This window comes from Sorex fumeus, unplaced genomic scaffold (assembly GCF_029834395.1).
Source record: "Sorex fumeus unplaced genomic scaffold, SorFum_2.1 ptg000002l, whole genome shotgun sequence".
Lineage (NCBI taxonomy): Eukaryota > Metazoa > Chordata > Mammalia > Eulipotyphla > Soricidae > Sorex > Sorex fumeus.
Window position 1 is genome coordinate 33,052,509 of NW_026606059.1, and position 144,179 is coordinate 33,196,687.

At 41.6% G+C, this 144,179-nt stretch overlaps 2 protein-coding genes and 1 non-coding gene across 5 annotated transcripts; 1 reads left to right on the forward strand and 2 right to left on the reverse strand.

Moving 5' to 3' along the window:
- Positions 1-3,059: 3,059 nt before the first annotated feature.
- Positions 3,060-47,781, reverse strand: MTFR1 (mitochondrial fission regulator 1). The gene is made up of 8 exons (XM_056137372.1): positions 47,677-47,781; positions 35,248-35,389; positions 28,165-28,263; positions 16,568-16,683; positions 9,221-9,459; positions 7,206-7,455; positions 6,520-6,688; positions 3,060-4,605 (listed from the first exon to the last, which is right to left on the reverse strand). Exons 2-8 carry the CDS (start codon positions 35,311-35,313, stop codon positions 4,537-4,539), a joined length of 1,008 nt encoding a protein of 335 aa, XP_055993347.1. The 5' UTR covers positions 35,314-35,389; positions 47,677-47,781; the 3' UTR covers positions 3,060-4,536.
- An 880-nt stretch (positions 47,782-48,661) lies between these two features.
- On the forward strand, positions 48,662-106,154 carry ARMC1 (armadillo repeat containing 1). Of its 3 annotated transcripts, XM_056109960.1 has the most exons (8): positions 68,064-68,251; positions 68,517-68,619; positions 76,330-76,562; positions 83,246-83,337; positions 91,863-92,052; positions 101,796-101,912; positions 101,998-102,072; positions 104,027-106,154. In XM_056109960.1, the coding sequence occupies exons 3-8, from the start codon at positions 76,380-76,382 to the stop codon at positions 104,216-104,218; spliced, it is 849 nt and encodes a 282-aa protein (XP_055965935.1). In that variant the 5' UTR covers positions 68,064-68,251; positions 68,517-68,619; positions 76,330-76,379; the 3' UTR covers positions 104,219-106,154. The 3 variants fall into 3 exon arrangements, with proteins under 3 accessions (XP_055965940.1, XP_055965935.1, XP_055965932.1); XM_056109965.1 differs by lacking the exons at positions 68,064-68,251; positions 68,517-68,619 and adding an exon at positions 48,662-48,794; XM_056109957.1 differs by lacking the exon at positions 68,517-68,619.
- Positions 106,155-116,318: 10,164 nt separating this feature from the next.
- Positions 116,319-116,506, reverse strand: LOC130023481 (U2 spliceosomal RNA). Its single transcript, XR_008792476.1, has one exon. It is a non-coding gene; the product is annotated as a U2 spliceosomal RNA (small nuclear RNA).
- Positions 116,507-144,179: the final 27,673 nt, after the last annotated feature.

Here is a 144,179-nt window from a genome sequence, read left to right on the forward strand (position 1 = left end):
TTAACCCCTGCATTTTCTCTCTCTCTGATCCCAAAAGAGAATTTATAAGCCAAAAAAATTAGAAATAGGTTTAATGGGAAAGTTAAAAACATTAAGCCTGTAAGATAAAGGAAAAAAGGATGTCAGAGTGGCTGAAAACTACAGTTGACAGTAAGACTTCCTAAAATCAGGCATCTTGTTCTGTGAGACTACCGAGAACTGACTTTATTGAGTTAACTTCTTAAAACTTTAAATTTCTAACAGCTCAACAAATGGTGCTGGCGTAATCAGACAACCGCAAGCAAAAAAATGGGCTTAGACCTCGACCTAACACCATGCACAAAAGTCAGATCAAAATGGATTAAAGATATCAACATCAGGCCAAAATCCATAAGATACATTGAAGACAAGGTCGGCAAAACCCTCCACGATACTGAGGCTAATGGTATCTTCAAAGACGACACTCCACAGACCAACCAAGTGGAAACAAGAGATAAACAAATGGGACTATCTTAAATTAAGAAGCTTCTGCACTTCAAAAGATACAATAACCAGAATACAAAGACAATCTACAGAATGGGAAAGGATATTTACCCAATACCCATCTGATAAAGGGTTGATATCAAGGATATACAAAAAACTGGTTGAACTCTACAAGAAGAAAACATCTAACCCCAACGAAAAATGGGGTAATGAAATGAACAGAAAACTTTCCCAAAGAAGAAATCCGATTGGCTAAAAGGCACATGAGAAAATGCTCTACATCACTAATCATCAGGGAGATGCAGATCAAAACAACAATGGGATATCATCTCACACCACAGAGACTGGCCCACATCCAAAAGAACAGGGGCAATCGGTGTTGGCATGGATGTGGTGAGAAAGGGACTCTCCTTCACTGCTGGTGGGAATGCTGACTGGTTCAGCCCTTTTGGAAAACAGTATGGACGATTCTCAAAAAATTAGAAATTGAGCTTCCATTTGACCCAGCAATATCACTCCTGGGAATATATCCTGGAGAGGCAAAAAAGTACAGTCAAAATGACATCTGCACTTCTATGTTCATTGCCGCACTATTCACAATAGCTAAAATCTGGGAAAAAAACAGTGTTCAAGAACAAATGACTGGTGAAAGTAAATGTACTCTGGTACATCTACACAACGGAGTACTATGCAGTTGTTATAAAAGATAAAGTCATGAAATTTACATACAAGTGGTACTACATGGGAAGTATCATGTTAAGTAAAATGAGTCAGAAAGAGAGGGACAGACAGACTACATTCTTCTGGGGAATATAAAGTAACAAAATGGGAGACTAACACCCAAGAATAGTCAAGATAAGTACCAGGAGGTTGACTCCATGACTTGGAGAAGGCAGCTTTGATAGAGAGGGGAACACCAAGTAAAAGGTGTTGGGAGGATCCTCCCAGGATGGGAGATGCATGCTACAGACTGAACATGATTGCCACTCAATGCCTCTTTTGCAAATGACAGCACCCAAAAGGAGAGAACAAAAGGGAATGCCCTGCCTCAGGGGTGGGGTAGGATGGGGGGGGGTGGGGGGAGGTGGGAGGGATGCTGAGAGCACTGGAGGTGGGGAATGGGCACTGGTGGAGGGATGAGTACTCAATCATTATATAACTGAAACCCAAGCACAAAAATTTGTAAGCCTACAACTGTACCTCATGGTGTTCCACTAATAAAAATTTAAAAAATAAAAAAAATAAATTTCTACCAGCTCAGATTTCAATTCACAGAGAACTTTATTTTCAAAGTATGGGTTGTAAAGGAAGGATTCCCAAAAGTAAGAAAGTACAGAACTTAAGGATGGGTTCCTAAATGTATTCATTTTATTCTGGCATGATTTCTTCATGTTTCCTTGTCCATCACTGAGAAGTGATCTCATAGGACTTTTTTCCCCTATGACCCAGGGTCCCCGCCATTAACTCTCAGCCAACTGGACCAGAGAGTCAGTGCAAGGGGTCTGAGGTATGATGCTCAGCTCTGCAGTGTTGGGAATCTGCCTTTGAAACCGTGGCATTTCAATAGTAATGACAATTACTATTATCAGTGGTAATGGGGAGACTCTGGGGCTTACAGGACTGTGTGGTGCTGGGAATCAAACCTGGCATGCCTAGCATGCAGCATAACTGCTGTACTATTTCCTGGCTCCGTTGCTTAGGGGCCACATCTGGTGGCACATGCAGGAATATGCAGTGATGGAAATCAAACCCAGACTTCTACTTACAAAGCACGCACTCAGCCTATTGCACACACTCTCGGATCTCACAGCAGTCCCAATACAAGAGGACAGTATTCTTCTAAGGCTGGGCCTGGGCAGACAGCACCAAGTCATACCTATTTCACTCCAAACCTGAGCAAGGAGTGCTAAGGAGGACCATTTTCCAGTGCCAGGGACCATACATCCTAAGAAATTTCATTTTACTGGAAATTTTAAGTGACACTGAAACAATGGCATTTAAGTAATAATAACTTGCTTACCAGTCTGCCATTGATAGGGTGTGTTCAAAGTCAGAAGTTAATCCCTCTACCATTTCTTGAGATGAACATTATTCCCGCATTAAAAACTGAAAGGACATGACTCAATCAGACTTGTGTTTAACATCCAAGTCCAGTGCTCATTTAGTGCAGGTGTTCACTATGTATATACTGTGGGTTGTTGGACTAGTCAGAATTAGGCAAAACATTACATTAAGCTTTGAACCTTAGCTATAAAACTACAGTGTTTAAATACTGAAAGACCTTTTGTTTAAGATATTTTATTGGATGGAGAAGCAATCACTGAATGAGATGGGTTATGGAGGCAGATGGGAAACCGCCAATAATTCCAGAGGTAAGATTAGAGGCATTAAGAATCCTGAGAAAATTCATACCAAATGTTTGCTCTTCTTGATTTTAATGTTGAAATCCCTTTAAGAGAAAAGGTGCATGAAGTGATAATTTATCTTAAAAGAATTGATTTCAACTTGAAAAAAGCAGAAAACAATTATTCTACATCTCTGTGTGAATACAAAAGAATCTTACCCATTATTTAAAACAAACAAAACAGGCACCATGGTCCAAGGAAAATAAAGTTTGCTTTATTTCGAAACAGTAACTTCCTTATTGGAGCACTGGCCACGATCCAATACTGATACAAATCAAAATTTCTTGGAATGTCAGGAGAATTTTATGAATTTTTTTAAAGGCAGAATTTTTAAACCATATAAAACAATTACAAACAGTACACATCAATACGTGTAAAATAAGCCACAGGTGAAATTTAAACTTAATAACCAGATCATGTAAATTACTTCAATTATTATTTGCTAATATTTAGAACATTGCACATATTTTCAATAACTTAAAACTATCTACTTTTCCTACATCTGAATCCCCCTAGAAGGTCCAACTTATTAAATTAGACTTAAATAATAAATCCAAATATTTACTCATGGTAGGAGATTCCAGTATTAGCTATCTCTGAGAATAACAGAAATACAGAAAAATCATGAAGACTTACAAGCATTCTAAAATGATCACTTCCAGCCAACTCCTCAGAAGCTCTAGATGACAAGGGCCATTCTCCACTTTGTAATAACACCGTATGCTTATGTTGCATAATGTAATTCAACAGAACAGCATTCTGACCAATGATAGCAAGGGAAATTCTATCACCTATTTAAAAGATGTCATTTTGACCAACAGTTAAACTTAAGTCCATAATGCTGACATTCACAGAAGAATTAACTTAGCAACAAGTCATCTTTATGATGCTATTTATAAAAAGAAAATGATGGTACCTTCCGGGTTTTACTTTAAAAGATATCTAATTCAATAATTTCATTCCTTTCTATTTGAAAACTGTAATTTCTTGCTCAGTACTGGATGGCACTCGGGGGGAAATGGCTTTCTTGGGTTTTGTCTTCCCTTTAAAGTTTAATTCTATACATTATAAAATTTCAGCAGTGAACATTTTCTGGTTCCTATTCAAATTCCATCTCCAAGAAAATGCAAGAATCTCAGATAAATAAATGTTCTGTTCAAGGCAAGAAAGATTCCAAACTCAAATATGTCACTCTAACAACTTGTGTTGTATCAAAGTTGTTCCAACACTGACAAAATGATCACTGAAAATGAATGACAATAATTGTATTCTTATTGCCATCATTTCTAAAATTTTCAGATTGTTTTATATCCAAATATGTGTATATAAAACATTTGTACAGATAAATTAGTGTTAAAAATTCATACCTATAAATGTCCTTTCTTTGTTCTGAATACTATGTAACTGTTTTCAATACTGGAAAGCTAAACACCCAGCTGTGATATTAAAAACATGTTGCATATAAGACATTATGGAAACTTCAGAACTGACCTTTTCATAAAAGCAAGAACAGATGCACACTGGTTTTGTTCTTGCTTAATCCTCTAACTAGATTTAAAGAGAGTACTGAATACTAAAGTCAGGTATTTACTAATAGTGTTGATTTCTACATAGACCTAACAAATCAACAGCTGAACAAAGAAAGTCTTTCTCAGCTTATTGTTGTCCGTTAGGAATTTGAAGCATTTTCAATTAAGGCCTTCATTTTCCCCGTAGGCTTCAACATGTGTGGTCCAAACTAGAAAAGAAACAAAAGGTAAACTAAGATACTGGCTCATTTAACAGTGGCCTGCCCCCTCCCTGTGATGGATCTGTATGCTGGGAACACTCAGGTACTATGTTGGATGGAACAGCCAGAAACTGAATGAGACTGCTGTTGGGGGAGGGTTGGAGGTGGGGGCCGATTTCACTGGCTACAGTGGTGAAGTATAGATATGAGAATTCTGAAGAAACTCAAAGCAAGCAATTGTAATAATAAACAAATTAATAAATTAATGAAACAAATTAATAATAAATCAACAAAAGAAAAGACAAAGAGGTAACCAAATTAGTTCCTAGTACAATAATCATCTTAGCAAAAACCCTTTAGTCCAATTTTACTTATGAATAAAGCATAAATTTACTATCCTCTCATACTATGATGCTTTGAAAATGGAAATTCATCACAACAGAAATGGGGGGCAGGAGGGGCTGGAGCTATAGCACAGCGGGAAGGGAATTTGCCTTGTACACGGCCAACCCGGGTTCGATTCCCAGCATCCCATATAGTCCCCCTAGCACTGCCAGGAGTAACTCCTGTGCATTGCCGGATATGACCCAAAAATGCAAAAAAAAAAAAAAAAAAAAAAAAAAAGAGGGGCGCAAGAGGTAGCCGGGGTGGTTGGATCATGATGGGGACTCAAACATTTGGACATTAAAAAATAAGAATTTTGGGGCTGGACCGATAGCACAGCGGGTAGGGCGTTTGCCTTGCACGCAGCCAACATGACCGACACAGGTTCGATTCCCAGCACCCCATATGGTCCCCCGAGCACCGCCAGGAGCAATTCCTGAGTGCATGAGCCAGGAGTAACCCCTGAGCATTGCCGGGTGTGACCCAAAAACCAAAAAAAAAAAAAAAGAATTTTCTGAATCTAAAAAAAGCACAGGGCTGGAGCAATAGTACTGCAGGGAGGGCATTTGCCTTGCACGCAGCTGACCCAGGTTTAATCCCTAGCATCCCATATTGTCCGCCGAGCACCGCCAGGAGTAACTCCTGAGTGCAGAGCCAGAAGGAACCCCTGAACATCGCCAGTTGTGACCCCAAAAAAGCAAAATAAATAAATAAATAATTTTTTAAAAAGCACAAATTTTCTAAAATCTGTCAAAAAGCTCTAGAGATGCTAAAATTTCTAGAAGTAGTTAAGCACATATCTATCGTGACAAATATGGGAACTGAATTCTTTTTTTTTTTTAATTTATTTATTGCTTTTTGGGTCACACCCGGCGATGCTCAGGGGTTACTCCTGGCTCTGCACTCAGGAATTACTTCTGGCAGTACTCGGGGGACCATATGGGATGCTGGGAATTGAACCCGGGCCGGCCGTGCACAAGGCAAACGCCCTACTGCTGTGCTATCACTCCAGCCCCGGGAACTGAATTCTTAAGAGCTTCTCTGGTATCTCTGCTTGCTCTCCACTGGTGACCTGGCGCACATCCTATACATCCAAGTCAATGTTTACCCTCTTCAGAAAACTGTCACGGATGTCCTAAGATAAAAAACTTTCTTTAAATATTTAATGCTGGGAATGCTAAGTTGTAAAACTAGGGTTCATTATGTAAGTTTCAAATTTCCAAATGAACTACTGTGACCCAGTAACATTTTTTACTTTATCGTTTTTAGGACTTGGATATACCCAAGAAAGTGCTCTATTCCTCAGTGCTCCATTCTGCGCCTATATTCCTGGCTCTGTGCTTATGGAGTGCTTAAGGGACCAAATGCCATGTCAGGGATTAAACCCGGTAGGCTGCAAGCAAACCATGTGCCTTATGCTGCGTTCTTTCTCCAGCCCCTAGGAAAATCTTATAGGGACTTAATTGGACTCTTACAGAGAATGCAGGTGCATGTTTATCTGTGTAATGCCAGTGCTCGTATGTATGAACTAATACTCACCAACACTGTTTCTGAGGTGGCCTCTGATTCAGACTTTGGAATTCCTTTTTCAGTTTCACCTTGGCTATCACTTCGATACCGATAAGCAAACTTCTTTTTCAGAGCCTCTGCTATGACAGCAGCCGGGTCAGTAGCATCAACTGGTTTGGGCTTCGTATCTTGTTCTGACCTTAGGGAAAGAAACAGAAACCAAAGAGACATTTAAGTACACCAACAGGCCCTTAGGGACCGTGTTGTTTACATGCCTGCAGTACTTTCAGCATCACAGATTTTCAGTTAGTGTACTAGTAAGTATGGATAGCATGAGATGGAAAACCTTGAGTTAAGCAGGGCTCAATGAAAGAGCACCAAAGTGCCTGATGAACAGCCACTCAGCTGAAGAGCCCGATCGTGCTCTCCTTCAGGGCAGTTTAGGCACCACTCTCCTCCGTCAGCCAAGTACCTGCCATGGTAGGTACACTGTACACACAAGAATGAATGGACAATAGTACTAAGAACTACATGAAAGGCCCTTTGACTGCAATGTAGGGGCAGGGAATGACTAGGAAAAAATCTGGAGATGTTTAGTTAATCTTTTATCTACGTAGAGTAACTATTCATGGTATCCATGTTATTAAACAAAGTTCTCGTGAAGCAGAGCATAAGAGTTTACAGTACATAAAAAGACGGTACATATTTATCCTTACCTTTTTACTGACCGAAGCTTCACACTATTCATATCTTTGAGAATCTCTAGCATATTTGGCATGTCCTGTTTCTTTGGAGAGTTCTTAACCAAAGTCTTTTCAACATTGGCTCTCTTTTCTTTTCTCTCTTTGATCAGGTCAACAGCAGATTTACTTTGGTGGAGTCCAGAGGGAGGGGGGGGAGGCGGTGGGGGAGGGGGGGGAGGCGGTGGGGGGGGAACTGGCTGGGCAGTAACAGATGCAGCAGGATCTAAATCACCAACAGAAATAAGAAAAGGACTTAATTCTGATGGTGACGGCCAAAGACAGTATTTCTCAAAGCACAATGTTAAGGACTTTCCTGTACATTATTAAAATACAATCCTTAAAAGAATCTCAGTTATGTAAGTAAAGTTTCAGCTACTTGCTTAGACTCTATACACCTGAATTTCAGTCACTGTCTTATTTAACTCCAAGCTCTACAGATAAAAAAGTTTCATTTATTTAACAGAGGTGTTTTTGTGATATCAAATGTTCAAGTCTGAATATGAAAGTTTGAAAGTATTTTCAAGTGAAATATAAAGTACTCTATGCTGCATAAATATCTAAGACATGCAGCTTAACAACTTAGAATTATAACTATTTGAAAGAACTATTTAATGTGTAGTTCATTTTAAGTATATCTACATATAAAGCTGATGCTACACACAACTAATGTGCAGTGACTGTCTAGAAAGGAAAAGCTTTAAATGTACTGTTGAACAAACTTTCTGAAACAAAAAAGCTAAAATGATTATAAAATAAGAACATATAAATATATCAATTTGCATAACTATAGGCACAGTTGTTCACTGGGTGGACTTTACTGACCAAAGATGAAAAAGATTTGCTTAAGGAATTTTGGTTAACAAAAGAGTATCTGACAGGAATTCTCAGTTTATCTCTTTATCTAATGCAATTTTCCTTGTCTGCCAGAAGAGGGAGGTAAAACCAGAGAAATGCAATTTATATAGGCAAGGTTTTTTGTTGTTTGTTTGGGGGCCTTACCCGGTGGTGCTCAGGGCTTACTCCTGGCTCTGCACTTAGGGACAACTCCTGGTGGGCTCAGGGGACCATATGGGGTTCTGGGGATTGAAGCTGGGTCAGCTGCTTGCCACACAAATAGTGTCGAGCACGTGATGCTGGCTGCATTCACCCTCTGTCCACCCTGCCGCACACAGGCAGGGTAAGGTTTCCATGTTGGCTGCATCACTGTCCAGCACAGGCGGAGCAGCGCAGCCCAGAGTAAGTGCCCTTCTTTAGAGAGAGCTGATTAACAGTCTATCCAGGACTCCGGAACAACACCAGGAAAAACAACTATTATTTGCAAACAGGCTAGGGTAGGATTTCAAGGTTAACAGTCCTCTTCCAAAGGCACAGTGCCACGCTAAGCAAAGCAACAGGATTCAACCAGGAGTCTGGGGACCTGACCTCATTTCTTCCCTGGGCATACGGGAGAGAAAATGATTATGAAGTGATTATAATCACTTCATTTTATATAATTTCGGCATTTTATATAATTTCCGTATCTGTCCCCATAATAATTCTTAACATGTACTTTATTCCCTTCTTATGGCAGAGAAAAGTACATATCAGAATTTGGCCCTTTGGATTCATAAAAAGCCTCAGCAAGTGACTGCCTTCAGAACATGCAGTAAGTAAATAGCACTGCATCCCTCAGGCTATTCTGAGATGACCTAAAGTCAGACTCGACAGGTATCACAGACACTCATGAAAGAGAAACATGTTCACATGAGGAGTAATTCAAGTGGAAGGATCTGCGTGTTTTCCCAAGGGTGCTCACGAGCCATCCTCTTCGAGAACACGGAGATCACAACATAAAAACTGCTTACAGCTGTCTGGGTCCTACACAGCCTGTGCTAAGGGCTGACTACTGGTTTTCTAATAACCCTCCTGCTGTTATGAATATTTTTAAATTAGTGCATTGTCCTCTAATTTCCAGTTTGCTGGTTAAAACAAACGTAGACTTTGCAAACCTGCTGTGAGATTCTTGTGCTCCTGCAGGGTCACAATTTTGGCAATCTGCGCTCTGAGAGCAGCGAGTTCATTTTCAAGGGCACTGATCTTCTGCAGTGCTTCCTCATTCGCTAGAGTTGAAGTCTTGGATTGAGGCTCCTCTGAAGACAGGTTTGGTAAGGAAATATACCTGCTGGGAGGCTTCTCAAGGAACGGAAGATCCTCCTGAAGGGAGGGCTGCCTTGACCTGACCTCTGTCCTACAAAGGAAGACAAAAGTTGAGCGTCAGAGCTGTGTAGGGAATGAGAAATACCATCACTGCCAGTTAGGCAAAATAGTTCACACACCTGGGAACCACTTCTCAGGCTGGGCCTAAATAATCACCCTTCTATAAATTTAAAAACAATAGTGGGAGAGTGAGAGTAGAGGCGTTAGGGCACTTGCCTTGAATCCAATCCCCAAAACCAATAAGCATCCACTAAGCAGAGTTAGGAATGAGTATTGCTAGGGGTTGACAGGGGAGACTGAAAAAAGCACCAACACACACACATACAGAAAAACTACAAAGTTTAAAAACTACAAAGCACTCCTCAAGTTGGTAGACAAACGTATCAGGCCTGGGGTATTTTGTTGCCGTCATTCTTTTTAATTTTTTTTTTAATTTTTGTGTTGGCAGGGATTAAAACGGCCCTAAATATCCAAAGCATGTACTCTTTAACATCCAGTCCTTAATAATATATACATATAAAATACATATATATGTATATATTATATATAAGCCAACACTACTGAAATGCATCATGCATATTCCTTTTGCTAATTCAAGTTTTGTGTTTCAGTAAGAACTGAAGAAACCTTATAGCACGTTAGAAATAAGTAGACCTTGGGCTGGAGAGATAGCACAGTGGGTAGGATGTTTGCCTTTCACGCGGCCGACCTGGGTTCAATTCCCAGCATCCCATATGGTCCCCTGAGCACTGCCAGGAGTAACTCCTGAGTGCAGAGCCAGGAGTAACCCCTGTGCATCACCAGGTGTGACCCAAAAAGAAAAAAAAAAAAAAGAAAGAAGTAGACCTGGGGGGCCGGGGGGATAGGACAATGGGTAGGACGCTTGCCCTGCACATGGTCAACCCAGATTTGATCCCAGCATCCCATTATAGTCCCTCTAGCCCGCCAGAAATGATCCTGCAGAGAGCCTGGAGTAACCAGAGAATTGTCAGGTGTCGTTCAAAAGCAAAATGAAACAACAACAATAACAACAACAACAACTGTGGGGCCAAAGCAATAGCACAGTGGGTACAGCACTTGCCTTACACATGGCCCAATCATGTATGGTTCCCCATTCTCTACCAGGAGAGATCCGAGCTCAGACCCAGAAGCCCTGAGCACTGCCAGTTATGCCCCCGCCCCCCCCCCAAAAAAAACCAGAAGACTAATATTTGACCACAAAAGTCAATAATCTACGAGCCACGGTAGGGACTTGTATTTGGATGCCTTTGTTTTCCACATATGATGGATGTATTGATTTGTGAAATACTGAAACAATATGGGCCAAATACAGCATTAGAGAAAAAAAAAGGAGAAAGCCATTATAATCAAACCCATGGCAGTAACTAGATGAGCACCTTTTTAGTTAGGTGTAAGTAAAAGATTTTTTTAATAGTATGACTACAGCTGTAAATGGAAGCTTTTGTTTTTCTTTTTGGAAATAAAATTCAGCTTTCTTTTCAACTGTCTATTCATGTACTTATTTCCTTATTTTTTACCATTAGGTTTCTGGCCTTAGGATTGCTTCTTGCAGTTTTAGTGAGATGCCGTGTTTTGGCATACACTGTGATCATTTGATGTGAAAATTCATTTTGAAATCATACCCCCAGTTAAGTCACCATTCCAGCCTCCCAGCCTCACTGGTCAGATGACTGAGTGTTGACTGAGCAGCTGCCAGCAGAATGTTGGTGAGCCACCCAGGAAGACTGTTTAAAGGGAGATGACGCCATGAGAAAGTCCTTTCATCTGAGCCTCCCCTCCTCCCCCATCTCCATGAAAGCCTGTGAGCGCACAGCAGTACCTGGTTTCAATGTCCGAGGCCAGAAGCTAACCCTGTACAGAAGCCAGAACAAAGGGTGACGGAAGGCCCGGCCTCTCTCACCCCCACATGCACTACTCTGGTTTTGATTGGAGGGAAAAACAAATCAACTATCTAATGAGAAGAAAAATGATGACTTTTAACAGGATGGAAGCTTGTTTAGGCTTTTTTGGTACATATAGTTAAACTTAATACTAACTTATAAGAGTCACTAACATTAAGTTCTATTTTCGTTTTTCTATAATTGCATATTTTCATCTGCAAGCCGGTGATAGTTCTTTATTCTACCTTGTGTTTTTTCAATTTATTTTGGAGAGTTTGGGGCCATATTTGGTGGTACTCTGGGGTTGCTTCCAGCAATGCTAGGGATCTAACCAGGGTCAGCCACGTGCAAGACCAAGTGCCCTAATCCCTGAACTATACATTCTCTCCAGCCCTCTGCCTGGAATTCTTGGATTCATAGCTTTTGGTATTAGGTAGTAAATTCAGATATTTTTCTTCCTATCTAGTTTTGAGGCTTTTTTTGTTTGTTTGTTTTAAATCCTGTTAAAGTATCCACACAGAGGGGATCACTTGCAAATTTGGAGTTTTGTTTTCTTTGTTACTGCTTTTGTGGTACCCAGGATCAAACCCAGGGTGCCTTATATATACTGAGCTATAAATCTTTGGCATAGCAATTTTACCTTGATCTTTATTTAACAAATACATTTGGGGAAAAGAATGGGTTAGTTCTAGTTTACCCAGCCCTAAGTTGACAGTGAAACCAATTTTAGTAATGTCAACTGTATTTATTTAATTTGAAATTATTTGTGAAAAAGCAAAATGTTTGGCTTACAAGTATAGTTGAAAAACAAACCAAAATGGTAGATGAAAATTAAATGAAGGTAAACTTCAATAAGAAACAGTAATAGTACAGTAATAGTAACCTGAGTAAATATAAAATATGTATTATTTTTGAAAGATTTTATATAAATTATGCATGAGCTATAATCAACCTGAAAAGAATATTTGGAGGGAGGGGGAGAGAGTGTTTGGGCCACATTCAGTAATGCTAAGGGGTTACCTCCTGGCTCCACATTCTAGAATTATTCTTGGTAGTGCTTAGGGGACTGAACCTAGGCCAGCTGTGTGCAATGCCAGTGCTCTCCCATTGTACTATATTCCCAGCCCCTAGGATAATTTTAATAAGACATTAAAATCTGGAAAAAAAAATCACCGTGGCACTTTGTTTATGCAACATATATTCTGATTAATCTACCTTTCATATGGCTCCACAGTGCTTTCAGGAAAAGTCTACATCTCTTTGTGTAATACGACCTGCTTTCCACATACATCTATAGTTTACCCTTTTCTGCTGCTCCCTAAGTCTCACAACCATCTGGAACTTACTGAACATACTTTGTCTCTTACGTTGGACCTTTAAATGAATTCACCTTTCCAGGATTCATCTTTCCTGTTTAACTGCCTCCTACTAATCCTTACCATACAACTCTAGCAGCCGCTCCTGAGACCACCTACCACACCTCTCATCCCAATTTGCCTTCAGTATTTACTTCATTTATACTTTAGCAGACCCAGTAATGTCTCCATCGTGAGACTTATTGTTACTGTGTTTGGCACATCGAATATGGCACAGGGAGCTTACCAGGCTTTGCTGTGCGGGCGAGATACTCTTGGTAGTTCGCCAGGCTCTCCAAGAGGGGCAGAGGAATCGAACCCGGCTCAGCCAGTCTGGCTGCGCGCAAGGCAAATGCCCTACTGCTGTGCGTGCTATCGCTTCTTCATACCTTAGAATACCAGTATGATTTACTGATTTCCTTAATGACCTCTAGCACATCAAATATTCCTGCTAAGGCAAGATCATGTCTTACTTTATCTTTGAATCCTTGATGCCCAATAGGAATAGATAGTATGCTGAGTATTCTGAACACATAAGGAGTCAATCATGTATTACAGCTCTTTCAGTTAAATGGAAGTAATCCTCTATCCCATATATTGCTTCCTTTCAATCTAATTTATCCTGTTCTGTAGTTTTTAGGGAGTATTCTCCAGTATTTACACAAAATCCCTAATATAAACCACACATTGATTCCTCACAGTACAAAATTATAATCAGTAATTACTGTGATAATCTAAACATAAATGTAACAAGTTTTCCTCTTCTCAAATTAGATATTTAACTTCTAAAGGGGAGAAAATTCTGAAGTTCAAAAGGTAAGGGACACAGTCATCTGCCTCTACAAACTAAATACTATGTGAGTCTTTAAAATAAGCAGAAAACACCAAGAATACGGCATAAGTGGTTTTTATAAAAGTACATTCCTAGCACGTGAGGATCCTAAGTTTGATCCCTTGCAAACTTCATTCTCACTGCCATATGTAGTCTTGCTGGCCCACGAGCATCTCACTGTGTAGTACTGGTGGTCCTTGACACTACCATGGCCTTGTAGCTCCTAAGTACTGATTATCTCACACAGGGGTAAGCCCAACACTGCTGGGGATGAATCCTATGACATAACAGAAAAGACTGCTCAAGAATAATACCAATTAGGTACTAAGGTTAGTTACCTTGGGTTATTCTGTTTGTTTTGTGGCACTTACCCATAACTGTTCAGGGTTTACTTCTGGCTCTGTGCTAAGGGGAACACATGTGGTGTTGGGATCTAAGCAGGACTGTCTACACCCATTTATGATGAAAACTCTCACCAAAATTGGAACTGAAGGAACTTTCCTCACTATAGTCAAAGCCATCTACCACAAGCCCACACCAAAATTATCATCAATGGGGAAAAACTAAAAGCCTTCCCCCTAAGATCAGGGACAAGATAAGGATGCCCACTCTCACCACTTTTATTCAATATAGTACTGGAAGTACTTGCCATAGCAGTTAGGCAAGAAAAAGATATTAAGGGCATCCAGATAGGAAAGGAAGAAATCAAGCTCTCAATATTTGCAGATGACATGATACTATATTTAGAAAACTGTAAAGCCTCTACCAAGAAGCTCCTAGAAAAAATAGACGTATAATAAAGTCACAGGCTATAAAATCAATACCCAAAAGTCCATGGCTTTTCTATGTGCAAATAATGAGAGAGAAGAAAGTGGTGTGAAGAAAGCAATCCCGTTCACAATCATGCCTCAGAAAATCAAGTAACTCGGAATCAGCTTAACTAAGAAAGTAAAGAATCTGTACAAAGAAAACTACAAAACGTTACTTCAAGAAATAAAAGAGGACACAAAGGAAATGGAAACACACACCTTGCTCATGGACTGGGAGAATGAACATTGTCAAAATGGCAATACTTCCCAAAACATTATACAGATTCAATGCGATTCCTATAACAATACCCATGACATTCTCAAAGAAATTGATCAAAAAGCCCTGAAATTCATATGGAACAACAGCGCTAAAGCAATTCTTGGGGAAAAAAAGATGAGAGTTACCTTCCCCAACCTCAAACTGTACTATAAAGTGATAATAATTAAAACAGCATGGTACTGGAAAAAAGCCAGATCCACAGACCAATGGAATAGGGTTGAATACTCTTATACACACCCTCAAATATCATCTAATCTTTGATAAGGGAGCAAGAAACAAAGTGGAGCAAGGAAAACCTTTTTAACAAATGGTGCTGGCAAACTGGACAGCTACATGAAAAAAAATGGGCTTAGACCTTTACCATGCACACCATGCACAAAAGTCAGATCAAAGTAGATTAAAGACCTCAACATTAGACCAGACTCCACAAGGTACATTGAAGAAAAGACTGGCAAAACCCTCCACTACACTGAAGCTAATGGTATCTTCAGAGACTAAATGCCACTGACCAAGCAAGTGGAAACAGATAAACAAATGGGACTATCGTAAACTAAGAAGCTTCTTCGCCTCAAAAGAAACAGTGACTGGAATACAAAGAGAGTCTACAGAATGGAAAAGAATATTCACCATACCCATCTGTTAAGGGATTAATATCAAGGATATACAGGCACTGGTTCAACTCTACAAGAAGAAAACATCCAATCCCATCAGAAAATGGGGAGATGAAATGAACAGAAACTTTATCAAAGAAGAAATCCGAATGGCCAAAAAGCACATGAAAAAATGCTCTTCATCACTAAATATCAGGGAGATGCAAATCAAAACAACAATGAGATATCATCTCACACCACAGAGACTGAGACACATCCAAAAGAACAAAAGCAACTGGTGTTGGCATGGATGTGCGGAGAAGGGGACTCTCCTTCACTGCTAGTGGGAATGCTGACTGGTTCAGCCTTTTTAGAATATGGATGTTTCTCAAAACACTAGAAACTGAGCTCCAATTTGACCCAGCAAGACCACTTTGGGCAATATATCCAGGAGAGGCAAAAAACTACAGTAGAAATGACATCTGCACTTGTATGGTTATTGCAGCACTATTTACAATAGCCAGAATCTGGAAAAGAACCCCAAGTGCCCGAGAACAGATGACTGGCTACAGAAACTTTGATACATCTACACAATGGAATACTATGCAGCTGTTAGGAAAGATGGAATCATGAAATTTGCATAAAGTGGATCAACATGGGGAGTATCATGCTAAATGAAATGAGTCAAAGAAAGAGGGATAGATGTAGAATGACTGCACTCATTTATGGAATATAAAGTAACAGAATGGGAGACTAACACCCAAGAGGTAAGTGCCAGGAGGATCACTCCATGGCTTGGAAGTTGGCCTCACATGCTGGGGTAAAAGGCAGCTGGGATAGAGAAGAAACCACTAAGTGAGTGATGCTTGGAGGGCTTGCTCAGGATGGGAGATGCATACTGAAAGTATACTACAGACCAAACATGATGGCTACTTACTACCTGTATTGAAAACTATAACACCCAAAAGGAGAGAGAGAATGAAATGGAATATGCTTGCCACAGAGAGGGGGTGGCAAGAATACTGGGAACATTGGTGGTATAGAAGGGATGGGTACTCGATCATTGTAGGACTGAAATGTTATCACAAAAGTTTGTAAGTCTGTAACTATATCTCATGGTGAGTCATTAAAAAATTAAAAAGAAATAAACAAATAAACAGAAGCTGAGTGAAAGTGACTTTCCAAAGATCTTATAATTAAAAAGTGGCAGAGCATAAAGTAAAAGGGGAAAAAAAAGCATGCAAGAAAAGAGCCTTATTCCCTGTTCTCTCTGGCCCCCAATTATACTATTAAAAGGAAATCTGCAAACGTATCATCTTATAACATTAAAAAGGAACATTTGATGTCAGCATCGATAGCCTTTCATACTAACCTCTTTCTCATTGAACACTCTCCTTCTTCTCTGGCTACCCATCCAACATCAGCGAAAGACGCCACTGCCTCCTCTCCCGAGTAGCTGGGGCTCCATTCTGCTGCAGGGCTGGTAAGCTGGAAGTTAGCAATAGAGTTAAGTTCTTCACTGGGACCAGAATGTTAAGAATAAAAATTTAAGAGTAAACATTTCCACTGAATTTTGCCAAGAAAGGATTGTTAAGTGGTACCATACCACCTAATATTGTGTAATAATCTTTGAGCTAATAATTTAATCTTTGAACTGTAGCACTGTAGCACAGTCCTCCCGTTGTTCATCGATTTGCTCAAGCGGGCCCAGTAACGTCTCCATCGTTAGACTTGTTGATACTGTGTTTGGCATATTGAATACGTCCCGGGGAGCTTGCCAGGCTTTGACGTGCAGGCAAGATACTCTCGGTAGCTTGGTGGGCTCTTCGAGTGGGATGAAGGAATTGAACCTGGGTCGGCCTCATGCAAGGTGAACGCCCTGCCCGTTGGGTGTTATTCAAAATTGAAATTTTAAAATTTTTTTCTGGTAAATTAAACAGAATGGTATAACCGACATTCAAATGACAAAGGAACGTAGATCATTACTTAGAAGCTTGTCCACTGATTGTTTTACTTCTAGCATCCAATACAATAAGCAGCGAATTTATGAACTAGCACTGAAACTAGGTAGTAATTTTTTTACTTGAAGTTTAAAACTCTTGGCAACACCTTTTAATGTTTTTATTTTGTGCTATATATTTAAAAGATTGGTATCTGTGAAATTAAAACTGTTTAAGTAATTAATACCTACTAATGCTTAATGAACCTGGATAGTTTATCCAATTTTGTTTCCACTGTTCTATCATGATCATGTACAAAAGAAGACATGTTATATATACAGAAGGAGAACTGAATCAGCAATACAAAATCTTTGAACTAATTATTTTAAATTATTCAACTTACATTTTGTAGGTGGGCTGGAGCTATAGCACAGTGGGTAGGGCGTTTGCCTTTCATGTGGCCAACCTGGGTTCTATTCCTCAACCCCTCTCAGAGAGACTGGCAAGCTACAGAGAGTATCTTGCCCACACAGCGAAGCCTGGCAAGCTACCGATGATATATTCGATACGCCAAAAATAGTAACAACAGGCTGGAGCAATAGCACAGCGGGTAGCACTTGCACGCGGCGGACCTTGGTTCGATTCCCAGCATCCCATATGGTCCCCTGAGCACCACCAGGAGTGATTTCTGAGTGCAAAGCCAGGAGTAACCCCTGAGCATTGCCGGGTGTGACCCAAAAAGCAAAAAAAAGAAAAAAACAAAACCCAGCAACAACAAGTCTCACAATTTGTTGTGAGACATTACTGGTGCCTGCTCGAGCAAATTGTTGAACAACGGGAGGACAGTCCTACATTTTATAGGTAAAATGAAATTGATCAAAAAAAAAACCAAACAAAAAAAAACCCACTATGTTCTTCCTAAAATGTTAAGAAATTTTTTTAGAGGAGCCAAAAAATAATCTAAATAAATAGTAGGGCCCACTCGAGCAACTCGATGAACAACAGGAGGACAGTGCTACAGTGCTACAGTTATATATGCCTTGCATGTATACATTGAACCCTGGTTCAATCTCTGGCACCACATGGTGCTCTGAGTACCTCTGGGAGTAACAGACCAAGTACTACTAGGTGAGGCCAAAAAAAAATCATTAGAATTAAGTATTAGAAATCATGTATTTCCTGAACAGATTTACTTTTAGAAAGTATGAGAGACAGAGGTGAGACTCAGTGATGGGGCAAATGACTTGCTTGTATAAGGTGCTGGGTTTGATCCCCGGCCCCACAAAGCCCTCTATCCCAGCACCACTGTGAATGGATGTTCCAACAGTTTAAAGAAAAACAGAATGGGCAAAGAAACAAAGAAATAACAAATTTGGGCTAGATGTAGAACAGTTCTAAATATGTTGTTACAGTGCTGAAAATATATGACTTAAAATTGTAACTCTCAGGGTCAAAGACATAGCACAGCAGGTAGGGAATTTTTCTTGCATGAGGCCAACATAGGTTCAACCCCCAGCACCACATAAGGTCCCCCAAGCCCACCAGGAGTGATTCCTTAATACAGAGCCAGGGGTAACCTCTGTGCACCACTGAGTGTGACACTAAAACAATAAAACCGCAAATCTTGATTTTTAAATTACTATCTGGGGCCAGAGAGAGTACAGTGAGCAGGGAGGGCACTTGTCCTGCATGCAGCCAACCTGAGATCAATCCTTGGTACCCATATGGTCCCTCAGCCTTCCAGGAGTGGTTCCTAAGTACAGATGCCAGCTGTGGCCAAAATTCAAAAACTTTTTTTAAATGTAAGTATTAACTATATTAACACAAGTATAAATAGCAAAACAGAATTATTAGTAACCTTAATCTCACAGACGAAGGAGATGGAGAGATAGTACAGGGGCTAAGGTGCTTGTCTTGCATGCAGCCAAACTGACTGACTGGGTCCCCAGTACCACATATGGTCCTATGGGTTTTCCAGGAATGATTTCTGAGCACAGAACCAAGAGTAAGCCCTGAGCACTACCAGGAGTGAACCAAAAAAAAAAAATCAATAAAAAAAAAAAAACCTTCAGAGATGAAAGAACAAATGATATCCAATTAAATATAAGGGAAAAAAGTATGAGGCACACTCCATTCTAAAGTCACTCTCTGCTAAACTCTTCTCAGTTCAGGGTGTGTAATTTCTCCTCCTTTACTTTGTGGGACTTCCAATTCTCATCTCTCTCCATTCCTAAATAAAACTACGCTGCTTTTTTTAACTGCTTGTCTTCCATTCAACTGACCCCATTTCAATTCCCAAAACAAGATACCCCAAGTAGGCACCGCATATGTCTCCCCAGGCACCACTGGGAGCGACCCTTTGGGCACAGAGTCAGGAGTACTCCTGAGCACCTTTGAGTGCAGCCCCCACAAACACATGAAATATTACTTTTTACATAAATTTTTAAAAACATAAGATTAAATTTAATGATTTAACATCAATTCTCTAAAAAGCTTATGGTTTTCAGGGGATGAAGTACAGACAAGGGAGAAAAACGTATACTAACAGAAAAATTTAGAAGTGAATACTGGGTAAAAACTATATATATATATATAATATATATAAAAACTATATATATCACATTTTAAAAATTCATGTAATAGAATTATGTTGAAAGGACTTTCAAAACATCAAAATTTTGCACATAATGAAATAATTCTGGTCAAAACAGGAAGAAATACATAAGTGTAATGTGCTTGCCTTACATGTAAGCCAACCAGGGTTTGATTAACAGCACACAACTCTGCCGAGCACTGCCAGAGGTCACTCCTGAGCCAGGAGCAGCCCCTGAGCACCAATGGATTTGGCCAAAAACTCATACACATATAATTAAATTTTTAATTTAAGTTTTTGGGCCACATCCATCAGTGCTTAGAGCTTATTCCTTATGTGCTATCATTCCTGGCAAGCTTGGAGGACCATATGAGGTGCCAGGGATGGAACCTGGGTCAGCCGTATGCAAGGCAAACACCCTACTCACTGTGCTATCATTCCAACACAATATATATAATTACACATTATTATATAAGCTTCAGCAATTACTTTGTCAAGTGATACAATCAAAGAAAAATCACAAAGATTTTGCCCTTCTTCATTGTGTTTCAAAAAAATGTAGCTGGAGCTAGAGTGATACTACAGTGGGTACGGCATTTGCCTTGCACGCAGCCAACTCGAACTCAGGTTACCTTAGTAAACACAGATTATATTCAATAATTGAATACCATGTCTATTACATGAACTCAATGAAAATGTTAATAAAAATTTTAGTAAGAAAATGTTAATACTGTCAAGAACCTATTTCAGAATTTATTAAGATTTGTCCATTTCTAATATGCATTCTGACCTATAAAATAATTTTGATATTTAAGCCATATATCAATGAAAACAGTGATTCATAGGACTCAAAATTAAGTCTGAAAAAGTCCCTGAGGAAACCAAACTAATTCTAAATATAAAACTGAAAAAACAGTACTATTAATCTTTATTTTATAAATAAGCCACTTCAGTTTAAATATGGTTTAAATGTACATGGAGTAACGTAAGCATGGAATGGGAAGACAATCACTAAAGTGTCAATTAAGGTAATGTCAGCATAAGCAAGAGGACTGACAGTATGGAATTACTGGAAATACAATTTAAAATTAGATGCCACAACTGACATGCATGGATGAATGATGGTAAATTTGAAAAAGACCAACTTACTGAAGGTTCCAGCAAGGTCCTGTCTTACCATAGCTATTGTTAGTAGAAAAAGAAGAAAACACAGTAAAAAAAATAAAATTTTTTTCAAACTCAATGGCATTATAAACTTTAAAAATTAGTGTATGTTGACTAATAAACACTTAAATTTTAGGAAGAATAAAAACTTTCATTCACAACAAAACTATTACTAGCACTATATTTTTACTGATTGAGTTGAATTTAATATCTGATTTAAATTATCCAAAATCCAATTATATTTTAAGAATTTCACTAGAAATATAAACCATGTAAATATTGCTGTAATGTAAAACTGTATCAAAGATTCATTTAATAAAGTGCATAAGAGAAAAATATGAATCCTGTACAAAAGTTGAAACTTTGAAATAAAATTTCAGAACTGGAAGAGCTAACTTTTTCCTAGTATAACTTTTCATAATATCAACACACTAAAATAAGGAACCTCCCAATTTCTTGCCAAAAGGGCAAAAAATTAAACAGACTCTGTATATCTATGTACTACACACACATATATGTGTTTTACCATCTTTATAATCAAAATGCAAAACACGTATTCCTAAAGGTAAAACAGATTAAGTTCAAGCTTTTTCATTTATATTTACAAATTTAATCATTCCTCTTTTGCTACCAACTACTATCAGAGTAAGAAAAATAATTTTTGAAATTGTGACATAGTAGCATCAATTAGTCAAGTAAAAATACTGTGCAAAGATGCAATACTCAATCATATATTCTTTTTATCATCAATCATATTTTCAATTTGAAACCCACCCATTAATGTTTCTGAGTATAACGGTCAATTTTAAAAAATTAAGCATTAGGGCCAAAGTGACAGCTTGCATGGGGTTGACCTGGATTCCACTCCCAGCACTCTTTATGGTTCCGCAGCCTGCCAGGAGTGATTCCAGAGCACGCTAGGTATGCCTCCCCCCACCATGCTGCCAAAGTGGGCGTTAATTACAACTTTCTATTCATGAGGGCCAGAGACAGTACAGCAGGTAGGAGACCTGCCTTGCATGAATGAGTCGTTTGATCCACGGTATATGGTTCCCTGAGCCCTACCAGGAGTAAGCCTTGAGTACTTTCAAGTGTGACCCCCTACCCCCACCACCACCACCAAATAATAAAAGTTTTTAAAAAAAATTTGGAGGGCAGTAGGGGCACGCCCAGTGGTGCTCAAAGCTTACACCTGGCTCTGCACTCAGGAATTACTCCTCGCAATGCTCGGGGACCACATAGGAATCTGGGATCAAACCTAGGTCAGTCTCATGCAAGGCAAATGTCCGATCTGCTGTACTATCACTCCAACTCTTAAAATTTTAAAAACTTTCTATTGAGAGAGGGAGGAAGGGAGAGAGGGAGGAAGGGACACAGCCACAGAGGCATGCTGAGGTAGGGAAGTTGCAAGGGAGATGGGAGAGAAACTGGGGACATTGGTGCTAGGAAATGTACACTGGTGGAGGAATGAGTGCTGGAACACTGTATGACTGAAACCCAATCATGAACAGTTCTGTAATGGTCTATCTCGTGGTGATTCAATTTTTTAAAAAAAAGGTTTTAATAAAATTTAAAAAATAAAAAATTTTCTATTCGTGACAAATATAGAATGGGAGAGGAAAGAAGGGAGAAGGAATGAGACAGACAAAAGGAAGGGAAATAAGTTTTCTGCAATTGGGTTCCTTTTGGTTTTTAGGCCACAAGTGGCACTGCTCAGGGGTTACTCCAGGCTCTGCGCCCTACCTGATATAGAATCTCCTGTTTTTACCTTTTAAAATATCCTTGGAGGGGGCTGGAGAGATAGGACAGCGGGTAGGGAATTTGCCTTGCATGCGGCCGGCCCAGGTTCGATTCCCAGCATCCCATATGGTCCCCTGAGCACCGCCAGGAGTAACTCCTGAGTGCAGAGCCAGGAGTGGCCCCTGTGCAGTGCCGGGTGAGACCCAAAAAGCAAATAATAATAATAATAATAAAATAAAATATCCTTGGAGGGCAATATCCCACTGGAGAAGCAAGTCCCTAAGTTACTTACTGAGAATGAATAAAAGATGACAAATGTTTGTTTCCTTTTCTATTTTGCTTTTATTTGGGGCGACACCTAGCTATGCTCAGGGCTTACTCCTGACTTTCTGCTCAGGGAACACGCCTAGTGAGGCAAGGGTGAATATATAAGGAATCACATGTTGTTTTTTGTTTTTGTTTTAATAGGCTTCAAAATTTATAGCTAGGTTTCAAAATGATTGACATGCTTTCAAATTTTATTTTTATAACTTGTAATTCAGCTAATTTTTTGTTTTTGTTTTGGGGCCACTCCTGGCAATGATCTGGGGTTACTCCTGCCTCTGCACTCAGGAATTACTCCTGGTGGTACACAGGGGACCATATGGGACGCTGGGGATCGAACTTGCATTGGAGGCATGCAAGGCAAACTCCGTACACACTGTACTATAGCTCTGGCCCCAATTCAGCTAATTCTTAACAGCCATTCAATATCTAAAAAAATACCAAGACTGCACCACATGCAATATAATATCTAATGTTGGCATAGTGAAGATTCTCACATAGTAACTTGAAACAACAATTTCTAGTACTAACCCAAGTGCTTATCTTCACAGGGCTAAGGCATTAAAGACCACTATACCACACTAAATCTCCCACCTAATAATTTCTGATAGACCAGGCTTCTCTTAGTCCCCCAAACGATAAACCTGTTTTCGCTAAAGGACCTCAGTGTATTTCATTCCCTTTGCTTACAAAACTGATCTGTTCCCTTGCTCCCAGTCTGCAACTCTGCAGGTAGAGAGCGTTCTTTATTTCCTTAACTGTCACTTTTCAAGACTGGGATTCCATGCCCCCACAGTCAATCTCCCCTGTGCCTAACTACTTTTTTCCTTTACAACACACAAAATGATTGCAATCGTTTATTAGTATATTTACTTCTTTGACACCTCTCCAACTGAACCATACCCCAGTAAAAACAGAAACTACTTCATTCACCACTGACCAACCAACAAAACCTGGCATAGTGTACACATTTTCAAGTTTATTTGATATAAAGATGAACCATAAGAGGTGGCTGTTTTGCTTGCAGATTTAGTCATATTGTGAAAAATTACTGAGAACCCACTGTTGTCATGCTGATACATTCTAAGAATGTGCCAGGAAATTATTTTGTTGTATGATATGAAAATTATAGTTTAATTAGACAAAACATAGTATAGGCCTACCACATCTAGATTATACTGCCTTAGGAATCACCAAGGGCTGGAGCGACAGCACAACAGGTAAGGCGTTTGCCTTGCACGCAGCTGACCTGGGTTCAATTCCTCCATCCCTCTCGGAGAGCCCAGTAAGCTACCGAGAGTATCCCGCCGCATGGCAGAGCCTGGCAAGCTCCCCGTGGCGTATTCGATATGCCAAAAACAGTAACAAGTCTCACAATGGAGACATTACTGGTGCCTGCCCGAGCAAATCTATGAACAATGGGAGGGCAGTGCTACAATGCTATAGGAACCACCATCCAAATGCGGTCCTTCAGTCACAAAAACATTAAATGGCTCATGGCCATTCTTGTTTGCTTACAAACAAGAGTATTCCCTCCATCACCAATTCCAACCACCACTCAATCCAAGAAAACTACTGTACAGAGCTGGAGAGATAGAACCATGGGTAAAATGCTTGCCTTGCACACGGCAAACCTGGGTTCTGTTTCCAGGTTGATCCCTGGCACCTCAGATGGTTCTTCAGTTACACCAGGAATGACCAGAGTGCAGGACCTGGACTAAGGGCAGAGCACTCCCAGGTGTGGCCCCAAAACAAAAGACAATATAAAACAATGAAACAGCTGTTTTGAAGTTTCTAGAGAGCAAAAAAGGTAGTGACGGTTAAATTACCCAGAGGTTTTGCCATTACAGAACTGGTATTCAAACAACTACACCAAGCATCCTCGTTGCCTAGGTCCCACCCATATGTTTCTGGTATTCCTTATAATCAATGGTTTGGGTTTGGATACAGAAAATCTCACTATGAACAGTTGTCTTCATTTCCTAGTACATTCTCAAGTAGGTCACCAATTTTCCTCTTCTCATATTTATCTTCTCATGAATTATCATCAATTTACAAATGCAGTTCCTATACTAACTCTAATCTTATTCTGCTCACACTCTGCAAGTGACCAACAACACTAAAGGTCTTCCCAAGTAACTGTTCCTAGTTAACTCAAGCACTTGACTCACAGACTGTTTAAGGCTATGAGAAAATGCTAGTTTACATGTCTTTTTACCTACCTATAACAACTCAAAACACAAAAATCATGAAGTGAGTTCTCCTGCTGCTAGGAAGTAAAGTGCGAAAAATTTAAAAATTTAATGGAAGCAGGAATGATAGTGCAGCACAGGTAGGGTGCTTGCCTTGAATACGTCTGACCCAGACTCAATCCCCAGCACCCCACAGGGTCCCATGAGCATTGCCAGGAGTAACTCCTGAGTACAAAGCCAAGAGTTACTAACCCCCGAGCACCTAGGTATGACCCAAAAACAAAAAACAAAACCAAAAATATTTAATGGAAATGAGCCATAAGAAAAAATTTAAGCCTTAGTTAACAAAAACATATTGGAAGAATGTTGGCAAACAAAGCAATTAGCAATCTAAATGAAATGAATTCTCAGAAACTGTGGTATATTTATCACCAGATTTTTTCACTTAGATTTCTTTGAGCATAGATATAATTTAATAGAAATTACTTCTTGGAATCTGTTAATTACAATCTGTTAATTCCAGATCAATGTAAAGTCAATATGTAATTAAAATTATGAATATGATAAACAACTAAACAAAGGCTCATTTCTATCACATAATTAAAAGTAGGAAGAGCTTCTTTTATCTCTACCAAGAGGAGTAACTTATAAATATCCTACCCAAAAGCTTGCACGGTCACTTCTAACCTGCTGAGTTAGGAGCTGATTTTCTTTCATATTTCACAAGCTAATTTTTTGGGGGGTGGGGAGAGGTGCCCACACTTAGCTGTGCTAAGGGCTTATTCCTGGCTCTGCACTCAGGGATCACTCCTGGACATCATTCACTGCTTGGGACAGGGTTCCGGGGATCAAACCCAGAGTGTCTGCATGCAAAGCAAACACCCTGCCCACTGTTTTATCTCTAAATGTTGGACCGAAAGGTCTTGGTTTATTATTGCTGAGAGATATTAAAAAAAAAAATAAAGCTATGTAACAGAATTCTAACACTATAATTTAGTTAGAAAAAAAAATTCCTAGTCGAGAGCAATCTATATCCAAAGAGAGAAGAGTAGCTCCTGAATTGGTGGTAAAGAGTAATCTTAAGATTTGTGAATTGAAAAGTGTTCCTAATTGGGGCTAAGCCATACTTCATTTAGAGAAGCACAATTACCTCTTTGTCTTGACACTTGTTGCCAAGGCGATGGTTCCTGTAATTAATGCTCAGTTTTAAACCAAGAACTGATAAAACAACCTTCATAGCATGCAGAGGCACCTAAAAATAAACTAGGGAAACTCAGTGGCTATTGGAAAAAGAAGGTATAAATTAAAATAAAGAAGGCACCAAAGTCTCCTACTCTAAAGCCTATAAATATTAGAGGTCATCTGGGATTCACAACTGTTTGGCTTACCGTGTATTACTAAATCTTCAAATATGTATTCTTTTCTGGGGGTGGGAGGGTGGCTGAGGGAGTTTTGGAGCCACACCAGCAGTGCTCAGGACTTACTTCTGGCTTTGAAATTAAGTATTACTCCTGGCCAGGCTTGGAGGACCATACGGGGTGCCAGGAATGGAACCCAGGTCTGCCACATGCAAGGCAAGTGCCCTGTCCACTATATCATTACTCCAGTCCCTGTATTCTTAACAAGGATAAATGTCTTAAAGATCTATAATTTCACAGGAGAACTCATATTAGACATTAGTATGCTTTTGTCCATTTATTTTACTGATAATGCTACAATGGGGGAAAAGGGTCAAAAATTGTTTTAGAAATTGTCTTGTACACTAGTAGAATTGTACAAAAAAAAAATCTCCAACACGATCAAAAAATGGGGAGAAGAAATGAACAGAAGCTTTCTCAAAAAAGAAATACAAATGGCCAAAAGGCACATGAAAAAATGCTCTACATCGCTAATCATCAGGAAGATGCAAATCAAAACAATGAAATATCATCTCACATCACAGAGACTAGCACATATTCAAAAGAACAAAAGCAACCAGTGTTGACATGGATGTGGGGGAAAAGGGATGCCCTTTCACTGTTGGTGGGAATGCTGCCTGATCCAGTCTTTTTGGAAAACAATACGGGCATTCCTTCAAAAACTAGAAATTGAGCTTCTATATGATCCTGTAATACCACCCCCTCTGGAAATATATCCTGAGGGTACAAAATAAGCACAGTACAAATGACATCTGCACCTGTATGTTCATTGCAGCACTGTTCACAATAGCCAGAATCTAGAAACAATCTGAGTGCCCGAGAACAGACAACTGGTTAAAGAAACTTTGGTATAGCTACACAATGGAATATTATGCAGCTGTTAGGAAAGATGAAGTTATAAAATTTGCTTATAAGTGGATGGTCACTGAGAGTATAAGGCTACATGAAATGAGTCAGAAAGAGAGGGACAGACATAGAAGGACTGCACTCATTTGTGAAATATAAAATAACGTGAGACTGACACCCAAGGACAGTAGACTCAAGGGCTGGAATATTGCTCCATAGTTGGAAGCCTGCCTCATGAGCTGGGGGAGAAGGCAGCTGGATTAAAGAAGGGAACACAATTGAAACCCAAGCACAAAAATTTGTAAGTCTACAACTGTACCTCATGATGTCTCACTAATAAAAATGTAAATAAATAAATAATTTTTTTTTTTTAAAAAGAAGGGATCACTAAGTCAATGATGGTTGGAGGAATCGTTCAGGATGGGAGATGTGTGCCGAAAGTAGACAAAGGACCAAACGTGATAGCCTCTTAGTATCTATATTGCAAACCGTCATGCCCAAAAGTAGAGAGAGTATGGGGGAAACTGTCTGCCACAGAAGCAGGGGCTGGAAAGGGGGTCATATACTGGGGACTCTGGTGGTAGAGGACATGCACTGGTGGAGGGATGGGTGTTCGATCACTGTATGACTGAAACTCAAACATGAAAGCTTTGTAACTGTATCTCACAGTGATTCAATTAAAAAAAAAATGCTGTCTTGCCAGTTTATATTTCTGATGCACAGAAAATAAAAATTTTAAATATATTAAGTACCTGAAACTGAACTCTCGGACACTGGATCAGAGATAAGTTAGAACCAATTTTCCTGACGATACTTCGAGATGAACCATATGGCTTCCCAGACCAAAGTACCTGAAGAAGTAGAAAAAAAACAAGTTTTTTTCTTGTTTTCTTAATACATTTAACAATTTTGTTAATACATTTAACAATTAAATGCATGACATGGTGACACACTAATTATGGAATCAGAATGACTTTAAATGTTATTGGAAATAAGATAATTCAAGTCAAAATTAGATAGTGTTAATGCAATAATGATATGTAAGACATACTGAAATACAGAATTAGTCTTTATAAAATAATAATCTATTAGGAATACGGAAAATGTTCATACTTGTAAAAAGGAAATACTACTTTACTACTATATTTACAGTTTCATAATTTTATATGCTCAAACTTTTTACAAAACATAAAATAGCCCGAGGATCAGGCAGATGCCTTCTATGCATTAAGACCCCTAGTTCTAGCCTCAGCGCTACAAAGTGCCCTAAGCACTGCTGGGTGTAGCCCTCAAGACCCTCAAGCACCACAAGGGGAGGCCATGGTGCTCCAAGCACTGTTGGGCCAGGCAGCACCACAATAGTAGGTTTGAGCATATTTGGCCCAGCTGACCAAGTATCATCAAAAGTGGACACAGGATCCCTAAGAAGTGCCTGCAAGGACCCTCAAAAAAAAAAAAAAACTATGGGGCCAGAATGACTGAACAGCATCAGGGCATTTGCTTCCATGTGGCTGATCCAGGCTTAATTCCTGGCATCCCATATGGTCCCCTGAGCACTTCCAGGAGTGTCCCTGAGTATAGAGTAAGACTTGAGTATGCCAGATGCTCAAAAACAAAAAAACAAACAAGCTATAAACTACTCTTATTGTAGTGGACTTTGCAAAACAAATCCAAATCTCTACAAAGTCCAGAATCTGAATTTATATTATGTGCAGTACATTTACATAGCTAAAAGCTACTTCTTGTGAGACCCTGTCTTCAGGGACAAGGCACTTTTTCCTAAACTATGCAATGGCACTAAATGGGCTGGTGGTGACTTCAAGGAGCAAATTTTTCAGATGAAATAACATAAACAGGGTATTATGCTATACTTAAGCAAAAAAACAAAACAAAAACAAAAAACAAAAAAACCCAAACCTTTAAAAAGGCAAACAAAAAAACACACATTAAATCATTACAAATTGTACCTTGAAATTTCTCCCCAAGTAAATGGTCTTAGATCCTTAAAGAGAAAAACTATCCATCTGTTTTGAGCGCTACACTTGAAAGCCTGGACAGAAGAGGTAAAATGCTATTAAAAGTAATTTTAAGAGAAAATGAGAATAAATTGACTATTATACTTAATAAAGCTTAGCATTCAACTATACCTAAAATAGCACCAAACCAGGGGGCATATACTCTTAAGCAATGAACACATTTTAAAATCACCTCTAGACAATTCAAATTTACAAAACAGAATTACCCAAAAATAAACAAGTGTGACCAAACGAAAAACATCAGCAAGCAGCAGTAGGTCCAACATATAACTCAAATTAGACCTTTCGGACTATTCTAAAAGCATACACTCATGGATAAAAGCAATCAGATTTCTTAGATTTTTAGCATACAAATCCAGTTTTGAGATCATAGTTTGTGTCAAGTGAGGGGCTCAGTTGCATAATATAACATTGCTGGTATCTACTCTGCTAAATAATATGATTCTTAACAGCAGTACATTCAAAGAGTTTCACTAACACTTGCCATAGAAGCAGGCTGGGGTGAGGGGGTGGGAGGGAAACTGGGGATATTGGTGGTGGGAAATGTAACTGGTGAAGGGTCAGGTGTTGGAATATAGTATGGCAGAAACTCAATCAGGAACAACTATGTAACTGGGCATCTCATGGTGATTCAAAACTATTTTTTTCTTTTTTTGCTTTTTGGGTCACACCCGGCTATGCACAGGGGTTACTCCTCACTCTGCACTCAGGAATTACTCCTGGCGGTGCTCAGGGGACCATAATGGGATGCTGGGAATCAAACCTGGGTTGGCCACGTGCAAGGCAAACGCCCTACCTGCTGTGCTAACGCTCCAGCCCCCAACAATTTTTTTTAAAAAAGAGTTTCACTAACTCTTATTGGAGGGTTTAGAAAATACTATTTGTAACCTGTTTAAATCAAGAAAAACTCAATGATTGCCAAAGTGGGATATACCCCCACCTTGGAGTAATGAAAGGATTTAAGGTGGTGGTAGTGGCCTCAGGTGTGGGAGGGGATATGGGGAATAAGTGTTTATTCACATTTTTGAATTTCCAGAGGAGATGCTGTGTTGTTTTCTGAAACAGATGAAGAAGCAGTGTTAGGGCAAATAACTCTGGGAACCTTGGGACCAGAGGAAAATGAGATGAATCATATTCTGCAAAATCAACACAGAGCACAAGAAAAAAATCAGTACATTGTAATTCTAAAATAGATACTATCTGAGCAACCTCTTTACCTTAAACATTCTAATAGATCTTGATCTTTTAAAATTAAATCCATAGGGGAACAGTAACTATACCATTTAGTTACTTCTCAAGTCTTCAGTCACTTGTCAAAATTTTGTGATGTAGCAACAGAGGAAGTAACGCTACTGATGCATCACAATGTGTCAGTTACTAGCCTGAAATCCCCATCCCTTCAGTTAGAAAACATCTAGCACAAAATTGAAAAGAAAAAGCTCACAAAAGGAAGAATTGTTTATTAGTTTTGGGCCATTCCTGGTGGTGTTCAGGACTTATTCCCAATTCTGTACTCAGAGATCACTCTTAGTGGTACTCTGGAAACCACATGCAGTGCCGGGAATCAAATCTGGGTCAACAGGAAGCAAGGCAAGTAACCTATACACGAGACTATATCTCCAGACCCTGAATATATATATGTATGTATGTACGTACGTACATACGTATGTATCTATGAACTTTTGTGATGCCCAGGATCCAACCCAGGGCGTCACAGATATGGCATGAACTCTACAGCTAAGCTATGTCTTTGGCCACAAAGGAAGATTTTTAGAGGATCTGCCATGGAACCAACATTCCTGCCAGCTCATATTCCTCACTGTACAATATGCAGAGTCAACTAGCTTCCAACTGTATCAGGAGTTTAAGACTGCAAGTGCTTTCTATAGAGAAGGTGGCCAAAGATTCTGCCTTTACTTATAAGTAATCAGTTGACTGACTTTCTTCTACAACACTGAAGAAAAGTAACAGCTAGCTATTATCTTATTTTCAAATATATACACTGGACTAATATGCTTTTCTTCTACTATTTGTGAACTGTATAGCACTTATATCAAGAAATAGAAAACTGAATAAATAGCAGTACTCCTACATTAAAAAATAAAAATAAAAAAATAGAAAACTAAATTCATTAGAGCTAATGGCTAGATGAAGTGTGCGAACACTTTTAATGAACCAATCTGAAAAGTGAGGAGAAAGGGCAGTTAACTTCTAGAAACTCTAAAACTGGATATTAGTTAATTTTCCTGTTGTTTCACAGAGAGGGAAAATTATAAATGGACATGAAGAAGCAGTGAACAGATGTTACAGGAAAGTCACCATCTGCACTGGGAAGCTGCATGACCCAAGTGCATCTCCTTTTCTAACTGGTGGCTAAACTGTATTTCAGTGTCCTTGTTTGGAGAAGGACATACCTCCTCAAAGATAAACTGTCATTCATATTTTTTCAGACATAATGGCAGGTGAAAAACTGTCATTACTATAGAATTTTTAGAAGAACTATGTATAGAAACTACTGACAGATTAGTGAAACTCTGTGTGTACATACCTGTGCTTAAGAACAGTCTTTACATTTAGCAATAACGTTCAAAAGTAGTAATACAAAAGAGAAAGATGACAACAGGAAAGTTTTTTGAATGCTGTGAACTGTAGAAGTGCTGAAGTATACGGCTAGAATCTTAAGCTCCCATTTGTCTATCATGACCACATGAAAGTTTTTCCTTTGTTATAAGGTTGGCATGACATTATTATATTGAGGCACTTCCAAGAAAGAGTTAATTCCATGTAAGTGTAGTTTCCCATCGAAGTACAAACCAGGCCCAACGAGATCGGCCGCGTTCATGGTGGTATGGTCATAGGAAGTATAGTTTCTTCAAGATAAACTACATACTATTATTGCAAGGATTCTTAGTCTGGGATTCATATGTCCCTGAAATTACAGGCAGAATTATATATCTACACAATATTATTTCCTGGGAAAAGTGTCCAAACCATTAATCAAATTTTCAGGGAGTCTAGTATCCAACAAAATATAAATTCTCTTTTATCATTTTTGGTTTAAATAGTTCATCTTACTTAAAGTGTAAATTTTGGGGGCTTAAGCAATAGTATAGTGGGTAGGGTGTTTGCCTTGCAAGCAGCAAACCCTTGTTTGATCCCCAACAACCCATGAGTCGCCAGCAGTGATCCCTGAGAGCAGAGTCAGGAGTAAGCCCTAAGTATCGCTAGGTATGGCCCAAAACACACGCTCCCAAAAAAAAAAAAGTGTAAATTTTTTAATTACATTTGGGGTCAGGGGAAAATAAAAGTATGTATTGGAGGGGAGGGGGCAAGAGACAGAAAATGAAAGTAAATAATTTCAAAATCATCAATTAAAAATAATCCTTTCCTCGGGGCTGGAGGGACAGCATAGCGGGTAGGGCATTTGCCTTGCACATGGCCAACCTGGATTGATTCCCAGCACCCATATGGTCCCCCAAGTACCTCCAGGAGTAATTCCTGAGTGCATGAGCCAGGAGTAACCCCTGTGCACAGCCAGATATGATGCAAAAAGCAGAAAAAAAAGATCTTTCCTAATTTTTTTCTTATTATTCAAAGCTCCTGTAACATTCACATTTCTCTTTCAAAGGAAAAAGAAAATAAGAGTATTAATTTGGGGCAGTTTGTGGGCCACACCAGCTGTGCTCTGGGCTTATTCCTGGCTGTGCTCAGTGATCACTTCTGAGGGGGGCAGAAAAAGGGCATCCAAGGCCTGTACCTTCTGTGGAGAACTATCTGGCTTTGTGTCACCAAGTTCTTTACTTTTTATTTCCAAAGAAAACTAGCTGCAACTTTGAAGGATTTGTGCAATTCGTAAAATTTTCTCTAAACAAGACCAGAGACAGAGTACAGAAGTTAAGGCCCTTTCTTTGCATCAAACCAGAGTAACCCTGATTTGATCCCCAGAAATGCTTAATGATTCCCTGAGCACTAACAAGAGTGACCCCTGAGCATCATCAAGTGTAGCTCCAAAACAAAAAATACAACCAAAAATTTTTTTGTTTGTTTTTGGGCCACACCCAGCAATACCTGGGGTTACTAATGGCTCTAAACTCAGGAATTATTCCTGGCAGTGCTAGGGGACCATATGGGATGCTGGGAAACAAACCCAGGTCCTCCACATGCAAGGCCAGTACACTACCCACAGTACTACTGCTCTGGCAATAATTTTTCCCCTCTAAACATACTGAAACCTGCAGAATAAGAACAAAAATTAAAAAATATATATTATAAAGTATACCAATATTCAAGTTATGAATATATAAGGCATATTAAATATGGAAAATATATGCACACGTGACTGTTTTTTTTTTTTCTTTTTGGGTCACACCCGGTGATACACAGGGTTTACTCCTGGCTCATGCACTCATACACAGGGATTACTCCTGGCCGTGCTCAGGGGACTATATGGGATGCTGGGAATCAAACCCAGGTTGGGCCACGTGCAAGGCAAACGCCTTACCTGCTGTGCTATCACTCCAGCCCCTTGACTGTATTTTTAAAAAACTTAAATTTCATGTCAGTAGCATGTTACAGATAACAAAACACTGAATGTGAAAAATGAAGAATATCCAACAAAAAATGTATGACAAAGCTATTGTCTAATAGCTTTATATTGAATCTGAATAAAATTTATCACTAGATAATATTTAAAGTTAGTAAGATCTTAACTAAAATCTCTGGCAAACAAAAATCACTATTTTTCTTCATATCTATAACTTAGATTTTAGGAAACATGACTTACCTTGTATTTCAATTGCTTGATAAACCACTGTAATAGCATTTAATAGTTCAACAACATTCAGAATTATCAAGCATTTAGTCAAGCATTTTTTTCAATGAAGTCTTTGTGTACTTAATCCTTTACCTTATTAATAACAAAGGCACTGACTGCTTTTAGAAGTCATATGAAGATTTTCAGTGTAATTCAGTTATTCCCTTAGAATGGCAATAAAGATTTATGTCTCGCAAGCAAATTAAATCATATTAAATTAATAAACACTGAATTCAAAATATTTATTTTTCTACAAAAAAAAATCCTTTAAGTATGGAGTTTAAAAATAAACTTTGAGGTGGGAGCAATAGCATAGTGGGTAGGGCATTTGCCTTGCACACAGCCAACTGGCGTTCAATTCCCAGTATCCCATATGGTCCTCTGAGCAACACCAGGAGTAATTGCTGAGAGCATGACCCAGGAGTAACTCCTGTGCATTGCCGGGTATGACCCAAAAAATAATCAAACAAAAATCTTAAAAAAAAAATAAAATAAAATAACTTTGGGGGGTCAGAGCCATAGTAGAGTGGGTAGGACAGTTGTCCTGCACATGGAAGATCCAGGTTTGATCCCCAGCATACCTATAGTCCCTTGTGCACCACCCAGAGTAATTCCTGAGTACAGAGCCAGGAGTAACCCTTGAATATTGCTGGTTGTGGCCCACAAACAAACAAAAATTAATTTTGAGCAGCCAGAGAGAAAGTACAGCAGGTAAGGCACACAGCACATAGAGTGCCCTGAGCCCTGCAAGGAGTGATCCCAGAGCACAGAGTAGGCCTGAGTAAGCCCTGAGCACGACCAGGTGTGGTCAAAAAAAATTATTTTGAGAGTAAGGGATATGGCTCAATGGTAGGACACAAGTCTCTACTGTGTGAAGTCCTGGGTTCGATCCCCAATACTGCCAATATGTGGTCCCTGAGCAGCACTTTGTACAGTTCCTGGTCCCCAGCACTACAACAAAAAGGGAAAAAAAATTAAGAACTCACCGATTGCATGTTTACTCCAGCCTGTTGAAATACCATCCTAACTTGGCGCTTAATCCAGTCAAGCATTTAGATGGCGAAGTCTCCAGTTTTGCATTTCAAGTACTTCATGCATAAACAGTAGCACATGGTCCATTAAAGCGCACTGAAAATTGAAGATACAAACACAAAAATTAAATCATTATCAAGATCTTTTTGATCTGCAATATGACTAACAAAGCAAAATCAGTCAAAAACCTTTTTTTAAGCAAACATTTTAACTTTTGTAATTTGTTTAAGAGAAAGAAAAATTTGGACCCGAGCAATAAAGGGGAAAGGGCCTTTTACAGGGCCAATCATGTTTTGATCCCTGAAATTCCGTAAGATCCCCTAAATAGTGCTAGGAGTATCCCTTAATACTTCCAGGTGGTGCACACCTACCCCTGCCCAAAAAAGGGAAAAAGATCTGTGTTAAGCTTTCAATGCACATGTAGTACAAGAATTTTATTTCTGTTTGTGAGCCACACCCAGTCTACTCCAATCTCTGAGCTCAAGGGTTTTTCCTGACAATGCTTGGAACCACAAGGCAGTGGGGCTAAAACCCAGGCTTCTTGCATGCAAAGCAAGTGTTTAGCCCTATCCAGCATGCACGTGACTTTTTTTTCTTTTTGTGTCACACACAGCGATGCTCAGGGATTACTCCTGGCTTTGCACTTAGGAATTATTCCTGGCAGTGCTCGGGGACCATATGGTATGCTGGGGATTAAACCTGGGTTTGCCACATGAAAGGCAAACGACCTATCCACTGTACTATCACTCCAGCCCCATGCACATGATTTTTAAGTTTGCCCTCTCCCCAGGTCAGGGTTCTTAATTGGAAATCAGTGTGGCTAATTTATATGGAAACTGTAATTATGGAGAGATACCTAGCAGAGTCCCTGGTTTATAAACTACATAGCCAGGAAAGACATCCAAAACCACAGCAGAATTACTGTTCCTTGGAAGCTACACCAAATCTGGCCTAACAGACTCTACCAGCTCCTACTTTTTTTGTGTCATTGTCTCCTGAGAGTCTGTCCTTACTAGGATAACTCAATATCTACCTAGTCATAATTACCAGCAGGTTCTGCTTCCCCCAAAAAAGTCATTAAGGGTTTCTAGAAATATGGAACCAGAAAGTCAAAAGATGTTGGAAAATTTTAAAAGATGACAAAGTTCCTTTATAATACTCAATGAAACTAAAATCTCTGCCACTCACTCAACCCCCGATCAATTTCCCATATAGAATAGAACTGATTTGGGGGGAGTGATACAGAGGGAGGTTTAGGGCCACACCCAGCAATGCTCAAGGCTCCTGGTGGTGCTCAGGGAACCATAAGAACTGCTGAGGATCACACCAGGGTCGGCAGCATGCAAGGCAAACACCCTACTCACTGCAACTTTCCAGCCCCTAAAAGTGTTAACTCACGTTATAAGTCAGTCTGCTAAACATACTGGTGGACAATGAAACAAGGCATTTGTATTGGACTATATAAATCAATGCATGTAAAGCAGAGAGGTTTTGTTTAAAATAGGGATATATTGGAGGTGGAGAGATAGTACAGCAGGTAGGGTACTTGTCTTGCATACAGAAGACCAGGGTTTGAGCTCCAGCATCTCATGTGATCCCCCAAGCACTGCCTGAGTGCAGAACCATGAGTAACCACAGAGCTCAGTCGAATGTGCCCACCCTCTCAAAAAAAGTAAAAGGGATATGGCTCAGGGTAGTGTATGCCTTGAATGTCCAACACCCTGGGTTCCACCCCCAGCATGAAGACAAAAAAAAAAAAAAACAGCTGAAGAAAAGTGTACATTAGAGTACATGGTATACTTATCTTGGATGGACTTTATATGTATATATATACTTATGGTAACAACCACCAGATCAAAATATAATACCTTCCAGAACCCCAAAGACCATATCTAGATGATACCTAATTAACTACTATAATTTTGACAGGGATACATTACTTTTATCTGCCTTATTTGCTCTTTTGTGCCTAACTTCTTTCACTCAACAATTATCTGCGAGATTTATTCACAGGTTCTAATCTCTAAGTCATAGTTCTTTTTTCACTTATGTGTAGAATTTTATCACTACAATCTTATGTTACATAAGGGCATTTTAATCAACACTGACAAATACGGTCAACATTAACAAATATATGACATATGTGACAAAAGTCCCAAATATCATCTAGAGTTCTTGTATTTATAATCTCTGAAATCTACAATTCCCTGATAATTTCCAGAATAATTAAAACAGAATCGTTAAAATAACTTTGCACATATCACAGTAAGGTATACATAACAACTCATTTCTTTGGAGTATCTATGTACATATATCTATGTACATACTCTGGAGAAAAACAGCAAGAGCATTAGATAGCAAGAGATGGTTCCAAGTGTAGGGCACTTGCCTTGCATCAGCCAACCTGGGTTCAATCCCCAGTATCCCATATGGTTCCCCTTGAGCACTACCAGGAGTAATTCCTGAGTGCAGAGCCAGGAGTAACCCAACCCCTAAGCATCGCCAGGTGTAGCCCAAAAACAAAACAAAACAAAACAAATAGTTCTAATTGAAACCAATTATATGTGTACACACACACACACACACACACACACACACACACACACACAGAGTGAACTGTAATTGTTCTATAATCTTTGTCAACACCTGGTATAAATAAATTTTTAATAGGAATTCTAGTGGGTTCTTAGCATATTTTGGTGTATTCTGATTTTCTTTTGGGAAGTAACTTCTGTTCTTGTTTTGTTTGGGAGTCCTGCCCTGAATTATTTAGGGAATCACTCCTCCCTATGCTCAGAGACCATGCAGTGCCAGGAATCAAATCTGAGACGTCTTAAATTTTTGTCAAGAAATGTTTTACAAATCTGGGCTATAAAAATTAAGGAGCACTATTTCAGAAAAAGAAAAAACAATGAAACTTTTGGCTGGAAAGAGAGTACAGGGGTTAAGGTGCTTGCCCTACATGCAGTTGACCTCAGTTTGATTCAAGGTACTGCATAAAGTCCCCTCAGCAGAGAGCCAGGAATATCTCAGGGTGTGGACTATCCCCTTCACCCCCTAAGTCTGAGGAACAAACAGAAAAGGCAAAAGTATTAGGGAAAAAAGATAATGAATTAGGAGGAAAATGAATAATAGTTTCAGGAAAAAAATAGAATTTCAAAAAAGGGAATAATTCCTATTTAAGAAAACGTAGTAGAGAGGTCACAGAGTTGATGGCTTCTTACTGCTACCTTTGCCTCCAACTCTCCAGGGTGCTCTCTGGAATCATGTTTGAAGGTAGAGGTCCTCTTCCTGAACTGAAACCAAACTGTTCTTCTAGAACGCGCTTCAGAGCCCTCTGACAGGGCTCCAACTTGCTCTTTTTTCTCATACTTCATATGATTCCAATAAAATACTTCTTTCAAGGCTGGAGAGAAAAAATGGCAGGCAGGGTGCCTCTCTTGCACGCAGCTGCTCCAGGTTCCATCCTTAGCTTCTATTATGGACCCTGAGCCCCATCAGGAGTGTTACTCAGTGCAGAACTAAGAGTAAGCCCTAAGCATCATCAAACCAAAAATAAATCACCTCTGTGCTATCTTTGAAAACTATCTTCCTAAGCAAAGCTACAGAAACCAGAGCAGCAGTAGCAAGTGACTAATAGAGGGAAGGGTTAACTACAGAGAAGCACAAGGGAACTTCTGGGTATGTGGAACTATTCAATAACTTGTACGTGATGGTAGTCAGGTTCAGTATAAAAAGTTTGCCAAGAGTAAATTTTGCTGTGATTATGCAGTTATTTCAAAACCAAAGCTCCCCCCTCTGGGAGCACAGAGTGGCTTTACCACTCTGCTTCAGGTAAAGTCACTTAAGTCATTCCCTACCATTCATTCAGTTAGGACTTCTAGCTGTGTCTTCTCTACTTCCCTAAATCAATTTGTACGTTGGGCCTCAATAGCTTTAGTATATCGATAAATAAATACTCCTGGTCTCAATGTTGACCTTGATATTCTTCCCAAAGCTCGATAACTTGAATACTCACAGAGATGATACATTCAACAGAGTACTCTATATGTCTATCATAAACATCAAAAAATACATAAAACAAAATTAATCACATTAGGATGTTTGGTGTTTTTTTTTTAGGCGTTTTCATCATTGGAAACGGGTAATGACTGATAGCAGGCCTAAGAGGTATTTCTGAAGGTTCTGGCAATGTTCTGTTTCTTGACTTAAACAGATAATTGGGTGTGTTTATTCTGTGAATACTTATCAACACACACAGACTTTTCTTAATGTAAATTATAATCAAACTTGTTTTTAAAACACATACAGCCTTTGACCAAATTATGCAACACTGGGAAATTTCTCTTGCAGCAATACATAACAACATGTGGATAAAGGTATTTTCTGCGTGCTTTTTTGTACTCATAAAACTGGAATAACTCTAAATGTTCATGAATAAAACTATAGCATTTTTATATACTATAATTGTATAGTATATACTGGAGTGATAGCACACTGGAGTGATAGCACAGCAGTAGGGCGTTTGCCTTGCGCGCAGCCAGCCTGGCCAAGCCGGGTTCGATTCCTCCACCCCTCTCAGAGACCCTGGCAAGCTACTGAGAGTATTCAATATGCCAAACACAGTAACAAGAAGTCTCACAATGGAGACGTTACTGGGCCCACTCGAGCAAATCGATGAACAACGGGAGGACAGGACATAATTGTATAGTATTTATATATAAATTATGAAATTTGGCCATTTGTTAAAAGTCCATTAGTTTGCATAATGACATTTTTGTAAACACATCATATAGGAGAGTATTATGCTAAGTATGATGTCATTGTTTTAGAATTAAAAACAAAAATCTTCATCCTTTATCTATGTAGAGAAATACACATTAAAACTATTAAAACTGGAGCTGGAGCAATAGCACAGCGGGTAGGGCGTTTGCCTTGCACACGGCCGACCTAGGTTCAATTACCAGCATCCCAGATGGTCCCCTGAGCAACGCCAGGCGTAATTCCTGAGTGCAGAGCCAGGAGTAACCCCTGAGCATCGCCGGGTGTGACCCAAAAAGAAAAAAAAAAACTATTAAAATTAGGCAAAGTTGGGATGGAAGCAATAGAGCAAGCTCAGAGCAAGGCACTTGCCTCGCATGGTGTCAATCTGGGTTCGATCCTTGCCATCCCATATGGTCCCAGAGCACCGCCAGGAGTAATTCCAGAATACAGAAACAGGAGTAAGCCCTAAGCATCATCAGGTGTGTTCCCCCAACTCAAAAAAAAAGAAAGAAAAAGAAAAATATCAACTCACCTACGCACAATGGGCCCAGAGCAATAGCAGAGGGGTTTACAGTACCTGCCTTGCAAGAGAATGGTGATGGGTTCAAGTCCCTGGTGTACGGTATGCATTAAGTGTGATCCTGGTAGTTGTGCTGCTTGAACTTGCAGGCTGTAAGTCCCAGGCCTGCAATTAATGCACAAGGCAACCATGTGCATGTATAACACCACAACCAAGAAGCACAATCTCCATCAAGTCCATATGTTAGCATCACCAGCATAAACTGTGTGTCTCACTTAAGACTCCTGGACTGGAGCGATAGCACAGTGGGTAGGGCGTTTGCCTTGTACACGGTCAACACAGATCCGATTCCCAGCATCCCATATGGTCTCCCAAGCACTACCAGGAGTAATTCCTGAGTGCAGAGCCAGGAGTAAACCCTGTGCATCACCGGGTGTGACCCAAAAAGAAAAAAAAAAAAGACTGCAGCCCTGGGACCACAGAGATATGCTAATGGTTAGGATGCTTGCCTTGAACACAGCAAATCCTGGGCACCCCATTTGGTACCCCATGTCCCACCAGGAGTGGTTCTTGAGCACACAGCCAGAAATAAGTCCTGAGCAACGCCAGGTGTGGTCCCCTACCTCAGTAAAAAGAAAGCTTTAAAAAGTATAAATAAGTTACAATGATGGCTAACCTTAGAAGGGATGGGTAACAAAAGGAAACAAGGTAATACTGGAAGTTCAATTTTCTATGTCTTAATTTGGATGCCCACTATATAGATGTTAATTTATTGAAAGAAATTATTTCATGCATTTTTCTTTCAGAACTTTGTATTATACAAGGCAAAATAAAAATGGCTTTTGAAAATGTTGACTACAAAACAAGTTTCCTATTTTGTTTTCTCGGATTCATACAAGTGTAATTTAACTTCCAGTAATTTTACAATGAAGGAGTAAGTTTATAACCTAGACTACTCTAGTATAAATTATAAACACTGATCAATTACTTTTTATGAGATGGAGTGGCTGACTGAGGAGTAGAAAAGACATACTGGCTAATTTCTATCCACAAAGACTGTGAAAATATACAAAAATACAAAAGTATATAGATGGGACAGGGTAAGTGTCAGAGTTGGGTAACATTCAGTGGTGCTAATGGGTTATTCTCAGCTCAGCTTAGGTTGCTCCCAGACTGCTACTGGGAGTATATAGTGCCTAGGATCAAAACCGGATCTCCTGCATGCAAAGCATATGCTCAAACTATTGAGCTATCTCTCTTCAGCCCTTAAATCAAGTATTTTTCATTCCTTATCTAAACCCCAATAAAGAAGAATGAAAATCATATCCTGACGGCCAGAAAAATGGCTCAAAAGGTTGAAGCACAAACTTTGCATGTGGGAGCTCTGGGTTTAATTCCAGGCATGGCATGGTACCCTGATTACTGCTAGGAGTGACTCTTAAGAACCACTAGGCATGATCTAATAACCAAAAAAAAAAAAATTTCTTAAAGGCAAAAAACACACCTACTCATAGTTTATGTATTAATGAATGCATATTGATCTGGTAGAATGGGAGCACATTATTCCAACTCCACATATTTGTAAAATTTCCAATTTTCTCATAATTGATTTTGAGTTTCCTATCATGATGTTTGGTAAAAATGCATAATATGATTCCAACCTCTGCCCCCCTTCCCACCCCTTTGCTATTGTGTGTTACTGTGGCAAAGACTGGAAGGGACTGTGCTTTTTTGGTTACAGCTCTCACATGCTTTGGTTGCAGTGCCAGTTGAGGGCCACAAATTTTGTTGACTGTATGCTTCAGTTACAATGCACATGACACCTTACACTTTCTTACGGTTCAGGGGATATCAAATGCCAGTGTATCCAAGATTGCAACTGGCATGTGGGGCTGTGTTTGGAACTGAACTCACAGCATGGCCTCATGCCTGCAAGACTCTACAACCAAACTAACACCAGGGTCCCTCATTCTTATTACTAAGACCCATTGTTTCATTCTAACACATGATCTGCCCTGGAGAATGGTCCAGCACATTGGAGAATGTGTATTCTGTTGCTTTTGAATAGAATGTTCTGTATACATCAGTCATGTCAATCTGATCTAATGTGATGCTTAAGACTGACAGTTTCTTTTTCTTTTTTTTCCTCTTGATGACCTATCCATCAATGTAAGTGAAGTATTAAGTTTTCTTACTAGTATTATAGTATAGTCTGTTTTACACTTTAGGTGTGTTAATATCTACTTTGTCATTTTGAATACCCCAGTGTTAAGTGCATAAATTTTTACACTTAGCCAAAGGCTTGATGAACATCAAATTAGCAGCTATAATCACATATAACCAACCAACAACTGCTTAAATTACATTTATAAATGTAAATAAACTCAGCTTGGTCTGACACTGTTATGCAGTAATGCTTTCTCTCTTAGTCTTTTTGTCAAGTTCATTCTAGGTCCATATTCTAAGTCTAATAGTTATTCTTCAGTGTACTGCAGAATTGGCACATTCATTTTTAAACGTGAGGTTCAGAACCAGAGTCATCACTCTCTGTAAAGGTTCAGTCAGATAGTAAGTACTATCTATAAATGTGTGGGTCATAAAGTTGCTCAACTCTGACTCTCATATGAATAAGCATGCCAAGTTCCAAAATCCAACAGTTATACATAGTAAAAGCTTCATTAATATATTTTCACCTGTCACAAAATACCTTATAAATTTTTTTCCCCTTAAGCCACAGAGCTATCATAAGGATGAAGCATGTGCTTTGCAGGAAGCTCAAGTGTGATCCCCAGCAACAGACTCCTGAACACAACTGAGGAGCAAACCACAAGTACCACAAGAGGAGTGGTTTCTAGTACTTCCCAGTGTTGCTCAAAAACAAAATTATTTTCCAAGGCCCAGAGATGTGGCTCAGTGGTAAAGCACCTGCCTTGCAGGCATGAGGCCCTAAGTTAGATCTCTGAACCAGTCCAACATGCTGGGTGGATCCTGGCACACAGCAGCAACAATAAAGCGGAAGGAAAGGGGGAAAATTTTTCTCCACCCTTATAATAATAATAATAATAATAAAATCATGGTAGAACCTCTTAATTCCCAGTAGATACTCAAACAGGGCAGTTTTCCCAACACTTTGTCAAGGACATTCAGTAAAACATCAATGGGAGCTAGAAAGATGGTACAGCTGGTAGCATGTTTGTCTTTGCATGCAGCCTACCCAAGTTCAATCCCCAGTATCTTACGATGTTGAGAGACCATTCCTGGTTCTGTGCTCAGTGGACCAAATGCAGTGCAGGAAATCAAACCAGGGTTGGCTGTACGCAAGGCAAGTGGAGAGTAGCCATTGTACTATCTATCTCTCCTGCCCCCAATGGTTATCTTTTGTTTGCTTGGGGGCCACATTCAACTGTGCTCTCTCTTATCCTTGCTCTGAGCTCAGAAATGACTCCTGCTGGGCTCAATGGACCATGTGTGGTGTTGGGGATGGAACCCAGGTCAGCTGCACAAACCACCCTGTCTACTGTAATACCTCATTGGTCCCAAGGATTCTCTTTAAATGTGGGGTCAAAGGGTCATTTCACTGTTGCTAATCTACACTAGTTTTCACCCCTTTTTGTGCTTGTTGGGGGGGAAGACCTGGCTGTGCTCAGGGCGCACTCCTGGCTCGGGTCAGGCATCATTTCTGGCAGGCTCAGGATACTATACGGGGTGGTGAGGATGGAAACAGGGGCACTGGCTGCATGCAAGGGAAGTGCCCTACCTGCTATACGATTAACTTTGGTTCCCCAAACTATGCAGTTTTTATTAACAGTACATAATGTGTGGGGCTGGAGCGATAGCACAGCGGGTAAGGCGTTTGCCTTGCACGCAGCCAACATGGCCGACCCGAGTTCGATTCCTCCGCCCCTCTCGGAGAGCCCGGCAAGCTACCGAGAGTATCTCACCCACACGGCAGAGCCTGGCAAGCTCCCCGTGACGTATTCGATATGCCAGACACAGTAACAACAAAGTCTCCAATGGAGAAGTTACTGGGCCCGCTCGAGCAAATCAATGATCAACGGGAGGGCCTTTACTTTTACTTTACTTACATAATGTGTAAGAGAAGTTGAATATCTGAGTTGTCAACATTTCAGAGAGCAGTGATAGAATAATAATCATAACTCAGTAAAAACTCATCACAAATTCTGCCCAAGATGGCTGGAGAAATAGCACAGAGGTTAAGGCACTTCCAAAGCATGCAGCCATGACCAGGGTCAAGTCCCTGGCACCACACATCGTCCCCAAGCACAGCTAGCCCCTTGAGTCCCATTGGATGTGGTCACCCTCCCTCATCTCCCCAAAAAAGACTGCCAAGCAAACCTTAGGAAGCTGAAGTTTATGGCATTTCAGAACCTACCACATTGCTGTACCACACTGCCCCGTTTCCCAGACTTTCATTTTTCCATTCAATCTCCTACAGCCATAAATTCATTAATTGTGCACAACTATTTTCTTTATACTCACCAGATCCATTCACTAAACTTTTCACTTCTCAAGTAAAGTGAAATTTGACAATGCCACCACTCTCTTTTTATGGCTTAGATGTATTATTTTAAGTCCAAACTCCTACAATTGATCCTCAAGTTCCCTCACAGATGAGCCTAACCTTGTTTCCAGACTTTTGAATTATTCCCCTACATAGGAGGAACCCTGAACTCCAATTTAACAGGTCGATCTTCTTTACTGTCCTCTGAATCAACCCAACTGTCTCTACTCTCTCACTCTAATACTATTCAGATGATGATTCAGTCTTAAAACTGGCATAAGACTGAAAAGAGATAATAGATCCAACTATTCCACGTACAAATAGCCAAAACAGGTAAAGGTAAAGGTAAAGGCCCTCCCGTTGATGGTCGATTTGCTCGAGCGGGCCCAGTAACGTCTCCATTGGAGACTTTGTTGTTACTGTGTCTGGCATATCGCATACTCTTGGTAGCTTGCCGGGCTCTCCGAGAGGGGCGGAGGACTCGAACTCGGGTCGGCCAAAACAGAGTAAGTGCCAAAGGAGTAGCAGTAACTAATGTCTAGTTCTTCCCCCCTTACCTTTCCTGTATAACTAGTCACACATTATAGAACAAAAATTAATTCATAGTGCAAGGATATGTCTCAGTGGTAGACTGCCTATCTTGCATGGCGGTCCACATCATGGAGTGAGATCCTCAGTGGCACTGTCCGAGTGACTGCTGGTGCCACAACAGTTTAAGACACCTGGAAGTACATACTCAAGGAACCCCACTGAGCACAATGACATCAACACACGGTAAGAGAGAAAATATTAACACTTTAGTTAACACATACACACACACACACACACACACACACACACACACTAGTGGATCTGGTGGGGGTAGAGTGGGGAAGAGGTGAGGAGGCTTTGAGCTACACTATAATGATCAGGGATTACTCCTAGCTCTCTGCACTCAGGAATTATTCCTGGCAGTGCTCAGGATGGAACCCTGGTCAGCGGCAAGACAAGTACCCGACTGCTGTTTTACCTCTCCAGCCCCAGAACTACATTTATATAGTTTACTCAAATCTTTAAATGATTGTATTAGTATTCTCTTGTTCAAAAGAAACAGAAGCATCTTACTATTGTGCTCACAAATTTCTGGAGTGTATTTTAATTTTCCCATTACTAATTTGCTGTTCAATAGAAAGAACTTTCCAGAATAGTTAACATGTACTCCATAATTCTCTGGACATTCAGTTGTGGATAAAAAGTGTAAAAATTTTGTAAGGAGAACAGTTAGTAACCAAACTCCTTGCCTTCCTTCCTGCTTAAGTGTAACTTTAATGTAAGTGATTTAACATCTGTCAGTCTTTCCCCCTCATCTATGAAATGGGTTAATACATCAAGGGCAGTTATAAAAAAAAAATCAAACGAATCAGTGAAAACAATTTTACAGTGCTCCATACATACACACCCATGCATACACATCACATCCTCCATAAAACCACAAATAGAACTTAGCAATACAGCTGTTACTGCCCCAAAGCAGTGACTACTGCCAAGCCCTGATAATTCGGTACCTATTTTTCCAGTGATCTTGAAAACCTGAACACCGTAGAGCCGATCTGTAAAGGGGATTGGGGGGGGGGAGGGGGAGGAGGGGGGCACTGCTGCGACCGTATTCTCGCGGCGCAAAATAAACTGGGCGCTGCTGTCAACCTGACCAGTGCTCCCCAACTTCACTGCAGCCTCCGCCAGAAAACAAAAATGATGGGAGGAGACGGCTCCTTCCCGATCGTGCCCAAGCCACACACAGAATCGTGCAACTGAAGTGAAATTCTACGCCTGGGATCTTCGACTAAAACAACCCGGGGAGCGGGGGGGCGGAGCAAGTGTAATTCTTGAAACTGGGTGATGGGTCTACCGAGTCCTCAACACCGCTCTCCAGCACCTCAGTTACGGTTGGAGTTTTTTCGCAGGAAAACACACACACACACACACACACGAATACACACTCACTTTTTTTTGTCCTTTTCACGTCGAGAGGTGGATCTCTGTGGCCGAAAGCCACTCCTGACCGTGGTAGTCAGCCTGGGAATCTGGGAAGCTGGGAACGGTTCACAGGACTGCACGGGCCAGCGGGGATTGGGGTGGGGGGTGGGGGGTGGGGGGCGGGGAGGTCCCGGAGGCCGGGTGAGCGCGGCCGCGTCCCGAAACCCCCCGGGCCCACGCGGGAGGCGACCCGGCCGGGTTCCGCCCACGAGTCCCTCCACGGGGCACACCCCGGGGATCCACAGCGCCGGGTCGCCTGCGCGCCCTCCTGGGCTCAGAGCGACGGAGCCGACGGCGGAGAGGCGGGGTCGGGGGTCGCACGGGCCAGTCGCTCACCGGGTTCCGCTCGGCCACGGCTCCGGCCACACTCGGGCCTTCCACCGAGTCTCCGCCTCCCCGGGAGCCGCGGCGCGGACGCCTCCGAGCAGTCCCCGGAGCTCCCGGATTGCCTAGGGTCGGACATCCGGCCCCCTCAGCGCCCACCCCGCCTGGCGGCCCGCGTCCCACTGCCGCCGCCGCCTTCCCACGCCAACCGCTCTCCCGGGCCGCTCAGGTACTTACCGCGGCCGCGCGGCAGCCCAGCGCCGGCTTCAGCTCGTCGCGGCTTCTCGCCTGGCTCTCCCAGGGCGGAGCTGCCAGTCACCTAACTCCGCCCTCAATCCGGGTCGGGACTGACCAATCCGCTGCTTCTCCGGGCCCGGAGGCGGGCACTGAAAGCCGGGAAGGGAGAGCGAGACGACGAACTGCGGCGCCCGCCGCCGCCTGGCGGGGTCCGTGTGCGCAAGCGCGAAGCGCGCGCGCGCTCGCGCGACGAGTCGTGCGCCTTCGCGTGGACCTCGCTTTTGTGTCCCCGCTGCCATGCCCTGGGAAGTACTTTTGTTTGCAACCTCGTGCTCGAGGTGTATAGGAAGACGCACGTTTAAATTCCCTTTAACGTAAAGAAACTGGGAGTCTTAAAACCCTCTTAAGTCTGGACTCATTCATCCCATACTCTAGACGCTTAACATATGTTGAGTTTTTTCATCCTACGCTGTAGAGACTGGTGTCCACTCCTTAGGTCTTCTGCCTTGGCGAACCTTATATCCGGGGTGTGTTTAAGTGTACGCAGTGTAAGGGAGCAGGGTTGTTCAAAGTGCCTGATAGATTAATGGTTTTACTTTACAGCCTGAGTTCCAGGTCACATGAGTAGTACTCTGGATTCACTTGGGGCAAGGCCTCTCTAATAATGAATGAAATGGTCTAGAAAAGGCCCCTTTGAATATCCTAGGCTTTGAAGTCTCGGAATTTCCAATAACTTTTCCATGAAGCTGTAATTCTTACATTTATAGGTAACACTGTATTTAGCCTGGAAGCCTGTGTGAAGGACTAATGAAAGATTTATATGTAGAGTGAGAAAATCAACCTGTGAATTTTTCTGGCTTCTCAAGAAATTGTTGCTGATTGGCTGTCTCTCTTACCCTCCCATTGTAATTAATTCCAAAGGTCATTGGGCTGGCACTGTAGCTCTGATGTTCTTATTCCTTGGTGCCCAAATTTCTCTCTGCTGACAGCTTCCCTTCTTCAGCCGGGGTGTGATTCATTTACTCCACAGGAGAGGACCCTCTGACAGTAAGAAGATGGGTTAGAGCTTTGGACCACACCCTCAGTGAGCCTCAGGCTGACTAGGAGATAAAAACAAAGTATGTAAACAAATGTTTGCTTTGTGTGGAGGGAGCCTGGGAGATCTGCCTGAGCTGGTGCTGGAGCATTTGGGGCGGAGCTCACTGGGAGGAGCCGGTGCCTGGATTGAGGCTACAATGGGGAGTGAATGAACCAAAGGGGTGGTAGCCAAGTGTGGTGTCCTTTCTGGCACAGTTCATTTGTTTCTTCTGAAATCATTTTTCTGTTGGTGTTTGTGCTAGCACTAGTTGCTCAGGAGACCAGATGATGCCCAAATTGAATTTGAACCTCCTGCATGCAAAAAACATGCTTGCATCTTCTGGCACTTCCTTTGTGGCCCCTACTAAGATTTTTCTAGAGTGGATTTACTGTACAGCTGGTGTTTAGCCACCACGACTTGCAACTTGCCTGTTATTTCCAAGATCTGCAGAAGAACCTTAGCATGGAATTCACTGTTATGCTGTTTACAACTCCTTGAAAGAAGGATGTTGTAAAGCATCCCTTGAAAGGATGTTACTTAAGACCTATCTTTTGTTTTAACCATTCCCACTTGGCTTTATACAGTTCTATAGCACAGCGGGTAGGGCGTTCGCCTTACAAGCGGCCAACATGGCCGACCCGAGTTCGATTCCTCCGCCCCTCTCGGAGAGCCCAGCAAGCTACCGAGAGTATTCGATATGCCAGACACAGTAACAACAAAGTCTCCAATGGAGACGTTACTGGGCCCGCTCGAGCAAATCGACGATCAACGGGAGGGTCTATGTTATTTTATTTTTATAAAGCTGTTAACAATAATTTCTGACATTCAAAGTTCCAACACCATTCCCACCACCATTACACCTTCCCACCACCGTTGCTTTTACATTTCCCTTCCTGCTAGGTGTGTTGGAAACAGCCTGGGGAATTTAGGAGATGGAGAGTTCAGTTGAACTTGTGCCACTTTCTTTGTAAATTATTGCTAACTCTCCTGGTGTTGGAATGATTTCTAGGAATACTTGCCATGTTTTGACCATCTATGACTACATTTTATGGTTTCTGACACTGGAAATATATGGATGGAGGAGTTTAACATGTGTTGAATCCATAGGATAGTACAGCAGGTAAGGCGATTTGCCTTGCATGCAGGCAACAAAGATTTGATCCCCAGCACTCCATACGGTCCTCTGAAACCCACTAGAATTGATACCTGAGCACAGAGCCAGGAATAAGCCCTGAGCACCACTGGGTCCCAAAACAAAAATATATAAATAGAATGTGCTGAATTAGAACTAATGCCAGAGGAAATCTTCAATTAATCACGCTTTAAAATGATCAAGTGCTTCAATTTTTGTATTAAGTAAACTTTTAGAATAATTTTAGACTGCAGAGGAAAGTTACAAAGATAGTCCAGAGTTCCTGTGTACCTTCACCAGCTTACCCTAATGCTAACATCTTACATTACCAGGATACACTCATAAAACTAAGGAGTCAGAATTATTGCTCACAATGGGCCAGAGCGATAGTACTATGGGTAGGGCGTTTGCCTTGCACATGGCCTACCCGGGTTCTATCCCTGACATCCATATGGTCCCCTGAGCATGGCCAGGTGTAATTCCTGAGTGCAGAGTAAGGAGTAACCCCTGAGCATCACAGGTGTGACTCAAAAAGGAAAAAGAAAATTATTATTTACTCAGCTCCAGACTATGTAGTTCTTTGCTTTGGGGGGTCACACCTGGCAGTTCTCAGAGCTTATTTCTGGCACTACACTTAGGGATCACTCGTGGCAGTGCTTTGGAGACCATATCGGGTGCAAGGATCAAAGCTGGGTGGTCTACATACAGGCAAGCACCCAATTGTGTACTATCTCTCTGGACCTATGCAGTTTTTATTAATGTCCCCCCCATACCCTTTTTTGTTTGGGGGCCACACCCAGCTTGGCTCAGGGTCACTCCTGACAGGGTTCAAAGGACCACATGTGATGTTGAGGATGGGTCTCAGGTCGGTCATGTGGAAGGCAAAGTGCCCCACCCATTATACTGTCTCTCTGGTCCCTCGTGTCTTTTTCCTGTGCCCAGATCCAGCTCAAGATGCTCTGCTCATGGCAGACCTGGATTCAATTCCTGGCACTTCACAGTGTCCGCAAGCACTGCCAGGAATGATCCCTGAGTGCAAAGCCAGTAACAAGCCCCAAGTAATGCTGGGTGTGGCACAAATCCACACCCAAAAAATGTCCCTTGACTTAAATTTGACTAGTGTTTTTCTCATAAATAGACTGGGATCATAAGGTTAGTGGGGAAAAATACTACACTGTGAGATGTGCTTTTCATCATATCTTATCAGGAGTTACATATTACAGTAACTTGTTACTGCTGATGTTAATCTTGATCACCTGGCCATGGGACTGTTGGCTGGTTTCTCCACCACGGAGTTTCTTTTTTCTTTTTCTTTCTTTCTTCTTTTCTTTTCTTTTTTCCTTTTTGGGTCACACCTAGCGATACACAGGGAATACTCCTGGTCTATGCACTCAGGAGTTACTCCCAGCAGTGCTCGGGGGACCATATGGGATGCTGGGAATTGAACCCGGCTCAGCCGTGTGCAAGGCAAATACCCTACCTGCTGTGATATTGCTCCAACCCCTCCACTATGAAGTTTCTTTCTCTCACTCCAGGCTCTTCTTTGGAAGCAAACATTAAATCTTGCCAATACTGAAGGGAATTTGAAGGTTATGCTTCAACTCCTGGAATATCATCAAAGATTATTTAGAATTTTTCTGTACAGATTTGTCCTTCCCATTTATTTGTAATCAGCATTATTTATAAAAACTGATACCTTTATTTTATGCCTGGTTTTACTTTCTGTGGGGTAAGGTTGGGGCCATACCCAGCAGTGCTCAGGAGTGGCTCCTATCAGTGTACGGGGACCACACGTGGTGTTGGGATGGAACTAGAGTCACCGCATGGAAGACAAGCTCTTTGCATCCTGTACTATCTCTCCAACCCTGTTTTAAGGGGTTTTTTTGGGGGGGCACACCCAGCAGTGCTTGGGGCTTACCCTGTGGCAAGGCCTGTGTGGCAGAAAACTGAGGGAGGCATCTCGTCAGCTGTCAGCAAGAAGCTGAGGCCTGCTGTCCATCCACCCCTAAGGAACTAAATCTGGCCAATCGCCATGTGAGGGAATTAGGCAATAGATGGTCCTTCATGCGGGAATTGTGAGGACTGCACTCTGCTCCTGCCTTGAGCGTGACCTTGAGAGAGACCCTGAGAAACCCAGTTAAGTCATATGATTTGGCCTGCACAGAAACTCCTAGGAAATTATTATTTTATCAAGCTGCTACTCTTGGAATAATGCTAGGAAGCAGTAGGAAACACACTCTCTGTATCCTCCCCAATATCTTCAGTTTTAAATTTTCACTTTGGAGCTTACTTGAAAATCAACTCAGGAGGAGAGTGTGGTGTTGATACATTGTCTGCAGAAAACCTTCTCGTTAACAGTATTGGAAGTCACTGAGGCTGAAATTTAAAAAGAAATAATAGAAATAAAATTTTAAAAGATGAAAAAAATCTACTTGGGGCTGAGGAGATAGCTCTGAGGGCTGAAGCATATTCCTGGCACCTTGTGACTCTCAGTTTGATCCCTGTACCATAGGGTCCCCTGGGCAGACAGCACTGCATTGCCTGGTCCCTTAGCACTTAAAACTGTTGGGCCTTCTCAGTTGGTCAAGTATCACAAGTATGACCTCCTGCTCCTTGAGAACCTGATAGGGAGCACCCCCGAAAGGAAACTAAATTTTTCATATGCTTAGGCCCTTTCCCTGAATATTGATTGTTTTGCATGAGAAAAAAAAAATGAAAACAAACAGGGGCTGGAGTGATAGCACAGCGGGTAGGGCGTTTGCCTTGCACGTGGCTGACCCGGGGACAATTCCCAGCAACCCATATGGTCCCTCGAGCACAGCCAGGAGTAATTCCTGAGTGCATGAGCCAGGAGTAACCCCTGTGCATCGATGGATGTGACCCAAAAAGAAAAAACATGGAAACAAACAGAAGTTTATAAAAGACAATCCATTTGGGAATAAGAAGAAGAAACATGTTTTTTTTCTGGTGTGCCAGGGATTGAGCACAGTCTCACACATACAGGACATATGCTCTTAAGTCACATCTCTAGCCCATTTTTCATTTCCCTTTAGTGTACCTGATATGGAGCTCTTCATCCAAATTAATGGCTCAGCTTTCTTGGCAGAATATAGAATAACTGAAACTCTATCTGTCAGTTGGAGAATTCGTTGAATAGAAGAGAAAGAGCCAGAGCTCTCACTCACTGTGAGGTCTTGAAAAAGTTCTTTAACCTTCCAGTGCCTCCAGATTCCTATCAGGAAATTGAAATACTATAATGCTATTATTTAGCTAAAGAGATACTTTATTCATTATTAAGCTATTATTTAGCTAAAGAGATACTTTATCCATTATTAAGTATAAATTAGGCAATAGAAAGTTGGCTAAGGCTAATTGCAGGCCAGCTTCCTTGTAGAAATTTGACAAAAGGTCAAATTCCCATTTGTTCATATTGGTAGATGCAAGTTTCTAGTCTTTTTCTTTTTGGAAGGTAGAGGGGCAAACCTGGCTGTGCTCAGGGGTTAATCATGGCTCGGCATTCAGGGCTCACCCTTGGCAGGGGAACATATGTGGTGCTGGGGATCAAATCCAGGTTGACTGTGTGCAAGGCAAGAACCCTACTTGCTGTACTCTTGCTCTGACCTCTCCAAGTCTCTATTCTGGGGTAGAAAGAGTATGGAATTCCAAGTCAGATATTCAAAATATCTCTTTGCCGCTAAATAGCTTGTGTGGCCTCCAGCAAGCCAGCCAACCCAATGGATCTCAATTTTCTGACCTTTGTTGCGGAAAAAAACAGCCACCACCAAGGGCGGCCTTGAGGACTCATGGAGTAACATTTATAAAATACTAAGGGCAATTCTTGCCTTATCACAAAGATCCAGTAATAGACATGAAGGACATACAGACCATTTGTGTGCTTGTGATCCAGTGGTTAGTGGAAGGTATCTGTGTATCTGTAACCCTCTTCTCGTTTATGACAACTGCATTTGGTGAGAGAGTTCAAGTCTCTCTTTGGGGAGTGGGTTCCCCAACAGTGCTCGGGGTCACACTGGCCTCACTTGAAAATACTGTCAGGAGACCATGCAGTGATGGGAATCAAAATATTGGGTAGCGTTATAGCACTGTCCTCGCGTTGTTCATTGATTTGCTCGAGCGGGCACCAGTAACATCTCACAACAAATTGTGAGACTTGTTGTTACTGTTTTTGGCATATCAAATACATCATGGGTAGCTTGCCAGGCTTTGCAGTGCAGACGAGATACTCTGGGTAGCTTGCTGTGTTCTCCAAGAGGGGTGAAGGAATCGAACCCGGTTGGCCACGAGCAAGGCAAATGTCCTACCTGCTGTGCTATGGCTCCAGCCCTCCCTTGCAAGTATACACATGTGAATTAGATTCCCAGTGTCAACTGCATGTGCCCAGCGTGGTAGCTTTACTACCTGTGCCTGGTAGCTCTCCTGTCTGTGATCCCCAGAAAAAAAAAATCTCCGGCCACACTACAGTCGAGTGTGTGTAAGCACTGAGACTAAAGAGGGCCCTGTCCCAGCAAGCAAACACCACAACTAAAGCATCTCACGCCAGCATGCATGGAAGTACCACAACCTGATGTGCGATCGCCTCCATCTATGTGTATGTGACCCTCAGTCCTCAGTGCAACAAGTTCATTTTAAAAATATATGTAAGAGACACTGAAATAATACAGGGACAGGGATGTAGCACCAATGGCAGAGCATCTGCCTCACACATTAGAACTCAGGCTCAATCCCCATCACCAAAAACAAGATCATAGACCTTACATATATATGGAAACTTAATGAATTTTCAATGTTGATACAGCTCTAGTAAAATATACATATAAGGGATGGGGCTGGAGAGATAATACAATGGGCAAGGTGCTTGCCTTGCACATGGCTGATCTGGGTTTGATCCCAGCACCACATATGGTCCCCTGAGGCATGCCAGGAATGATCCCTAAGCATCACCAGATGTTGACCCAAAAGAAAAAAAATACAAAGGCAAGGATGTAGTTTAGCAGTAGAGTACTTACCTTACGTGTGAAGCATGCGTGTGTGTATATATGTCACTGTCACTGTCCTCCCGTTGTTCATCGATTTGCTCAAGCGGGCCCAGTAACATCTCCATTGTGATGTTACTGTGTTTGGCATATCGAATACGTCAGGGATAGATTGCCAGGCTTTGCTGTGCGGGTGAGATACTCCCTGTAGCTTGCCGGGCTCTCAGAGAGGGGTGGAGGAATTGAACCGGGTCGCCCGGGTCAGCCGCGTGCAAGGCAAAGGCCCTACCCGCTGTGCTATCGCACCAACCTGTGTGTATATATATGTATCTATATCTATCTATCTATCTATATAGATCGAGATCTATGTGGGCTAGAGCGATAGCACAGCGATAGGGCGTTTGCCTTGCAAGCGACCAACATGGCCAACCTGAGTTCGATTCCTCCACCCCTCTCGAAGAGCCTGGCAAGCTCCCCATGATGTATTCAATATGCCAAACACAGTAACAAGTTTCACAACGGAGACGTTACTGGGCTCGCTCGAGCAAATCGATGAACAATGGGAGGACAGTGACAGTGACAGTGACAGATCTATGTATGTATTTATGTATACATAGATCTAGATATCTATAGATTTAAAAAAAACTCTGAACTATTAATCAGCCTGATATCTCCACATTTCTGGGAATGGTTGCTTACCAAAACAATGGTTGTTTTTTTTTTTAGCCACTATTGGGTAAGATAGTGAAATGCCTTTTGAGGGGAGCTTTAATACAAGCACAGGCAGACTGTGCCTGGGAAAGGTTCGCCTGTGAAACAGACCTACTGTGTGCTCATTGGGGAGCCAACATTCTCTCACAGGAGAGTCCAGAGGTCCAGATTATTGCCTGACAGCTCAGTCTCTTTGCCTTTAAAACTCCGATCATTAGCGAAGGTATCTTTGGGGCACAATCATATTTAAATCAGACTCAGTCATGAAAATCTCAGTATAAATGACACTTTAAAATTTTATTTATTACTATTTGTTTCATCCCCAACACTGGCCCTGAGTCATCCAACCCCTCCCCTGCGGTGTGAAAGGGCGACACTGTTGTTGGGGGGGGCACATTTTTCTCTGTGCTGATGCCTCGCGCCCCCCAGCAGCCAGCCGGCGCTTCCTCGCGGCTGACTGTGATGAGGATAGGTGTGCCTGGCCAACTGCAAACCTGGGGTTCTCACCCCCACAGCCTCCACCAACAAGGGGGACTCAGTCCAAGGTGAGTCTTGATGGGTCGAGCAGTCCTCTATTAATAAGATCCAATAACTGTCATCATGGGGCCGGGGAGTCCACACACAAGGGGGCAGCGGGACAAATATGACCACAACGTCCTGACCACCCCCAAGGGTTCCACGATGCTCCAAGATGCCCCCAGGGAAACCCCACGCTCCCCAACTCCCCTCGGGAAACACTCGGGCATTGGCACTCATTCACCCGTGACCATCCCACAGTGGACTAGCGACCCAGCCCCTGGTCAGCTCCCCACCGCCTCTGCAGCTCACCCCACCTGCCTGGGGAGATTGTCCAGGCCCGCTGTGGTCAGTGCCTGCCTGTTCCAGGACACACCGCTTCTCTGGGGGCCAGACGTGCTGATCTGAGTACAGTGGCCACCGGGGCCTGGTCTCCTTCTGCTGAGGCCAGTCGCCCCTGCAGTCCTCAGGAGTCACTCTCAGTCCCTCACTGTCCCTCCCTCTTTCCTGTGGATACCTGTCCCTGGCGGGAGTTTCCCTGGAGTCTGCCCGTCTGGGCCATTGCAGGTGGCATTCTTGCTTTTTCTTTCTTTTTTATTTTATTTATTTATTTTTTCTTTTTGGGTCACACCCGGCGATGCACAGGGGTTGCTCCTGGCTCTGCACTCAGGAGTTACACCTGGCAGTGCTCAGGGGACCATATGGGATGCTGGGAATCGAACCGGGTGGGCCGCGTGCAAGGCAAACGCCCTACCCGCTGTGCTATCTCTCCAGCCCCTTCTTTCTTTTTTAAATTTTATTTTCATAGAATTGTTCACAGTAGTTTATTACATCTGTATTTCAGCTACCAATCCCACTACCATTATTACACCTTTCCACCACCATTATTCCAAATTTTCCCACCACCACACAAGCCTGCCCCACAGGCAGGTGCTGGATAGTTTATTTTGTATTGCTTGTCATGAATAGCATGAGATATCACGTGGCTGCATGCTCCTGGAATTCTAACATTTTAAATAATTAGGGTCTGGAGGTGGGCTGAAGTGATAGCACAGCGGGTGGGGCATTTGCCTGGCACATGGCTGACCCGGCCAACCCGAGTTCGTATTCCCCCATCCCTCTCAGAGAGCTTGGCAAGCTACCAAGAGTATCTCATCCGCACGGCAAAGCCTGGCAAGCTACCCGTGATGTATTCGATATGCCAAACACAGTAACAACAAGTCTCACAATGTTACTGGGTCCACTTGAGCAAACTGATAAACAACGGGAGGTCAGTGACAGTGTCAGTGATTATTTATTTGTTTGCTTTTGCACCACAACCAGCAAGGATCAGGGCTTTCTCCTGGCTCAGGAATCACTCCTGGAGGTGCTTAAGGAGACCTTATTGATGCTGAGATAGAACCTGAATTAGCCATGTACAAGGCAAACATCCAACCTGCTGTCCTATTTCTCCAGCCTCTATTTACTATTATTTTTTGTTTGTTTTGGGGCACACCTGGCAGACTACTGATTCTGCACTCAAGGGTCATTCCTGGTGTGGCTCAGAAGACTATATGGGGTGCCAAGGATGGAATCTGGGTCAGTTGCATTCAAGGCAAACACCATACTCACTGTACTATCTCTCTAGCCCCATATGATATTTAAAAAATAATTATTCTTTTTGTTTAGTTTTGGGGTCACACCTGGTGGTACTCAGGGGCAGTTCCTCTCAGCACATCACATACTATGGAGGAATGCCATGAGCTCCTCCACATATGTTTCCAGCCTCTTTGATTCATTTGGAATCTTAGATTTATAGGGGGGTTCTGGCCATTCCTGGTGGTCTTTGGGGGCTACTTCTGTGCTCAGGGGTTCACTTAGCAGTGCTTTGTGAACCATATGCTGCCAGGAATCTAATCAGAGTTAGCAGCAGGTACCTGAATCCTTATAATTTTCTCAGCTCCCTTGACCCTTTGAAGTTATTCACTGGAATATTATATATAAATATTTTTCAGTGTATTACTAAAGGATAAAGACTGTCTTTTGAAAATGGCTAAAATACCATTTTCAGGTCTGAAACATGGTGGTTTTTGGAGGTCACTTTTGGTGGTGGTGTTGGGGTCCCTTCTGGCAGTGCTCAGGGGACCATGCAATACCAGATATGCAACCTGGGCCTCCCACATGGAAAGGTTGCACTCAGCCCATAGACTATTGTTTACTATCAAGTAAATGTTTAGATATGCCCAGTTATCTCATTTTAAAGTCTTCTTACAGGTTATCTTAACCAGAATCTTTAAGAAGCTACATATTACATTTGGTTGAATGTGTCTCTGAAATATTTTTAGTCTTCATAGCCCCTCCTCACACATACCTTATTTTTGTTCTGGTGAACAAACAGCTTTTTTTGTCCTGAATATAAGAAATTTCTCACCATCAGAATTTTGCTAACTGTGTAGCTGTAGTTCTTTGCCTCTTTTTATTTTCTGTAAATGAGGAGTTAGGCATAAATACTTACTCTGGTTCAGATTCTTTCTTCTGGCAAGAATACATCATAAGTGGTGCTGTGAATTTCCATGATATCTCTTCTTTGTAAAACAATAGTTACTGATGATAATTTGCTGGGAATCAAAACCTAACTGGCCAAATGCAAGCCCTACCTGTAGACAGTAGAGACTGTCACTCCAGTACGTAACCTCGTATCTTCCTTAGACGTTAAGTATGAACCCGAGACGTTAAATATGAACCCCAGCTTCATACTCGTTGAGGCCATATATGTAGGTAATACTTGCTAAAAGCCTTAACTTTCCACATTCGAGAATAAGTATATATAAGAATCAGTATATGTCTAAATGTATATATATATATAATTTGCTCTTGGTTTAAAAAAATCATATCACAAGCTCTGCGGAACAGTGCAGAGACTTAGAGAGCCTGCCTTGTAATCATATGATTGAGATTTCAAAATCCCAGTGTCCCACACGCACAGAGCACTGTCCTGGCAACTGCTGCCTGTAAGCCTCACTGCCACAAATGGACGCAGCTACACCCCAGCCAGGTGCATAAGCACCACAAAAAGAAGAATCAGGTCTGTACAGGAGGTACAGAGAGTATAGGGGCAAAGACACCCGGCACCGTGCATGCCATCACTGGCCTGGGCTTGATCCCCAGCACCACATGGTCCCCCAAATACAGTCAAGGTTCACTCCTGAGCCCCAAATTCAAACTGTCTTCCATGAAGCAGTGTTTACCTGGAAGCACCACATCAGTATGCAAGCACCAGGGCTAAGAAGGGCAACCTCTGGCTATATGTGGGAGCATGCAGTGAACCCCGGTGAGCACCCCAACCATAACTGAAGTGTCTGAACTAAAAGCATGAGCTCTGAGAAGCACCTGTACAGACCCCCACGACTAAAGGAGGCCGACTAGGTGAGCACCGTCATGAGGGCGCCATCTGTATATGTCATCATGACTACAGCATAAACAATGAAGAAGAGGAGAGGGAATAACAAGGTGTGATTTCAAAAATCTCATAAAACATTAACTTAAGCATCTGGCTTTTATCACAAGACTGACAATTTTTTCATATCTCTTGCTGTCATGTTTTCTTTTTTCTGGGCGTTGGACTCACCTAACAGTGTTCAAAAGTCACTCCTGTGAGTGCTTGGGGGGGGTCCATATATGGTGCTGGAGATCAAACTGGGTTGGCTACATGCAAGGCAGTGCCTTAGTTCCTGTACTCTCTCTCCAACCTGTTCTTTCTTTTTCCTAATGGGTTTCAATTTATTTTTCATGGCTGGAGCGATAGCACAGCGGTAGGGCATTTGCCTTGAGCGCAGGCCCGGCTGAGTCGGGTTCGATTCCTTGGTCCCTTTCAGAGAGCCCGGTAAGCTACCGAGTGTACCTCACCCAAAAGGCAAAGCCTGGCAAGCTCCCCGTGACGTATTCAATATGCCAAACACAGTAACAACATGTCTCACAATGAAGATGTTACTGGGATGGCTCAAGCAAATCGATGAACAATGGGAGGACAGTGCTACAGGCAGAAACATTCCAATGTTTCAGTAATTCATATTTAGAGACCATGGACTATTGTGTGTGTATGTGTGTATGTATGTATGTATATTCATTTAATGTACAGCTTTATCATAATTTTTCTAATATGTTATAATAAACATCTTTGTTCTGATGTATTTATGTAGCAGTGTTTACTTTTCTATGTATTTTATTTTAACAAAGAGTTTTATTTATGAAATATGAGAAGAAAGAGAGAGGTAAAAGTACAGGAAGAGAAATTATACAGTCTGTATTGGAATGCTGACAACTCCAGGATGGAGTGTGACTGGGTTATATTATTGAGAATGGGATTTATCAGTCAAGAAAAATAAATGCCCGCATCCATACAGTGTTCGGGAGCCACACACAGGTGTGCTCAGGATCCGCTCCCAGTGATGCTTGGGATACAATATATAGTGCCAGAGATCAAATCAGGGTCAGTGCATGCAAGGCAAGCACTTTACCTCCCTGTACTATTTCTCTGGCTCAATAAAAATTATATTAATGTTCAGGAGCTCAGTAGATAGTACTGTGGTTAGGGCATGCTGACCCCAGTTCAACTATTGGTACCACATATCCCATAAGTACCAAAGAATGTGGTCCTGGATCCCTGAGCACCTCTAGCGTGGTCCTTGTGATGCCCTCTAACATATCCTCCGGCCTTCTCATGAAGTGCTGGCCATGTTGACAGAGATTCACTGGGAGTGGGCTCCAGAACTACTATTGGAACCCCTCTCAATATTAAAATATTCACTGCATCACTGTCATCCTGTTGTTCATCGATTTCCTCGAGCAGGCACCGTAACATCTCCTTCGTCCTACCCCTGAGATTTTAGAAAGTGCCACATTCAAGGCTCTTTCAGGGTCCGGAGAATGAGACCAATCATTGTTACTGGTTTTTGGCATATTGAATTTTGGGAGTTTGCCAGACTCTGCAGTGTGGGCAGGATACTTTTGGTAGTAAAATATTAAAATATTAATTTTCATAATATTTTGTTGGATTGCTTATCATTTACTATTATTTTGGTGCATCACATGGCGGTACACAAGGGCTACTCCCAGCTCCATCCTTTGGGTCACCTCTGGTGGTACTCAGGAATACTTAAGCATGTGGTACTAGGGATAAATCTGGGCCTCTTACAACCAAAGCATGTGTTCCAGCCTGTTGAGCTATCTTCACTGTCCTGTATTGCTTTATAATTTTTCATAGAAATATTTCAAAATTCTACCAATTTAAAAGAATTAAGGCTAGGTTGCCTGGCCCAACTATGTGGTGTGACACTTTGGGTCGACCAGGTCCCAGTATGTGTGCTTTGGGCTGGAAGGGATGCACCAAGCCACACCTAAAAGTGCTAGGGGGACTATGCAGTATAAGGGATAGAATTAGAGGTCTGAACAGGGCCTGGGATGGAACTCAGGGCCTATGCTCTCCCATTTGAGCTATCTCCAGCCCTTCCACCATCACCTCTCATTCATCCCTAGCAGTATCTTTATTTCATTTCGATTTCTTATCAATCTGATCAGCATCAATGATTGTTCTCAGGGTTGAATTAATTTAATTTCCCATTAACAAAGAGTGTAATTTGGTCAAGTAATCTGTATCCTTTGCCCAATTTCTTTAAGGTAGTTTTTTTCCTCCTTTGCTGATGTGTGTGTGTGTGTGTGTGTGTGTTTGTGTGTGTGTGTGTGTGTGTATATATAAATTTATATAGCACTGTAGCACTGTCCTCCCGTTGTTCATCAATTTGCTCGAGCGGGCACCAGTAATGTCTCACAACAAATTGTGAGACTTGTTGTTACTATTTTTAGCATATTGAATACATCATGGGGAGATTGTCAGGCTTTGCCGAGCGGGCGAGATACTCTCGGTAGCTTGCCAGGCTCTCCAAGAGGGGGCGGAGGAATTGAACCCAGGTCAGCTGTATGCAAGGCAAATGCCCTACCCACTGTGTGATTGCTCCAGCCCCCTCAATTTATATACTTTATATATATACATATATACATATTAATCACCTGGAACAACCTGCACAATCACCAAATAACCAGAGTCTTGACTCCTTTTTGCCTACACTAAGATAGACTTTCGCAGCCTCCCTGGCTTTCCTCTGCTCTTACCTTCTTTGTTTTCTTTTCATCAGGCCAAATATTGCAAGTCCTATTTGGGTTCATAGTTATTCATGTATCCCAAAGAATCATATCATGCCAAGGCCAGTTGTCTTACTGCACTGTAGCACTGCACTGTCCTCCTGTTGTTCATCAATTTGCTCGAGTGGGCTCCAGTAACATCTTCATTGTGGGACTTGTTGTTACCGTTTTTGGCATATTGAATACTGAGAGTATCCCACCTGCACGGCAGAGTTGTCTTTCTACCAAACCAAAATGAGTTCTGAAGACAAACATAAAGCTCACATCTGGCAAAGCTGTGTTCATTTAATTTACATCTTAGCAACCGTGGCCTTCCCAGGGTAAAGACCATCCATGACCATGTGTTTGCTCAGAAGTGATGGTGGATGTTTTGGTCTGTCTAGATACTGAGTCATTCACAATAGTGTTATACCCTTAGACATGGAGAAAAGGACACTCATTGATTGTTGGGGGCTTAGGAGCCTACATGGGTCCTCTCAAGCAATGCTATATATTTTGGGGGATTTGTTTTTATGTCACAACCAGTAGTGCTCAGGGCATGCTCCCCACTCTGTGCTTAGCTGTGGTTCCTTGTAAAGTTCAAGAGACTGTATGGTGCTGAGGATCAAACCCAAGCCTCTGCATGTAAAGTATGTTCTCAGCTTGTTAAGATGTAGGTCCTTATTGATATTTTCATTTTTTTCTCTCCTCCTTATTTTTTAGCCATATCTGGCAGTGCTTAGGGCTTACTCCTCGCTCTGAACTCAGGGATCAGTCCTGCTGTGCCAGGGGATCATATGGGGTGCTGGGGATCGAACCTGGGTCAGTCACGTGCAAAGCACATGTCCTACTCACTGTTTATTGCTTCAATCCCCTCATTGATATTTTTATATTATCCTCTATTTATTTGCCCACTGAGTTGCAAATTTACTCCTGAATGTATTGTCTATCAATACTCTGGCATATATTTTAATGTACAAAAAAACCCCAATTAAAGTGAAATATATCAATTTCCTTTTTCTTCCTTTTTTCCATTTTTGTTTTTTGGGTCATACCCAGTGTGCTCAGGAATCACTCCTGCATTGCTCCAGTCCCTACTAATTTCTTTTTTAATTTCTGATACCCAGCCTGCTTCTACACTACACATGTGGTATCCCAAGTTTTGGGGACAGAGTTCCCATCAATTCTGGGGGTCTTCCAGTGATTCTCAGCAAAGACTTGTGGTCAGGGCACAGTGGCTACTTGGGTTCTGGGGTGCTGGGGATTACTCAGCCCAGACTGGTGGTACTTGGGAACCTCTAGGACTGCATCCACCAAGGCATGAGGACCATGTGGTAGAGGGGATAGAACCAGAGTCTGCCTCATGCAAAGCAGGTGTGTTAATTCTGTACTTTCTCTCTGGCCCCTACAAGATTTAAAAAAAATTGGGGGGGAAGTGAGGGGTGTCACACCAGGTTGTTCTTAGGGCTTACTCCTGGGTCTGTGCTCAAGGAGTGAATCCTGGTTGGCTGCATGTAAGTAACAAGAACCTTGCCCACTGTACTGTCTCTCCAACCCTTCTCTAAGATTTTCTTAATGAATTTTTTTGTTTCGTTTTTTTATACTTGAATTTTTAATCCACCTTGAATTTGATTTTTATTTCCTTTTTTTGTTTGTTTATGGGATACCCTTGGCAATGCTCTGGGCTTACTCCTGGCTCTGCCCTTAGAAGTTGCTCCCAGTGGTACTCAGAGGATCTTACGGGATGTCAGGGATCGAATCCAGGTCAGCTACATGCAAGGCAAGAGCCCTGCCTGCTGTACTATCTCTTGAGCACCTGGATTATGACTTTATGTCAAAAGATATATGGATATGGATAATTTTATTTTTATCCAGATGAAAATGGAAGCCAGTGCTTCCATTTATAATTATTTTTCAGCCTTAAAAAGATTTTTTATTTGAGGGCCAGGCGGCAAAGGCTCAGTAGCTGAAGTACCTGCCATCCAAGACTGAGGATGTCAGTTCAATTCTGGTTTTACTAAATGCTCTAAGCCTGATCCTGGCCACTCTGCTGTCTGAGATCCCAGTCACTGGTAGCGATTTCCACAAGTAAGTAGCACAGTTGGATGCTTGTGGACAGCCAGAATATTTGAGCACTTCAAGTAAAGGTGCTCCCCAGTAAACAAAGATGCGAGCATCACAGTAACACCCTGGTAAATGAGTGTGAACACCACTGAAGAGTGTGACTCCCTCTGAGCATGTGTGCTAGAATACTCACCTGACTCCCTGAGAACACAGAGGCTGAGGGGGTTTTGTTTAGTGTATATGCTCTCCAGTCATTGTCACAACAGCAGCAACAAAGGGAAGTGATGGGGAATTTTTACAAAATACTCTACCCATGACATATTCGATATGCCAAACACAGTAAGAAGAAATCTCACAATGGAGATGTTACTGGGCCCGCTTAAGCAAATCGATGAACAACAGGAGGACAGTATTACAGTGCAGTGCTACTTTTGGATAGGGAGAGAGAGGAAGCTCCCATCTGCAATTGTCTGCCAACCAGGCTGGCAGCTCAATGCAAAGGCCTAATGCTTTTGGACCCGTGGTTCTGGGGATTGTTCAGGCCCCTCACGCCCACCCACCCTGGCAGTGCCTGGGGGTTTCTAGGGCTGCATTTGGTGGTGCTGAGTAGATTTCCATGTGGTACCAGGAACTGACCTGGGCTGAGAACATGCTAGGCCCATATCTTAAGCCCTGCACTAAGCCCCTATTTCAACAAGGTATTTTTTGGGGGTTAAGAGGGCACACCTAGCGATGTTTAGGGGTTACTCTTCAAGTAAAGAGTTTTACTTTTTTTTTTTACCAGTAATTTCTGGTTTTACACTCAGAAATTACTCCTGGCAGTGCTTGGGGGACAATATAAGATGCCGGAGATTGAACCTGGCCAGCCACAGGTCAGCAAGTGCCCTACCTGCTGTACTAGCCCTCTATAAGTATACTATAAGTTTTAAAATATACATCTTTGATCACACTTATACAGAATTATGAATACTTACACATTTGACAGGCTGAAGCAATAGCACAGCGGGTAGGGCATTTGCCTTACATGCAGCGGACCCACGTTTGATTCCTCTATCCCTCCCGGAGAGCCCAGCAAGCTACTGAGAGTATCCCATCCACATGGCAGAGTCTGGCAAGCTCCCCGTGGCGTATTCAATATGCCAAAAACAGTAAAAAGTCTCACAATGGAGACGTTACTGGTGCCCACTTGAGCAAATCGATGAACAATGGGAGAACAGTGCTACAGTGCTACACATTTGACAGGGCTGTTGCTCAATTTGACTTTTTATGTGGTGAGGAGAGTTGGGTAATGCTCAAGGATCATCCTGGAGGTGCTGGGGGACCTGGGATTTGAATGGGGTGGGTGTGGGGCAGCCACATAGCCACATGCAAAGCAAGCATGTGATCTCCTGTACTGTCCAGCCTATTTGATTTTAAACCTTTAAAAGATACTGGAACGAAGTCTCAGAGCATCAGATTTTTGAAGGCAATGATAATATTTTTCCTTATCTTGGAATATATTGAGAGCATTCTATGGTACATATGCTCAAAATAGTTAATTGAATGAATGAAACTGCCATGATCTAATTCACATGTCTTAAGCAACACAGCTACTGAGAAACTTGATATTCCAGCTATGTCCTATAGCAAAATATCTGAAGCTGAGAACAATTAATGACTCATAATGGCAGGTACTACAACTTTACTACAGTAAAATACATGCCTCTTAAATATGGGACAGTAAATCCTTAATTTTAGAAAAGACTTCCTTGCGGCTTCTAGTCCAGAGGTGCTTTTTGAAACTGGTAATTATTTTTGTGAATACATCCCCTGCTTTTCAATGCAGTCATCTCTCTGTAATGGCAGCTTGCTAGGAAGATTTAGTCATCTTAATCCTTTATTATCAGAAGCATGACTGTATTTGACTTTAAATTGTGAACTTCTAAAAGACAAAGGACTCTATTAAACATATTTTCAGCCGTGCCAGAAAAGAAAATTGTCATCAATTACTAGTTGGGAAAATACCTAATGTATTTTTTTCTAATATTAATCTTAATTAATCTTAATAAAAACAAGAAGTTACTTTCTGGGGTTATATAGTTGATTTTAATAACAATACTGAATGAAATTTGATTTACTCAATTCAGTGGGTTATGTTTAACCTGACTGTACCCTTTGGACTTCTTATATTTACTTTTTTTTTTTTTGGAACATATTCCAGCTGTGCTCCGGGGCTATTCCTATTCAGTACTGTAGAGGTAGGGGAGATGCAGCTTCCTGGGATCCTGAGGCACCAAATGGGGCCATCAACATACAAAGTATAGCACTGTAGTCATATACCTGGCCCTCTTACATTTACTTGATTCTTTCCCCCAATTCCAGCAGCTCGTCTAACAGAATGTTAGGAATTAGATTGTGTTTCTATCACTGGACATCAAGCATACTTTTCCTGCTTCGATTTCAATTAGGCTCACTATTCATTTACCATCACTCTTTGAAAAAAAAAGAAACTAAAAGTATTTTTACTTTTAGGTTAAATGGTGTGAAAGAGCCTTTTTTGCCTACTCTAATTTGTTTCTATTTTATTTTTATTAGCCAGTGAATTATGATCAAGAATAAGGGCAGGCAGAAGGTATTATTTGGCTCTGAAATGAAATTACATTCAAATCAAATTGGAGACATTATCATAACATTAGTATCATTTTTGTTACACTTTTACCCCATTCGGGAGCTCTGATTTTAAGAAATGAGCTACATGGTAGAATCAAATTGTAAAAGCAAATTCAGAGTCCGCTCGGTAAGGCCATTTAGTGCAACAGATGGTTTTATTCTCAGACTGGCCTTCAGGATTCGGATTACACTTAGATTTACAAAAATATTAAACAAAGGGGCTAGAACGATAGTACAGCGGGCAGGGCGTTTGCCTTGCACACGGGACGACCCGGTTCGGTCCCCCGAGCACCGCCAGGGGTAATTCCTGAGTGCAGAGCCAGAACTAACCCCTGAGCATCGCCGGTGTGACCCAAAAAGAATAATAAAAAAAAAAAAACCAAATAAAAAAATTCCCCAATATGTTAAACAAAATAAAAAAGAATCATCAACAACGCAAGTAGATAAATCCTTGTTTCGATCAACAGAAGACAGAACTTTTAAAACACCCTGTGATGCATCAGAGAAAATTTTCTTTGATCAGAAGACTTACCAAAAAAAAAAAAGTTTCTCAAAACTATCCTTTAAAAATAATTACTCGCTCCCCATACTTTCGAGCTGCTAGTTAAGGCCGTGTACACTAACAAGAAATTAACGAAATCCAAGAAATAGTGCGAATATTCTTCATAAAAACCTCATTTCCCCCCCCAAAGACTCACAGAGGCGAATAAAATATTACGTAAGTGCCTCGCCGGACCTGAACTTGCTGCACAAGGAGCAACGTTCCATTTGAACTCCCAAGCAGGAGGACGCGGTTTTCCCCGGCTCGGGGACGCTGGGACTTGTAGTCGAGAACCTGCGGCGCTTTCCCAGCCACCCTCACGTTTCTTTCCTCCAGAGTTTGGAAGACGGAAGGTCGCTTGGGCCAATTTAGTTTTCCTGGGTTCTCATAGGGCGCTTTCGTTTCATACTCCGAGCATTTCCCTCATTCGCCAATGAGCGCCTTCTCTTAAGAAGACCTCCAGGGATTGGCTGTCTCGTCCTCGCGTTGGAACAGCCTCAGCCAATGGGAGCGCCCGAACGACTGAGGCGACAGGGTCATGGGGGAGAATCTGTAAAGGCTCTCCGCGCCAGCGCCCTCGCACTTTGCCTCGCAGAGTTATTCTTGTCGTTTTCTGTTCCCGGGGCCGCCGCCGCTGCGAACGGAGAGCCGTGCTCAGCGCCTCGTGGGACCGTCTAACATCCGTTGGTGTGGCCCTGATGGTGCGGCAGGCTCTGGACTTGTAGAGCTCCGGTGCGGTATGTAGTGTCCAGGGACGACAGACAAAGCGGTGGGAGCCAGGCAGGCCGCGGAAAGCGGCCCCTGCACCAAGTCGGAGAATCCTGGGCGGAGGCGCTCCACCTGCGTCTTAGCAGAACCCACGGGGCGCGTTCAAGTGTTCAGTTCCTTCTGTCCCGTGAAAATGTTGGCTTTGCTCACTTCCCCTCCGCCTCCCGCATTTCCGAGTTGGACCAACACTGGCCTTATTCATGGATGTCCCCTTGCCTCTTTCTGTTTCTCCAGGTTGCTCCTTGGTCATTTCCTCTTCGTTCTGTGCACCAGCACATCTACGAAGAGCAGAAGGACTTGCTTGTGTCTGACAGTCAAGAGAGACCAGTGTATTTCGGTATTTAAAAACAAACAAACTATTGGCGGTTTTTTTTTTTTTTTTTGTCCTGTTAGTAGTTCTCGTGGTGGTCCGGTATGTTAGGTGCAGAATGGACGTCAGCATCTGTCAGAATAAAAGTCTCCATAGGATCAAGTATTGTTCTTGTTTGGGCACTGCATTGTTATTGTACCAGCGGAACTTGGTGGTCTTTTTTGATCTTGATAACAACTAAAGACTATTTTGAAAGGAAGCTGAGGCTCAAAGGAAGAGGAGTTTCTAGTAAGGGGAAAGTGAGGCAGAGCTTGCTCTTGTTAAAAAGCCCTTTCAATCAAATACCATGTGGGGCTCTGTGTGAGTGTGTGTCCTTGGCAGCACTTTGTACGTGAGAACGTAATGATTATTGGAGTCTAATGGTAATTCTTGGCTACAAGGAAAAATGACCTCTCTGATATTTACATAATCACAGATGTATCACACTCATCACTTAACTGCCAACTTCTCATTGCGGAGTTCCCAGATCAGCTGCAGAATAGGTCTCACCTGGGAGCTGATTGAAAATGTAAGCTCTCAACACTCAATCAGGCAGCGTTAGAGTCTACTTTATTATTGTTGTAGTTTAGCATGTTTACAATAGTGCTGATGTTTATGGTTTTCATGTACAGTTTCTGCACCTCACTACCACCAAAGTTCCCCGTACTGTCCACCAATGTCCTTGTGTTACTTCTAATTTACCCTTTTGTACCACCTCACTCACCATGGTAATCTCAGTTTTGTCATCCAAGGCCAGGGTTAGTTATTATTCCATGCTGTCTGTTCTTTATTTTGTGTCTTTATGTACCACAAATGAATGAGATCTTCTGTGGTACATACTTGACCTCCTCCTGCGCCCTGTTTTGCTTAACGTGATATCTTCCAGTTTCATCCAGGAGGCAATAGGCTGCAAAATTTCGTCCTGTCTTTCTGCTGCATAATATTCCTTTATGTATTTATACAAATCGCTTTGCCCATTTACTGTTGACTGGACATTTGTGTTGTTCCCATTTCCTAGCTTTTAATCACAGCAATGATCATAGGTGTGCATATGTTGTTTCAAATTAATTTATTTGTGTTGGTGAGATAGATGTCAACAAGTAGAATCACTGGATCATATGGAAACCCCCTTTACTTTTAAAGAAACTCTATATTAATTTTACATTGAGATTGATGTAGACACAGTAGCTGCTTTGTACTTTTATTTATTTTTGGATTTAGGGAAAATGTGGTAGTGCTCAGAGGTTACTGCTGGCTCTGTGTTCAGGGATCACTCCTGGTGGGGCTTAAGGGACTAAATGGATTCTGGGGATTGAACCTGGGTTGGCCACCTTCAAGACAAATTACTGCCCTACTGATTGTACTGTCGCTTTGGTCCCTGTTTTTCAGTAAGATCCTTTACGAAATTAGAGAGTTTATTGAACTTTGGAGAACATTCATTGTGTTAAAATAATTTAGAATAAATGTGTAGCACTGTAGCACTGCCCTACCATTGTTCGTCGATTTGCTCGAGCAGGCCCAGTAACGTCTCCATTGTGAGGCTTGTTGTTACCGTGTTTGGCATATCGAATACATCACGGGGAGCTTGCCAGGCTTTGCCATGTGAGCGAGATACTCTCAGTAACTTGCCAAGCTCTTCGAGAGAGGCAGAGGAATCGAACCCGGCTTGGCCGGGCTGGCTGTGTGCAAGGCAAACACCCTATGGCTGTAAATGTGTAGCATATAAAATAATAATCTTAAAATTAGGGCTGGAGCAATAGAGCAGCAGGTAGGGCCTTTGCCTTGCACGCAGCTGACCCGGGTTCGATTCCCAGCATCCCGTATGGTCCCCTGAGCACTGCTAGGGGTAATTCCTGAGTGCAGAGCCAGGAGTAACCCCTGTGCATTGCCAGGTGTGACCCAAAAAGAAAAAAAAATTATAAGACACACAGACAAAATAAATGGCAAATACTGTTAGCTCTAAACTTGTTGGATAAAAATTCAAGAACCTTTTGTTTATTCATATACAGTTTAAGCATAAATTTTTTGGGGGAGGGGTCACACCTGGCAATGCACGGGGGTCACTCCTGGCTTTGCACTCAGGAATTACCACCCTGGCAGTGCTCAGGGGACCATATGGGATGCTGGGATTCAAACCTGGGTCAGCCACATGCAAGGCAAACACCTTACCCGCTGTGCTATCACTCCAGCCCCTAAGCATATGTTTTGTTCCACAATATTTCCATTGCTCAAGAGCTTCTAGTTGTCTCTTTAAAGAAGGGAATGGAGTTGGTAATGCTAGTAGTTTTCCCAGTTTATTTAGTTAATAGAAACCTATCCCTAAAATTAACTTACCTAAGAAATATCTTCTGTAGAGTTTTAAATGTTCAGGGTTTTGTTCAGAGGTCCTAGGCTTATTGAAAGGACATAGCATTTATAAACCATCATGAATTTGTTTTTCATAAATTTTAATTGGTTTTACATTCACCTGGAAACAACTGGTATGTTTCTCAAAATGATAAGTTTCTATAAGTAAAAAGAAAGGATAGAAAAAAAAAAGAGGCACACACAAGTAAACAATAAAACAAAAGTATATGTCTTGTACTTTACCTCCAAAGATTCCTACTTAGGTCTGGGCCATGGCATCTGCATTTTATTTTTAAATTTTTTTCCTAAGTGTATGTGACATTTTTTATTTTCACTTTTTAAATTGAATAAGATACATAATTAAAAAATTGTTCATGATTGGGTTTTAGTCATATAATGTTTCATGGGCTTCAGCCATATGATGTTCCAACACTGGTCCCTTTACCAGTGTACATTTCCCACTACCTATTGGTGTGGCCCCCAAAACAGAAACAAACCAAGTAGGCTCTAAGTAAGTCAGGACCGGTAACTGTGATTTTACACGAATCATTTAAACTCTGGCTTTGTTCATCCTTAGAATGGGGTTAATTCTAGGAGCTACCAATAAGGTGAGGTCCAAATAATATGATAAGATATGTAAAGAATTTAGGTTAATGCCCAGAACACAGTAAATGCTATGCTTACTAAACAATAGCTACATGTTATGCAGAATCAAAATCAATGAAAAATAGTAAGATAATTAAAAAGTACAATTAGTATGCCTTTTAAGCAATTTAAAAACTACAGCCAAGAATCTAGAGCCAGGGAGAACGCGCAAAGAGTTGGAGTGCATGTTTTATTAGCAGGCAGCCTAGATTTAGTCCTCGGCCTCACAGGTCCTCCAAGCACCTACTAAGTGTGATCCCCCAAGAACTGAACTGGTAATTGACCCTTAAGCACAGTTCAGTGTGGTCCAAACACCAAAATAAAATTAAAATAAAGGGCAAGAGATAAAGCTTGGTGCTAGAGCACCTGCCTTACATGTATTAGGCCCTGGTTCAATTCCTGACACAGCATAGTACCTGGGGCACAGATGTGGGTGGGAGTAAACCCAGAGCACCGCCAGGTGTGATGTTTCCTCAAAGAAAAAAGAAAAAAGGAAAAGAAAAACAACTGCGAAGAGGATTACATCACAGACGACCAAGGGGTGGGGGCAAGGGCAAGTACTTTTCTCAAAATGAAGTAGTAGTTATGGTGGCAAAAGAAAAAAAAAGAAAGAAACAATGGACTGAATACATTGAAACTAGATTAAGGTGTTGCCTCTTAAATATCTCTAAAGTCACATCATCTTGATTATTTCTATTTACAAAAAGTCTATCCATGAACATTATGGATTGTAACTAGCATAAACCCTATCCAAAATGGAAGGAATCTTCAGAACCAATTACAAACTCGAAAGTCCGAGAGTCAGGAGTCACAGTTTTGAATCAAAAATACTGGCTGATAGCTTTTTGCGTACTCATGAAAATTTATTCTCATCTAATGAATCGTGGGAATGGGACAGAGTGATTATATAGTGTGTAGAGTGCTAGTCTTGTACTGGGTTCAATCCCCAGCCCTCTTTATGGTCTCCCAAGCCTCACCAGAAATGGTCCCTGAGTGCTGAGCTAGGAATAAGTCCTGAGCACTGCAGGATGTGTCCCCAAAATCACCCCCCCCAAAAGAAAAAGCTCTGTGAGAATGACCCTGAAAAAGTTACAGCTTTCCCTGTACAGCCAAGATGAACAAAAGGTCCTCTAACAATTATAAACTTCCCGTCTTCAAAGTTCACTGATCAGGAGAAGACTCATTCTATCATTTTATTCCCATATTAGTCAGACCTTAAAATAAATTTAACCTTTTAAATACAGATCTGGGGGCTGGAGAGACAGTACAATAGGAAGGGCATTTTCCTTGTATGCTGCCAATCTGGGTTTTATACTAAACACCCCAATGGTCTCCTGACCACCACCAGGAGTGATTCCTGAGCACAGTCAAGAGTAAACCCTGAGCACCACTGGGTGTGCCCCCCCACCCCGCAAAAAAAAAAAACCCCAAATAGATCTGGGCAATGTTATATTAACCAATGAACTATAATATTAAAAAAGTGAGGGAAAAACAAAACAACTCTTGCCCCTTCTAAAGTAAGTATTACCATGGGTTCAGAAGAAAATAATCTCGCTTTCCGATGGCATTTTCTATCTAAAACACCAAGTGAAGTCACCCAGGAGAGAGAGATACAGAATCTCTACCATATGTGGTATGTTAAGAAGCATAGTAAAGGAATAATGACCAAAAGTTATGGAATCTAAGACCTAGTCTACAAAATGTAGTTTGCCACGGTAGAGACTGGCGGGGGGGAGTTTAAAGAGGGGGATCCTGAGACAGTGATGGGAGGAAACATGCACTGGTGTTAGTGGTGGGGTGGGTCCAGGGGAACGGAGTCAGGGGGTGGTGATGCTGGAGTGTTATATGCATGACACCTTATCACGGATAGAGTTGGAAAATTGTAAATCGAGGTGACTAAAATAATTTTTTTTTAAAAAAATCTATGTGCCTAGAAAACCTACATCAGGATTATAGCTTTATAGCAGCAGTCCTCAGCATTTACTCCTTGCTCTGTGCTCAGGAGTGACTCCTGGTGGTGCCCAGGTGGTCATTTCAGATGCTAGGTAGGCCTCATGCAAGGCAAGCGCCCTAGCCACCTTACCTCCAGCCCGTGGGCTCCCTCCAGCCCCTCTTTTCCTTGATTTTTTTTTCTTTTGCTTTTTTGGGTCACATCCGGCGATGCACAGGAGTTACTCCTGGTTCATGCACTCAGGAATCTCTCCTGGCGGTACTCGGGAACCATATGGGATGCTGGGAATCGAACCTGGGTCTGCCGCATGCAAGGCAAACGCCCTACCTGCTGTGCTATTGCTCCAGCCTCCCCCCCCCCACCCCCCCCTTTTTCTTTTACTGGTTGTACAAGTAATTTCCCTGGGAGAAGGATCTTACTCTTTCTCCCCTGCCCACCACCACCCTTAGTACTATTTTGTTGTTGTTGTTGTTAAGGGGAAGAGATAATTGGACTGTGCTCAGGGCTTATTCTAGCTCTGTACTCCATGATAACTCCTAGTGGTGCCCGGGGGGACTATATGATCACAATTAACTCCAGGTGGTGCCAGGGATCAAATCATGGTTGACCACATTCAAGGCAAATGCTTTTTCTGTTGTATTGTCTCTCCAGCCCTCTATTGCTTTATTCTTTAGAGCTTTGTGTATTTTAGTACATGCTTGGTAAGGCCAGTTCTTTCATATTTTGCTTTCCCCCTGAGAATGATTTTAATGAGGACTTTATGAAGTTAGACTCTTGTCCCTGTCCCCCTCCCTACTTGGCTTTTTGATTATGATTAGCATTAAGTCATAATTCACGTAAGGTATTTGCAACATGATGTCTTTGAGTTCTTTTTTTTTCTTTTTTGGTTCACACCTGACGATGCAAAGGGGCTACTCCTGGCTCTGCACTCAGGAATTACTCCTGGCGGTGCTCTGGGGGACCATATGGGATGCTGGGAATCAAACCTGGGTCGGCTGCGTGCAAGGCAAACGCCCTACCTGCTGTACTATCGCTCCAGCCCCTGTCTTTGTTCTTAATAAGGAATATTTCCTTTTTTAATAAGGAATATTAAAAATATTGGAGCGATAGCACAGCGGTAGGGCGTTTACCTTACAAGTGGCCAACATGGCCGACCTGAGTTCGATTCCTCGCCCCTCTCGGAGAGCCCGGCAAGCTACCGAGAGTATTCGATATGCCAGACACAGTAACAAAGTCTCCAATGGAGACGTTCTGGGCCCGCTCGAGCAAATAAGGAATATATGACTTGGTTGATTGAAGTTGCTGGAAATATTTTGTTTAAGTCGGGTCTCATGATTGCAAGACATGTGCTTCACCAACTGAACATTATGCCACCCTGAAATTTGTTTTTAACTTCATATTTATATGAAGCTCGTTTTTGGTGGTGGTGGTGGGAGCATTCTTGGGCCATGTTAAGTTGTTGAGCTACCCAAGGTTGTTGTCCAGGGCCTATTCCTCTGTCCATAGGAATGACGCTGGAGGTATTCAGGGATCCATAAACAGTGCAAGGAATTGAATCAGTTTGCTGAATGTAAGGCAAGCTCCTTGGTTCCTTCTCTCTCTCTCTCTCTCTCTTTCTCTTTCTCTTTCTCTCCACCCCCCCTTCTTTATCTCTTTCCCTCCCTCCCTTCCTTTGGAGATTTTTTCCTGTACCATCTCTCTCACATTCTGGAGATTATTTCGTGATACTTTTTTTCTTTGGCATCTAATATGTTATATTTTCTAAAATGAAATCCTGTAATAAAGATGTGCTAAAATTTAAAAGAATTGTGTGATAAGTAGACTGCTGTCCGGTTTGGAAGATTGTATATATGATGTTAGCTCGATTCTGGGCTGGAGATATAGTACAGGGTTTAAGGCTTTTGCCTTGCACCTGGCCAAGAGTTTAAGGCTTTTCCCTTCACACTGCTTATGCTGATTTGATCCCAGCAGTGCCAGGAGTGACTTTTGGCACAGAGCCAGAAATAGCTCCTGAGCACTCCTAGATATGCCCAGCCCCTCAAAGGAAAGGTGATTTTAATTTCCTTCTATACTAACTTGTCAGTGATGCAGTTATATAACTTCTGTGACATTACCTCATGTCTGTTTCATTCTTCAGAATGTCCCACAGACAGGTGTGCTGTGTGCAGTTCAAATTCTGAGATGTCCTAAATGCCACTGGTCAGTGTGGGAGACGTCGCTAATCGCCTTTGTTTACTTCCTTCTTCAATTTCTTTCTTTTTTGGGGGATTTAGTTTTAATTTTTTGTTGTTGTTGTTAAGCCAGAATACTAGGTTCTGTTAATAGAAGAGTAAGAGAAAATGCTGTCAGCTAGCATTTTCCCTGAGGCACTTGTGGAAGGTTCCAGAAATGTTCTAGTGGGAAAAAGCACTGGCAGTGTTACAGTTGCAGAAGTGTAGCAAAGGTTACAAGCTTGAACTGTAAAGATCTTGTTTATTGTGACTGCAGTGTTAAAATATGTATTGCAAGGAGGAATTTATTGGCTTATTGAAGATGACATATGTTCTTTAAACATCGTGCGCACATAAATAACTTAATTCTTTTAAAGCAGCTTCTTATGTTCATTTTTACTTTTCTCAAACCGTGGGACTGCCACTTCTTAAGTTTTTGTGTGATCTAGATTCATCTGTTTCTTTCTAAAGGTGTTGAACTGGTGACTTTAACAAATGGCGTAATTACCTCAGCTGTCTAGGACTAATTTTTGCAAATTTCTGCAGACTTTCTACAGGATTTAAGAAGATTTTTGTTCACGTGTATGGCATAGAAGATGAATTCTTCCACGTCCACTATGAGTGAAGAGCCTGATGCGCTCTCTGTAGTGAACCAGCTTCGGGACCTGGCTGCGGATCCGTTAAACAGGAGAGCCATTGTCCAGGACCAGGGATGCCTGCCGGGGCTTATTTTATTTATGGATCATCCCAACCCCTCTGTTGTCCACTCAGCATTGCTTGTAAGTTGCCTTTGGTAATTTCGCCTCAATGTTGGAGTTGGAAGAAATGTTAGATGACTTGGTAAACTAAAGGTGATTAGCAAGTAATAGTAACTCTGTGCAAACATATGTCCATGAGGGTATGGCTCAGCTGTAGAGCACTTGATTTGCATGCGTGGGATTCTGGCTTTTATCCCCAGCACTGGGATGACAAAAACTACAAATTATTTTGGGGCTAGGTAACTAATTCAGCTTGCTGGAGTGCATACTTCGTATGTGCGGTGGCCTAGTTTGATCCCTGGCATGACATGGGTCCCCATCCTCAATTCACTCAGTGACCCCAGAGTACTGCCAGAAGTGTGCTCCTTCCCCCAGTCCAGATAAACAAAAAAATTTTTGAATGTGTGTAGTCCTTTTACAGTAGAGCTTCCAAAACTCATTTTGCCTAAAAGAAATGACTCTGTGGGGCTGGAGTGATAGCACAGCGGGTAGGGTGTTTGCCATGCACGTGGCCGACCCGGGTTCGATTCCCAGCATCCCAAATGGTCCCCTGAGCACCGCCAGGGGTAATTCCTGAGTGCAGAGCCAGAAGTAACCCCTGTGCATCGCCGGGTGTGACCCAAAAGCGCAAAAAAAAAAAAAAAAAAGAAAGAAATGACTCTGTGCACCCTTCGAAATCTCCATTCTCTATGCACTCAAACAGAAAGCACTCTTCATATGCACCCGGGGCTCTTTCCAGCCCCGTCTGGATCATTCCAGCTCTTTGGGAAGTGCTTTGTTTTCTGCTTTGAAAATATGTTTATTTTTATATTTTGAGGTTTGGGGAGTAGAGGGAAAGACCACACCTAGCAGTATGCAGTACTCAGCATTTCCTGTGGCTCTAAGCCAAGGTTTGCTCCCAGCAGTGCTTCAGGGTCCACGAGGTACCAGAGATCTAATACTGATTTCTCTTTTTTTTCTGGGGTTTGTTTCTTGATGCTTGGGTACCTTTCATGCTGTGATGGTGTCAGCCTGATGGTGCTTTTGCTTTTTGTTGTTGTTATAAAGCCGTATCCAGGGGTACTTAGGGCATACTCCTGGCTCTGTGCTAGGGATTACTCCTGGCGGTGTTAGAAACCAAATGGGGTGCTGGGGTTTGAATCCAGGTCAGCCGCATTCAAGGGATGTGCCCTACCTACTTTATCTGTACTCTCTCTCCAACCCTTTGATGGTGCTTTTGCTGCTGATAGAACCCTTGGTAAAGCATGGGCGAGCGAGCCATCTCCACTGCTCCTTTTGAGATTTTATCACTGCTTTTTAGCCAGTGTCTATTATGTGCTTGATACGTGGAGAGGTGTTTTTGTTTTGTTTTTTGAATTTGTTGTTTCACTTGGAGTTTATTGGGTTTCTTAAATCTGGGTTTGTGATTTTCATCAAATGTGGGAAATTGTTATACATAATTTTTTTCAAATGTTTTTCTATCTCCTCCCTTTTCTCCTAAAATTTCAATTACATGTAAGTTGCATACCTCCTGTTGTCCCACCGGTTACTGTTATATTGCTCTTTTGCCTCACCTTTTCAATGTTCACTGTGGGGTCTGAGATGGGGCCTGAGAGATGACTTTAGAGGCTGAGCACCATGCAGGAGATCTGGGTTTTTATATACCCTGATCTACATGATCCCTCCAGCTCATGCAGCAGTAGTCACCCAGTTGGGTAAGGCTCAAAACAAACACAGAAACTTCACTTCTCTCTGCCTCCCAATGAAATTTCACCTTGGATAGTTTCTATTGCTACATTGTATTCATTGTATTCATTCTTAATCTTATTGTAAATTCTAGTTTGGGAACAGTGTGATCCTTTGCAGATTGCTTTTTGGCTTTGTACTGTGGGTCCAAAGCAGTTTGTCTGGTTTTTGGGAGGCATCAGCACTCTCCAGAGAGGCTCCTCTGATTCTCTCTTATACCTCTGGTGTGGGGGGGAAGTTTTTCACCATGGGCTGGTGGTATCAAACAGTACCTAACCCTGTGAGCTCTTACTCTTGTGCAAGCCACTGTTCCAACAGAGGTTCATAGATTCCTGTGTAGGTGCCTGGAATTCTCTTATTCAGATTCCTCTGTTGCTTTGCTCTGCAAATTGTAGCCACCTGCCTCCTTTTTTTTTTCCTCCTTCTTTGTTTTGTTTTGTGTTTGGGTCACACCTAGGAAATGCTCTGGGGATACTTCTGACTCTGCACTCAGAAATTGTCCCTGATGATGCTCAGAGGACCATATGGGATGCCATGGATGGAACCCCAGATGGGCCAGCTACATGCAAGGCAAAGGTGCTACCCCCTGTGCTGTCACTCTGGCCCTGTGGGGTATTTTCTGATACTTGTCAGTTCTCTGATCCTCCGTGGACACTAGTGGGTGTTTATTAATTCCCTGCTGTCACTAGGAGTTAGCACCAGAAGTTACCATATTTAAGGTAAAGATCCCCAAGACTGCCTTCACTTGGAAGACCAGTTGCAAGTACTGCGCCATCTGTATTTCTGTCTGCCAATCTGTAAATTGGATGTCCCAGTGAATAATCTTTAAGAATATTTACAGGAACTGGAGCTGTAGTACAGCAGATAAAGCACTTGTCTTGTCCACAGCTGACCCAGATTTGATCTTCCACCCTACACACATCCTCTGAGCACCACCAGGAGTGATCCCTGAATGCAGAGCCACGAGTAAGCTCTGAGCACTGCCAAGTGTGTTCCCCCAGAGAAAGCAAGAATATTTATTGGGATGCTAAAAACCCCAAACTTCAGGCCATGAAATTTTTAATGTCTGGTATAGCACTATCCTCCCGTTCTTCATCGATTTGCTCGAGCGGGCCCAGTAACATTTCCATCATTGTGAGACTTGTTACTGTGTTTGGCATATCGAATACGTCATGGATAGCTTGCCAGGCTCTGCCTTGCGGGCGAGATACTCTCAGTGGCTTGCCGGGTTCTCCGAGAGGGGCGGAGGAATTGAGCTCAGGCTGGCCTGGCCGGCCGTGTGCAAGGCAAACAGTTGACCTATGATGTGCTATGACTTAAAATTACAGGCATGAAAAGAAGAAGAAAAATAAGACCCATAACCAGGGGGAAAAACTGAAAAACCCTAATCTTGTTCAGTAATTTGCCAGACTGACTCATGGGAACATGGGAAGTCTCCTTGCTTGTATTTGCTCATTTGTTATACAGATACATGTGGACAGGTACACAGGACAAGGGCTGGGTGTGGGAGGTGGGGGTGGGACTGGGGTCCTCCTGCATATAGGAACTTGTCACTGCAAAGGGTATTATCACCAGGTCAGAAACGGAATCTCCTTCAAGGGTTTCACAGGTAGCTGTCTCCTGCCCATCTTACTCACCCCATTGGTCAGTGGAGCTGAACGTCACAGACTAATCACCTAGTCTTTCTCATAACAGATAGCATCTTGACCATATCTTGGGGTGGCAGGGGTGGGTGTGAGGGTACAGCTTAAGTCATTCTACTGAAAACTCTGAATTGTTCAAAGGGACTTTTTATGAATAATAGAAGACATTCCTGTCACTTAGAAAATCTTAAGGGTTTTAAGAACACTGCCAGGAAAAAGACCAGATACTTATTTTTTTCACTGTACTATGCTCCCTGCTTCCCCTAGTCTGATCTCTGACTCTTAACTCCCTAACTCAGCAATACCCCTGAGCTCATTTTGAGTTTCCCTCCCTGCATCGCACTCTGAGAATCACCTCCACAGAAGAAAGCTTGGGAGTTGCCAGACTTGCCTCATTCTTTTCTCTCAGGGTCCTGTGCTGCATTTGTTCAGTGCTTGAGAACGTGCATTTGATAGCTGTCCTCTTTGTTTGTTTTTCTCCTTTTTGCGGCAAGAGTACAGTTCCCATGGCAGTCAATATTTTTATGTTTTGAAGTGAAAGTCTTGGAGTAACTCCTCAGAGGAGCAAATTGTAGTCAGAGGAAGATTGTAGAAGTTGTGATTTCAGAGATGATCCTTATCTTTGATAATGACTAGGAGCTTTGGAAGTGGTGTGTATGTTAGCCTGGAACTGGTCTAGCTCCTGAGGGGGTCCTTGAGTTACTAGCATAAAAAACCCTGATGTTTGCGAAGCTTGAGTTCCTAACTTTAACTCTATTAGGCTAGGAGAGTTACTGTGCTAATGAGGACATTTCATGTCTCCTGTTGTCTTATCTCTAGACCTCAAAGCTATCCTTCTCAGTCCTGTATCCACGCTGCTCTCTTGAAGCTTCTGTCCTCAGCCCTGCTGTCCCTTGTTGTCTTGGTGTCCTCCAGGTCTGTCTGCTGATGCTCTATCGTCTGCCTCTCCTGGCTGGTTGCTGCTCTTTGTTGCTTTGGCATTTCTTGATTTCCAGGCCATGCGCATGTGGATGAGAAGTACTGCTTCGTGCCATCTGCCCGGGCCCTGCCTGGGGTCAGGAAGGAAGTGGACCTGACCTGTGTTTGCTTTTATTTATTTATTTATTTATTTATTTATCATACCCGGCGATGCTCAGGGGTTACTCCTGGCTCATGCACTCAGGAATCACTCCTGGTGGTGCTCGGGGGACCATATGGGATGCTGGGAACCGAACCCCGGTCGGCCGTATGCAAGGCAAACGCCTTACCCTCTGTGCTGTTGCTCCAGCCCCTGTGTTCGCTTTTAAAGTGTTGTCGTCTCTCTCCTTAGCCAGGTCCATTTTCAGTCTGGCTACTCCTCATGTAGGTGAGACTGGAAACGACTGATTGCATGAACTAGATTGCCTGCTGTCCCCTTTCTCCCCCTTCTGCCTCCACCCTCACATGACGGGGATCTGTAGAAAATGTGCAAGTTTTTACTGGAATGCAGAACTTCTGGTTTAGCACAGAGAGGATGGGACATTTTGGATAAGCTGAGAATTACTGGCGGGATGAGGTCTGTAGGTGAGACTGCTATTCAGGTGTACAGAGAAAGTGCTCCATCACATCCCCTCAGAAGCAGCACGTGGAGGAAATACTTGGAAAAGTATATGTTAAGACAGAAGAACCCGAAGCAGGTTTTACTCTTAAAACAGATTTTTGTGAGCGGGAGCCCATATTTTGCTTTTGGGCCGCAGCCAGAGGTTTTGGGGCGGGGGGAGACGGTTGCTTACACCCAGCAGTGCTCAGGGAACCCACGTGGCCAGGGATCAAACCTGGTCCCCCACAAGTATGCACTCAGACCATTGAACATCTCTCCAGACCAAAAGACATTTTAAAGGTGAGTGTAAAACTAGAACCTAATCTTCCCTAACCTTCCTTTCCCCCTTCCCCTTCCTCCTTCCCCCACCTTCCTTTATTTTCCTTTCCTTCATCTTCCCCTTTCCCTTTCTTCTTCCCTTTCCCTATTCTTCCCTTCCCTTCCCTTTCCTTGGGATGCACCTGGGTTGGGTTGACTGCATGCAAGGCAAACACCTTACATGCTGTACTGTCTCTCCAGCTCTTTTGTTGTTTTGAACCAGACCTGGCTGTGCGCAGGACTTAGTCCTGATTCTGTCCCTAGGTGTCACTCCTGGTGGGGCTGTGGCACTGTGTAGGGTGCCAGGGCTCGAACCCAGGTTCACTGTATACAAAATAAGTATCTGCTCTATTATCTGGCCTCTAAAACAGGACTTTTCATTCTCAAAAGTAATTGTATGCTTTGTAACCCTCGTTGGTTTATTTTAATTAGTATATAAAAAACATCAAGGGAAATGATGATTTGGGACTACTATTTAAAATTAGTAAGTGGAGTGCCCGAGAACAGATGACTGGTTAAAGAAACTTTGGTACATTTACACAATGGAGTACTATGTAGCTGTTAGAAAAGAGGAAGTCATGAAATTTACATATAAGTGGTACTACATGGAAAGTATCATGTTAAGTGAAATGACTCAGAAAGAAAGGGATAGACATAGAAAGATTGCATTCATCTGGGGAACATAAAGTAACAAAATAGGAGACTAACACCCAGGAATGGCCAAGATTAGTACCAGGAATTTTACTCCTTGGCTTGGAGGCCAGCCACACATGCTAGGGGAAAAGGGAGCTCAGATAAGAGAAGGGAGCACCAAATAAAGGGTGTTGGGGGAATCCTCCCAGGATGGGAGAAGCATGCTGAAAGTAGACTAAGACCAAACATGATTGTCACCCATTGCCTCTTTTGTAAACCACAACACCCAATAAGAGAGAGAGAACAAAAGGGAATGCCCTGTCACAGAGACAGGGTGGGGTGGGGGGGATGGGGGGTGGGAGGGATACTGGGATCTGTGGTGGTGGGAAATGGGCACTGGTGGAGGGATGGTATTTGATCATTGTATAATTGAAACCCAAGCACAAAAATTTGTAAGTCTACAGCTGTACCTCATGATGTCTCACTAATAAAAATTAAAAAAAATAGTAATAAAAAAATTAGTAAGTGGAATGTAGTTTCTTGTATACTTGTGAAGGTGAAATGAAAATAAAACCAGAACAACCTCATTTTGACCTTGCAGATAAGCTAGGACTTTACCTATCAAAGGGCAGATTCAGTTACTGCCGCTCAAAAGATCATTTCTGCCCTCAGGGTTTGTTCTGTTGATCACATTCAAAGATGGTTCTATAACATTAAAACCTACTTCTAAAAAGCTTTTTTTTTTCTTTTTCTGCTTACAGTGAATAGTGGACTAAATTTTAAATAGTCTAGACTGGTGAAGTAATGCATTACTCTCTCTGCTCTAGGCTCTTCGATACTTGGCAGAATGCCGTGCTAACAGAGAAAAGATGAAAGGAGAACTGGGTATGATGCTGAGTTTGCAAAATGTTATACAGAAGTAAGTACAGTAGTCCTAATGCAGTGGAACTTAACCTGTAAAAAAATCGACTAGGCTTGTGGTTTTGTATCTGTGTGAATATGTACAGACATACTCATACTCTTTTTTTTTTTTTGAGCCACACCTGGCGATGCACAGGGGTTACTCCTGGCTCTGTACCCAGGAATTACTCCTGGCGGTGCTCAGGGGACCATATGGGATGCTGGGAATCAAACCGGGGTCGGCTGCATGCAAGGCAAACGCCATACCCGGCTGTGCTATCGCTCCAGCCCCCAGACTCATACTCTTAAGTCAGAATGTACTTACTCTTAAATACTCTTACTCTTAAAAACATACTTTTAAGTTAGAATGTGTATGTATGAGGGCTGTGGCCGTAACATAAGGATCTCCTTGTATCTTTATAGACAAGTGGTTTGAGAGTCAGTTTATACTGGCATAGTTTTGAAAATAAGAATCTTCAATAGTTCACAATGGTAATGGATATAATAGGGTAAGGTCTAATAGATAAAAAAAGGGTAAATTGAGATGTGATAGGGACAGTTTCTAGATCTGCACTACAGATTGAACATCTGGAAAAAGAAATGAGAAGAATCTGAAGAGAGTTTCAGATTCTAGTGCACTCCATGGGGAGTTGGCAGGTGACAATTAGAAATGGCCCTGTCTGTTCCCTGCTGTTCATTCATTGGCTGGGAGGTGCTCAGGAGGAGAGACTTATTAGACTGAGCTGTACTGGCCTATTGGATCATGTGAAGAGAGTCACACCCAGGACAGGTGTTCACACCTCTACTTCCTGGAACTGAAGTTTCTTTCTTTATTAAAAGAGAGAGATCTAAGCAGCATATCTCCATAGTTATCATACGTGGCATATTTTTGTTATCAGGGCCTAACTCCTGGTTCTGTACTCAGGGACTTGTTTTTTTTTTTTTTTTTTTTCTTTTTGAGTCACATCTGGGTCATGCACTCAAGAATTGCTGAGGGGACCATATGGGATGCTGGGAATCGAACCCGGGTCGACCATATGCAAGGCAAACACCCTACCCACTGTGCTATCACTCCAGCCCCTCAGGAATCATTCTTGATGGAGCTCAGGGGACTATATATGCTCCCGGGATTAGACTCAGATAGTATAGTGGGTAGGGCGTTTGCCTTGCATGCAGCCAAACTGGGTTTGATCCCCAGCATCCCATATGGTTCCCAAGCCCACCAGGAGTGATTCCTGAGTTCAGAGCCAGGAGTAACCCAAGCATTGCCAGCTGTGGCTACAAAACATAAAACAAAAAGATTATATATGGAGCAAGGAGAGATAGTACAGGTAAGTCACTTGCTGGGAATTGGTGTTTGAGATTGAACCTGGGTCAACATTATGCAAGGCAAGAACCCTGCCCACTGTACTATCTCTACAGCACCTTCCCCATGGTCTCCCAATATACTTGTTTCTTTTGGGTTCTTCATAAAATTTTCCAAAAATTCAAAAGGAAAAGTGGGATTGTGGTTTTGGTTTTTGAACCACATCTGGCCCAGAGTGAAAAGTTTTTGCATTTTTTATTTTGTTTTGTTTTGGGGGGCTAACCAGTGATGTTCAGGGCTCATTCCTGGCTCTGTACTCAGGAATCATTCTTGGAAGAGCTCATGGAAATCATTTGGAGTACCTGGTATCCAACTCCAGGCACAAGGCAAGTGTAAGTCTCCAACCCCATGATACATGTTATATGTATTGTGTATATGCATAACTCATCTAGTACTGCAAACTTACTTACTTGGATACTATTTTGCGTTTTGACATCTGTGTTACCAGATACAGTGACTGAATTATACTCTTCTAACTGAACTATTTTATGAAATAATTAGTACCTCATGCTTGCATAAGCTACCTTGGTAAGTTACAGCACAGAAAATCATGTCATATACTCTGATAGTTTTATTGGTTGTGACTGCCTTATTACAGTCAACCAGTGAGGATGGAGTTCCAGTCATATCTTGTGCCGAGTTGGGCAGTTCTACTATTATTTATTTATTATTTTTTATAGAACTCTTCAACTAAGGAAGGATTAGAAGGATATTTGCATACTACAGAAAGATTCACAGAATAAAGAAAAGCTCTTGTGGAGGGATGCTGCCTTAGTGACTGATGAGAAATCTTTCATCTGGCAGTGATCAAAGGGGAGACAAGTATACAAAGTTTAGAAGTAGGTAGGAACAGTGGAGGTTGTTCTTCAAATGGGAAATAAACAGTTGTTTATTCTCAGGTTGTCACTTTTATCTCAGTATATTTGGTAAGGATTTTGTTGTTGTTGTTGTTGTTGTTGTTTATTTTGGTTTTGGGGCAATGCTCAGAGTTTACTCTGTGTGGACTCTGGGAACCTTATGTGGTACCAGGAGTCAAACCCGGACCAATTGCATGCAAGGCAAGTGCCCTGCCCATTGTACTATAGCTCTGGTGGCCCCTTTGCTAAGTTTTTAAATATACTACTTATGAGGAACTTTTTTGTGTTGAGGTCAAACTTTTGCTTTCAGAGGGACAGTTGGATTGACTTCAGAGTCAATGTTACTTTTCAGTTCTGAAGAGAATTTTGAGTTCTCTGTCAGAGTAAATCTGGCATTATGTTCTAATTTTAATTTCTTCCATAAATAAAAACTTGTCATTAGAAGTTGAAAGAATCTTTTTATTTTTTCCAATTTATTTTTAGTTTTGGATTCCTTTGGGAAGAGAATTTTTTCAAAATGTCAACTTAGAAGAACATCTAGATCCAGTTTAAGACATTTGTTAATTGATGTTTCAGGAGTAATGCTTCTGAATAACATATACTTGATAAAAGCTCTTGTGAATATCTAACATAAATGTAGTTTTATCTAACTATAAATAAAAGTTACTTTATTAAAATGTGGCATCACAACTTTAAAATAACTCATTTGATTTGGAGAACTTCCTAAATTCGAGATTTTGAAACAATTCCATAATAAGTGGTGGTCTATTCTTGCTAAAATCTTAGATGAAAATTATGTGTTTTAGATTGGAGAGATAGTCCAGGAGGTAAGGCACTCGCTGTGTATGTAGCCAACTCTGATTTGATTCCCAGCACTGCATATGGTTTCTTGAGCACCACTGGGTGTAGCCTAAACCCCTCTCCCAAAAGAAATGTACTTCATTTCTTTATGCTTGTTTTTTTTTTTAATCTAGTTCTGTTTTTTTAAATGTCATTAAAATTTTTGGTTGCAAGTATGTATGCAGTGTGTGATTTATAAAAATAAGAAAATGTGAAGGGAACAAAAAAAAAAATAGGGCCAGGGAGATCGAAAAGGGATTGAGGCACTTGCTTTGCATCCCATTCACCTGGGTTTGAATCCCAGGCACCACATATGGTCCCTTGAGCACAGAGCCAAGAATAGCCCCTAAGCACCTCCCCATATCCTCCCCCAAATCCATAATGCCATTTAAAATCTTTTGGTTAAAATAAGTGTGTGTACTTATATACACACATTTAAAACTTAAGATTGAAATGTCAAACTTAAGGAAAAGTGGTAAAGACAAGTATTCTTAGAGTCCCCAAATCTTACATTTTACCACATTTGCCTTATCGCTTTTCACTCTATATGTTATGTGTAAATATATATTCTTGAGTTATGTATTTATTTTGGAATGTCTTTGGGTTAAAAAGCGCCCTTTATTATGTTAATGCTTTGATTTAGAGTTGGATTTACCTTTTCTTTGCTTCTGAATTACTGTGTTGTAGCACTGTCTTACTATGTTGTGCAATGTCTTTGTGAGTCAAATTGAAAATGTGGTTTTTAAAACTGTGTTTTTGAATTTGTTAAGCTTATTTAATGTTAATTACTGTGACAGCTATGATTGGGATTTTTGTTTTTTTGGCTTTTTGGGTGACACCCAGGCCATACTCGGGGGTTACTCCTAACTCTGCACTCAGGAATCACTCCTGGGAGTGCTCAGGAGACCATAGGATGCTGGGTATCAAAACCAGGTTGGCCACTGGCCACAGGCAGGACAGACATTTTACCTGCTTTTCTATTGCTCTGGCCCCAATGACTGCTTTGTTTTATCTCAACTCTTTATTATAGCTATCATGTGTATTATATTCTAGTGGTTGTGTTTCTCTATGTGTGTTCTTTTATTCTGAATGTTTTTCTATTACTAAGGAAGATTTGTCTTTTAGAGTGGTTGCTTTGTTCTGAAATAGCCTGAGTTGCTTGTTTTCATATATAAACTTTCTTGTTTCTTTTTAATAGTTTCTTTGACTCCTACCTACTATGAATTTGAGTCAGTCACTGAACTTTTTCTAGTTTTCTTTCTCTTCTCACTTTTTTTAAAAAAATTATTGGTAAGGCGTTTGCCTTGCATGTGGCCGACCTAGGTTCGATTCCTCCACCCTTCTCGGAGAGCCTGGCAAGCTACCGAGAGTATGCCGCCCACATGGCAAAGTCTGGCAAGCTACCCGTGACTATTCAATATGCCAAACACAGTAACAAGGTGTCTCACAATTTTTGGTGAGATGTTACTGGTGCCTGCTCGAGCAAATCGTTAAACAATGGGGGGACAATGACAGTGAGTGACAATATATATATTTTATATTTTATTAGAACACTTATATTCTTCTTTCTCGTCCCCACCTTTCTTTTAGTTTTAATTGACAGGTTCTTTTTCTGAAGTTTACCCAGTTATCTCTTAGTTAATTGAAATTCATTCTTCAGGAAATTGCTCAAGAAAAGCTTAAATATTCCAAAAGTTCTTTCATGTTAATTTTTTTTTCTATAACGACACATACCCATTGTTCATTCTTTGTTTTCTTGGTATTCTTAAAAATGCTCATTTTTGAGGTCTTGAATTTTTATTGTTTTTGAGAAGCTGATATTAATCTATCTTACAAATGTATGCATTAGTAGTATATACTGATGGGAGTGCTTCAGGATACACAGCACCAGACATCAAATCTGGATCAGCGTATGCAAGGCAAGCATCTTACCCTCTATACTGGTCCCTTAATCCATTTTGAAATAACTTTTCTATATGGTATGAGATACTAGTCAAAATAATATATATATTTTGCCTGTGGCTAACCAGTTTTCTCTGTATCATTTGTTGTAGATACTTTTCTTCTACTTTATATTTTCAGTTTTATTGTAAACTAGTCACGTATCTAAGAATTCGCTTATGGACTCTCAATTCTTTTCTAGTGGTCTGAGAGTCAATCATAAAGTTATTTTATTTATTTATTGACTTTTTTTTGGCTTTGGTTTCTGGACCACTCCCGATGGTGCTCAGGGCTTACCCCTGGCTCTGTGCTCAGGGTCGTTCCTGGCATGGCTTAGAGAGGACTTTATGCAGTCTCAGACTAGGGGAATGAACCTGGATCAGGTGAATGCAAGGCAGGCACACTACTGACTGTACTGTCTCTCTGGCCCCCTCATCATTTTGATTACTGTAGCACTGTCCTCCCGTTGTTCATTGATTTGCTCGAGCGGGCCCAGTAACATTGTGAGACTTGTTACTGTGTTTGGCATATCGAATATGTCATGGGTAGCTTGCCAGGCTTTGCCGTGCTGACGAGATACTCTCGGTAGCTTGCCGGGCTCTCCGAGAGGGGCGGAGGAATTAAATCCAGCTCGTCCGGGCCGGTCGCATGCAAGGCAAAGACCTTACCACTCTGCTGTTGCTCCAGTCCATGTTTTGATTACTATAACCTTATAATATAATTTGGTTTCTTGTCTTTGTGCCACATTCAGCTGTCCTCTGTCTGGCCCTACTCCTGGCTCTATCACTCATCGAGGGCTCTGGGAACCATATGGAGTACCAAGGATCGAAGCCAGGTCTGCCACCTGCAAGGCAAATGCCCTACCCCAGCCCTATCACTCCAGCTCCGAGCTTTATAGTATGACTTAAGTCCAGGGAAAGTGACACTTCTCATCTTTTTTCCCTAGGAATGTTGCTCCCTATTAATTCAGTTAACATATTTCATTAGGCTTACTCATGGATCTGCACTCAGAAATCACTCCTGGAGATGCTCTGTCGATTATAAGGGGTTCCAGGGATCGAATCTGGGTTGGCCACATTCAAGGCAGTTGTCCTGCACGCTGTACTGTTACCCTGGCCTCTTACTAGGTCTTATGGAAGCTACAGAGAAACTATCCTTGTTCTTTTTTGTGTTTTTGTTTTTTGGGGGGGCCACACCAAGCCATGCTCAGGGGTTACTTCTGGCTCTGCGCTTGGACTACTGGTGTTGCTCTGGGGACTGTATGGGATGCCGGAGATTGAATCAGGTTGTCGATGTGCAAGCCTTATCTGCTGTACTGTTGCTCTAGAGAGAAAAATAGGAAAGTAGGGTTAGCGCTATATGAGCAAGCCTAGTAGGTTTGGATGTTGACAGAAGCCTTACTGGACTTGCTATGAAGGAGGCTTCATAAATAAGGTGGCTGATAGGAGTCTTCAAAGGAAGTAGTTTGAAAGCATACGCTCTACAAGAGCCTCTTTGGGCTGAGGGGAAGTCCGATCAGGGAGTACTCTGACAGTGCTTGGAAAATCACAGGGTGAGGGACATTGAACAGGGGCCTCCTGCATGCAAAGCATGTGCGTAGCCCTTCGAGCTCTTTCTCTAGCTGATGGAAAGTAATTTATGAAAGGACAAAGTGAGTTGGTGGTGGTTGAGCTTAATGGGAACAGATTTTAAATGCTTTAAATATGTGAGAGAGTTTGGACTTGGGCCCATTTATAGGTGAAGTGAGGATTATTTTCTTACAGTTGTATGTACTTAGCAATATTAAATTCAACTACTTAATAAAAATTGTTGTATCTCTACTGTGTAATAGGCAGCCACTTGCCACATGTGGCAGCTTAAGTTTAATTAAAGGTAAATAGCATTCATGTTTTGGTTGTACTTTCCACATTTCAGGTGCTTAGTAGCCACTTGTAAATAGATTGGTTCACTACAGAACATTTCTATAAAAGCAGAAAAATGTTATCCTGGCACTGAATTAAAAAAAGTATGACGGTTTTGGTGAAGTTAGGATTTTATGATTTATGCATGCTCTGTAAAACATAGGTAAAAATGTAACTTAAATAGAACCATTTTCAATTTACTAAATTTAGAAAAACAGTAATAATGAATTACCTCTCCCAAATTGTTTTCTGTTTTCAGATTTTATATGCTTTCTTTTTACAAATTTCTTTTTTATTTTATTTGGATGGGGGTTGGGCTACTCTGGGCTCTGGAATTACTTGGGAAGTGCATTTGGAAGTTCTTGGGGTAATGCATACTAGGGATTGAACCAAGTTTGGGGAGCCAGAGAGATAGTACAGCAAGGTAGGGCACATGCCTTGCGTGTGGCAGAACCAAGTTTTTCCCCCAGCATCCTACATGGTCCCCCAAGCCTGCGAAGAGTGATCCCAGAGTACAGAGCCAGGATTGATCCCTGAGTTACCTCTCCTTCCCGCCTCTCCACCCCCACATATAAATCCAGACACAGAAGCTTCATGCAAGTCAGGTGCTTCACCTTCAGACTATCTCTTTAGGCCCCTTTCCCTGATTTTTAAACCTCCCCTCTCTCCCCTTTTGTTGTGTGATGTCTGTCGGTTACATTCTTGGTTGTGGTGCTCACACAGTTTGTTACAGTACGCACTGTTGGCCGCACATGTGATTGTACTTACTGTGTGCTTTGGGTGAGGGGGTTGCCCACGTGGCTCCGCTGTGCTAGAGATTGCACACTAAGCGAATTCTTAGATACGTGACTAGGTATCCCATAGAGCAGTGCCGCTTAATGTAGTGTGTGGGGTGATCCCGGCATCAATCATACTTAACACCTAAGGCCTGCAGTCGGGAGTTCTACCTTTTAGCTATCCTCAGGCTAAATTTGTTGTGTTTTCTGCAAGATCAGGTTACTTTTAAATTGTAAATTGAGGGTTGGTATTAATCCAGGGGCAAATGCATTTATCTCTTGATTTTCTATTTAATGATTTCAATATGTGATTGTGTGATGAGTCTTTAATTTCAGTTAACAATAGACTTAAAACATAATTAAAAGATTGTAGGGGCCAGAGTGATAGTGCAGAGGGTAGGGCATTTGCCTTGCACACGAACGACTGGGGTTCGATTCCCAGCATCCTATGTTTCCTCAAGCACCGCCAGGAGTAATTCCTGAGTGCAAAGCAGGAGTAACTCCTAGGCATCGCCGGGTGTGACCCAGAAAGCAAAAAAAGGATTGTAGAAGTAGATGTATTTTCTATATTGATGATTAATTGAGAATTCATTAGTACTTCTGTTTTAAAGAAGACAGTTTTGAGTTGTGCCCAGCTGTGCACAGGGAACCATATGCAGTACTGGGGGTCATTTGCATGCAAGGTAAGTGCCTTAACCCTTGTACTATCTTTTCAGCCCCTCATTGGTATATTTCTTATATATTGAACCAAGCACCTTAACGAAGAAAATGAATCTCTTCAAAGCTGAGGAAACGATAGTATCATTGAGGTAACAAGGTTAATTGATTAATTTATGTGTGTTGTTTTTTTTTTTTTTTTCAAGGACTACAACTCCAGGAGAAACAAAACTGCTAGCTTCTGAAATCTATGACATTCTTCAATCCTCTAATATGGCAGATGGTGATAGTTACAATGAGATGAATTCACGGCGAAGGAAAGCTCAGTTTTTTTTGGGAACTACAAACAAACGTGCTAAGACAGTGGTTTTGCATATAGATGGTCTTGATGATACGGTAAGACTTTTGTAAGCACATGCATCTTAAGATAGAAGAGAGAATTTACTTTAAACAAGTAATTTTTTCAGTGTTCCCTGCTAACAGTTTTTAAGAATGAGTTTTCAGAAGTTTTATATTAATAATGAAGAGAGGTATTATGTGCCTAAGGGATGAGTTAATCAGGAGACATAACAGTTTTAAATCTTTATACTCTAGGGGTCAGGGAGGTTGCCCCAGGGAACATATGGTTTACATACAGAGCTTTGACAGTGCAATCTCCAGCACTGCCTGGTTCTCTGGACACTGAGCCAGGAATAGCCTCCTTGCACTGCTAGATGTGGCTCTAAAAATATTAAAAACGAAAAACAAAACTAAAGCCCACCAAATTTATACTCTAATAATGAAATTTCAAACTATAGGAACCCCAAACTAACAGAAATGCAAGGAGAAATAGCAGTTCCACAATTAGGGCTGGAAATTTCAATACTGCCCTCAATGAAATAATTACGCAGAGTTACTCAGTGGACTGAGCACGAGCTTTGCTTGCAGGAGACCCTGTTTTGGTACCTGCCACGGTATTAAGTGCTACCAGGAGTGACCACTAATTAGAGAACTAGGAGTAATCCCTGAGCACTGCTGGGCAAAATAAAAACATTAAATATACAGAAAAATGGAGTGATATGTGACTCAATAACAATTACCAATTTTTTTATGGAATACTCCATCCAAAAAGAAGATAATATTCTTTTCATGTGCATGTGAAACATTTACCAAGATTGTATTGTGAGCCATATAAAAAGTTTTAATAAATTTAAAATATTTAGAAATTATGTTCAAAGCATACTGTCTGAGCACAGTGAAAAGCAGATTGGAACTCAGTAGCAGAAATATCAATCCTCTAAATATTTGGAAGCTAACACATTTCTAAAATCATGGATCTGTGAAGAAATCAAAACAAACTAGAAAGATTTGTTTCTGAGTTACAGTACCGCACCCTGAGGTGCTAGAGGTCTGAAGAGCCCTGTGGTGCTTGGATTGAACCCTGTACTCTTATGTGGAAAGCAGGGGTCAATTTTTTGAGCCATCTCTGCCCAGAAAACTGTTTGGGTCAGGTATTGTGCTCAGGGCTTACTCCTGGGTCTCTGCTCAAGGATCACTCCTGGAGAGACTCAGGGTCCCGTATGTGGTGATAAGGTTTGAGCCCAGGTCAGCTCTGTGCAAGACAAGTGCTTTCCTCACTGTATTACCTTTCTGGCCCCCAGAAATCATTTTCAAGTGAATAAAGATGAAAATGTAGTGTCAAAACTTGTGGGAAGTAGATAAAGTACTGTTTAGTGGGGAATTTATCTAAATAATGTCTATAAAAGAGAGGTTACTCCTTTCTCTGCACTCAGGAATTACTCCTGGTGGTGCTTGGGAGACTGTATATGCCGGGGACTGACCCTGACAGCAGCACGCAAGGCAAGTGTCCAGTTTGCCACACTATTGCCCCTGCCCCCCTCAGAAATTACTTTTGGTGCTGCTCAGGGCTTCTCTGAGGTGCCAGGGATCAAACCATGGTTGGCTGATACAAGTCAAATGCTTTAAGCTCTCTAGCTCTAAGCTTTTACATCTTATAAAGAATTTAGAAAAGGCTAGGGGTGTAGCTTGCTGATGGAGCATATACTTTGCATTATGAAGCCATCGTCTCCCCCCCTACAAAAAACAAAACAAAAACTAGAAATAGAGAAAAATAGAATGTAGAGTAGGAGAATGATGCAAAAGTAAACCAAAATATAGCGGGAAATCCGTGAAATAAGCAAGTTATCTTTAAAATAATCATTAAATTGATGAATGTCTGGCCTCTAGTTTGTTTTAAGGCAAATTTTTGATTTGTGTACCTACTCTATATAACTATATACCTGGAGACATATAAAACATTTCTTTGGTAAAAAGGAGTCACGAATGAGAAAAAGTTAAGAAGCCTTGCTTGTGCCAAACTTAGGAAATACAAGAAGTAAAAAATTTATTAACACCAGGAATGAGGGCACACTGTGGATCCTGTAGACATTAAAGTGCTTTTGATGGGCCAGAGGGGCAGTCTTAGGAGTGGCAGGGGCGGGGGCGAGTTGTTGCCTCCCTGCAGCAGGGAGGTGGACCTGGGGTCAGTCCCTGCACTGCGTGAGACCTGCCAGGAGTCCCACCAGAGCATGGAGCCAGCAGTCACTTCTGAGCACTATAAGTGTGGCCCCAGCTACTCCACTCCCCCAGTCAGTAAAATGGACAAGTATCTTAGCTTTATGCCAGTAAGTTTGACAGGATAGACACACAGGAAAATTTCTTGATAGACACAGATTATATGAACACTTGAGTGAAATAGAAAACCTGACTAGCTCTATTGTATTAAAAAAGTAAACGTTTTAGTTTAAAATCTTCCCATAGAGAAGACTGGCGTAGGTCACTGTTTCTCAGTCTTCCTGCAACTGCGACCCCTTTCAAACTCGTTTCCTTTTCATGGTCCCTTGTCATATTGGTTAACCCCCTAATCTTGTGCCATCCCCATAAACACCTATATACTTGGTTTTCACCTTTAATCCCTTTGGAATACCCTGGGGCTCCTATTGGGGATCTTTGGGTTCCCAGTTGAGAAACAACTGGCCTAGATAACCTCACTGGAGAATTCTAATGAAAAGTTAAGAAATGTTACAGATTGTACAGAACCTTTGAAACTGATTTTCTGTCACTTGTCCGCAGATCGATAACAATCTGCAGAAATTTCCTGCTAGTTCGTGACAGAGTTATTGCCAACTAACTATGGTATGCTGGGTCATTAATGACCACGAGACCTTTCAATAATAACTCTGTAGACCAGCACCACTCTGTGGACTGCTGTGGAAAACCCACTGTTTTAGATTATTGTAGCGCTCTAATACTTCCCCCATGTTGGTTCTTCTGATTCCTTCCTTCCTTCCTTCCTTCCTTCCTTCCTTCCTTCCTTCCTTCCTTCCTTCCTTCCCCCCCCTCCCTCTCCTCCCCTCTCCCTCCCTTCCTCGCTTCCTTTGTGTCACTTATAAAATTTTATTTAGTTTTTGGTTTTTTTGGGTTACACCCTGAGATGCTCAGGGGTTACTCCTGTCTCTGCTCAGGAATCACTCCTGGCAGTGCAGAGGGGACCGTATGGGATGCTGGGGCTCGAACCCAGGTCGGTCGTGTACAAGACAAGTGCCCAATCCGCTATGCTATCGCTCCGGCACCTCATTTAGTTTTTCTACCTTTAATATTGGCTATTCTGACTCTCTTTTTTACTAATATGTATCTTTTACTTGTACCTAATTTCAGTTGAATTTTATTGGGTCATTTTTACCTTTTGTATATACGTAATACAGTTATCGATATGATTGGGTTTAAACCAGTCATCCCTATGGTAACTTGCTGTTTGTCCCATTGTAGTCTTTGTTTCCTTTCATGGTCTTCTTGGTTTATTTATATTTTTTGACTAGTTAATGTTTTTTTATATTTCTTTTCTGTCTTTTATTTACTAGATAAAATTCTTTTCTTCTGCTCTCTTACCTTCCTTCCCTCTCTCCTTATCTTAGTCTTTTTTCCTGCCCTTTATTATTTTTATGTTATCATTAACTTACCACAATCTTGTTTCAGTTAATATTTATATTCATGTGCAATATAGGACATTTAGAACAATATATTTTCATTTTTCTCATTCATTTCTCTTATCTGATTTTGTGCTATTCTTATATGTTATATTTTATGTCTCTTCTATTTTTGGTGCCAGTGCTCATTGCTGGCTGTGCTCAGGGCTCAGTCCTGGTGGTGCTTGGGCACTCTCTGCAGTGCTGGGATCTCACCAGCATCTGTCGAATGTAAGGCCAGCGCATTTAAATCCCTTCAGTCTCTTTCTGGTCCTTCTGTTTTACTTCTGGGGTTCTGAATGCAAAACTTGTGTGTTTTAACCTTTTGAACCATTGTCCTGAGCTGGGGAAGAATTCTTTCAGGTCTTTTTGGTTTGTTTTAATTAAAATAGACTTCACATACGATAAAATTCATTTCAGAGTACATTTCAATGGTTTTGAGTATATTTGTGCAGCTATCATCATTGTCTAATTCCACTTTATCCTACCAGAAAGAATCCGCCATGATCCATTAATCATAACCATTAGCAATCACTCTCCCTAATAACTCTTGGCAACCATTAATCTTCTTACTGTGTCTTATGGATTTGCGTACTGCAGACATTTTATGTAAATTAATTCATATAATATGTGACCTTTCATGTCTAGTTTTTACTTAGCATAATGTTTTCATCCTTGTTTTAGTGTGTATTAGTACATCATTTCTTTCTTAAATAATATTCCATTGTAAGAAAATATTTTGTCTACTTAATGATCGATGCTGGTTATTACTACTTTTTAGCAGTGATAATAATTTGCTATGAATTGGTGTATGAGTTTTTGAGTAGACTTAATTTTCTTGAGTGTATTTTTTAGGGTAGAATTGCTGGGTTGGCATATGTTAACTTTGTGTTTAACTTTTGGAAGTCATTGCTACTGTTTTTCCGCAGTGGAAACACCATTTTACATTTGCATCAGCAGTGGATGAGGATTCCAGTCTCTCTACATCCTCATCAGTGTTTGCTTTCATCAGGTTTTTCAAGTATACATAGCCCATCCAAGAGGGTGTGAACTGGTAGTGATTATCGGCAGGGGTTGGGCAACAGTGGGGTGTTGGGGCCACACACAGGTGCTCAGGGCTTCCATCTGGTTCTGTGCTTGGGACCATATGTGGTGCCAGGGATCAGACCAGTGTTAACAATATGTAAGGCTAACCCCTTAACTCCTGCGCTGTCGCTCCAGTCCATCCATTTTACTTTTTTTTTTTTTTTTTTGCTGGGGGCTTCCCAGCCTTCCCAGCCATCTTGGGGGGCCACCAGAGTTATGCCCATTAGTACTCAGAAGTCCATGCAGTTTGGAGGTTAGAGCCCAAGTCTTGGTTCATGCCGGACATGTGCTTCAGACTTCTAAGCTATCTCTTTGTTAAGTATAAATCTTTAGTTTATCATACGTTGTCCCTTCTTTGGAGAAATATCTATTTTACTTATTTTCTGTGTTAAAGTTGTGTGGGTTTTTTTTTAAATATTTTTATTGAGTTCTATTAGTATCAAGTATTCTATTGATTAATTTTCTTAAATTGAACCAACCCGTCTTAGGAAACTCCTTTTCTGTCCTGCTAGGTAACATTTTTAATAATGCTGGATTGAGTGTGCTAGTATTTTGTTTTCTTTCATCAATAAATGCTTTTCTTTCCTTGCGTTATTTTTCTTTTGTTTTACACAACCAAGGTAATATTCTTGTGGATACTCTGTCCAGGCTTCATGTAAGATGAAGATATTTAAAACTATGACTGATTTGTGAGCAAACAAAATTGTTCTCTTTTTTGCTTTGGTTTTGGAGCCATACTTGGTGCGCTTGGGAATCATTCTGTGGGTGCTTGGGGATCCTGTGGTGCCCGGGATCTGTCTAATCTCTTGCCCACTTGTAAAGTATTCACTCCTGCCCTTTGAGCTCTGTCCTGGCTCTGAAGAATTGCTCTTACAGGGCTGGGAATGTTCTCAAGTGGCAGAGCCTTTGCATGTGTGGGCCCTTGGGGCTTGATCTCTGATGCCTCATAACTTTCTGGGTGTAGCCAAGTATGCCCCCTAGGCCCAGTAGGAAAGGATGAATAGGAAGTGACGAGGAGAGAAGAGAGTTGTTCTTTCATTCTTTTCCAATCCAGACTTCTACCCATCTTCCGGTGGTTTCCCACACGCATCCACAGATCAGCAGCAGAAGGAAATTCACGACTGATGTCTAGCACAGTGTCCCGGTGTCAACTCTTTGTACAACTCTGCCTTCACATGTGCTCTGTCCTGTGAGTTGTAATTGCCTTCTCAGCTGGGTCCTTCTCATTTAGCCAGGCTGCTACTTCGCAGCCCTTGCCGGGTCGCTGCCCACAAGCCCCATCATCTGTGAGTTGGTGTCCTGGTGGAGCTTGTCTCACTGGTTTCATTCTCGCCTGGGGGCCTATTTCCCAGTAGTCTTGAAACGATTCTTTCATTCATCTTTTTTTGTCTATGTTTTTAGTTGCTTAATTCTCAGGGGTAAACCTGACCCTTGTACCATCTTCATTGGAGTTGGAAAGCTCCCTGAGACTATCTTGAGTCAGAATAAATTTTCTTAACTTACATATTTAGAGATGATGACTGATGGCTTACCACTTCTCTCTTTAGCGATGCCAAATAGATTACTCATAATTTTTTCTAGTTGTGTGAGGTCAGTTAAGTCTCAGAATTTAGGAGTTAGTTATTGTGTTTGGTGGTTGGGTTCCATAGGCATAGTCTCCATGATATCGCCCCCCCAAAATAACAATACTTACTGAATCTTACATTAGATCCTGAAGTTTCAAATTAACTTTGTTTTGTTTTGGGGCCACACCCGACAATGCTCAGGAATTACTACTGGCTCTATACTTAGGAAGTGCTCCTGGCGGATTTTGCTCCAGGGAACATATGAGATGCTGGGATCAAACCTAGGTTGGCCACGTGCAAGGCAAGTGCCCTACTTGCTGTAATATCACTTTGCCCTGAAGTTTCTTGAAAGCAAGTTCTGGTAGATTATTAACAAATTGAAGATACTGAGGATACATAAAACAGTATATAGTTAGACTCTTAATTTGTTGGATAGCTACATGGAAACATATTCAGTCTCACAGTAGGAAAAGCATTGTATGTTATTTGTGTGCATTGGGGCTTTTAGAAAGTAATTTCTGATTTTGAATCTTCTAGGCATTTCCCCCTTTGCTTTATTTCCTCACCTGCAAATTACAGTAGCATAGTCTTTAAAGTTTAAAGAGAACTACTAGTTGTGCTCAGTTGGTTCTCTCGTCTCAAAACAGTACACTCACTGTCTCTCTTCTTTCTCTCCCTTTGTGCTCCCCACTTATCCTAGTCAAAAGTTTATTCATCATTCATAGCTAAATTTTTTTTGTTGTTTTGGGCCATACCCAGAGATGCTCAGGGATGGCTTCTGACTCTTTGGGAATTTCTCCTGGTGATCTCAGAGGACCTCCACCATAGCATGCTAGCGATTGGATGCATGCCGGGCAAATGTCCTGTATTATCACTATAGCTCTCATAGTTAATTCTTGATCCTGTTTGCTTGTTGAAGATTTTATGTTTATTCAGAAATAGCTATCCCTGAGATCAAATCTTGGAGTTGAATTTTTCTACACTACCCGCCTCACCCCATCCCAAGCTTCACTTGTTGAAAATGTGTTAATTTGTGTCAAAATTAAGATGAATTGGCTTCGTGAATCTGGTTTCTCACTGTCACATATAGTTGGAATGTAGTGTCAGACTCTGCCTGTGATAAATGAGGCAAGTTGCTTAGCTCTTCACCCCTTTTCTCATTTAAAATAAGGAATCAAACTGTAGTAGTGCTCGAACTTCGTGTTGTCTGTGCTGTGCAAACGGTTTTTCACTTTAAAGTTTATCTGGTGTTGGGTCTATGGAAATGTTGGAATTTGATTCCAACCTTATAAAATTTGGAGCCTGTATCAGAACCCTTAAGAAATAGTGCACGGCCGCGAGCCTCTATGCTGCTGTATACCACTCTAACCCAGACCCTACCTAAGCAGAGTTGAAGTGTAGAAGTGAACAAAATTGGTTTAATTAGTAAGATAAGAAGTGGTGTACGTTTTTTGTTTGGTTGGTTTGGGGCTGCACCTGGTGCTTCAGGCTTCCTCCTGCCTCTGTGCTCAAGGATCGCTTCTGGTGGTGCTCAGGGGACCATGTATAATACTGGGGATCAAGCTGGGCTTGAAGACTTGCAAGGCAAGCATTTTACCTGTTGTGTTACCCCCCTGACCCAAGTAAATTGTTTTAAAGAATATGGGTATAAGTTTCAAGAATGATTTTCGGGCTGGAGAGATAGCTTAAAGGGGTATGTTTTACATGCCTGGCGAGCAGCAGAGCCCTGAGTTTCATCCCTCACCCTGCAGGAACTTCCCGGCACTGCCAGGTAGAACTTGGGGGCCACAAATTCTGGGAAGGATTAAAAACCAAAACAAACCAAAAAAAATTTTATTCCTTTGGAGAAGATTATGACAGAATTTGGGTATTTTGTTGTTTGTTTTTTGGGGACCACGCTCAGTTGTGCTCAGGGCTTACTCTTGACTGCACTCAGGGACTCAGGGATCACTTCCAGCATTGCTGGCATGTAGTATGGAGTGCTGGGGGGGGGGGCGGGTGGGGACGGGGAGGTCAAAACTGGGTCAACCATGAGCAAGGCGAGCACGCTACCCACTGTGTCTCTGTGCCAGATTGAAGGTAGTGTTTTTCAGGTTTTAATGCAGAGACATGAATCAATAGCACATTCCTGTCTCCTCAGAAGTACTGAATCAGAACATGGTCTTGATACAGAAATAGGAAAATAGGGAGAATGGCAATTTGATGTGTGGGATGAAGGTGAAGGGAGGGATGAGCAGAAATTGTACTTTCACCCATTTTCTCTTTGGATCATCCATTTTGAGATGATCCAAAGGTCTCTCGGTATCTTCTGTTTGATTAATATCCAAGTGAGTATATCTGGTTGAAAAATAAAAATTGTCATATTGAAGATACGTGTGTGCCTCTAAATGATAGTGGTGGTTGAAGTGGTAAGAATTTTCTACAGGGGGACAGATAGAAAGTATTTAGTTTTAGAAATTGGACCTTGGAGGTTAGATGAGATATAGAAAACATAATTTATTATGTTTATTATAAGGAGTAGGTTAATATAAGGAGTCAAGCATTTCAGGCTATTGTCATAGGGAAAATGGAATCAATAAAAAATGTGAGCCATTGAGAATGCCATAAGTGAACGATGTTTTAATTGCCAAGTACTTGCTTTTGGTGCTGGGATTCAAATCCAGCTACAAAGTATTTAAAATGGTGATTCTGGGGCCAGAGAGATTGTACTTGCCTGACACAGGTTTCCACTTCTGGCATATTTATGGTCCTCCAAGCACTGCTAGGGGTCACTGTAGTGCATAGAGCCAGGAATAGCCCCTGAAAACTCTCAGCTGTGACCCCAAAACTAAATAAAACAAGCAAAAAAAAATAGTGATTCGAACAACAAATCCTCACTGATTATAACTTTATTAGAATTTATCCCTAGATATTTTTAAGTAAGCAAATGGCAGCAGTTTTTTAAGGCCTTTTATTGAAAAGGCTAGGCAGTAAGTAGTTTAGATTTTGTAAGCTGTATGGTTTCTGTTATAACGACTAATTGCTGTAGCATGAAACAAGCCCCAAACAGTACGAAGCCAATGGTGCATCAGGGCTATTCTCCGCTAAAGTTTTATTTCCACAAACAGCAGGTAGGTGCTAGTGCTAGTTGACTGACTCTTGAACTAGAAGAACCTCTTAATTTCCATCTTTTTTTTTTTTGGTGTTATTGTCCTGTTTTGATTAAAGATTTAGATTAATAACAACTAAACTTTTCTCTGAGTGAACTTATTAAAGCAGATCATGAAACTTGAAAAAAATGACAGCAATTACTGTTCTCTATATAATTTAAAATAATCTGATTAAGCACAACTCCTTCTATGCCTTCAAATATGAGATGGCAGAATGTTCGTTCCCACCCTATTGCCTCCTACTGTCCAATAACATCCACTCAATAGTAGTTCAATTGATTTATTCCCTACTCTTCTTTGTCAGTCTTAATAACAATTTTCTTTTACTTTTTCAGTCTCGGAGAAATCTATGTGAAGAGGCTTTGTTAAAAATTAAAGGCGTAATTAGCTTTACTTTTCAAATGGCTGTTCAGAGATGTGTGGTGCGGATCCGTTCAGATTTGAAAGCAGAGGTTAGTATATTAAATGACTGAATGAACTTGCAGTTTCAGGTAGACAAATCAGTGTTCAGAATTGTTTCTTTTTCTCCTGACTTAGGCTTTGGCATCAGCTATAGCATCGACCAAGGTTATGAAGGCGCAGCAGGTTGTAAAAAGTGAAAGTGGTGAAGAGGTAAAAAACTTTATTTCGTTTTCTCTGTACTTAACTCTGACATGTGACTGTTTTTCATGGGTAGTAGATTGCTAATATTTCTATACGAATAGTTATCGGACATATAGACATGTATTTGTACAAATTATCTTAATATTTCCTAGTTAACTGTTCACTTCAAGAAATAAAATTTTTTTTGTTTTGTTTTTTTGGGGGGTAAATCACACGTGGAGGTGCTCAGGGTTACTCCTGGCTATATACTCAGAAATTACTCCTGGTAGAGCTCAGGAGACCATATATGATATTGGGGACAAAACCCCGTTCATTGAGTGCAAAGAAAGCACCCTACTCACTGTACTATCTCTCTGGCCCCAAGAAATCTTCTGTGAATATCAGAGTCTGAGTCTGGTTTTTTTTTTTTTTTTTTTTTTTGAATGTTTATACTTTAGTATAGAGAGTCAGAGAGAAAGGCACACATTGCAGGCTGTGATGCCGGCAGCAGAGAATGTGCCCAGAGCCTGCTCTTCTGTTTTATTGATTTCAAATCTTCCCCTTTTTTGTTTTTAAGGTACTGGAACTGAACTCAGGGCCTCACACATATGGGGCATGTGCTCTACTACTGAGCTACATCCCCAGTCCTGCGTGGTTCTTGTTGTTATTTTTTTTAATACTTTATATTCCTAATTAGTTTTGCCAGTTAAAAAAATTATGTGCCAGCCTCATTGTTGGGCAACTACATCATGAGAAAATCTTCACCTCTTGCTGCTTTCCCACTAGCTTTGGGTAGCACTGCACTGTAGCACTGTCCTCCGTTGTTCATCGATTTGCTCAAGCGGGCCCAGTAACGTCTCCATTGTGAAACTTTTGTTACTGTGTTTGGCATATCGAATATGTCACGGATAGCTTGCGAGGCTTTGCTGTGCAGTGAAATACTCTCAGTAGCTTGCTGAGCTCTCCGAGAGGGGCGGAGGAATAGAACCTGGCTCAGCCGGGCCAGTGGCTTGCAAGGCAAACACCCTACCACTGTGCTATCGCTCAAGCTTTGGGTAAAAGAGAGTAAATCTCTCTGCCTTTAATTCATCTGCACTCCTGTAGAAATGAACTGGTAGGGCGCAAGGGGCCACAGTTTCCAGATACTTTTGTGGGGGGGCAGGGAGGTAGTGGTTTGGCCCACACCCAGGGTCTGTCTAAGCTGGTACTCGAAGGGACTGCATGTGGTACTAGTGATTGACCCAAGTGGGATTGGCCGCGCCCAAGGAAAGCGCCTCATCCCTGTCCTCCTTTCTGTCCCATTACTTTTGTTGTTTTTCAATAAACCTAGATTACATTTTTCAGAGAATTTTTTTTTAAATTTTCACAATATTTTTAATTTTGTGGTGGAGAGTATTCAGAGGCTCTTATTCCATCATTTTTCTTTTTTCTTTCTTTTTTTTTACAGTAACAAAAATTTCATGTTTGAACTTTGATCATACAGTCATCAAACACCCATCCCTTCAGTGTACATTTTCCACCACCTAAATCCCCAGTATCCCCCCGCCTTCAATTCTATGCCTCCCCCTGCCTGTGTGGCAGACAATTTGCGAAGTATTCTTTCTCTACTTTAGTTCTATATTTCGAGACCAGTGCTACCACCCGTCATACCTGCTGAAAATACAATTGCTAGACAATGTGTTTTGTGTTGCTTGTTATGGATAATGTTGCGTGGTGGAGCAATATAGGAAATATAAGATTTTAATAATTGGGGTCTGAAGAAATCGCTGCCGCGAGTTAGAGCATCTGATTTTTCACGTGCAGCCCTGCCTCTCTGTGCTTGTAGTGTGTTCAGTTGCACCTGTTTTCATGTATGAAGAAAAATTTTCTAGGAATCTTGTCCCTGAGAATAACGTAATTAGAATGAGTGAAACTGAACTCTCACTTATGTCTCTGTAGCAGTTAGGTTGATTGTTCCTAATTCTCAACAATTGGATTGTTTCAGATGCTGGTCCCATTCCAAGATACCCCTGTGGAGGTCGAGCAGAACACAGAGCTGCCTGACTACCTGCCCGAGGACGAGAGTCCCTCGAAGGAGCAGGACAAGGCAGTGTCCCGGGTTGGCTCACACCCAGAGGGTGGAGCCAGCTGGCTGAGCACAGCTGCAAACTTTTTGTCCAGGTCATTTTACTGGTGACTTCAGTTTGGGGCTCAAGGACTGTATGAACCAACAAGGGGCCAGTTTTCCATTGTTGTGGTGAACTGTCAAGTGCAATTTGCAATAAGTTATCATGAAAGTTTTTAGATTACATGATTGCGTATGCTGCATTTTACATTTTTTTGGACATTATAGCCCACTAAGTGGTGAAAAGGACAGAGGCTACCTGCAGGTGGAGTTGCTTTGTTCATGAAGGTATTTGCTTTTGGTTTCCTTTGTTTAATTGCCTCACTTTTATAAAAACCTGGGTCCACGTCAAACCAAACATGTGCAGCTTTACATTTTATTTTACGTGAAGCACGTGATTAGGAAATTTATTTTCTCATCAAGCCTCAGGACCTATCTGGAGAAGGTTTTTTTGTTTCCTGTTTCTTTTTTTTTTTTCTCCCAAGCTCAAGTTGTGCATGAATTACTGAACACATTTCTCTGCTTTTCTTCATGAAAAAATACTGTGGTACTCTTCACTGAAAGTTAAAAACATTTCTCATTACTCCTCCCCATTTGTGCCTTTTTTATTTTGCCAACCATGTTTATAAAAAGGACATTACTGATGACATTTTGTGAATCTATATTCATTTGAATGTAGCAGTCCCCTAAAAATACAGCCCAACTTTGCATTGTCTTTTTGGTATAACTTTAATAAGATTAACACAAAATCAGTCATGAAGAATAAAGTGTATATATCATCAAAGTGCGATTGGAGACTATTTGAATGTGATCACACATGGTTCTAGTTGACTTACTACTGTTAGAATCCGCTCTTGAGAGTTACATCCACCATAATACTGGGAGAAACTAAATGATCTCTAGACCTTCATGCTTGCACACTGTCCCCTGGGAAAAAGTTAGTAAAGAACTGACAACCCACAAAAAGAAAACAAAAAATTGATGCCTTGTAACGCTGTAGTGCTACTTGGTTAAGTCTAATTTTAAAACTTAAATTGCTTGGCAGATACCTATTCAGTAGGTGTTTTCTTGTATGCCTTTTGTGAATTTATTATGAACATATGGTCGTATTGAATGGAAAAACACTCAAATTATTGCTTATAAAGAAATAAAGCCAGCATTGGTCTACTTAATCTTGTTTTTTATGGCCAGCCAGAAAACATTGAACTTCAGTGAAGGTAAGATTACTGAATATAAACACACATATATATTTTTTCATAGATAAGAGCTAATTACATATATATAATGCTTTAAATTTCTGGAATATTTGGCAACTAAAAATTTCTTTTTGGAAATTCAGCTAAATCCCAATAAACTATTGCTAATATAATTAAAAACAAATAAGAGAAAGGAAATACTTTTCATCAACCTGTAGAGCTGCTGTTTTACTACTTGTAGAATGTGAAGAGAGAATTGGACACTGGAGGGTTTCCTTGCATATTTATTACTTCTTGAGAAAATGAAGAACATGCAGTGTCATGGAGAAAAATTGCATGTGATACCATCATCACCAGTAAGAATCTTGAGTCTCCAAACATGGTGACCTTCAGTGGAAGGGTATGGCAGGTGCTGAGAACAACAGTTTTTTGTGTGTCTGATTTCAAGATACACACAACTGAAAATGTAAGCTTTCAGGGCATGTGTTGCTTTGCGTGGACAATACAACTCGCTGTGGGATCAGATCTGTTGGAAAAGAAAACAAAACCACCTCCTTTCTGCAGCCATTAAAACAAAGTTTACTGTTCTAACAAGTTTGTATTTTATTTCTCATTCCCACACATTGACTTCTTTCAAAAACTACACCCCTTTTGTAGTGATGGTTCAGTACAAGTTGGTATTATAGCTTGATGTTTATGTGTTCTAATTCTAAGTGTTCTTTTATTCCAGGTCTTATAGAGCAACTAAGGCAACTGTAATGGCATTTTTTTGGGAAATATATTGTAAAGTAATAAAAAATAACATAATAAAAGGGCGTGAGTATTGCACTTTTTATAGAAGCAGTATTGATTATAATTTTTGTTTTTTTGTTTGGGGGCCATACCTGGTGGTTCTCAGGATTTACTCCTGGCTTGGTGCTCAGGGATTACTCCTGGCAGGACTCACGGAGACTTTACATGGTGCCAGGGATCGAACCTGGGTCATCTGCATGCAAAGCAAGCACCTTACCCACTGTACTGGTGCTCAGCCCAGTGTTGGTTATTCTACGCCATTTGTGTTATATTGTCTGGATGCTATTTAGTTCTTTCCAGGTGAATTACCCTTCGGATTCCCACATACCTTTCATTTACCTCATAACCAAAACCACGTCTGTCACTCCCTAAGTTTAGACCTGTTGTCTCTCTACATATATACCTACAGTCGTGTTTATGATATTAAAATAAAATTGTAGTTAAAGGCATCTTTTTTCCTCAATGAGAAATAAAAAAGTCTGAGGTCTTATTTTGGTGGTAGAAGTGCTGAAATAATAACTATAGTGGAAACAAATAATTTTAATATGCAGAAGAAGTGGAAAAGTAGGAAGAATATCGAATTATATCCTTCCCCCATCCCCAGGGATTTTTGAATTATTGGTTAGTTAATTCCTTCCTTTTGTCATTAGAGTTTTATTTTAAAATGTGGGATGGGAACTGTGGGTAGAGAGAGAGTAGAGCAGGTAGGGAGTTTGTCTTGCATATGCCCAACCCAGGTTCAGTTCCCAGGGTTCCATATGGTTTTCCCTGAGCACCATCAGAAGTATTTTGAGTGCAGAGCCAGGAGTAACCCCTCAGCATTGCTAAGTATGACCTCCCCCCAAAAAAATTAAAATGTGGGATGGGGTAGAAAAGGTTTCATTGGTGAGGTTAAAATTAGTTTTTAATATAGTTATAGAAGTTATAGTAGTTACAGTTATAGGAGAGTTCTCTGTTACTGTATATAAGAAATACTGGATTTGATTTCTGTCTTATAACTTGCTAGCTTTGTAATTGTAGGTAAAACTTTAAATTTAATTTTTTCTCAATAGTAAAAATGGATGTAATTTCTCCCTAGTGAGATAACCATAATTTGAAAATAAAATTTATCAATATAAAGTTAATTATTATTGCTAAAACTTTGATAGTACTTCCTGTCCTTGATTTCAGGTGGGACATTCTGTGCTTTTTTTTTTCCTTTTTTAGTTGGGGGCAACACCTGACAGTGCAAGGCTACTCCTTACACAGTGCTTAGGAGACTGGTGCCAGGGATTACGCTTGGGCACTCACTCAGCTCTTGAACTCTTTCTGACTCAGTGCATGCTTTTTCTTTTTCTTCTTTTTTGGGGGGAGTGTTCATCTGTTTGGGTCACATCTGTCGATGCTCAGGAGTTAATCTTAGCTCTGCACTCAGGAATTACTCCTGGTGGGGCTCGGTGGACCGTATGTGATGCCGAGGATCGAACCTGGGTTGGCTGCATGCAAGGCAAAACACCCTACCCGCTGTACTATCTCTCTGGTCCCATATGTGATTTTTCTTAAAGCATTGATTTTGTATTCCTTTCTTGATTTTTCTTTCTTTTTCTTCTTGATGATGGGCGCAGGGGTGTGCATTGGCCTTGCTGTGATGCTTGCTGAGGGTGACATGTTGGGTTGTGCTGCTTGATTATACTGGGTTATGGGGTGCTCAGTGAGGCTTGCACTCTTCTAATTGTAGTGCTTTCCCCCTTTTATTAGTTTGGATATCATTACTATCTTATAAGAGAGGGACTGCAACCATAGTACAGTGAATAGGGTGCTTGCCTTGGTGCAGCTGACCAGGATTCTATCCCCAGCACCCCGTGTGGTTTCTTGAGTTCTGCCAGGAATGATCCCTGCGCACAGCCAGAAGTAATCCTGAGCAATTCTGGTGTGGCCCGAAAACAAAATAAAATGAATACAGGGAAATCAAGTTGCAACATGAAAGATTTCAGAACTTAAGTGGAATAGAAACTTCATGGATAATAGTGTTCTATTTCAATCTACATGCCTTCCAAGGACATCAACAGCCCTAAATAAGAAATAATCTTAGTACCATTTGGTGTCTCTCTGTTCTGTTAGAGGAACTTTCATTCAGGGGCACTGAGTGACAACTCCTGGCTCTGCAGCTACTCGGGGGCCACTCCTGGCAGTGTGCACAAGGAACCATGAGGTGCTTGGATTGAACCTGTCTTCCACATGCAACCTCAGCTCATTGCACTATCTCTCCTGCCCCCTAGAACTTTAACTTTCACACTAAGAGGTAGGATTTTTTCACCCTTCTAGAACCTGCTCTGAACAGCTACTGTTGTTGATTGCAATACTTTCCCCTGGGATTTTTCTGGAAGTATAATGCCTCCTTTGATTTTGTTTCAGGTGCATTCTTTTCACTGAGTCAGAGAGGGCAAGAAACTTTCCAAATGCCTGTCCTTCCCTGACCCTGGCTGCGACACTCTGCAACCCAAGAGTCCTGGGGCTTGTCCACGAGCTTGTTGGGCTTTGCAGTCTTGGCTGAGCCACACTCATTCTGCTTGTGGGGATTGCCAGTTGCTGCAGTGCTCACACACAGGCGCTCACACACCTTTATAGTTGTGCTCTCTAGCCATTACACATCTTTGCAGACCTATACAGACTGGCTATGGTTCAGGTAGAAATTGATTGTGCCACTGGAGCTCAGCCAACAAGAGCTGTCAGTGTCGCACTTGGTGTACGTGGAATCATCTGGGGTTTTTACTCATGACTACATTTTTGCAAGGCTAAATTCGTAAGCCTCTGTGCTATTCCTCCGGGCCTGCCCTTTACGTCTTGGAAAAACAAATGTCTTATGAACGAAAACAGACTCTATTTAAGAGCTGTTGCAGTCTTTTCTCTGAACCATTTAACGCTTAGCTAATTTATAAGAGGTCTTGAATATACTTGAGACAGAAGTTACTCCCATATGTAAAATAGTGTTTCTGGGGCCAGAGAGATACAGTGAGTAAGGCACTTGCCCTGCATATAACCAACCTTGGTTCGATCCCCAGCACCCCATATGGTCCCCTGTGCTGCACCAGAGTGATTCCTGAGCAGTCTAACCTTGAGTATAGCTGGGTGTTCTCCTCCCCCCAAAATGGGAGCAGGATTTGGTCTTGGAAGGTGGCTCAGTGTTGAGCACCTGCTTTACCTATGGGAAACCCTGAGTTTGATCCCCAGCATAACACACGCAAAAAGAAATTTATCCACAGCGTCCTCAGTCAGTCATGAATTGATTCTTTGTGCCTTGCAGTGTGAGCTTCTCACTGTGCAGAGTGTGATTCTAGTGTTTAAAGATAAGTATTTTTTATACAAGATGGCCTCAAATACAAGCCAACTCCTTCATCTGCTGCTCACCCAAAGAATGAGCCATCTGTTTGAACACTGAAGGCAAAATTGGCTGTCTTGGACATATTGAGAGTCTGCCTCCAACATGGTCTGTAAATGTTGTGTACTGTATTTTAAAGGTGACTTAGATTTTCAAGCATAATTTTGACTCTGGGATATATTTTTCTTGTGTGTATGTGTCTGTAAGTGATGCAACTCCATGATAATGCTGCATCCTTCCAATTTTCCTTTTTGCTAGAAAACATGGCTAACCACAGCAGTTCTTTATTTTCCAAGATATGTGGCCACCTTATAAAAAGGAAAAATCTTTCTTTAAGAGAAAAAATGATCGGAATACAAAGCAGGGTTTGAGCAAATGTAACTATTTTTTGTGGTGTGGGAAATTTTTTTCAAAACCTGGGTTTTACATAGGCAGGGAGCCACATCCACAGACCTGGGCAAATATTTGTAAAGTTTCATATCGCTATAAATGACCTATGTTAAATCAAGGCTTTTATATTAATTTTTCAAAATTTTCTACTTTATTTTTGGGCCTTACCCAGCTATGCGCAGGGCTTACTCCTCGTTCTGCACTAAGGTCACTCCTGCAGGGGTTTAGGGGATCTATGCTTGTGAGGGATCAAGCTCAGGTTTGCTGTATGTCAGGTAGTGTCCTACCCACTGTACTCTCTCTTTCACCCTGTAGCACTGTCCTCCCATTGTTCATCGATTTGCTCGAGCGGGCACCAGTAACGTCTCCATCGTGAGACTTGTTACTGATTTTGGCATATCGAAAATGCCACGGGGAGCTTGCCAGGCTCTGCCGTGCGAGCCAGATACTCTCAGTAGCTTGCTCTGAGAGGGACGGAGGAATCAAACCTGGGTCAGCTGTGTGCAAGGCAAATGCCCTACCTGCTGTGCTATTGCTCCAGCCCTAGACTTAATAATTATTTTAAGCACAGCGGTAGGGCCTTTGTCAAGAACAGGATTGCTTCAGCCACCCATCTACACTGCTGGTGTTTAGATGTAGAAAGGTTGAAAAGCACTGATCTACCACCTTGATTAGAACTGTCCATCAAAGGACTGCTGTGCCAGACAGGTGCTGGTCTTTGTGTGTAAAAATTCTACTCTACACCAGGGTCCAGCAAACTTTTTTTTTTCCCCCTTTTGGTTTTGGTTCACACTAGACTATGCTCAGGGATCATTCCTGGTGATTCCATATACAGTGCCAGAGATAAATTCTGGTTGGCCACATGCAAAGTGAGTGCCTTCAACAACAGTCCAAATAGTTAACATTCTTTAAAGCAGTGTGTCAACTTTTTTCCCCAACAGATTCCTTCAGACCTGGCTCCCTTCAGGCTCATCCCCCCTTTCCCACCTTGTTTCCTTCTTGTGGCTCCCCTGTTCTAAAGATTGACTCCTTACTCTTCTGCTGTGGCCCCACATTTATAAGATTTTTCACCTGTGGGGCCCCTTGGAATATCCTGGGTATCCGTAAAGGGTCAAATGGCCCCTGGTTCAGAAACTGTTTAAAGCATGAAAAAACAACAGAAAACTTTGTAACTTTCAAATCTGTAGCAACTATTTAACTCTGCAGTTGTAATAAGGGAGCAGCATAGACAATAAGTGAATAAATGAGTGCGGTTTTGTTATAATAAAATTTTATCGAAGAGGCACAAGATATAGCACAGCAGGTAGCATACCCGTCTTGCACACAGCAGACATTGGGTTACATCCCAGCACTCCATCTGGTCCCCCGATCCTGCCAGTAGTGATCCCTGAGCACAGAGTTTTGAGTAAGCTGAGTACCACCCTGTGTGAGGCCCAAACAAAAACAGAACAAGAACAAAACAAAGCTACAACAAAAAAATGATAGGTTAGACAGGCCGCACTTTTTTCTCAGATCTAGAAGATGAAACCTGATGAAGTGGTTCTCAAAGTGTAGCACTGTAGCACTGTCCTCCCGTTGTTCCATTTGCTCGAGCGGGCCCAATAACGTCTCCATTGTGAGACTTTTTACTATGTTTGGCATATGGAATAGTCATGGGGAACTTGCCAGGCTTTGCCTTACGCGCGAGATATTCTCAGTAGCTTGCCAGGCTCTCCGAGAGGGGCGGAGAACTCGAACCCAGGTCGCCTCGGTCGGCCATGTGCAAGGTAAATGTCCTACCTGCTGTGCTATCGCTCCAGTCCACACTCTCTAAGTGTAATGATCAGATTAACAGTACTGATAATATTTGAGATTTGTGTCTATGCAATGCAAATTCTCAGACACCCAAATGGTGATTTGAATCTGAAACTGGGCCTGCATAGCAATTTTGTTAACCAGTCCTTCTGGGGGTCCCATACCATTCTATGATTGCAATGATAGTGAAATGATAGATGATTTGATGCGAATGATGTAATCATAGGTGATAGAATGATAGGTGATTGCAATGATAGTGAAACAAAATGAGAAGGGTACAAACTTAGAGTGAAGTTGCAACTTAAGCATGGAAGAAAAATATATATCAGAGTCAAAATAATCTTTGAAAATACCTTCAAAATACATTATACAATATTAGCAGATCTCGACATGTTGAAGATGTAGAGGCTGAAGAGTTAATGGGTAGGGCATTTGCCTTGCACACAGCTGACCCAGGTTCAATCCCTGGCATCTCGTGTGGTCCCTCAAGCACTACTCAGGGTAATTCCTGGGTGCAATGCCAGGCATAAATCTGATAATTGCCTCCCTGTTTTAAGTTTCCACATGCCCAGAGGTGATGAAGTTAACTCAGAGTTTCTATTGGGAGGAACTTGGAAGTTAAAAGGAACTGCACAGTTTCCCAGATCAAGTCAGAAAACAATCATTGTATAACTGAAACCCAAGCACAAAATTTGTAAGCCTATAACTGTACCTCATGGTGTTTCACTAATAAAAAAAGAAAAAAAGAAAAGAAAACCTATCTCAAGAGAGATGTGGGAATATATATTATTGTCTGGGTCAGAAAGGACGAGTCTTCTCAGCAACTGAAGGAGTTGGGGTGAAACTGACAGTACCCCAGAACATGCACATAGTCTGTTTGATATCACCAGCATCGGACAGAACCAAAAAAAGAATTGAGGAATGCTTCAAACCTCCACCACCACCATCAGACAGGCAGTTTCATTTGGGGGGTAAAAGGGTCACACCTGGTTGTGTTCAAGGCTTAATCTTGACTCTGTGCTCAGGTACTACTCCTGGTACTGCTCAGTTGGTGCCAGGATCAAACTAAAACCTGCCATATGCAAGACAAATGTACTATCCCTGGCTCAACTATGCTAAATCTTCCTCCTGGCCCCCAATTCAAGCCTGAAGGGGAGTTTTGTTTGTTTGTTTTGCCCCCACCCCACCCCATAATAGACAAAACAGGTGCAGATCCTAAAGTTATCACCAGTCCATGATTGAGATGACCATAGGAGTAAAAATAAGCACAGTATTTTGGCATTAGGTATGAGTTTGTGAACTATGAAGTGTCTGAGTTTACTGCAGGCTAACAAGGTAGCTTGAAATCATTTTATGTCTCCTGGCAAAGACATTAGACTCCTGGGCCACAGATAACATAGTTTTTATTACAGCACAATAAAGCTTGAGTCTCTGCATTTTCTGTGTTGGTTTCTCTTGTGTGGTTTCATGGGCTGACATCAAAAAAGTATGCAGAGTATGGTTTCTTCAAGGAGAAGCCAGGACTAAGGACTTTGTGAGGAAGCAACAAAATATTATAGCAAAAAATAAGCCACAAGCTGTCTAAATCCCCTCTTTTGGACAGCATTTTTATGGTGGTTATCAGGGCATGATAATGGTTATCAGGGCTTGATAAGTTGACGGAGATGTGGCTGTGGTACACACATGGAGAGCCTCACATTGTTTAATACAGTGATGGTGTCTGAGACTCCATATATGTTGTCCTGTGCTGAGTTTTCTTGCTTCATCCTAATTCTGACTCTAGTGACACCTTGGCTTTAGTTGTTTGTGTGACTAGCTACTGACTTTGCTCATAAATCTGGTAGTCCGGTGCACGTGTTTCTCCCAACCATCAGACTGAAGTGCAAAACTGACCAGTTTTAATAGCCCATGGGACAATGCCAACGCCAGCCCACAATTTTTCGAGGATTGCAAAATAAACAAAAATGACCAATACTGATCACATGAGACTACAGAGCTGAAAACCATTCACTATCTGGCACTTTGCAGAGAGGACATTCACTGATCCCCATAAAATTGAAAGGCATTTAATTTGTGAGTATCTTCAAAAAGATAAGTGTACTACAGCTTGAGGCAATCATTTGAAAATATTACTTTACATGTTTTTCCCCCAAAGTGCTGTGTCTTGTCAATAACCTGGTTACACATATGATAGACATTAGGTCTTTTTCAAGTGACAGAAACCCACTATTAAATAAACCAAAAAAGAATGCTTTGTTCCAGACAGCTAACTGTAGAAAGGGCAGGCACAAAATCAGCTTGGGAACGGGCGGGCTCTGGAGCTCTGAATGCCTTGGGAACTTCTGCATGCCTTGGCTTCCTTTCTGCCTCCTCAGGCTACACAGAAGGGTTCTTCCCAAATGGCAGGAGTGAAGTTTAGGCTGGTGCAGAATCCTCCCATCCCCTGCTGTAATCTGAGAGGCGGTGAGGGATCCTCTTGCTAGCAAAGGTTTGGCCATTGTTTGGACCCTCTTAGCCTGGGGGAGAGAGGTACCATGTGATTTACGCAGCGACATGCTACCTCCTAAGCCAGGGATAGGCAAGATGTGTTGCCAGAGAGCAGCGCCGAGCACAGCACACAGACGTGACCCTTGTGATCATTGCCATCTCCCCTCGTTTGTGTCTCCCACCAGTGCCCTTTAAATTGGAATAACAAGGGTTTGTTAGGCCCTGTCAATGTCTGCAGCTGAAGCTCTTCCCTATAAAATTTTCATGTGTTTAAAATTAGCTGCTCTATTTCTAATCAATCTGATTAGCCTCTCTCCCCAGTTTCGACAGTTTTATCACCTTGTTTGGAGTTGTGCTTCCCTGTGACTATGCCTCGAAGCCCTTTTTCTTTTACTATGCATATACCATGGAAGGGTTGTTTGGGGGAAATTTGATTAATCATCCTCTTATGATCAGGCCCTCCTCCTGTCTTTCCCAGCCAGCCAGTTCCATGGCAGACATTACCCCCATGATTCTAGACTCCCCAGGTCCTATAATTTGCAGTGGTGATTCCGCTTTGTTAATTAATTTTTAGTGTGGCTTGTAGCTGATGCTCATGAAACCAGTGAAATGTGACAGGCTTACAATCCATAAAGAAACCTGAGGAAAGCAACCATTCTCTAGATGGTTAACTCTGTTTGAGACTCCATGCCAGATTGATCCTAGAATCTGTTTGCTTCAAACAAAAGCTGTCAGTTATTCCAACAAGTAAATGGGTTCAGTCAAATGCAAGCAGAAAAGTGGAGAGTGTGCTAGTATTGACACCTTCATGTACTTGCCCAAATCCATCTAATATCTAATGAGCCCCTGGATAACCGTGGGAGAACTTCCCTTAGTTCTGATAACATAGGAACAATATCACTTCCCATGGGACAAGCAAGGCTTCTTGGACCTGATAGTTAGGTGATCTAAGCATGCACGTACATTCTCTTTCTAGCCAACTGATTTCATTTAAATTAGTTTCTGTACACTTATACTCAGAAACCCTAAGGGACTATCCTGACTGACTCAGTTGTCTTGTGTTTGATCTGGCATTTGTTAAAACAGGTTGGGTAATTTCCACTGTCCATAAGTGAATCAGATATTGTACCAGAAATAGTTCCAGAGTGTCTCCTTTCCCAGCATTTAAATTTTGGAGGCACCGTAACTCAATGTAAAACATCTTATTTTACAAAATTCTCAAAGTTGAAAGGAGTGGTAGTAATTAGTTCCACTTTGTCACCTAATTGCTTTGCTGTCCGTCATGTCAGCTTCTTCCAAGACTGTGCCTTTGGTTTTCAGACAGTTCTGATCATTAGGAGGTTTCCTTCTGTTAAATGTATTGACATTGCAAATGACCCTGACTGATCAAAGTGTGGGAGCAATCAGGATAGAATGACTTCAGTACTTGTTTATAAGATACTGATATAAAAGGGGAAGAGCCAAGAAAAACCTGGACATGATGAGAGACAACCTAAATTAAAATTAACATGACCCTGAGAACATGCCTCTGAAATGAATATAAACAGAGATGCTGAGTTGAATGAAATCCAACTGAGATGACTTGGACTCAGAACCACAGTCTCAAAGCTCTCTAGGTTTTAGCAAAAGCTACTGCTGGGGACTTTTGCTCTATAATGATGTCCTTCCTCTGTAAAAAGTGCCAGTTGAGAACTCATCAGATGATTCTGTTTTTGCCAGAATACCAGGCTCCTGAGTCTGGAGTCTTGTCTCAGTGGTTCATCTCCTTTCCCCCCCACTTATGGCCAATTGAATTGTATACTTAAGCCTTTGTAATGTGGATTAATATTTTGTGAATCACTTTGTAATTATGTGGGATCTGCTTGAATCCTAAGTGTAATCTCTCCACCCAGGTGTGAATTTGCACTTTTGAGATCAAATGCCCATAATTCTGACACTGTCTTGAACCTGCATTTGCTTTCCTGATGGAACTAAATGTCAGGGCTAATTCCCTCCTCCAAGGGACATGGTACCACAAGCAGACTGCTCTCTAAGTGCTCTGTCTTCTTTGTACCCATCCAGCTTATTCCAGGTGAATATCCAAGACCCACTGATGAGGAAATATCTGTTGGGTAATATAGCTTCATTGGTTTTCTAGTTTTGGAAGTTTAGCTTTTTTTTTTTAACCTTTCCTGGAGGTACTGTAATGCAGGTCTATGTGTCAGGTGAATGGAGCAAGCGCCTATTCCATTTCCCTGCTCCAAAAATCCATTTAATATATTATCCTTGGATAGAGGATGTAGCAATGTTAAACTTATAAGAACAGATTCTACACTTAATCTTAGCCAAAATCCAACAAGTGATAACTTTTTTCCCCCAGTTTTCTTGGGTCACACTGGGTGGCAGTGCCTGGGAGAGCCATATGTGGCACAGGGGTCAAACCTGGTCCTACAGTATGCAGAGCTTGGGGCTGGAGTGTGGTACAGCAGATAGGGCATTTGCCTTCTACGCGGCTGACCCAGGTCCAATCCCCAGCCCCCCATATTTGTCCCCCAAGCCTGCCCGGAGTGATGCCTGAGTGCAGAGCCAGGAATAAGGCCTTAGCACTGTTGGGTGTGCCCCCACCCTGCTACCCCCCAAGAAATGACAGCATGCAGAACAGGCACTCAGCCAATTGAGTGATCTCTCTGACAAGCAGAAAGCTTTTCCATAGGGTTTTAAATTGATCAGTAGCCCCTCACACCACAAAATTAAAGAATAAACCGTCCCTAAAAATTTTTAAGTTTTATTTATCAAATTGTTTTGTAATATCTTTGGCTTTTGTGCCATACCTGTAGTCTCAGGGTATACTGGCTTAGTTCTTGGGAGTCACTCTTAGAGGTGCCAAAGGCCAAATCCAAAACTCCCGCAGGCAAATATGAATTCTAGTCTATTAACTACTTCCTTGGTTCCAAAGTTCATACTTTTTGACCATCTTTACCCATCTCCCTGCTACTTCCACCAATCTATTACATTTCATGAGTTTGGTTAAATCCAATATTTAGATGAGATCATATAGTTTCTGTGTTCTTATATCTGATTTATTTAATACTTAGCAAAATGCCTTCAAGCTTCATTCACGTTGCAGAGAATTGTCTTCTCCTACTATGTCTCCTCCTGCTATGTCTCCTTCTTTCACCCTCTTCCCTTCTTCCTCCTCTCCTCCTCCTTTCTTCTTTCTCCTTATATTTTTGACCAAATATATGTATACATGCCACGCTATGTGATACGCACATATAAACAGTTTATGTAATACATATTGTGATCATCCTGTCTCTCTATACACATATTGCATTTTCATTTTTTCTTTTTTGTTTTGGTTTGGGGGGTCACACCCAGCAGTGTTCAGAGCTTATTCCTGGCTCTGCACTCAGGGATCATTCCTGGTAGGGTTGGGGGGTTCATTTGGGGTGTTGTGGATCTGAGTCAGCCATACTATTGTTTTGGCCCCACATTTCCTTTTCTTTCTTTTTTTTTTTAAATTAAATAAAATAGTTTGAGAAGAGAAGGAGGGAGGGAAAGAGACATGGTGGGGTGGGGCAGAGTAAGAAAGAAGAGAGAGAAAGAGCAAGAAGAGAGAACTCTTCAGACTGAGATGTGCGGTGAGCTGGTCAATCTCTAAGAAAATTCATCCTGTGTGCCTTTATAGAGATGATTTTACAGAAGGATTTTCCACAAACGGACTCACTTGAATCTTTGTAGCTATGGTAGGTCAAAGGGAAGCACCTTGGATTATTGATGATCTTTTCCATAATCTTCACATGACTTCTTGTATTTTCTTTGAGTTCCTCCTTTTCTGAGTGGATCCACCCTCTTTTAGGTAATCCTCAGTTTCTGCATCTGGTAGGTGCTTTCATACCCTTGGGCTATTTCAGGGCTGATGCATATCACAGCTTCTTCATTCAACCATCCAACTATGTACACATAGGTTGTGTCATATTTTAGATGTTATAAGTAACAGTATCATACATAGGACCCAAGACCCAGAGACTATAAAACCCTGCTCCCGGAAGAGAACAGCATAGACTCTCCTCCCTCCATGCCTGGCTGTCCTCACAGGGGTCCCTTGGAGGAGTGTGGGTTGAGTTTCCCTCTCCATCCTGAGCAGAGCCCCAGCAGCTGAAGACCTCCGGTTCCAGCCACAGCCATGCTTAAGACCACTCTCCACAGGTTAAGATGAGCCTCACGCATGAAGGAACCGGCCAAGGAACCCAGGTGTGCGGGATCCGGGGCGTAGATCTCCAAGCCTGCTCGGATCGGGACTGGGCCTCCTCCACCCAGATCCCCCATCTTCCAGTATGTAGGCGTTACACCCACCAACTGCCCCTGGTGCCGTGTAATCCCATCAATGGCCAAGATCCAGAGACTATAAAATCCTGCCCCCAGAAGAGTACGGCCGTAAATGCAGCCATGCGACATCTTTTTATCTAGTTTTTATTCCGGAGAACCTGGCAGGCTACCAAAAGTATCCTGCCCACACGGCAGAGTCTGGCAAACTCTCCGTGGTGTGCTCAATATGCCAAACACCAGTAATAATGAAGTGTCTCATTCTCCTGACCCTGAAAGAGCCTCAAATGTGGAACTTTTAAAAATCTCAGGGCTAGGACGAAGGAGACATTACTGGGGCCTGCTTGAGGCAATTGATGAACAACAGGATGACAGTGATACAGTGATACATAGGAATGGAGACATCTCTATTTTTGGAAAAATTTTATCAAAGCACCATGATTTACAAAGTTATTATTGTTGGTCTTAGACACACTACGTTCCAGCACCAGTTCCACCACTAGTATCTCTTCCCTCCACGTGGGTTTGCAGGTTCCCGCCTATTACCCTTTCTTTGACCCCCCAACACACATACACCAACCAACTGCCCTCCACCCAGATTCCCTATCTTCCAGTATGTAGACGTTACACCCACCAACTGCCCCTGGTGCCGTGTAATCCCATCAATGGCCAAGACCCAGAGACTATAAAATTCTGCTCCCAGAAGAGTGCGACCAGGACACACACACACACACACACACACACACACACACACACACACACTCCCATCCCCAGCCTGTCACCTTGACAGGCACATTTTTTAGTTTAGTGCTTGAAGTTTGGATCTCTTATTTTCAGTGTTGTTGAGTCTGTGGCTTGAATATTTGGCTTTACAGCACCAATGTACCCCTTTGACCCCCGTTCACTGTTGCTTCCCCTTTTGCACACATCTCTTCAAGATAGTGATTTCAGATCCTTTGTTATTTACCTGGAAGTGGAATTTGAGTGAAAGCTATTTTTAATTTTTTTCTCTCATTTTTTTTGGGGGGGGGGCGGAGGATGTGGTGCTCAGGGTCTGTGGTGCTCAGGGGTCACACTTGACTCCCTACTCTTAGTGGTGCTCGAGGGACCTTATGTGGTGGTAGGAATGCAAACCAAGTTTGTAGTGCTACATGCAAGGCAAGCACCTTTATCTCTGCACTATTTCTGACCCCAAAGTTACTTTTAATTTTTTGAGTAAACTTCGGTTTTCCACAGTGGCTATTGTAATTTACATTTACATTTCACTTGACAATGCGCAGGGATTTTTCTTTTTTCTTTTCTTTTTTTTCTCATACTCTTCCTTTCTTGATGATACACATCCTGAAAAATGTAAAGCCGTATGTCATTGATATTTTGATTTATGTTTCATTGCTCATTGGGAATACTATCTTTCATGTCCCTTTCTGTCTTCTTCCTCCACTCCAACCTCCCCAATGGGACTTGAGATTAAACTTATGGTCTCAACCATATAAGACAAGTCCTGTACACTGAACTGCATCCCTTGTCCCCATTTATGTGTGTGTGTGTGTGTGTGTGTGTGTGTGTGTATGTTGAGTATCCAAACAATTGTCATAGCTGAGTATGTGAGCTCCATAGCCACAGCTGTGTTCAGCCCCTGGTCATTGCAACAGCACCGCCAACAACAAAGGGAAGGGAAGAGGAAAAATAAATGTAAGAAAAGCGAAGAAATTGTTTTGGGTCTCTCTCTTTAGAGCAAGATATCTCATTTATTGTCTCGCATTATTTTCAATAATCTTGCCCCTTTTTCCATTGTTGTTGCAGCGAATAGAGGCCCCACCCTTGGTCGTGATGCTCACTGGGGCTTGCACACTTTAGTTGTGTCACTGGGGCACACCCGGTTGTTTCAGAGATGCAGACCTGTGGCGCTGGGGGTCATACCTGACGGTGCTGCAGGATCACAACCAGCGTTGTGGTTTCACGCCTCAAAGCAGGTGCTGTCCCCTTGGGCCCTTATCTGAATCTGAAGTAATGCTGATTTAAGGTAAAGGTAAAGGTAAAGGCCCCCCCGTTGATCGTCGATTTGCTCGAGCGGGCCCAGTAACGTCTCCATTGGAGACTTTGTTGTTACTGTGTCTGGCATATCGAATACTCTCGGTAGCTTGCCGGGCTCTCCGAGAGGGGCGGAGGAATTGAACTCCGGTCGGCCATGTTGGCCGCGTGTAAGGCGAACGCCCTACCCGCTGTGCTATCGCTCCAGCCCAATTGGGCCAGTGGCGCAATGGATAACGCGTCTGACTACGGATCAGAATGCTGATTATATTCTTTTAATTGAAAGTGATAGAAAATACAACCTGAGCTACAGGAGGGAGGCAGGGGGAGTTTATTGAACCTTTTTTCTTCTTTTTTATTGAATCACCGTGAAATATAGTTACAAAACTTTCATGTTTGAGTTTCAGTCATACAATGATGAACACCCATTCCTCCCCCAGTGCACATTCTCCACCACCAATGTCCCCAGTATTCCCTCCCCCATCCCAACCTCCCCTGCCTAAGTGGGCAAACAATTTTTCCCATACTCTCTCTCTACTTTTGGGCATTATGGTGTGCAATACAGATACTGCGAGGCTATTACGTCTGGTCCTTTATGTATTTTCAGCACACATCTTCCATCCTGAATGATTTCTCCAACCATCATTGACTTAGTGATCCCCTCTATTCCAGCTGCCTTCTCCCCCAGATCATGAGGTAGGCTTCTAACTATGGAGGAATATTTCTGGTCCTTGTCTCTATTGTCGGGCTGGAGCGATAGCACAGCAGGTAGGGCGTTTTCCTTGCACATGGCCCTCGAGGCTGACCCAAGTTCGATTCCTTCACCCCTCTTGGAGAGCCTGGCAAGCTACCAAGAGTATCTCGCCCGCATGGCAAAGCCTGGCAAACTCGCCGTGACGTATTTGATATGCCAAACACAGTAACAACAAGTCTCATGATGGAGACGTTACTGGGCCTGCTCGAGCAAATCAATGAACAATGGGAGGACAGCACAGTACTGTGTCTACTGTTCTTGGGTGTCACTCTCATATTATGTTATTTTATATTCCATAAATGAGTGCAGTCATTCTATGTCTGTGCCTCTCTTTCTGACTCATATTGAACCACTTTTAGCTTACAAAACTAAAGAGCTATAGTAGTAGGGCTCACTTGAGGGCGGGGGTGGGGAGAATTTTTACATTTTGATAAAGGAATTGAAGTGACTTTTGTCTTTGTAATCTTACCTCTGTTAATTCTACTTTTGTACTGGTTTTACTGGTTTTGTTTTTTTGTTTTATTCTGGGGCCACTCCCAGCTATGCTCAGGGTTTACTCTGCATTCAGGCATGAGTCCTGGCAGAGGCCTACCTCCTGTAGTAACTCTCTAGCCATGCATGCCCTCCACCACCTCCCCCATCCCCTCTCCAGCCTCTTTATTTATTTTTATACTTATTTATTGAATCACTGTGGGAAAAGTTACAAAGCTTTCAGGTTTAAGTCTCAGTTATGCAATGATCAAACACATTTCCCTTCACCAGTACTTATTTTTCACCACAAAGAACCGCAATATAGCCCCCCCCACCCCTCCCAATGCCTGTGAGGCAGATACACTCTATCTACTTTGATTACATTCATTATTTCGACAAAAGATGCACCATTATTGTTTAGAGTTTACACCCAACAATCAGAACTGCTGTAAAGGCATTGTGAAATGATTGTTTTTTCTACAGTTAGTTATGAGAACCACATGATGTCTTGCGGCTGCTGATATTTTACTTATTAAGCCTGGAGGTATTTCTGCCACGAGCCAGATAATTACGAGATTGGTATCTGTGGCTCTGGAGCCATGGTCATGCCGGAGAGCCGCTTTTGGGGGCAACTCATGACCTTGGTAGGGTATGAAGGACGAGCCGGGAATGCTCCCCTTCCCACGAGGTTTCAGTTGCCCTGTCACTACTGGCTCATACCTGGCTTTCCAAAGAGCTCCAAGAAGGCCGCCATCTTGCTGCCCAGGGGGAAAAGGGTGGAAGGGAGCGACACCTCTTCCCTCCCAGGCAGGCATGGTACCGTGGATTAACTCATAGTCCATTCACTTTTCTGCCACAAGCTGCCGGGCTCTTCCCCAGCCTCTTTAGAGCTTCTTTTCTGTTCATCAGGAAACTCATTGTATTTAACTAGTTTTGAAATTTGACACTAAGGCAGTGTAACCATTTTCTCCCTTTAGACTAGAGTCTGACCTCAAACAGGTTTGAAAAGACAGAACTGATATAGAGATAACTTAGAAAAAACAGGAACTACAGAGAGGTAGATGAATATTGAGCATTTTCCTGAAATGCAGGGTGGTCCACTAGAACTAGAGCACATGTTGGTTGTGCTAGGCTCCTCATCAACAACCTACACTTATCTAAGGTCAGCTGTCCAGGAAAAGGAAGGCCTGGGTCACCAGGTCAGCGTTTGCCTTCTCTGTTCCAAGACTTCCCGTTGCTCCACTGAAGGCAAGGCATTTACTAATAGTTTCAGGATAACTCCTGTTTCTGCTCACAGTGGTCTATTGAAGCATCCCTTCTGATTGCTCTTCAGCACTCTTTTCTGTCTATTAGATTGAATGCTGCTTGATTCATGAGGTACTGGACAGTACTTTGGGCGTTCTAAACAGTAGCCAGTAGATGTTCTTGGGTCTTTCATGAATGATGCCATGAGGGTTTTATTTTCTTTGTTTCTTTTGTCTTTTGCCCCCAAGAGTCAGCTCTAAATGTCACACAGCAGGTCTATGAGCAGGTCTAGCGACAAGAAATGTGATGGAAACTCCATCAGGTGAGTTCACAGGCCCCTTTGTTGTGGAAGTGTTCACAGTTATTGTGTGTGTGTGGGGGTGTGCTGGGTGTTCCAAGCTCGGAAGCACAGGATATGAAGGGTGGTGGTACCTACCTTTCACCTGATCTGCACATCTAAAACCACACACTAACTCTTGCTAAGAATCTTGGAGTCATTTTTCATGGGCATAAGGGTTTGGATGAATGGGAGTTGAGCTAAAATGCTAAACTGACTTTTTAAAAAATTTTTATTTTTTTATTTGGGCCACACCTGGCAATGCTCAGGGCTTACTCCTGGCAGTGCTCAGAGGGACCAAATGGGGTCCCAGGTATCAAACTTGGGTCAGCCACATTAAAAGCAAGTATCCTACACAATGTATTATCACCCCACCCCCACCAAACTTGTATTTTATGAATTTTTGTTGTTGTTGTTATTCATACATGATGGTGCTTGGGGATTACTGCTAGCAAGTGCTCAGAGATAAACTCTGTCCTCTCATATGCAAAGTTATAAAACATGCACTTCAATCCTTTTGCATTATTTCCCTAGCTGGCTTATTGTTTTTCAGATAGAGTACTTTAATTTTCTCTTTTGGCTGTTAGTATTAAGTAGTAGATGTATACAGATACTATATTTAATATATATTAATATATTCAGCAGTACATTAGTGTATCATATATTATATGCTATTTTTAAATTTCAAAATTTTAAAAATAATCATTGCCTTATCATAGACATTGTAATGTCTACTTACTAAGTATAGCCTAAGCAGTAGAAAAAAAAAACATTTTATTTCCCTGTCAAAGTAACATAAAAAGTAAGAAAAAAAATTCTGGGTTGGAGTGATAGTATACCAGGTAGGGCATTTGCCTTGCACACGACTGACCTGGATTCGATCCCCAGCTTCCCATATGGTCCCCTGAACACCCCCAAGAGTGATCCCTGAGCATTGCCAGTATGACACCCCCTCCAGTTAGAAGATCATTAATTTGAAAATAAGGCTGGTTCTTAGGTTTAGTTTTATGTAAACCGTTCATATTTTATTTATTAAGAGATATCATGTAATATACATTAATTCACATTGTGTTATTTCCAACAAATGACCAAGATATATATATATATATTTATATTTGGTACAATTTGGGGTAAAAGACTAGGTAATGTCTGTCTTAGCTTTGGTTGCATTAAGAAAATAATCCACGAGATGGCAGCAGAGAAATGTTCATTTAAATTTATCCATGGAGAGACTCTTCAACAAAAAAAATAGGCTAACCTTTTTAATTTGGTCTTTTCTAAACATAGCGTAGCTAGTGAGAGTTTTCAAATGATTTCTCAGGTATTTTATGAGTGACTTAGGAGGAACTTATTTTATTTGTTTAAAAAGTTTTTAAAATTATAGTTTGGATACTATGGCTATCGTGTTTAAGTTATAGTATGAACGTACAGTTAACTGCACTGCTCCATGATCATGTTACTGGTGAAGCAATGGATGTTGAAACATTGTATGACTGAAACTTAATCATGGACAACTTTGGAGCTGTGTATATTATAGTGATTCATTAAAAAAACTCACTACCCTCACCACTATTCTTATCTCACTTTCAGTTCCATCTCTATTCATAAAATTATTTTCTTTGCTTAAAATTGGTGGCAAAAGTCAAGCCTAAGTTCCCTGCAGCACTGTGTATTTTATGCTCTGTGTTTCTGGGACAGACAGAATTCTCACGTGTAGGCTTAGAAATCTGGAAACAATAAACTTTGGATCCTGACTGTGTTCCTTGTGTTGAACATGACATCCAGGAAAGTGAAAGAAGTGTTTTTCAGATTTGGGGGTCTGAGTTTATTTCTCTGGGTGAGTAGCTGGTAGCAAGAGCACATGAGGGAAAGGGGATTACTGCATCACCAAAGGAAAGGGTGCTGGCTGCATCTACCCCCAGATTTGTGTCAATCTTTTCATGGTGGTTTTGCTTTCATTTACTTGTTTAAGTGGGTAATCGGAGTTAACAGTTGGCTTCCTGCAAATAATCTTAATTTTTTAATTTTAGGGTCATGTATTTCTTATGCAGTGATAAAGGTGTGTAAGTCTGTTTGATAGATATAATTAATGAAAATGAAGTATTACTCGGTACCATTTATTACATTGGATTTCTTTATGCTCAAAGCTTGGAGAACTTAACTCCATACATGCACATACCTGAATGTTTTGGTTTTTTAATTTACAGATTCTTATTACAAAGTTTTAAATCTGAGTATTTGAAATAGAAAAATGAAATCTGCAATCCTCATAGGCAAGTTGTTAATAGCATGAGAGGCATTTCTTTAGGCTAAGACAAACATTTCCATTTTTCATTAAGCGAGATCAGACACTGGTGGTGTTTATTAACCTAAGCTTTACAGTGAAGATGTCTTTGTGGGCATCTCGTAATGTTTAATTTTTGTAAGTTCTATGACTTGTATGCTTGTGACATAATTTTTCAAAGTTGCCTTTGATAGATGCTGTTTTCCTTTTCTATGTCATTGCACAAACAAAGCTGCACCAAGCGATTTTGTATATTTCTCTTTGTGGATGTCCAATCTAAATATTTAACCAAATAACGTTTTGAATATTGTAACACTACCATAGACGTTAGTTGTTTTTTTTTTTTTTTTTAAATCCTACAATGACATTAAGGTCAGAGCAGAAAGAGCGAGACTAGGCTGATAAAACTTCCTTTGATTTAGCTTCGAAATTCACAGAAGCCTCTCCTCTCTTGGAAATATCTTCACACCGGGGCTTCTGGAAGCGCAGGACCGGGCTGTCCTGGAGGTTCAGGCACCGGCTTTCATCCGACACCGCCAGGCAGGCTGCAGTGTAGCTCTCTCCAGGGGCTCCCTTTCCCTCTGATTCTTCCAGGGTGCCAGAGATCAAGGAGCTGAAGGTTTGAAGTCTGGGAACCCAGGGGCCGGGGCTTTTCAAGGAGGGAAACGGGACTCTGGAATGCGCTCCCTGGCGGTCCAGCAGAGCCCAGTCTGTTTGCCTTCGGGGCACAGCGGAAGACCCATCTGTTTGTTCAAGCCCGTTTCTGAGTGGTCGCCTTATGGCGACTCCCCTAGCCCAGGAGCCTGGGCAGCGCCTTCTCATCTTTGCCACTTCACATGGAGGGGTTGATGCTGGCAGAGCATTGTTTTCTAATAGGGCCTCTCAGCCAAGGGATTCAGCTTCTCATTTGTTCCATAAGACGGGTGATAAACAATTTATACAAGTAGAAATTAGAATTGGAGACAACAGAGTGTAACATTTCAAATTCAGGAGGGCTCTTCTTCAGGCTGCATGAGGATTTGATCATTTATTCAATTTTTTACGGAATGTTTTACCTCACAGGTTATATAAGCTCAGCATCGAGAGCCTTTGAAAATCTATCTTGGGCAATATGTGAGTTGGGGAAAAAGATTTTGACCCTGTATAAATGAGGCCCTAAGGTTTACGAGTCTGATCCATAAGAAATAACTTTTTCTTAGTGTGGAAGGCAGCCAGTCATCTTCTCATTATTCTCTTACAATAGCTTCTCCTCTTGTTCCATTTTTGAGCTGTGTCTAATTTCATAGACTCCCTCTTTGTGTGTCTGGTTCTCAGGGACTGTTTTTAGGTTCTGAATGCGCCGAGTTCATTTTTGTTTGGGACTTTACAGACAAAATAGCCAGGCTCTGCTGCTTGAGTAAACATAGAGAAGGTAAAACTCTCGAATGTACATAGGCACTTCTGTACCACAAAGGCCATGTTTTATATGTCCTGGAAGATAGAAAGTTTTGTTTATTTTTCCTTTCCCTTTATTACTTTATTTTGCTCTTTGGGTCATCCTCAGCACTGCTTGGCGGCTATTTCAAGCTCTGGGGTTTGAGGTTGCTCTTGGTGTTATTTAGAGGGTCATCTAATACAGGGCATCGAACCCAGGCGTCCTGTGAGCAGAGAACACACTCAGTCTTCTGAGCTATCTCTGGTTCTGAAGTTTTGTCTTTTAATTAAAAAATTTTTTTAAATGACTGCCACACTTGACCATGTTTATGATCACTCCTGGTAGGTGTGTGTGTGTGTGTGTGTGTGTGTGTGTGTGTGTGTGTGTTTGGAGTTAGAAGTGAAAGGAGGCAGTGTGTGGTGCCAGGGATCAAACTTAATGTCTAGCACACACTAGACCTGTATGCTATCACTTAAGTTGTCTCCCTAGTTCCTATATCAAGTTTTAAAAGTCAAGGAGCAGAAAGAAAGAAAGAAAGAAAGAAAGAAAGAAAGAAAGAAAGAAAAGAAACTTGAATAGCAGTAATGATTTGATTCATTCAACAAGTTTGCATTAAATACCTCCCCTGTGGCAAGAATATATCTTGTCTCTGGGGAAAAAAAACAGACCAAAAAATTGGTTCGGAGCACTGAATTTTAGGGGCAAGTAATACAAAAACAATTTTAGTGTATCAGTGTATCATTGCGAAGGATGAAACAAAGCCAGGGGAGGGGAGGAGAGTTGTATGTTTATTTTTGGTGGGAAGGTGTTGGGTCGCATCCAGCAGTATTCAGAAACTTCTACTGCCTCAGTACTTAGGGATCATTCCCTGGTGGTGCTCTAAGAACCATGCAGCGTTAGGGCTAGAACAGGGATTGACTGCATGCAAGGCAAGAACCTAAACCTGATTATCAGTCTGGTCATGAGTTGCATTTTTAAAAAATGTTATTTATTTATTTATTTAAAATTTAAATTTATTTATTGAATCACTGTGAGAAAAGTTACAAAGCTTTCAGGTTTAAGTCTTGGTCATACAATGATCAAACACCCCTCCCCTCACCAGTGATTATTTTTCACCACCAAGAACCCCAATATACCCCCCTCCCACCCCTCCCAATGCCTGTGAGGCAGATGATTTCTACTTAACTCTTTCTCTACTTTGAATACATTCATTATTTCATCAAAAGGTGCACCATGATTGTTTGGAATTTCCTCCCAACAATCAGAACTGCTGAAAAGGCATTGTGAAATAATTTGTTTTCTATTGCTGGTTATGAAAACCATATGATGGTTATGAAAACCAAATCAGCTGCGCGAGTTTGGATTTCTGATATTTTATTAATTAAGTCTGGAGGGATTTCTGCCAAGAGCCGGATAATTCTGAGATTGGTTTCTGTGCGACTGGTGCCATGGGCCGTGCTGGAGAGCCACTCGTGGGAAGGCAACTCATGGCCTCGGTTGGGCATGAAGGATGAGCTGGTTCCGCCCTCCCTTCCCATGAGTTGCATTTTTAAGTGAGCTAGGCAGGACAGGTGTTTAAAACAGGGTGAAAAACATGACATGTAGATGGTTCCTTGAAAAAGCAGACATTGGGAAAAAAAAGGGCCTCAAGTAAAATTCTATCACACTTGTAAAATTTCCTAATGGTATAATATCTACTATATCCCCAAAGGTGAGACTTTCTAATACTATTTATATGAACAGAGAAACAGAAGAAGCTTAAGGTACAGAGTGGGGTGAGATCATTAGGGAGCTAAATCTGACAAGAGAGGGAGCTTTTAGAATATGGAAGGAAATGAAGTTTTAGCATTTTTTTCTTCCCCTTTATTGTTAATCAGGGAAGGGGTTCTTCAGGAAGATTAACAAGTCTCTTGAAAAATAGAATCAATCTTGCAGAAAGAGCACTAGGAAGAGGACATGAACTCGAAAGATGAAAATTCTGGCTTTGAATAATGGGGGTGGAGAGTGGTGGTTTATTAAGGTTAGGTAAAGCAGTAGGCAGAAGACCAAATTAAATTAGAAAAAGAAATTAGAAAGGAGTACAGGGAACTTAATGTGCCTCTGTTTGGTTAAAAGCTTCCAGAAGAGAAGGGAGGAGGAAGAAGTCAGTTGGAAAAGCACTTAAGTCAGCGGTGCCCTTAGATGTCACAGGTTGTACAGAAGCTTTAGGTGAGTGGTGTCTCTGGGTCAGAGACATTAAAAACCCAAAGATTCTATAATATTATATTTAAAATAATTTTAGGTAACAGTGCTTGAAGGGGTTGTGCTTAGGGCCCACCAAGGCCACACTTAGGGGTTCTCTGGGGCCATAAGGTGCCAGGGATTAAACTCAGGGCCATGAAAATGTCATGCATTTGCTCTATCACTTGAACTTTCTACCTGGGTCTTCGAAAGTTACCTTCTCCTCCAGGGATATCAGCATCTGTAGAGATGATAACATGCATTCCTGGGAATTAGTTTTGGGCAAAACAAAAGGGAAAGTTGCAAGCATGAATTAAAATGAGGGATGGTCACCCATGAAACTCTTATCAACTTCCAATTATTATTAATAAAGCAGAAGTGTTAGTTCTCACAAGGCATGAAGATGACCTCACTTATAAGAAAAGTAATATAAGAATATTACTATATAGTATTTCAGGCCATTATAAGAAAAGGTTATTCCTTCACAGAGAAAAGAACGCCTAACCTAAAATTCACTCTTTCCTTCAGCAAAATCTCTCAAGATCCCAGTGTATGTTGTGCTCATCACTGAACCAGATTTTAAAAAATCTAAAACAATGCAAGACACAAACTTTATTGATAAAATATTTGCAGTGTAACTGGGGAGAGCGACTTTAAAACAAAAGCTATTGTGGTAAGTTCAGTATCAACCTCAGAATATGCCTTGAGTTTTGTTGTAAGTCAGATAGGATTTGTTATCATTATTTAAATTTTTATTTGTTTTGTGCCCATGACTCCCCTTCTCTCTGTTGCTGCTGCTGTTATCGTGATGACAGGGGGATTGCACATTGTTTGTGGTGTTACTCAGCAGGGGAAGTGCATCAGGTTTCAATGTTTGCACACTTGACCACAGTGACCACCCAGGTTGGCACCCCCTTAGTTACTATGTTTGGTCATACTCTATAAGGGCTCCCATGTTCAATAGAAACTCACAGATTATGATTTTGATGCTAGCTGCAGGTCTCTGTAATACACAAATACTTTCCAGGGGTCACCGGTTTTGGAGCTTGCATATCTTTTTTGGTGTCTGTGGTGGTTGCATGTCTTTTATGGCCACGCTTATACATACCTGACTGTTGTACCCAGAAGTAATTTGTGCAGAGCTGGCATGATCATGCTCTGTGTATGTGGAACACTGGGGATTTTAACTTGTGACCATATGTTTATAAAGCAAGCTCTCTAAGGCTCTCCGTTATTCCCCTGAGCTCCAGACAGACACTATATATTTATTTAGTTTTGGGGGCCACACTCAGAAGTACTCATTGGCTATTCCCAGTTCTATGATCAGGGATCACCCCTGGGGGTTCTCATGGGCCCATGAGGTGCCTGAGGTGGAATCGAGGCCCCAGAGAGTTAAGATGTGCTCAGCATATTGTATTTTCTCTTTCAAACACCACTGAAAGTCCTGCTTCCCCACTTGCTTCTTTACCTTGATTTTTACTTTTTCTTTTTCTGCTTCATTGACTGGTCATTGGTTAATAATATTACTATATAGTATTTCAGAATATAGTTTTGTACCTTGATAATTGTTTTACTTTATCACTGTATTACTGTCATCCTGTTGTTCATCGATTTCCTCGAGCAAGCACCAGTAATGTCTCCATTTGCTCTAGTCCTGGGATTTTAGCAAGTGCCCATTGGAGGCTCTTTCAGGGTTAGAGGAATGAGGCCCATCATTGTTACTGGGTTTTGGCATATCGAATATGCCACGGGGAGCTTGCCAGACTCTGCCATGTGGGCAGGATACTCTTGGTAGTCTGCCAGGATCTCTGAGAGCGAGAACTAGACAATAAGAGGTCGAGCGGCTGCATTCATGGTCCGTTTCTGGGAGCTTGGTGTTATAGTCTCTGGATCTTGGCCATTGATGGGATTACACGGAGCCAGGGACAGTTGGTAGGTGTAACTGTCCAGCTACTGGAAGATGGGGGATCTGGGTGGAGGAGGCCCAGTCCCGATCCAAGCAGCCTTGGAGATCTCAGCCCCAGGTCCCACATACCTGGGTTTCTCTGCTGGTTCCTTCATGTGTGAGGCTCATCTGAGCGTGTGGAGAGTGGCCTTGAGCATGGCTGTGGCTGGTTCTAGAGGTCTTCAGCTGCCGGGGCTCTGCTCAGGGTGGGGAGGGAAACTCAACCCACCCCCTTCCAACTGGGGGCAGGAGACCTTGATAATTGTATGCACCCTAATATGCTCAGCACCAGAGTTCTAGTGTCATTCACCCCTGGCCATGTCCAGACACTTATCTTCTCTCACCAAATTCAATGCCCCTCCTCTCCTGAGTTTTTTTTTTGAGCCACACCTGGTGGTGCCACATATATGTGAAGCCAGATACTGAACCTGGGTTGACCCCTGTACTGTTTCTCTGGGCCACAAGCAACCTTTTGTTTTCAGAGTCAGATGTAGTTTTGTTGGGTTTGTAAATGAGTCCATTAGCTTTTCTGTTTTTAATTCCATGGGTGAGTAAAACCACCAGAAATTGTGGCTCACTTTTTGATTTATCTTACTTGGCATAATCACTTAAAGTGCTAGCCATGTGGTCTAAAAGAAGATTACATTTTTAAAAGTAGCCAGGGGTGGGAGAGAGAGTTCAGCAGGTAGGGCGCTTGCCTTACACACTGTTCAACCTGAGGTTAAGAGGTTAAGCCCCAGCACCCCATATGGTCTCCCAGTACCACCAGGAGTGATCCCTGAACATAGAGCCAGGAGTGAGTCTTGAGTACTGCTGGGTGTAAATCCAAAAAAAAAAAAAAACCCAAAATCTAGTTGAATGTATATCTCATCTTCATCTATTCATCAGCCAATAAATATTCACATTGTTTCCATGTCTCATCTATTGTGAATAGTGCTACAATAAATATAGGGGTGTGTATGGTTTTTCAAATTAGTGTCTTCATAATCCTTGGGAAAATCCTAGAAGTGCAGTTGCTGAATCAAGTGGTAGTTCTACTTTGAATTCTTTTTAGCCTCTCCATAGAGATTCAACAAATTTACATTTTACCTTCGGGAAAATTCTTTTTTTGTGGTGTTGAGAATCAAACTTAAGTCCACACACATGCATACTCTTGGGAAACTTATCTCTAATTCTTAACCTCCTCATATAGATAAACTGACGCAAAAATTTCTGCTTTATATTTCTGAGAGTGGAACAACACGAGTCAAAGCATAAGGGTGTAAAACAACATCTACAGTAAGAAATTTGAGAAAATTAGATAAAGTCTTTGAAAGGAAGTATTTTCCATGGAGGAATAGGAATAGGGTGAGATGGATCTAGGAAAGAGACTGAAAGCTTTGAATTTGTGCAATATCCTATTATGTTGGACCTAGTTCTACAAGACAAAATTCTACCTGACATTTCAAACAGTTTGACTGTTTTGTGGAATCTTTGGACTGTTCCTATTCTCTGAAACACTCTGGCCTTTTCAACTTCTGAACTTAGCACCTTCTTGCAAATATTCCATCTATCCTTTAATCATGATTGAAAGGCCTCTGAATCTAGGATACTCTTTGTTGTTCCTAATGGTCCCCTTGACCTCTTTGTCTTCCTTTTGTGCTACTTTTTTTTTTTTTTTGCTTAGGTGAAATTTTTTTTGCACGCTTAGGTGAAAAATTCTTTAGGGTCAGGAATCTTGTCTTCTGCATATTTGTGTCCCCTCAGAATTTTGCTTCATGCTTTACACATCTTACACATAATAGATGAGATCAGAGTAGTTGTAAAATTGAATTCAGTAAGAAAACCATTTCTTGTCTTAGAGGCACAGAATAAGAACTAATCCATAAGTATAAAGGGTTCTGGATCATTGAATGAAAGCTGCTCTTTCAGCAGATCTTAATTGTGCAAAGCTGTAAGTGGATACTTTTGAAGAACAGGTTTTGCTGTGTTGCTGAGTTCGGGTTGCCATGACAACCTTAACTTTTGGCACTTCCTGAATTTAGTGTCCTACTTAATTTCCTGTGCTTGGCTCTGAGAGACCATATTGTTCTGTCCCTTTTGATTGCTGATATAAATCTTTGAACTCAACATCATTTATGAATTTATCTTATTGGTACTATTAGGTAAGTTCTACCAGCCTGGGGACTTGGACTGATTCTTCTAATCTTTGCCAATACCTAAAGATGCCCTGTATCACTTTAGAAAGTGAATAAGTTGTACATATCTTAAATGAGAAATCATTTATGTGGTAGGCTGACAATGGTTCCCCCAAAGATATCCAAGTCCTGTTCCTTGGAACGTGTGAAAATATCTTGATATATATAAAAAAGACTTTGAAGACATTTTGAGATGGAATGAGCCCACCTGCATTATCCAGGTGGGCTAATCAAATCATAAAGGGCCTGGTAGATGTGAAACATTGGAGTGATGTTATTGCAGTGAGAAAGGAACTAAAAGCTAAGGAAGGTGGAAGTTCTAAAAGCTGAAAAAGTCAATGGTATAAATATACCTTTAGGAGGAATGAGCCCTGTCTGTACATTTCCGAATTTTTCTTTTTTTTTTTTTGTTGTGTGGCGATCAAACTAAGCTTCTGAGTCACATCCTCAGTCCCTACATTTGAGTTTAGGTTTCTGACTTCCAGATCTGAGAGAGAATGAACTTGTTCTGTTTAAAGCAGTATTGTTTGGTTGGAGAAATAGTACAGTTGGTTAGGGGTTTGCCTTGCATGTGTTTGGCCCAAGTTTGATCCTGACATCACACATGATCCCCTGAGCACCACCAGGAATGATCCCTGAGCACAGAGCCAGGAGTAAACCCCACAAGACTGCTGAACATGACCCCCAAACAAACAAACAAAATGCGTCTTTTGAAAAGGTAATTTGCTAGAATAGTAATGGGAAGCTACTTAACTCAAAAAAACATTTTGGGGCTGGTTTTCAGAAAAATCTGACTTTTAGAGATTTAGTTCAAAAGCCTGATGTAGGAGGGAAGCCTAGAGGTTGTCATGTAATTATAATATAGTTGCTGCTAGAATTCTAATAATAGTCAAGATGAAAATAGAGTTATCTATAACCAGTTACGTTTAAAATTTTCATATATTGGAAAAAATTACATTGTGTGTCAAACCAATTGCAGTTGTTGTGCTAGAGGCTGGGTCTATTGGCCCAAGATCAGATCTCTGAGGAGTCTTAGAGATACTTCCTATGTTTACACGGACCTTATTCTTCCGGTCACCTGTGGCCTAGGAAGCATGTATTAAGAAATGGGAATTTATATGTCAAACCAAGTATCAAAATACAGAATGGATGGTATATCCAGGATATAAGGATGTATCATATGGACTCATTTATTTTATCAGCCATGTGAAATTTTCACAATAATTATTTTCAGTATTTACTGGGCTGGAGCAATAGCACAGGGCATAGGGAGTTTGCCTTGCACGCAGCTGACCCGAGTTCAATTTCTCTGTCCCTCTTGGAGAGCCCTGCAAGCTACCAAGAGTATACCACCTGAATAGCAGAGCCTGGAAAGCTCCCAGTGGCATATTATATATGCCAAAAACAGTAACAACAAGTCTCACAATGGAGATGTTACTGGTGCCCACTTGAGCAAATCAATGAACAACGGGAGGACAGTGCTACAGTTCTATATACTGGGTATAGAACCTTTGGTGGAACTTTTAAATATATATATATATATATATACATATATATACATATATATATATATATATATATATATCAGGGATGGAGAGAGAGAGAGTGCAGCTAGTAAGGTAAGGCAAACTTGGGTTCAGTCCCCAGAGTGCCACATGGTCTCCTGACCACCACCAGGTGTGATTTCTGAGTGCAGAGCCAGGATTAACTCCCAAGCATCACCAATGTGGCCCAAAAAACAAAAAGAAATTTTTATAATATAGATACCATAGGCCAGGAAGATATCTCAAAGGACTTACGTGCATACTTTGCTTGCAGGAAGACCATCAGGAACAACCCTTGAGCCCAGAGCTGGGAGTAGCCCCTAAGCACCACCAGATGTGGCCCAAACCTCCATACTCCCATATATAGATAATGGCACTACTTTTGGAGATTTTGACTCAATAGGGTTAGAATCTTGGAATCTGTGTCTTAAAGAGTCTTAGGTCTGTGGTACCCCAAAGAGCCAAAAATGGTTCTACCCCTTTCCCCTAACCCTATGTGTTGCTAATTAAGAATACTTGGTTCTGGGGCTGGAGTGATAGTGCAACAAGGATGGTGTTGACCTTGCATGTGGCTGGCCCAGGTTCAGTCCCCAGCACTTCATATGGTCCCCTGAGCTCACCAGTAGTGATTCCTGAGCACAGAGCCAAGAACAAGCCCTGAGAACTGCTGGGTGTGACCCCAAAAACAAACAAACAAAATTTACAAAAATACTTGGTCCTAAATTGATGTGGACAATGTGTCCTGTTTAGTGATAATAATGTGAGAAACATTTCTGGATGTGGTTTTTTTTTTTCTTTTTGTGTCACACCCGGCAATGCACAGCGGTTATTCCTGGCTCATGCACTCAGGAACTACTCCTAGCGGTACTCGGGGGACCATATGGGATGCTGGGAATCGAACCTGGGTCGGCTGCATGCAAGACAAACGCCATACCTGCTGTGCTATCACTCCAGCCCTCTGGATGTGTTCTTAAGATGACACATCACATGGTATACATCAAGTTCATAGCTTTGGAAAACAATGTTTAGGACAGCTGTTCTGAAGTTCAGAATATTTAACACCTCAAAATCTCTAAATTCATGAAAAACTGCTCTTCACTAATCATCAGGGAGATGCAAATCAAAACAACAATGATATATCATCTTACACCACAGAGACTGGCTGGCACACATCCAAAAGAATAAGAGCAACCAGTGCTGGAGTGGATGTGGGGAGAAAGAGACTCTTTTTTTTTTTTAACAGTTGTTTAACCAATGTCTTTTTTTTAAAAAAATTGAATTACCATGAGATACAGTTAAAGAAGCTTTCATGTTTGAGTTTCAGCCAGACAATGATCTAACACCCATCACTCCACCGGTACAATCTTCCACCACCAATATCCCAAGCACCCACCCCCCCACCCCCCTTGCCTCTATGGCAGACAATTTCCCCCATAGTCACTCTCTACTTTTGGGCATTATGGTTTCAATATATATACTGAGAGGCTATCACATTTGGTCCTTTATCTACTTTCAGCACACATCTCCCATCCTGAACGATCCCTCCAACCATCATTGACTTAGTGATCGAAAGGGGCTCTTTCGTTGTTATTGGGAATGCCAACCGGTGCAGCATTTTGGAAAATGATATGGACATTCCTCAGAAAACTAGAAATTGAGCTTCATTTGACCCTTTTGAGCAATGCTACTTCTGGGAATATACTCGGGGGCCTAAAAACACAAGCAGAAACACCCTCTGAACTTCTATGTTCATTGCAGCACTGTTTACAATAGCCAGAATCTGGAAACAACCTGAGTACCCAAGAAAAGAAAAATGGATCAAGAAGCTATGGCACATCACTCAAAGCCTCTATTGCAAAACACAGTACCCAAAAGAAGAGAGAGAGAACAAGGGGGAATACCCTGCCACAGAGGCAGGATGGGACGGGGGGGGGGGGGGGATGAGGGTTGGGGGGGGATGCTGGGACCCGTGGGGATGGATGACGGGCACTGGTGGAGGGATGGGCACTTGATCATTGTATAACTGAAACCCAATCACAAAATTTGTAAGCCTATAACTGTACCTCATGGTTTTTCACTAATAAAAAAAGAAAAAAAAAAGAAGCTATGGCACATCTACACAGTGGAATACTAAGGAGCTCTTAGGAAAAATGAACTCATGAAATTTGCTTATAGATGGACGGATGTGGAGAGAGTATCATGCTGAGTGAAATGAGTCAGAAGGAGAGGGGCCGATATAGAATGATTGCATTCATTTGCACACTGTAGCACTTAGTACTGTCCTCCTGTTGTTCGAGCAGGCCCAGTAATGTCTCCATTGTGAGACTTGTTGTTATTGTGTTTGGCATATCAAATACGTCATGGGTAGCTTGCGAGGCTTTGCTGTGCAGGCGAGATACTCTTGGTAACTTGCAGGGCTCTCCGAGAGGGGCGCAGGAATCGAACCTGGCTCGACGGGGCCGGTGGCTTGCAAGGCAAATGCCCTACCGCTGTACTATCACTACAGCCCTCATTTGTTTGTGGTGCATAAAAAGATAAGAAGACTAATATCCATGGCCAGGGAAAAAAGGGGCTAGGAGGATTGGTCAATGGTTGGAATTAACCACAAATGTGTGTGGGGGACGGAGGGTCGATAAGATAGAGAAGAGAGCAATATGACAATAATAGCTGGGAATGATCACACTGAACAATAACTGAGTGCTAAAAGTAGATATCGAATGTAGCCTGCCCACAGGGCAGAGTCTGGCAAACTCCCCGTGGCCTACCAAATATGCCAAATACCAGTAACAATGATGGGTCTCATTCTCCTAAAGAGCCGTGAATATAATCTCAGGGCTAGGATGAAAGAGACGTTACTGGGGCCTGCTCGAGGCAATCGACGATTAACAGGATGATGAAATGAAAATGAATGAAATGAAAAGTAGATAAAGGGATATTCTTGATAACCTTTCAGTATCAATATTATAAACCACAGAGGGGGAGGGGGGGAGGGAGGGAGAAGGAGAGAGGGAGAGAGGAGAGGAGAGAAGAGGGAGAGAAATCTCTGCAATTTCCTTTTCTCAGGAGTAGGGTTGCACCTAACAATGTTCAGGGCTTACTCCTGACTCTCAGGAGGTTTGGAGGGACCATATGGGGTGCCTGGAATTGAACCTTGGTTGACTTTTGCAAGGCAAATGCCATACCCGCTGTACCATTTCTTCAGCTTCTGCAGTTTTCATAAATATACATATGATGAATCAAATCACAGAAAAAAGTCATTGTATTTTTTCACCTGTAGAGTCCATTACAAGTATAAGTTTCACAGGGCTGGAGAAATAGTATAGCGGGTTGGGCACTTGACTTGCAGGTAGCTAACCCAGGTTTGATCCCCACCCCCCAAGTATAAACTTTCAGAATTATAGAATCATAAAGCTTCTATCCAGATGGCCTTATTTATATGAATTATGGGTGAAAGGCTTACATTCTCTGAATACTTATCATTTCCCATATACTCTGCATGCTTTGCCATGCTTCCATTGTGTAGCCATGACATGTATTATCACTGTCATGCTGAAAATGTAAAGATGAGGCTTAGAAGTTAAATAGCTTGACATAAATCAAACACTTCTCAATTTCACACATACACAGTGTACTGTGTGTTTTACATGCAGTATCTATATTTAGGTCTTCTATAAAATATCCTGTTCAGGATTAATGTGAGTGACTTATCCAAAGTCCCTCAGCTCATATGTGACATATCTGTGACTGTCTCCATAGATAATGTCTTTGACATCGTGATATATTTATTTCCTAACTTCCAGATTACCCATTTTTATCTTCTCAGTGTTTGTGAAAGATACAGAGACAGACATAGTAAGAAGTTAATGGGTTAATTCAAGTGGGTTTTGTGACTGAAATCTCTAGGCTTTCTTCGGTTGGGATGGGCTAACTCTCCCTACTTTCCTATGTTTCTGGAAGCACTGGCAGTCACCCCTACAAAACAATGCCAGCACCACAATCAAAATGTATGATTGAAGAAAATAAGTTTAAGTACTAGGAAGAATAACTGAAACATAAGGAGATGAATTAAAACTTTGATACAGATAGTAAAAACTATGTCTTCCTGTGAGGAGAGTGCATCAGCAGCCTGATTGTGCCATAAGACTTCCAGATACCCCAAAATTGCTGCTGTGCCTTTGGCCAGACCCCAACAACTTGGGGCCAAGTTTACCAAGAAAGTAAACAGCCAAAAGTTAGGTATGTGGGAGACACTCCCACAAATCACCTCCGGCTAAGCTATATAATTTGAGGCAGGGCCTCTCTGGTTCCTGATCTAACTGCTTAATGGCCATGATCCCAGAGACTCAGGAACAAATATCGGAACCCAGCGTTTTGGCAGAAATCCCAAATTTAATTGTTAAAATTTCAGAATTTCAAAATTGCGTGGCCACTAATGTGGCTGTGCAACATCATAATGTTATTCATAATCAGCAATAGAAAATAAATTGTCTACTCTTGCCTTTTCAGAAGATATGAGTGTTGGGGTAAAATCCCAAATAATAATGGTGGGTCTAGTGTCGAAATATTAGATGTAATCAAAGTAGAGAAAGAGTAATGTGGAAATCATCTGCCTCACAGGTAGGGGGAGGGTGTGAGATGGGGGGGGTATACTGGGGTTTTTGGTGGTGGAAAATGGGCACTGGTGAAGGGATGAGTGTTTCATCATTGTATGTCTGAGACTTAAACCCGAAAGTTTTGTAACTGCTCTCACGGTGATTCAATAAATAAATTATAAAAAAGGAAAAAAAAAGTAAGGTGGAGTTCATTCCCAATTCAATGAGCCATTCCCTAATCAATGGCTGAATAAATAGCAATACTCCTACATAAAAAAATAAAAATAAAAACTGTGTCTTAGTACTAAAATATAGTATGTCTGGATATTCATTTAGATATATTTTATTTATTTTTTAAATCTAGGGGCATTTATCTTGCACGCCGTTGACCCGGGTTCGATTCCTCTGCCCCTCTCGGAGAGCTCGGCAAGCTACGGAAAGTATTTTGCCCACATGGCAAAGCCTGGTAAGCTACCTGTGACATATATGATGTGCCAAGAACAGTAACAACAAGTCTCACAATTTGTTGTGAGACATTACTGGTGCCCACTCGAGCAAATTTATGAATAAGGGAGGACAGTGTTACATGCTACTATTATTTATTGAGTCACTGAGTAAGCTGATTAAAGTTGGCATGAACCCCAAATTGTTATTTTCTTAAAATTTTTAATTAAATATCCGTGAGGTAGACCATTACAAAGCTGTTCATGATTGAGTTTCAGTCATATAGTTATTCAACATCCATCCTTCTACCAGTATACATTTCCCTCCACCAATGTCCCCCGTTTCCCTTTTACCATCCCCCAACCCTCCCCTCCCCCCTGCAGCCTGCCTCTTTGGCAGGAACTTCTCTCTCTCTCTCTCTCTCTCTCTCTAGTTATCTCTCACTTTATCTCTCTCCTCTCTCTCTCTCCCTCCTTTTGTGCATTATAGTTTGCAATATAGGTACTTAGACGTTTGTTCAGGGTGTTCAGTATTTTTATCAGGAATGTAAGGCTGGAGTAGCATTTTAAACTGGGTGGAAACTTTGGGGTGCGTACGTGACTGATGAGGATTCTGGAAGTACAGGGGATGGGAAGGGTAGCCCATCCTGACACCAAGAAAACCTTGAGATTTCAGTCACAAAACTCACATATCTGAATTTTCAGCAGATTATATCTTGGTGAAGTCAATCCTGAGACAGTGGAGTCTGCCATGGGGCCATGGCAGTGATTTTGTATTGTGGAAGCCAGCTTCTAGGGTCTCTGCTTTGGTGGACACCAGGTTAATCTCCCTACCTCCACCTTGATTTACCCTGGTCTGGTCAGCCTTCCGTGAGTCCAAGATTAACTGTGGCTTTTGATCTCTTTTGAGATTTATTTATGGGTCTCTGTAGTAAGACCAGTAAAAGATCTTACATGGTGGTGCTGGAATTGGTTTGTAGGGGTGACTGCCAGAGCTTCCAGGAGCATAGGGAAGTGGGGAGAGGTAGCCCATCCCAACCTAAGAAAGCCTAGAGATTTCAATCACAAAACCCACCTACCAGAATTTTTAACAGATTGTATCTTGCTGAGGTCCGTTCTGAGACGGTAGAGTCTGGCTGGAGGTATGGTGGCGATTTTGGGTTATGGAAGCAAGCAGTTGCTGGGAGTTCTGCTTGGGTGGGCACCAGACTGACCCACCACCCTTCAATTTACCCCAATCTGTTCAGCTTTGCATGGGTTTGAGATTAACAGAGGCTTTTGATCACTTATGGTATTTATTTATGGTTTTCTAAAGCAAGGCCAATAAATGAGCTTGTATAGCTGAGCTGAAGGTGATTTGTGGGTGTGGCTCCCATATATCTAACTTTTGGCCATTTAATTTCTTGTTGTTGCGGTCCAGCTAGAGGCAAAGTGGCAGTTTTGGTGTATCAGGAAGCCTTAAGGCACAATCAGGTTGCTGATGAACTAGCTCTGTGGGTACAGGTTGACCTGTTGGTGGCACCGCAGTCCCTCAATTAGATATATATTAATAAAAATTCTTCTGTATATATTAAAAATATTGGTAGATAATCTAAAAGAAAGGAAGGGGGGAAAGACTTATTTGCCATCTAAATATCTTTTATAATGAACTGTCTGATAAGGTTTTTGCTCTTTTGGAGGGTTTGTTTTGCTTCTTGCTTTGGGGCCATAACCAGTGATGCTTAGTGCTTGCTTCTGACTCTGTGATTAGGGATCACTTGTGTTTGGGGAGCTATGTGTATGCTGGGGCTCAAACCCCAGCTACCTGCATGTAAGTCAAGCATCTTGCCCACTGGACTATCTCTCTGGTCCCTTTGGCTCATTTTTTGGTTGTGTGTGTGTGTGTGTGTGTGTGTGTGTATGTGTGTTTCCTTTGTTGGTTATACCTGGCAGTTCTCAGGCTTACTCTTTTCTATGTGCTCAGAGAGCACTCCTTGATGGGGACCAAGTATTGAACCTGGGTTGGTCACATGCAAAGCAAGTACTGTATCCGCTGTACTCTCTCTGGTCTGATTATAGTGTTTTAAGGTCATTACGCATTGTTTACTGCATTATGTATGTAGATTACCTTTATAATCTTTCTTTCCTAGAGTCACCCATGCCATGTAACATAATCTAATTAATAAGGGGAGAGTAAAACATCGAATTCATAGTGCTGAGGGTTGTGCAGGTGTGTAGGGCTCGGGGGCAGGTAATAGGACGTTTGGGGCGGGTTTCTTCAGTTATGCCTATATCATTAACTCTTTCTCCCTGACACTCTGAAATGAATAAAGTCTGTGAACATCAAAAGCCTTTCAACCTATATTTCTTTCTGTCTAAGTTCTACCTCTACCCCTTATCATAGTTTCCCACCTGTCAACTCTCCCTCAAGGCAGCCTCTCACGGTGAAATTCCCAAATGTTCCCCAAATGCTCACTGAACTACATCACTGCAATTCTCTGAATCTTCAGCTGCTCCAAGTCCAGTCCCTGGGGAAAGTTGGCCGGCAAACAATCCATGCAGTCAGACATGGGGTTTGGAAGCACCCTGCTGATTTCTCCCAGGATGGCCTATGAATATTAAGATATGTTACAGTTATTAAGGTTGAAACAAGACAACACAACTGAAGACAGCACAATTCCCAAACCTACTGCGCTTATAGTCACTTGACTGAATTACTTAAAATCTTAAGAGCTGACAGTCCTCAAATTTCTACCAGGAGACCAGAAATTAAGTTTTCGCAGCCTGCCATCTGGGCCTTGAGTGAAAGTGAAAATTGTATCTAATCCTCAGTTCCAATTTTGTTCAGAGAAAAAAATAAAAAGTGGTCTTTGTGACTGGAGATTTAGTACAGTGGTTTAGGTGCTTGCCTTGCATGCAGCCGACCCGACTTCACTTCCCTCTACCTCATATGCTCTTCTGAGCACTGCCAAGAGTGATTCTGAGTGCAGAGCTAGACATAAGCCTTTGAGGTACTTCCAAAATAGAAACAAACAAACAAAAAAAAACAGACAAAACTCAGGTCTTTTGCTCCTGGAGAGATAGGACAGTCAGAACAGTATGGAGGGCACTTGCCTTGCATGTTGCCCCTGGGATCAATCCCTCTTATCCCAAATGGTCCCCTGAGCCTGCCAGGAATGATTCCTGGGCACAGAGGCAAAAGTTTGGCACAAAACACAAACCAAAAAAAGTCTTCTTTTATTTCTATGTTCATGGTTTACAATACTGTAGCACTGTAGCACTGTCCCCCCATTGTTCATCAATTTGCTTGAGCGGGCCCAGTAACGTCTCCGTTGTGAGACTTGTTGTTACTGTGTTTGGCATATCCAATACACTGGTAGCTTGCCAGTCTTTGCCATGCAGGCGAGATACTCTCAGTAGCTTGCTGGGCTCTCCGAGAGGGGCAGAGGAATCGAAGCCGGGTCGGCCGCATGCAAGGCAAATGCCCTACCTGCTGTGCTATTGCTCCAGCCCGTGGTTTACAATAGTATTAATATTTATGTTTTATGTATGTAGTGTTACTGCATCACACCAATCATCAAAATGCTACTGTCTTCCACACAGTATCTCTAGGTCTCTACTTATCTATTTCCTTCCTCTCCCCTCATCTCCATACACTGATCCCCAAACCCTTTATGCTACACCTTTACCCCCTCCCCAGAGTCTTAGGTTTATTTTTATTGGGCATTGTATAATCCTTGGATTTATTTCTTTATGTTCCACAGATGTGTGATATCATCTGGTATTTTTCTTTCTCCTTCTGGATAATTTGACTTAACATAACATCCTCTAAATCCATTGAGGTTGTAGCAAAAGGCAAGATTTTGTATTATAACTGAGTACTGTTCCATTGTAGATATATATCACAATTTCTTTTATCTACTCATCTCTTGGACATGAGTTGATTTAAGATCTTGCTATCATAAATAGCACTGCAGTGAACATAGGTGCACATAAATATTTTTGAATTAGTGATTGTGTTCTTAGTATAGACACCAAAGATTAGAATTGCTAGATTGTAAGGTAGCTCTATTTTCATTTTTTTTTTAAGAAATCTCCATACTAGAATGGGCACTGGTGAAGGTATGGGGTGTTTCATTGTATGACCGAGACTTAAACCCGAAAGCTTTTTAACTGCTCTTATGGTGATTCAATAAATAAAATTATAAAAAATGAAAAAAAAAGTAAGGTGGAGTTCATGCACAATTCAATCAGCCTAATCAGTGGCTGAATAAA

What these genes read in the sequence shown, in the direction of transcription:
- MTFR1 (XM_056137372.1), bottom strand. Translation starts at nt 35,313, where the DNA reads ATGCTTGACTGGATTAAGCGCCAAGTTAGGATGGTATTTCAACAGGCT. An exon ending in CTGGAGTAAACATGCAATCG is followed by an intron (nt 28,264 to 35,247) that starts GTGAGTTCTTAA and finishes CTACTTCTTCAG; the next exon opens with GTACTTTGGTCTGGGAAGCC. An exon ending in CCACCTCAGAAACAGTGTTG is followed by an intron (nt 4,606 to 6,519) that starts GTGAGTATTAGT and finishes TTTCTTTTCTAG; the next exon opens with TTTGGACCACACATGTTGAA.
- ARMC1 (XM_056109965.1), top strand. Translation starts at nt 76,380, where the DNA reads ATGAATTCTTCCACGTCCACTATGAGTGAAGAGCCTGATGCGCTCTCT. An exon ending in TTGTCCACTCAGCATTGCTT is followed by an intron (nt 76,563 to 83,245) that starts GTAAGTTGCCTT and finishes TCTCTGCTCTAG; the next exon opens with GCTCTTCGATACTTGGCAGA. An exon ending in AAAGTGAAAGTGGTGAAGAG is followed by an intron (nt 102,073 to 104,026) that starts GTAAAAAACTTT and finishes GGATTGTTTCAG; the next exon opens with ATGCTGGTCCCATTCCAAGA.